General features: G+C 46.0%; 2 protein-coding genes across 2 annotated transcripts in view; one reads left to right on the top strand and one right to left on the bottom strand.

Annotated features, from left to right (window-relative positions):
- Window positions 1–4429, top strand: part of TLX2 (T cell leukemia homeobox 2) — a 47176-nt gene extending 42747 nt beyond the window's left edge. The window contains exon 3 of the mRNA XM_069745824.1: window positions 2803–4429. Within this exon, the coding sequence (XP_069601925.1) occupies window positions 2803–2992 (190 nt within the window). The 3' untranslated portion in view covers window positions 2993–4429. The remainder of the gene's footprint in view (window positions 1–2802) is intronic.
- Window positions 4430–30923: 26494 nt separating this feature from the next.
- Window positions 30924–129390, bottom strand: LOC138658379 (matrix metalloproteinase-21-like). Its single transcript, XM_069745823.1, has 8 exons — window positions 129315–129390; window positions 121918–122281; window positions 99291–100041; window positions 98895–99034; window positions 96932–97073; window positions 46179–46430; window positions 32787–32959; window positions 30924–32613 (listed from the first exon to the last, which is right to left on the bottom strand). Exons 2-8 carry the CDS (start codon window positions 122059–122061, stop codon window positions 32215–32217), a joined length of 2001 nt encoding a protein of 666 aa, XP_069601924.1. The 5' UTR covers window positions 122062–122281; window positions 129315–129390; the 3' UTR covers window positions 30924–32214.
- Between the last annotated feature and the right edge of the window lie 14789 nt (window positions 129391–144179).

The raw sequence follows: 144179 nt of genomic DNA, 5'->3' as shown, positions 1-144179 counted from the left end.
CTAACAGCATCTTCCCTTCAACAACACGAGGTTTTGACAAAGCAGACATTTCCTCTCTATTTCAGCAGATAATCTGAAGCAAGAGAGAGAATGTTTTAGGGAACAATGTTCTTGAGAAGAACACTTTCATTTGCAAGAAAACCGTACTTATTTCTATGAGATATACACAAACTTTGCGCTATCCAGTCATAAAACAAGCTAAATTAGCAATTGTGACTACTAAATACATAAAATACCAACCTCATAGAGTGTGACGTGTTGGGGAACAATGTGCCTGAGAAGCCACCACAGATCCATGTGCTCTCTTGAGTCTCCAGCACAACTGTGATATCAGGCTTCACAAAGCATCAAGAGTCAGGAAGGTATTGAGGGTGAGGAGGAGAAATGATTCTAAAAGGACTGTCAGATCACTTGTTCCTGATGGACGGAGGGTTGTCCACTACTAAGACAACCTCTTCTTGATCCTGACCTAAATGTTTTGCACTGATAAAATAAAACCGCTTCCACTCACCTCCCGTGATGGCGCTGCTCCAGTGGTGTCGGCAATCGCGGTCCCGGGGCTCTCGTGCAGTTATGACACATGATGGCTGCTGCCCAATCAGCGCTGGCCTCATTGTCCCCGCCTTTGAATGAATTGACCAGGAAGAGGAAATGAGAGATTAGATGCAGCCCGGACCTTCTCTTCATGTTCAATTTGTATAAAGGCGGGGACAATGACGCCAGCACTGATTGGATGCCGGGCATCCACGAGAGCCCCTGGACCACGAATACTGACACCTCTGGAACTGCGCCAGCACATGACATGACAAGCTTTAATATTTTATTGAGGCCAAACATTTGGATCAAAAAGGGGTTGTCCTAGTATGGCCGCCACTTTAAACATGAGCCTGGTCATCAAACTGTCCATTGTGTAATACTCACAGGACCCACAGCGATGACTGATTCTCATAACGATGACTGACCCTCATAGTGATGACCTGACCCTCATAGTGGTGACTGACCCTCATACTGATGACTGACCCTCATAGTGATGACCTGACCCTCATAGTGGTGACTGACCCTCATAGTGGTGACTGACCCTCATACTGATGACTGACCCTCATAGTGATGACCTGACCCTCATAGTGGTGACTGACCCTCATAGTGGTGACTGACCCTCATAGTGGTGACTGACCCTCATACTGATGACTGACCCTCATAGTGATGACCTGACCCTCATAGTGATGACCTCACCCTCATAGTGGTGACTGACCCTCATACTGATGACTGACCCTCATAGTGATGACTGACCCTCATAGTGGTGACTGATCCTCATGGTGATGACTGATCCTCATAGTGATGGCTGACCCTCATAGTGGTGACTGACCCTCATACTGATGACTGACCCTCATAGTGATGACTGACCCTCATAGTGGTGACTGATCCTCATGGTGATGACTGATCCTCATAGTGATGGCTGACCCTCATAGTGATGACTGATCCTCATAGTGATGACTGAGCCTCATAGTGATGACTGACCCTCATAGTGATGACTGACCCTCATAGTGATGACTGATCCTCATAGTGATGACTGAGCCTCATAGTGATGACTGACCCTCATAGTGATGACTGATCCTCATAGTGGTGACTGATCCTCATAGTGGTGACTGATCCTCATGGTGATGACTGATCCTCATAGTGATGGCTGACCCTCATAGTGATGACTGATCCTCATAGTAATCACTGACCCTCATAGTGATGACTGACCCTCATAGTGGTGACTGACCCTCATAGTGATGACCTGACCCTCATAGTGATGACTGACCCTCATACTGATGACTGATCCTCATAGAGGTGACTGAGCCTCATAGTGGTGACTGACCCTCATAGTGGTGACTGACTCTCATAGTGGTGACTGACCCTCATAGTGATGACTGATCCTCATAGTGATGACTAATCCTCATAGCGATGACTGACCCTCAGTGATGACTAATCCTCATAGCGATGACTGACCCTCAGTGATGACTGATCCTCATAGTGATGACTGACCCTCATAGTGATGACTGACCCTCATAGTGATGACTGACCCTCATAGTGATGACTAATCCTCATAGTGATGACTGACCCTCATAGTGGTGACTGACCCTCATAGTGGTGACTGATCCTCTTAGTGGTGACTGATCCTCATAGTGGTGACTGATCCTCATAGTGATGACTGACCCTCATAGTGATGACTGACCCTCATAGTGATGACTAATCCTCATAGTGATGACTGACCCTCATAGTGGTGACTGATCCTCTTAGTGGTGACTGATCCTCATAGTGGTGACTGATCCTCATAGTGATGACCTGACCCCCATAGTGGTGACTGACCCTCATACTGATGACTGACCCTCATAGTGGTGACTGACCCTCATAGTGGTGACTGATCCTCTTAGTGGTGACTGATCCTCATAGTGATGACTGACCCTCATAGTGATGACTGACCCTCATAGTGATGACTAATCCTCATAGTGATGACTGACCCTCATAGTGGTGACTGATCCTCTTAGTGGTGACTGATCCTCATAGTGGTGACTGATCCTCATAGTGATGACCTGACCCCCATAGTGGTGACTGACCCTCATACTGATGACTGACCCTCATAGTGATGACTGATCCTCATACTGATGACTGATCCTCTTAGTGGTGCCTTATTCATAGTGATAGTCATATTAATGACTGATTTTCCACATATATTTCCATTAATTGCTTCCCATATATAAATCATGGCCGTTGTTTTGTTTTTTTGTTTCGACTGATTGATTGTATTTGTGTCCTCAGGCGTCAAACAGCTGAAGAAAGGGAATCTGAGCGTCAGCAGACTAATCGTATGATGATACAGCTTCAGCAGGAAGCCTTCCAAAAAAGTCTCCAGCAGTCTCTTCCACGGGACCCTCTATGTACTCATAACTCCTCGCTCTGTGCATTGCAGAACCTACAACCATGGGCAGATGAGACAGCCATCTTGTGACGAACTGTTGGGCATTAAGGACATGAGATATACAAGATATGATTTTCTCTACAAGGCCGGGATTACATATGGACATCGCAGACTCTGCTCCGTGTGACTTCTGGTTTTCATGGCAAATGTGGACAACATAGAAAGTAAATTCAATTCTGAACCCAGAAGATGATGGTAAATGCTCACAAGCAGAGCTTGGATGTGGAGCGAATGGCTCAGATTTATGCTGAAAAACCTTCTGTTTGTACAGCGGATCTTCATATTCTCAAACTTGGTTAAACTAATGGGATCTCAAATATTTTCTCTTTGATTATGGGCAGGATGAGGTGGTCGTCTGTCTGTTTCCTTTCCTCCATTTCTACCATGTATCATATGTCAACCACCTACTTCATCTCCTTCTCCATCGTTGCTTCCATTTGTTCCTTTGCCTTTTTAAGCACTATGTCCTTTATCCTCCATTTCCTCTATATCTCCTTCCCCCTTTCTTACATTTCTCTCCTCTATATCATCTAATCCACTTTCGTATTCTCAACCATCGCCTTTATTTTGACCATGTTCTCGATTACTTTCTGTCACGGGGTCCTTCTCCGGTTCCACACAATCAACAGAGCCAGTGAAGCGTGAACAATCCCAAGACCTTTATTTAGGCAAAAATACGAAAGGTCCATATACGATCCACCACACAAAGGATAAAATATTCCAGAACACGAATGCAGTTCAGTTACAGGATAAAAGTCCAACAATCCAGCAGACAGAGGATAGCACAGTCCATATACTCTTCTTTGTCTCTCAGGTGCAGTGAACACATCATCATTCCACACAGGACTGATCTGTGTCTCACCTCTCTGATATTTTAAGTCCCTCTCCACATTCACAGGTTAGGGGGGAAGGTCTCAGGGGCTCATTGTTTCAACAAGCTAGGTCAACATGTCATTAGCATATTAGCAAACAATACAGTGCTGTGGGGGCTGATATCAGATGGCAGCAACAGCCATTCATCAATTAGCAAATAACTCCTTCTACAAGAGAACACCATGAAAATAAGTAAAATAGAAATATACACATTAATGATACCCACATAGCATATCACACCATCACACTTTCTATTTTCTTTATTAAACCTAATATCATCCACGTCCATATTCTACCTGCTCCACTATTCTTGCCAAGTCCTCTCTTTCCTACATTTGCTAACTCTCAGCCTTCCCTTCCACCGTCTTCATCTCCTCCATCCTCTCCACTTTCCCAATCTGTCATCTGGCTCCTTCTGTTTATGGAGATGATTTTCCCTGTGGTCGGTGACGTGTGAGGAGCTTGTCTCCTCCATCTAGAACCTAACCAGGCTGTCTTGCATTAGACGTTTGGTTATCTAGAACGTCCCCCTTTGATATCTCACTTCTTTTGTGAAGTTGGATTGCTGCCTTATCTTATATGTATAGTATAAAGGTACCGTCACACTAAGCGACGCTGCAGCGATACCGACAACGATCCGGATCGCTGCAGCGTCGCTGTTTGGTCGCTGGAGAGCTGTCACACAGACCGCTCTCCAGCGACCAGCGATGCCGGTAACCAGGGTAAACATCGGGTAACTAAGCGCAGGGCCGCACTTAGTAACCCGATGTTTACCCTGGTTACCATCGTTAAAGTAAAAAAACAACCGCTACATACTTACCTACCGCTGTCTGTCCCCTGCGCTCAGCTTCTCTGGTCTGGCTGTGAGCGCCGGGCAGCCGGAAAGCAGAGCGGTGACGTCACCGCTCTGCTTTCCGGCCACTGTGCTCACAGCCAGACCAGAGAAGCAGAGCGCCGAGGACAGACAGCGGTAGGTAAGTATGTAGCGGTTGTTTTTTTACTTTAACGATGGTAACCAGGGTAAACATCGGGTTACTAAGCGCGGCCCTGCGCTTAGTAACCTGATGTTTACCCTGGTTACCAGCAAATACATCGCTGAATCGGTGTCACACACGCCGATTCAGCGATGTCAGCGGGGAGTCCAGCGACGAAACAAAGTTCTGGACTTTCTTCCCCGACCAGCGACAGCACAGCAGGATCCTGATCGCTGCTGCCTGTCACACTGGACGATATCGCTAGCGAGGACGCTGCAACGTCACGGATCGCTAGCGATATCGTCTAGTGTGACGGTACCTTAAGAAGGGTTAATGACTAGCCAAGTGGTTTGGTTGCTCTCAGTTCTTGGCTCATTACTGTGTTAGGACTCTGTTCTCTTTTTTTCTGCAGTTTTACATTTTATGAATCCAATAAACGAGTATTTTTATTTCTTCAAAATTGTTCTTGTTCTAGCCTTCGTGTCAGCCACCACCCAACACATATGTTCCCTCTCAGCCCTTCCGGATGAGTAATGGGCCTGTACAATGCTCCATACGCAGTAAACCATCCTTAAAGACTGATGTACATACTGTCATATGCCCTACCAAGTAATCATTCATACGTCAGCCATTTTACTGTCAAGAATGTAACCACGACTAGATAAAGATTGTACAGATCCTCCCTAGAGATGAGCAAGCACTAAAATGCTCGGATGTGTCATGGGTCCACCCCTCCATGTGTCTGGGATACAGTTAGGCTGAGCCATCAATATCTGGTTCAGGGGCATGCTGAAGCTGCCAATGCTTTGACAGCTCAGTCATCCATTCTGGTACAGGGGTGCTGAGCTGTCAGTGTGTTGATGGACAGCAAGACTACCCAGTCTGAGACTGGGAGGTTGCTGGCTTTGTCCAAGTGTTCATTATCCCAGGTGATTGCCATGCTACTTAACTGAGCTGTTTCTCCCAGACCTCTTCCAGATGTACATTCAGCTAAGGGTGGTTTGTTTCCTCAGTACCTTGAGTTCTGTATGTTGACCTTGGACCTTGTTTTGACGATCCCGTCCGTTTAACCCCTTCTGCTCTGATCAGCTATCCTTCTGGTACTCTGACCTCAGAACATTAACTGACTATGCTTTTGTCTCTTCCTTCTGTTTGACATACACACTTGGCTTCTGACCTTGGAATCCTTGACTATCCTGACATACAGCTTGGTCGTAAGAAGTGACTAGCATCACTGAGAGAGGGAGAGAGTAGAAAACAACAAGGAGAGAGGAATAGAGAGGTGAAACACAGGAAACAACAAGGGAGAAGAAGAGAGAAAAAATAAGAAACAACAAAGGGAGAGAGCAGAAATATAGGAAACGACAAGGGGAAAAGAAGAGAGGAGAAATATAGGAAACAGAGGAAGAGAGGAGAAATATAGGAAACAACGGGGGAAAGAAGAGACAAGAAATATAGAGATCAACGAGGAGAGAAAGAGAGGAGAAACAGAGGAAACAACAAGGGAGAAGAAGAGAGAGCAGAAATATAGGAAACAACAAGGGGAAAAGAAGAGAGGAGAAATATTGGAAACAGGAAGAGAGGAGAAATATTGGAAACAACAAGGAAGAGGAAGAGAGAAGAAATATAGGAAACAACGAGGAAGAGGAAGAGAGAAAAAATAGGAAACAACAAAGGGAGATGACGAGAGAGCAGAAATATAGGAAACAACAAGGGGAAAAGAAGAGGAGAAATATATATGGAACAGAGAGGAAGAGAGGAGAAATATCGGAAACAACGGGGAAAAGAAGAGACAAGAAATATAGGGATCAACGAGGAGAGAAAGAGAGGAGAAACATAGGAAACAACAAGGGAGAAGAAGAGATAAAAAATAGGAAACAACAAAGGGAGATGAAGAGAGAGCAGAAATATAGGAAACAACAAGGGGAAAAGAAGAGAGGAGAAATATTGGAAACAACAAGGGAGAGAGGAGAAATATAGGAAACAACAAGAAGAGGAGGAGAGAGAAGAAATATAAGAAATAAGAGGAGAAGAAGAGAGCATAAATGTAGGAAACAGAGAGAGAGAGAGAGGAGAAATATAGGAAACCACAAGGAAGAAAAGAGAAAAAGTAGGAAACAACAAAGGGAGAGAAAGAGAGCAGAAATATAGGAAACAACAAGGGGAAAAGAGAGAGGAGAAATATTGGAAACAACAAGGAAGAGGAAGAGAGAAGAAATATAGGAAACAACAAGGGGAAAAGAAGAGAGGAGAAATATTGGAAACAGGAAGAGAGGAGAAATATTGGAAACAACAAGGAAGAGGAAGAGAGAAGAAATATAGGAAACAACGAGGAAGAGGAAGAGAGAAAAAATAGGAAACAACAAAGGGAGATGACGAGAGAGCAAAAATATGGGAAACAACAAGGGGAAAAGAAGAGGAGAAATATATATGGAACAGAGAGGAAGAGAGGAGAAATATCGGAAACAACGGGGAAAAGAAGAGACAAGAAATATAGGGATCAACGAGGAGAGAAAGAGAGGAGAAACATAGGAAACAACAAGGGAGAAGAAGAGATAAAAAATAGGAAACAACAATGGGAGATGAAGAGAGAGCAGAAATATAGGAAACAACAAGGGGAAAAGAAGAGAGGAGAAATATTGGAAACAACAAGGGAGAGAGGAGAAATATAGGAAACAACAAGAAGAGGAGGAGAGAGAAGAAATATAAGAAATAAGAGGAGAAGAAGAGAGCATAAATGTAGGAAACAGAGAGAGAGAGAGAGGAGAAATATAGGAAACCACAAGGAAGAAAAGAGAAAAAGTAGGAAACAACAAAGGGAGAGAAAGAGAGCAGAAATATAGGAAACAACAAGGGGAAAAGAGAGAGGAGAAATATTGGAAACAACAAGGAAGAGGAAGAGAGAAGAAATATAGGAAACAACAAGGGGAAAAGAAGAGAGGAGAAATATTGGAAACAACAAGGAAGAGGAAGAGAGAAGAAATATAGGAAACAACAAGGGAGAGGAAGAGAGAAAGAAGAAATATGAGACAACAAGGAGAGGAGGAGAGAGAAGAAATATAAGAGGAGAGGATGAGAGCATAAATATAGGAAACAACAAAGAGAGGAAGAGAGGAGAAATATAGGAAACAACAAGCGAGAGGAAGAGAGCATAAATATAGGAAACAACAAGGGGAAAAGAAGAGAGGAGAAATATTGGAAACAACAAGGAAGAGGAAGAGAAAATAAATGTAGGAAACAACAAGGGAGAGGAAGAGGGAGAAGAAATATGAGACAACAAAGAGAGAAGAAATATAAGAGGAGAGGATGAGAGCATAAATATAGGAAACAACAAGGAAGAGGAAGAGAGAGAAGAAATATGAGAAAACAAGGAGAGAGGAAGAGAGCATAAATAGGAAACAACAAGGGAGAGAAAGAGAGCATAAATATAGGAAACAACAAGGGGAAAAGAAGAGAGGAGAAATATTGGAAACAACAAGGAAGAGGAAGAGAGCAGAAATATGAGACAACAAGAAGAGGAGGAGAGAGAAGAAATATAATATAAAGGCACAGATGATTGGCCTCGGGGAGACCAAAACATCCAACACCACGGAGACACCATCACGTGTTTCTCAACGCAGTGATTCCAGAACACTGCCCCCATCCCTTATGGGAAATATGCAGATGCAGGTAAAGAAGCTGCGGAGACACCAGAAGAAATATAAGAAATAAGAGGAGAAGAAGAGAGCATTAATCTAGGAAACAACAAAGAGAGGAAGAGAGAAGAAATATAGGAAACAAACAAGGGAAAAAGAAGAGAGGAGAAATATTGGAAACAACAAGGAAGAGGAAGAGAGAAAAGAAATATAGGAAACAAGGGAGAGAAAGAGTGAGAAGAAATATATGAGAAAACAAGGAGAGAGGAAGAGAGCATAAATGGGAAACAACAAGGGAGAGGAAGAGAGCATAAATATAGGAAACAAGGGGAAAAGAAGAGAGAGGAGAAATATTGGAAACATCAAGGAAGAGGAAGAGAGCAGAAATATAGGAAACAACAAGGGGAAAAGAAGAGAGGAGAAATATTGGAAACAACAAGGAAGATGAAGAGAGAAGATATGAGACAACAAGAAGAGGAGGAGAGAGAAGAAATATAAGAAATAAGAGGAGAAGAGAGCATAAATCTAGAAAACAAAGAGGGAGAGAGAAGAAATATAGGAAACAAACAAGGGAAAAAGAAGAGAGGAGAAATATTGGAAACAACAAGGAAGAGGAAGAGGGAAAACAAATATAGGGAGAAAGAGAGAGAGAAGAAATATATGAGAAAACAAGGAGAGAGGAAGAGAGCATAAATAGGAAACAACAAGGGAGAGGAAGAGAGCATAAATATAGGAAATGAGGGGAAAAGAAGAGAGAGGAGAAATATTGGAAACATCAAGGAAGAGAGCAGAAATATAGGAAACAACAAGGGGAAAAGAAGAGAGGAGAAATATTGGAAACAACAAGGAAGAGGAAGAGAGAAGATATGAGACAAGAAGAGGAGGAGAGAGAAGAAATATAAGAAATAAGAGGAGAAGAAGAGAGCATAAATGTAGGAAACAACAGAGAGAGGGAGAGAGGAGAAATATAGGAAACCACAAGGAAGAAAAGAGAAAAAGTAGGAAACAACAAAGGGAGAGGAAGAGAGCAGAAATATAGGAAACAGCAAAGGGAAAAGAAGGGAGAGAAGAAATATATGAGACAACAAGGAGAGGAGGAAAGAGAAGAAATATATGAGAAAACAAGGAGAGAGGAAGAGAGCATAAATAGGAAACAACAAGGGAGAGGAAGAGAGCATAAATATAGGAAACAAGGGGAAAATAAGAGAGGAGAAATATTGGAAACAACAAGGAAGAGGAAGAGAGCATAAATATAGGAAACAACAAGGGGAAAAGAAGAGAGGAGAAATATAGGAAACAACAAGGGGGAAAGAAGAGAGAAGAAATATAGGGATCAACGAGGAGAGAAAGAGAATAAATATAGGAAACAAGAGGAAAAGAGAGGAGAAATATAGGAAACAACAAAGAGAGAGGAGAAATATAGAAAACAACAAGGGGAAAAGAAGAGAGAGCAGAAATATAGGAAACAACAAGGGGAAAAGAGAGGAGAAATATAGGAAACAGAGAGGAAGAGAGGAGACATATAGGAAACAACAAGGGAGAAGAAGAGATAAAAAATAGGAAACAACAAAGGGAGATGAAGAGAGAGCAGAAATATAGGAAACAAGGGGAAAAGAAGAGAGAGGAGAAATATTGGAAACAACAAGGAAGAGGAAGAGAGAGCAGAAATATAGGAAACAACAAAGGGAAAAGAAGAGAGAAATATTGGAAACAACAAGGAAGAGGAAGAGAGGAGAAATATAGGAAACAACAAGAAGAGGAGGAGAGAGAAGAAATATAAGAGGAGAGGACGAGAGCATAAATATAGGAAACAACAAGGGGAAAAGAAGAGAGGAGAAATATTGGAAACAACAAGGAAGAGGAAGAGAGGAGAAATATAGGAAACAACAAGAAGAGGAGGAGAGAGAAGAAATATAAGAGGAGAGGACGAGAGCATAAATCTAGGAAACAACAAAGAGAGGAAGAGAGGAGAAATATAGGAAACCACAAGGAAGAAAAGAGAAAAAGTAGGAAACAACAAAGGAAGAGGAAGAGAAAGAAGAAATATGAGACAACAAGGAGAGGAGGAGAGAGAAGAAATATAAAAAATAAGAGGAGAAGAAGAGAGCATAAATCTAGGAAACAACAAAGAGAGGGAGAGAGGAGAAATATAGGAAACCACAAGGAAGAAAAGAGAAAAAGTAGGAAACAACAAAGGGAGAGGAAGAGAGCAGAAATATAGGAAACAACAAGGGGAAAAGAAGAGAGGAGAAATATTGGAAACAACAAGGAAGAGGAAGAGAGGAGAAATATAGGAAACAACAAGAAGAGGAGGAGAGGAGAAATATTGGAAAGAACAAGGAAGAGGAAGAGAAAAGAAATGTAGGAAACAACAAGGGAGAGGGAGAAGAAATATGAGACAACAAGGAGAGAAGAAATATAAGAGGAGAGGATGAGAGCAAAAATATAGGAAACAACAAGGAGAGAGGAAGAGAGAGGAGAAATATAGGAAACAACACGGAAGAGGAAGAGAGAGAAGAAATATAGGAAACAAACAAGGGAAAAAGAAGAGAGGAGAAATATTGGAAACAACAAGGAAGTGGAAGAGAGAGAGAAGAAATATATGAGAAAACAAGGAGAGAGGAAGAGAGCATAAATATAGGAAACAAGGGGAAAAGAAGAGAGGAGAAATATTGGAAACAACAAGGAAGAGGAAGAGAGCAGAAATGAGACAACAAGAAGAGGAGGAGAGAGAAGAAATATAAGAAATAAGAGGAGAAGAAGAGCGCATAAATGTAGGAAACAGAGAGAGGGAGAGAGGAGAAATATAAGAAATAAGAGGAGAAGAAGAGCGCATAAATCTAGGAAACAAAGAGAGGGAGAGAGAAGAAATATAGGAAACAAACAAGGGAAAAAGAAGAGAGGAGAAATATTGGAAACAACAAGGAAGAGGAAGAGAGAAAAGAAATATAGGAAACAAGGGAGAGAAAGAGTGAGAAGAAATACAGTGGGGCAAAAAAGTATTTAGTCAGTCAGCAATAGTGCAAGTTGCACCACTTAAAAAGATGAGAGGCGTCTGTAATTTACATCATAGGTAGACCTCAACTATGGGAGACAAACTGAGAAAAAAAAATCCAGAAAATCACATTGTCTGTTTTTTTTACATTTTATTTGCATATTATGGTGGAAAATAAGTATTTGGTCAGAAACAAAATTTCATCTCAATACTTTGTAATATATCCTTTGTTGGCAATGACAGAGGTCAAACGTTTTCTGTAAGTCTTCACAAGGTTGCCACACACTGTTGTTGGTATGTTGGCCCATTCCTCCATGCAGATCTCCTCTAGAGCAGTGATGTTTTTGGCTTTTCGCTTGGCAACACGGACTTTCAACTCCCTCCAAAGGTTTTCTATAGGGTTGAGATCTGGAGACTGGCTAGGCCACTCCAGGACCTTGAAATGCTTCTTACGAAGCCACACTTCGTTGCCCTGGCGGTGTGCTTTGGATCATTGTCATGTTGAAAGACCCAGCCACGTTTCATCTTCAATGCCCTTGCTGATGGAAGGAGGTTTGCACTCAAAATCTCACGATACATGGCCCCATTCATTCTTTCATGTACCCGGATCAGTCGTCCTGGCCCCTTTACAGAGAAACAGCCCCAAAGCATGATGTTTCCACCACCATGCTTTACAGTAGGTATGGTGTTTGATGGATGCAACTCAGTATTCTTTTTCCTCCAAACACGACAAGTTGTGTTTATACCAAACAGTTCCAGTTTGGTTTCATCAGACCATAGGACATTCTCCCAAAACTCCTCTGGATCATCCAAATGCTCTCTAGCAAACTTCAGACGGGCCCGGACATGTACTGGCTTAAGCAGTGGGACACGTCTGGCACTGCAGGATCTGAGTCCATGGTGGCGTAGTGTGTTACTTATGGTAGGCCTTGTTACATTGGTCCCAGCTCTCTGCAGTTCATTCACTAGGTCCCCCCGCGTGGTTCTGGGATTTTTGCTCACCGTTCTTGTGATCATTCTGACCCCACGGGGTGGGATTTTGCGTGGAGCCCCAGATCGAGGGAGATTATCAGTGGTCTTGTATGTCTTCCATTTTCTAATTATTGCTCCCACTGTTGATTTCTTCACTCCAAGCTGGTTGGCTATTGCAGATTCAGTCTTCCCAACCTGGTGCAGGGCTACAATTTTGTTTCTGGTGTCCTTTGACAGCTCTTTGGTCTTCACCATAGTGGAGTTTGGAGTCAGACTGTTTGAGGGTGTGCACAGGTGTCTTTTTATACTGATAACAAGTTTAAACAGGTGCCATTACTACAGGTAATGAGTGGAGGAAAGAGGAGACTCTTAAAGAAGAAGTTACAGGTCTGTGAGAGCCAGAAATCTTGATTGTTTGTTTCTGACCAAATACTTATTTTCCACCATAATATGCAAAAAAAATGTTAAAAAAACAGACAATGTGATTTTCTGGATTTTTTTTTCTCAGTTTGTCTCCCATAGTTGAGGTTTACCTATGATGTAAATTACAGACGCCTCTCATCTTTTTAAGTGGTGGAACTTGCACTATTGCTGACTGACTAAATACTTTTTTGCCCCACTGTATATGAGAAAACAAGGAGAGAGGAAGAGAGCATAAATATAGGAAACAAGGGGAAAAGAAGATAGAGGAGAAATATTGGAAACAAGAAGGAAGAGGAAGAGAGCAGAAATATAGGAAACAACAAGGGGAAAAGAAGAGAGAATAAATATTGGAAACAACAAGGAAGAGGAAGAGAGAAGATATGAGACAACAAGAAGAGGAGGAGAGAGAAGAAATATAAGAAATAAGAGGAGAAGAAGAGCGCATAAATGTAGGAAACAGAGAGAGGGAGAGAGGAGAAATATAAGAAATAAGAGGAGAGGAAAAGAGCATAAATATAGGAAACAACAAGGGGAAAAGAAGAGAGGAGAAATATAGGAAACAGAGAGGAAGAGAGGAGAAATATAGGAAACAACGGGGGAAAGAAGAGAGAAGAAATATAGGGATCAACGAGGAGAGAAAGAGAGGAGAAACATAGGAAACAAGAGGAAAAGAAGAGAGAGCAGAAATATAGGAAACAACAAAGAGAGAGGGAGAGAGGAGAAATATAGAAAACAACAAGGAGAGGAAGAGAGAGGAGAAATATAGGAAACAACAAAGAGAGAGGGAGAGAGGAGAAATATAGAAAACAACAAGGAGAGGAAGAGAGAGGAGAAATATAGGAAACAACAAAGAGAGAGGGAGAGAGGAGAAATATAGGAAACAACAAAGAGAGAGGGAGAGAGGAGAAATATAGAAAACAACAAGGAGAGGAAGAGAGAGGAGAAATATAGGAAACAACAAGGGGAAAAGAAGAGAGAGCAGAAATATAGGAAACAACAAAGAGAGAGGGAGAGAGGAGAAATATAGAAAACAACAAGGAGAGGAAGAGAGAGCAGAAATATAGGAAACAACAAAGAGAGAGGGAGAGAGGAGAAATATAGAAAACAACAAGGAGAGGAAGAGAGAGGAGAAATATAGGAAACAACAAGGGGAAAAGAAGAGAGAGCAGAAATATAGGAAACAACAAAGAGAGAGGGAGAGAGGAGAAATATAGAAAACAACAAGGAGAGGAAGAGAGAGGAGAAATATAGGAAACAACAAGGGGAGAGGATGAGAGGGAAGAAATATAGGAAAAAACAAGAAGAGAGAGTAAAAATATAGGAAACAACAATAGAGAGTTGGAGAGAGCAGAAATATAGGAAACAACAAGGGGAAAAGAAGGGAGAGTAGAAATATAGGAAACGACAAGGAGAGGATGAGAGAACAAACATTGGAAACAACAAGGAAGAGGAAGAGAGAAGAAATATAGGAAACCACAAGGGGAAAACTATAGGCAGAAATAGAAGAAAAAACAAGGGAGAGGAAGCAGAACTATAGGAATCAGAGATAGGAGGGGAGAAATTATATAACACCCACTTATCCTCCTAAATACAGTATGCTCCATCTTATAGCCTCCTAAAAATAGTATGAGCTCACATAGCTCCCCATTCCCAGTATGAGCACTCGTATAGTGTCCTATATACAGTACGAGCCTCCATATACTGTGAGGAAAATAAGTATTTGATACACCGCCGTTTTTGCAGGTTTTCTCACGTACACAGAAAGATATGGCCAGAATGGGCACAGTTAGTGGGTGTCCGGAAATGACAGTAATTTGAAAGTAGGAGGTATGGAAGGGTTAACTGATGGTGTAGGGTACCTTCATAAGCAGAGGAGAATCACAGACCAACAGCTTCTTTCCAGGAACCAGGACCCGTAAAGTTCCTCCCAACCATCTTTAATTTGGTTAGTTATCCTTGACAAAACTCTGTGGAGTGGGGTGCGATTCCTTTGTTTGTCAAGTCATGGCAGCTGGAGGTGAGTAGTGATGAGCGAATTTGTTCGGAAAATGATCGGCAAACTTAAGTTCGGCATGAATATGACACACTATTTGGTGGCCCGATTCTAACGCATCAGGTATTCTAGAATATGTATGTAGTTTATTTATGAAGTTTGCAGAATAATGCAATTTATACACAGGATTCGGCCGGCCGGCCGTGACCAATTAGCGAAGCGTGGTTCAAATTCTGCGGAAATTCGCGGGCGGACTGCGACTGTCGCTGATTGGTCATGCCCGGCCGCGAACAATCAGTGAAGCCAGGGCCTGCTCCAGGTTTTTGAGGGCCCCGGGCGAAAGAGTCTCAGTGGGCCCCCCTCTTTAACACATACCAGGATTCATGATGCACAGATACAGCAGAGAAATATAGCACAGCCAAGTAACGTATAACACAGCCCACATAGTATATAACACAGCCCATGTAGTATATAGCACAGCCACGTAGTATACAGCACTGCCACATAGTATATAGCACAGCCAAGTAGCATATAACACAGCCCACATAGTATATAACAGCCAAGTAGCATATAACACAGCCCATGTAGTATACAACACAGCCACGTAGTATATAGCACAGCAGAGAAGCATATAACACAGCCCACGTAGTATATAACTCAGCCATGTAGTATATTGCCCAGCCACGTAGTATATTGCCCAGCCACGTAGTATATTGCCCAGCCACGTAGTATAAACATAGTAACATAGTAACATAGTTAGTAAGGCCGAAAAAAGACATTTGTCCATCCAGTTCAGCCTATATTCCATCATAATAAATCCCCAGATCTACGTCCTTCTACAGAACCTAATTGTATGATACAATATTGTTCTGCTCCAGGAAGACATCCAGGCCTCTCTTGAACCCCCCGACTGAGTTCGCCATCACCACCTCCTCAGGCAAGCAATTCCAGATTCTCACTGCCCTAACAGTAAAGAATCCTCTTCTATGTTGGTGGAAAAACCTTCTCTCCTCCAGACGCAAAGAATGCCCCCTTGTGCCCGTCACCTTCCTTGGTATAAACAGATCCTCAGCGAGATATTTGTATTGTCCCCTTATATACTTATACATGGTTATTAGATCGCCCCTCAGTCGTCTTTTTTCTAGACTAAATAATCCTAATTTCGCTAATCTATCTGGGTATTGTAGTTCTCCCATCCCCTTTATTAATTTTGTTGCCCTCCTTTGTACTCTCTCTAGTTCCATTATATCCTTCCTGAGCACCGGTGCCCAAAACTGGACACAGTACTCCATGTGCGGTCTAACTAGGGATTTGTACAGAGGCAGTATAATGCTCTCATCATGTGAATCCAGACCTCTTTTAATGCACCCCATGATCCTGTTTGCCTTGGCAGCTGCTGCCTGGCACTGGCTGCTCCAGGTAAGTTTATCATTAACTAGGATCCCCAAGTCCTTCTCCCTGTCAGATTTACCCAGTGGTTTCCCGTTCAGTGTGTAATGGTGATATTGATTCCTTCTTCCCATGTGTATAACCTTACATTTATCATTGTTAAACCTCATCTGCCACCTTTCAGCCCAAGTTTCCAACTTATCCAGATCCATCTGTAGCAGAATACTATCTTCTCTTGTATTAACTGCTTTACATAGTTTTGTATCATCTGCAAATATCGATATTTTACTGTGTAAACCTTCTACCAGATCATTAATGAATATGTTGAAGAGAACAGGTCCCAATACCGACCCCTGCGGTACCCCACTGGTCACAGCGACCCAGTTAGAGACTATACCATTTATAACCACCCTCTGCTTTCTATCACTAAGCCAGTTACTAACCCATTTACACACATTTTCCCCCAGACCAAGCATTCTCATTTTGTGTACCAACCTCTTGTGCGGCACGGTATCAAACGCTTTGGAAAAATCGAGATATACCACGTCCAATGACTCACCGTGGTCCAGCCTATAGCTTACCTCTTCATAAAAACTGATTAGATTGGTTTGACAGGAGCGATTTCTCATAAACCCATGCTGATATGGAGTTAAACAGTTATTCTCATTGAGATAATCCAGAATAACATCCCTCAGAAACCCTTCAAATATTTTACCAACAATAGAGGTTAGACTTACTGGCCTATAATTTCCAGGTTCACTTTTAGAGCCCTTTTTGAATATTGGCACCACATTTGCTATGCGCCAATCCTGCGGAACAGACCCTGTCGCTATAGAGTCCCTAAAAATAAGAAATAATGGTTTATCTATTACATTACTTAGTTCTCTTAGTACTCATGGGTGTATGCCATCTGGACCCGGAGATTTATCTATTTTAATCTTATTTAGCCGGTTTCGCACCTCTTCTTGGGTTAGATTGGTGACCCTTAATATAGGGTTTTCATTGTTTCTTGGGATTTCACCTAGCATTTCATTTTCCACCGTGAATACCGTGGAGAAGAAGGTGTTTAATATGTTAGCTTTTTCCTCGTCATCTACAACCATTCTTTCCTCACTATTTTTTAAGGGGCCTACATTTTCAGTTTTTATTCTTTTACTATTGATATAGTTGAAGAACAGTTTGGGATTAGTTTTACTCTCCTTAGCAATGTGCTTCTCTGTTTCCTTTTTGGCAGCTTTAATTAGTTTTTTAGATAAAGTATTTTTCTCCCTATAGTTTTTTAGAGCTTCAATGGTGCCATCCTGCTTTAGTACTGCAAATGCTTTCTTTTTACTGTTAATTGCCTGTCTTACTTCTTTGTTTAGCCACATTGGGTTTTTCCTATTTCTAGTCCTTTTATTCCCACAAGGTATAAACCGCTTACACTGCCTATTTAGGATGTTCTTAAACATTTCCCATTTATTATCTGTATTCTTATTTCTGAGGATATTGTCCCAGTCTACCAGATTAAGGGCATCTCTAAGCTGGTCAAACTTTGCCTTCCTAAAGTTCAGTGTTTTTGTGACTCCCTGACAAGTCCCCCTAGTGAAAGACAGGTGAAACTGTACAATATTGTGGTCGCTATTTCCTAGATGCCCGACCACCTGCAGATTTGTTATTCTGTCAGGTCTATTAGATAGTATTAGGTCTAAAAGTGCTGCTCCTCTGGTTGGATTCTGCACCAATTGTGAAAGATAATTTTTCTTGGTTATTAGCAGAAACCTGTTGCCTTTATGGGTTTCACAGGTTTCTGTTTCCCAGTTAATATCCGGGTAGTTAAAGTCCCCCATAACCAGGACCTCATTATGGGTTGCAGCTTCATCTATCTGCTTTAGAAGTAGACTTTCCATGGTTTCTGTTATATTTGGGGGTTTGTAACAGACCCCAATGAGAATTTTGTTACCATTTTTCCCTCCATGAATTTCGACCCATATGGACTCGACATCCTCATTTCCTTCGCTAATATCCTCCCTTAAAGTGGACTTTAGACAAGACTTTACATAGAGACAAACCCCTCCTCCTCTCCGATTTTTACGATCCTTTCTAAACAGACTGTAACCCTGTAAGTTAACTGCCCAGTCATAGCTTTCATCTAACCATGTCTCGGTTATTCCCACTATGTCAAAGTTACCTGTAGATATTTCTGCTTCTAGTTCTTCCATCTTGTTTGTCAGGCTTCTGGCGTTTGCAAGCATGCAGTTTAGAGGATTTTGTTTTGTTCCAATCTCCTCGCTGTGGATTGTTTTAGAAATGTTCTTACCTCCCTTCTGAGTTTGTTTTCCTGGATCTTCTTTGTTCAAGTCTAATGTTTTTCTTCCCGTCCCCTCTTCTTCTAGTTTAACGCCCTCCTGATGAGTGTAGCGAGTCTTCTGGCGAATGTGTGTTTCCCAGGTTTGTTGAGGTGTAGTCCGTCTCTGGCGAGGAGTCCATCGTACAAGTAATTCACACCGTGGTCCAGGAATCCGAATCCTTGTTGTCTGCACCATTGTCTTAGCCAGTTGTTTGCATCAAGGATCCTGTTCCATCTCCTGGTGCCATGCCCGTCTACTGGAAGGATAGAAGAAAAAACTACCTGTGCATCCAGTTCCTTTACTTTCTTCCCCAACTCTTCAAAGTCTTTGCAGATTGTCAGTAGGTCTTTCCTTGCCGTGTCATTGGTGCCAACATGTATCAGAAGAAATGGGTGGACGTCCTTGGAGCTGAAGAGCTTTGGTATCCTATCGGTCACATCCTTGATCATCGCACCTGGAAGGCAGCATACTTCTCTTGCAGTTATGTCCGGTCTGCAGATGGCTGCTTCTGTGCCTCTCAGTAGTGAGTCTCCCACCACCACCACTCTTCGTTGCTTCTTGGCTGTACTTTTTGCTGTCACTTGTTGCTGTGTGCCCTTTTCTTTTTTGCTTGCTGGTATTGCTTCATCCTTAGGTGTGCCATCTTCATCCTCTACAAAGATTTGATATCGGTTCTTCAGTTGTGTGGTTGGTGATTTCTCTATGGTCTTCTTGCTTCTTTTGGTCACATGCTTCCACTCATCTGCTTTTGGAGGTTCTCTGACACTTTTTTCACCTTCTGTGACCAGTAGAGATGCTTCTGTTCTGTCTAGAAAGTCTTCATTCTCTTTGATGAGTTTCAAAGTTGCTATTCTTTCTTCCAGACCCCGCACCTTTTCTTCTAAAAGGGCCACTAGTCTACACTTCTGACAGGTGAAATTTAATTCTTCTTCTGGTCGATCTGTGAACATGTAGCACATGCTGCAGCTCACCATGTAGGTTGTCACATCTGCCATGTTGCTCCTAGATCCTGCTGACTTGCTGTGTGTTTTCCTTCTTGTGTAATCTACTCAGCCAAGCTCTCTTGCTTGGCTGAGTAGCACAGCCCATGTAGTAAAAAGCACAGACATGTAGTATATGGCCCAGCCACGTACTATATTGCCCAGCCACGTAGTATATTGCCCAGCCACGTAGTATATTGCCCAGACATGTAGTATATAGCACAGACATATAGTATATTGCCCAGACATGTAGTATATTGCCCAGACATTAACCTTTCTGATCATATTTTGTCTCCTATCGAATTATCTGTGCTGCAACAGGGTCTAACTTTCTCTCCGGTCCATGAGCTGGACAAGTTTACTGTGGTCAAAGACCTATACTTATTCTGCAGACGTCTTTTGCTACAGGTGCTACACAATAGACCGTATATGGCGGAGGGACTTGAACAAACTGACCAACATGTATTCCGTGATCTCCTACAACTCCTGCAAGAAAACAGCCCTGACGATGGTAAGGACCCCCGTCCATTTAGGAATAAGTCTAAGGTAGCCCCACCATTCTCCCTAGTCCCCGCTATCAGGGTGTTTTTTGAACTCACCAAGAGGGATATTGTGGCGTTACGCCCATGTACATCTGCACTGGGTAATCTTAGTGGGAGAGAGAGGCAAGACCTTAAAGATCTTAGGGCTAATAATACCTTTTTAATAAAAGAAGCGGGCAAGGGGGGCAATGTGGTCCTCTGGCCACACTCACTCTATTTGGAGGAGGCACATCGTCAGCTAGGGAATGGCCGGTTCTACAGAAAACTTCCGTCGGACCCTACAGCTGTTTTCGCGGGCAAGTTTAGACATCTTTTGGAAAGGGCTAGAGATCTTGGAATCAGTCATCACGAATTTGAATTCATGTGGGTAGAGGTCCCTATCACGGCAACTTTCTACAGATCGCCCGGTCGACCGATTGTAGCTGGTATTGGTAGCCTCTGTGAGAAAGCATGCGTGTATGTGGACCATTTTCTACAGCCCTTGACCAGAAACCTGCCTTCATTTGTCCAAGATTTGTCACATTTCATCCGCATATGCCGGGAGGTGTCTCTACCCCCGGATTCTTTATTGGTGACGTGCGATGTTGAATCGCTCTACTCCAATATTAGCCATGAGGATGGGATTACTGCCACTTTGCATTTTGTTGACCAGTTGGGGCATTCAGACAGAATGCATGATTCCCTAGTGGTCGATTTGTTGGAATTCTGTTATGAACAGGTAATTCAGAACCACAATGGACCTTGAAGTTCAGAGCACACAAAGTGACCTGACAATTACCCAAAAACATAGGACGAGCTCTGAGACGTTGGAACTCTGCTGACCACAATCCCTAATCCTATCCAACCACACTAGAGGTAGCCGTGGAGCGCTCCTGACCAGACCTATGCGCCTTGAGCACAGCCTGAGAAACTAGCTAGCCCTAAGAAAGAAAAATAAGCCTAGCTTGCCTCAGAGAAATACCCCAAAGGAAAAGGCAGCCCCCACATATAATGACTGTGAGTTGAGATGAAAATACAAACGCAGAGATGAAATAGATTTAGCAAAGTGAGGCCCAACTTACTGAACAGACCGAAGATAGGAAAGATAACTTTGCGGTCAACACAAAACCCTACAAACAACCACGCAGAGGGGGCAAAAAGACCCTCCGCACCGACTAACAGTACGGAGGTGCTCCCTCTGCGTCCCAGAGCTTCCAGCAAGCAAGAAAAACCAATATAGCAAGCTGGACAGAAAAAATAGCAAACAAAAAATAACACAAGCAAAACTTAGCTTATGCAGGATAGCCAGGCCACAGGAACGATCCAGGAGAAAACAAGACCAATACTAGAACATTGACTGGAGGCCAGGATCAAAGCACCAGGTGGAGTTAAATAGAGCAGCACCTAACGACTTAACCTCATCACCTGAGGAAGGAAACTCAGAAGCCGCAGTACCACTCTCATCCACCAAAGGAAGCTCATAGACAGAACCAGCCGAAGTACCACTCACGACCACAGGAGGGAGCTTGGCCACAGAATTCACAACAGTACCCCCCCTTGAGGAGGGGTCACCGAACCCTCACCAGAGCCCCCAGGCCGACCAGGATGAGCCACATGAAAGGCACGAACCAGATCGGCAGCATGGACATCAGAGGCAAAGACCCAGGAATTATCTTCCTGACCATAACCTTTCCACTTAACCAGATACTGGAGTTTCCGTCTTGAAACACGAGAATCCAAAATATTCTCCACTATATACTCCAACTCCCCTTCAACCAAAACCGGAGCAGGAGGATCAATAGATGGAACCACAGGTGCCACGTATCTCCGCAACAATGACATATGGAACACGTTATGGATGGAAAAAGAAGCAGGACGAGTCAAACGAAAAGAACCTCAGAAATCCTATATGGACCAATGAAACGAGGCTTAAACTTAGGAGAGGAAACCTTCATAGGAATATAACGAGATGACAACCAAGCTAAATCCCCAACATGAAGTCGGGGACCCACACAGCGCCTGCGGTTAGCGAAACGTTGAGCCTTCTCATGGGACAAAGTCAAATTGTCCACTACATGAGTCCAAATCTGCTGCAACCTGTCCACCACAGCATCCACACCAGGACAGTCCGAAGACTCAACCTGCCCTGAAGAGAAACGAGGGTGGAACCCAGAATTGCAGAAAAACGGCGAAACCAAAGTAGCCGAGCTGGCCCGATTATTAAGGGCGAACTCAGCCAAAGGCAAAAAGGACACCCAATCATCCTGATCAGCAGAAACAAAACATCTCAGATATGTTTCCAAGGTCTGATTGGTTCATTCAGTCTGGCCATTTGTCTGAGGATGGAAAGCCGAGGAAAAAGACAAATCAATGCCCATCCTAGCACAAAAGGCTCGCCAAAACCTCGAAACAAACTGGGAACCTCTGTCAGAAACGATGTTCTCTGGAATGCCATGTAAACGAACCACATGCTGGAAAAGCAATGGCACCAAATCAGAGGAGGAAGGCAATTTAGACAAGGGCACCAAATGGACCATCTTAGAGAAGCGATCACAAACCACCCAAATGACCGACATTCTTTGAGAGACGGGGAGATCCGAAATAAAATCCATAGAGATATGTGTCCAAGGCCTCTTCGGGACCGGCAAGGGCAAAAGCAACCCACTGGCACGAGAACAGCAGGGCTTAGCCCGAGCACAAATCCCACAGGACTGCACAAAAGTACGCACATCCCGCGACAGAGACGGCCACCAAAAGGATCTAGCCACCAAATCTCTGGTACCAAAGATTCCAGGATGACCAGCCAACACCGAACAATGAACCTCAGAGATAACTTTATTCGTCCACCTATCAGGGACAAACAGTTTCTCTGCTGGGCAACGGTCAGGTCTATTAGCCTGAAATTTTTGCAGCACCCGCCGCAAATCAGGGGAGATGGCAGACAATATTACCCCCTCTTTGAGAATACCCGCCGGCTCAGGCAAACCCGGAGAATCGGGCACAAAACTCCTAGACAGGGCATCCGCCTTCACATTTTTAGAGCCCGGAAGGTACGAAACCACAAAGTCAAAACGGGAGAAAAACAGCGACCAACGAGCTTGTCTAGGATTCAACCGTTTGGCAGACTCGAGATAAGTCAAGTTCTTGTGATCAGTCAAGACCACCACGCGATGCTTAGCTCCTTCAAGCCAATGACGCCACTCCTCAAATGCCCACTTCATGGCTAGCAACTCTCGATTGCCAACATCATAATTTTGTTCAGCAGGCGAAAACTTCCTGGAAAAGAAGGCGCATGGTTTCATCACCGAGCAATCAGAACTTCTCTGCGACAAAACCGCCCCTGCTCCAATTTCAGAAGCATCAACCTCGACCTGGAACGGAAGCGAAACATCTGGTTGGCACAACACAGGGGCAGAAGAAAAACGACGCTTCAACTCCTGAAAAGCTTCCACAGCAGCAGAAGACCAATTGACCACATCAGCACTCTTCTTGGTCAAATCAGTCAATGGTTTAGCAATACTAGAAAAATTATTGATGAAGCGACGATAAAAATTAGCAAAGCCCAGGAACTTCTGCAGACTCTTCAGAGATGTTGGCTGAGTCCAATCATAAATGGCCTGAACTTTAACAGGGTACATCTCGATAGTAGAAGGAGAAAAAATGAACCCCAAAAATGAAACCTTCTGAACACCAAAGAGACACTTTGACCCCTTCACAAACAAAGAATTCGCACGCAGGACCTGGAACACCATTCTGACCTGCTTCACATGAGACTCCCAATCATCCGAGAAGACCAAAATCGTATCTCCGCATAGCGGCGTGCTCAGGTACAGATAAATTAAACAGTCGACCCTTAGGAAACTTACTACCAGGAATCAAATCGATAGCACAATCACAATCCCTATGCGGAGGTAGGGCATTGGACTTGGGCTCATCGAATACATCCCGGTAATCAAGCAAGAACTCTGGGACCTCAGAAGGGGTGGATGATGAGATAGTCAGAAATGGAACATCACCATGTACCCCCTGACAACCCCAGCTGGACACAGACATAGATTTCCAATCTAATACTGGGTTATGGACTTGTAGCCATGGCAACCCCAACACGACCACATCATGCAGATTATGCAACACCAGAAAGCGAATATCCTCCTGGTGCGCAGGAGCCATGCACATGGTCAGCTGGGTCCAATACTGAGGCTTATTCTTGGCCAAAGGCGTAGCATCAATTCCTCTCAATGGAATAGGACACTGCAAGGGCTCCAAGACAAACCCACAGCGCCTAGCATACTCCAAGTCCATCAAATTCAGGGCAGCGCCTGAATCCAGAAATGCCATGACAGAATAGGAAGACAAAGAGCAGATCAAAGTAACGGACAAAAGAAATTTCGACTGTACCATACCAATGGTGGCAGACCTAGCGAACCGCTTAGTGCGCTTAGGACAATCGGAGATAGCATGAGTGGAATCACTACAGTAGAAACACAGCCCATTCTGACGTCTGTGTTCTTGCCTTTCAGCTCTGGTCAAAGTCCTATCGCACTGCATAGGCTCAGGTTTATGCTCAGATAATACCGCCAAATGGTGCACAGATTTACGCTCACGCAAGCGTCGACCGATCTGAATGGCCAAAGACATAGACTCATTCAGACCAGCAGGCATAGGAAATCCCACCATGACATCCTTAAGGGCTTCAGAGAGACCCTTTCTGAAAATTGCTGCCAGCGCACATTCATTCCATTGAGTGAGCACGGACCACTTTCTAAACTTCTGACAATAAATCTCTATCTCATCCTGACCCTGACACAGGGCCAGCAAATTTTTCTCTGCCTGATCCACTGAATTAGGTTCTTCATACAGCAATCCGAGCGCCAGAAAAAAACGCATCAATATTACATAATGCAGGATCTCCTGGCGCAAGGGAAAATGCCCAGTCTTGAGGGTCGCCACGTAATAAAGAAATAATGATCTTAACTTGTTGAACTGGGTCACCAGAGGAGCGGGGTTTCAATGCCAGAAATAGTTTACAATTATTTTTAAAATTCAAAAACTTAGCTCTATCTCCAGAAAATAACTCAAGAATAGGAATTTTAGGTTCTAACATAGGATTCTGAACCACTAAATCTTGAATATTCTGTACATTTATAGCGAGATTATCCATCAAAGAGAACAGACCCTGAATGTCCATGTCCACACCTGTGTTCTGAACCACCCTGATGTAAAGGGGAAAAGAAAGACAGAACACAGTACAAAGAAAAAAAAAATGGTCTCAGAACTTTTCTTTTCCCTCTATTGAGAAGCATTAGTACTTTAGGCCTCCAGTGCTGTTATGAACAGGTAATTCAGAACCACAATGGACCTTGAAGTTCAGAGCACACAAAGTGACCTGACAATTACCCCAAAACATAGGATGAGCTCTGAGACGTGGGAACTCTGCTGACCGCAATCCCTAATCCTATCCAACCACACTAGAGGCAGCCGTGGAGCGCTCCTGACCAGACCTATGCGCCTCGAGCACAGCCTGAGAAACTAGCTAGCCCTAAGAAAGAAAAATAAGCCTAGCTTGCCTCAGAGAAATACCCCAAAGGAAAAGGCAGCCCCCCACATATAATGACTGTGAGTTGAGATGAAAATACAAACGCAGAGATGAAATAGATTTAGCAAAGTGAGGCCCAACTTACTGAACAGACCGAAGATAGGAAAGATTGCTTTGCGGTCAACACAAAACCCTACAAACAACCACGCAGAGGGGGCAAAAAGACCCTCCGCACCGACTAACAGTACAGAGGTGCTCCCTCTGCGTCCCAGAGCTTCCAGCAAGCAAGAAAAACCAATATAGCAAGCTGGACAGAAAAAATAGCAAACAAAAAATAACACAAGCAAAACTTAGCTTATGCAGGATAGACAGGCCACAGGAACGATCCAGGAGAAAGCAAGACCAATACTAGAACATTGACTGGAGGCCAGGATCAAAGCACTAGGTGGAGTTAAATAGAGCAGCACCTAACGACTTAACCTCATCACCTGAGGAAGGAAACTCAGAAGCCACAGTACCACTCTCATCCACCAAAGGAAGCTCATAGACAGAACCAGCCGAAGTACCACTCACGACCACAGGAGGGAGCTTGGCCACAGAATTCACAACAGAATTCATCATGAAGCACAATTTTTTCCTGTTTGATAGAGCTTACTACCTCCAGACCTCAGGGGTGGCCATGGGGGCGCGCTGTGCCTCTGCCGTTGCCAATCTTTTTCTAGGTTGGTGGGAGGCTACCATGGTCTACCCCTTGGAGGAGTGCAAGCGTCATGTCTGTCACTGGAGTTGATATATCGATGATATATTTTTTATTTGGACGGGTAGCAGTGACGAGTGTCATAATTTTATTAACTCTCTTAACAGGAACTCCCACAACATTGTGCTTACGTATTCTTTTTCTTCCACTACAGTGACCTTTTTGGATCTGCAGGTCATGGTCAGGGATGGCTCTCTCTCCACTAAATTATTTCGGAAGCCAACTGCAACCAACAGCCTCCTGGATTATAGGAGCTTCCACCCAATGCATACTAAGAACGGGGTCCCTGTTGGGCAGTTCTTGAGAACTAGAAGAAACTGCACCTCGGATGAGGATTTTCATCAGGAAGCCCTTAAGTTGACAAATTGGTTCAAGCAAAGACATTATCCACGGAGAAGCATTGCTACAGCCTTTCAGCGGGCTAACGCCCATACACAGGAGTCGCTATTGTTGCCCCATAATAAGGTACGGGATAATAAGTCGAGATTCATCACCAGTTATAACAATAATTGGTCACAAATTAGAACCATTCTTCAAAGGCGCTGGGGTATTCTTACCACCGATCTTTCCACTTCTAGGGTGGTGGGTGACCAACCACAGCTTACAGCCAGAAGAGCGCCTAATTTTAGGGATCTTTTGACTAGTAGCCACTACAAACGACAAACCACCAGGCTTCATCGGGGCATTGACCTTTACGGGTCTTTTGCATGTGGCAATTGCAACATCTGTCCACATATGTGCCCAACTAGGGATTACTTTGTGAACCCTACCAATCAGAGTAGACATAGGCTACCATCATACATCAATTGTAGAATGACTTTTGTGGTTTATGCCCTTATCTGCCCATGCCAACGTGTTTATGTTGGCCAGTCGTCTCAGGAGTTACGATGCAGAATATAGGAACATTTTTCTACCATCAATTTGGCACGTAATGACTCCTTGAAGGGCAGGGTGCTCACTCCGGTGGTATCCCACTTTCTGGCCCAACATGATGGCCAGGTTTCAAGTACCAAAGTCATCGGTCTGGACAGAGTACGGACGTCCAATAGGGGCGGGGCTTACAGAGAATTACTTTTGCGCATGGAGGCGAGATGGATTTTTAACCTTGGTTCTATTACTCCTGCAGGTTTAAATGAGGAACTGTTATTCACCGGATTCCTCGGATGATTACCCCTCCATGTGATTGGTGCACTACGGATGGGTTTTGAAGAGATATATCCCTTTATACCTCGTTTGATCATGAGAAGCTGCCATCTTTCTCCATTTGCTGGGAACCCTGTGTGTACATCACCGTCTCTCTGGAACTGGTGGCTTGTCTCCCACGTGCAATTGCTTTAGATTGCTTTATGAAACGCGGCTCCACGTATGGCCCCTTTTGGTTCATATTTGGTGTGAGATGGGAGCTATTCATGCCCTTATCCTGTTCTAGTCCGGGGTCGTTATTGCTGTTTTTATTGTTATTCCTAATAGCCTATGGAGGGATATCCCTCTACACGTTTACTTGCCTTTTGGTTCAGCTTCCTTCTTCGGGGTCCTTATATTTATATTTTTATTCTATACGCACATTGTGTTGGCTCAAGGGGTGCGGCAATAAAATAAAATACATTTTTGGCTCATGGGGGGGTGCTGCTTGTCAGCACAGCGCAAATCTGGCCTTAAGGTTCTCTTTCCCCCATTGTGTTCCATGTGTTGTTATATGATAGGGGACATTGTTCTCCGTATTCCTTGACTTGCTTATGATTATGCTAATTATTAACTATTTATGTATTATTCTTTATATTTACTATGCTTATATTGTAATAAAGTCATATTTTTAATACCATGGAAAATGCCTCACTACCTCTATTTATCCTCTTTTGGTCTCTCTTTGGACACATATGGGCCTATTTGAAGTGTGTGTGTAAGTGCCCCCGGGGGATGCGTGGTACTGAATGGCTGGTTGGATGTTTGTGTGGTTTTTTACATCTAGGTACCCCTGGTTTTACCATTGGTCTGCTGTTCCTATGCAGTCCTTATAAGTCCAATTTGTTCCCATCGAGTATATGGCGTCATGTTGTCTTTATACTAATATCTCTTCCTTTTTATTATCTAGGGGCGTTCCAGATATTAAGTGGCATTATTCTTGCCCTTTTGTCGGCAGCTTGTTTCTTGTTTTGCACATATTTGCATTAAAAAGTATCACATGCTTCTCATTTACACATATCCATTTGTGGCTGCCTTACTTAGGTGCGCGTGCGTGCTTTACTTTTCGGCGCCTTACCCGGCTTATGCGCCCTTGATTGAGTTCTCTGCCCAGACTTGGGCTTCCGGGTATGGTGGCCTATTATATCCACCTAGGTGTTTTCTATGCCGGGTTCTGCGCATGCGCGCGTTTCACTCTTTGGGGCTTTATGTGCTGTTGCCATTCGCCTCTCTTCTGCGCATGCACGTGCTGTACAGCTGCGGCCCTATAGACCCATTACCCATGCGCGCCTCCTCTCTATGTCCTTCCGGTCCGCCGCTGTTTGTCCACACCGGTACCTTATCAGCTATTACACTGATAGTATTTAAGGCTGCTGGACAGTTCATTGTACGCCTTCCCTGACGAGCCTGGTCCGCCAGGCGATACGCATGGGGCATCGCTTCACCAGGTTGTATCTTTATGGGAGGTCTTCTCCCGTTTACACTTTGAGACCCAGTGGTATTATTGCATATAGGTGACCTGTTTGCCTGCCGTTTGGTTCACTTTGCTTTATCTATAATTCTTTTGGACAATCACTTGTGCCTATTACCCCCTTTTTTGCTCTGCACTGGTTATGTGTCCTTATGGGCTATCATGGCACTGTCCAAATATAAATCTTTTTGCGCAATACCCCATGAGCCAGTAGGTTACCTTTGGGTCACCGTATTACCCTGAACTATGGTCTTTATTTCCTGTGTGCTTTTGATGGTGCTTGTATGTTTTTAATTATGTTTTTATTGTTTGTGGTGTCTTTTGATCTGTCAATAAAATCAGTCTGTGTCATCTTATATATATATTGTTGTTTATCTTTTGATGGTGTGCGACCATTTGCAGTAATGCTTTTTTCTTTTGCTTTTTCGTGAGAGGAAAGTTCAGCGTGGACGAGCTGCTCAAAGAGTTTGGAAGCAAATGGGAGCAGCGATATTGGGCGATATCTGGACATAGCGCTCGGGTCAAGGGATGGCTTTTTGAGGATGGGTGTGATTGTGGCATGTTTGAAGGCAGAAGGGAAGGTACCAGAAGTTAGTGAAAGGTTGAAGAGATGGGTTAGGGATGGGATTAGTGTGGTGGTGAGGTTGGGGAGGAGATGGGATGGGGTCAAGTGCACAAGCGGTGAGGTGTGATTTGGAGAGATGAGCAAGCTCCCTTTCAGAGATTTTGGAGAGGGAAGTTATGGGGTTTGGGCATTGGTCTGGCATACAAAGGGGTTGTGGTGGTTGGCCAACAAATACTTGCCTTGTTTGGTCCATTTATTTTTGAAGTGCGTGGCAAAGTCCTCAGCAGAGATGAGGGAGGTTGGAGGGGGCAGTGGGGGGCGGAGGAGGGAGTTAAGGTTTTGAATAACTGTTTGGGGTTGTAGGATAGGGAAGATACGAGGGTTGTGAAGTCGCCTGTTTAGCAGAGGTGAGAGCTGATTTGATTGCCAGTGTTGCCTGTTTGAGTGCAGTGAAATCATCTTGTGAATGTGTTTTCTTCCAACGCCGTTCTGCAATTCTGGACACTTGCCGAAGCTTTTTAGTGATGTTATTGTGCCAGGGTTGTCTATTGATTTGTCGCACTCTGCTGTACATGACAGGGGCGACCGTGTCAATAGCTGATGCGAGAGTGGCATTGTAGAAAGCAGTGGCAGTGTCTGTGTCGTGGAGTGAGGATATGGATGCCAGTGATAGGATGGACTCAGAGAGAGTGTGGGTGTCTAGGTGTGCGAGGTTCCTGCGTGGGTGCGCATGGTGCTGGACATGGGTGACCGGTGAGGAGGACAGGGATGAGAAGGTGAGCAGATGGTGGTCGGATAGAGTTCTAGAGTGCATTCTATTAGTTTTGATTCTTGGTGTCATGCAAATTACTTTAGGCTTCAAATCTTTGTGCCAAAGAATACATTTTAATATTTATGAGCACTAAGCACCTTATTAACAGGTGGAGATATACTGCAGCCTATCATTTTCCCTAATACCAGCAAATATTATAACTAACAGATCCTGCACTTTGAGTAAATAGGATGAAGCTCACTTACACATAGAGCCTTATGAGCACTAACTGTAGCCTCTCCGAGGTCTATTTAAGAGAAGCATTGTTGGAGGATATCTTCTCTGTTATTGAGCATATACATGGAGTAATCATACCTGTGCTGTCAGGTCCATTTATGTGTATCTACCCACTGAATGCAATTTATGCTTTTTAAAATTGTTTAATAAAAATTGTTATTTTTGTAAACTATTTGGCAGATGCTTCCGTCTGTTTATAGGTTTAGACTTCAGGTAAGAGCAGACAATCTGGCTTCATCCCCCATGTTGCCCCACTAGCTCACCACCAGAACTATCAGTACTGGATCATCTACATTTGAAATGAAGAACGATTGTTTGACAAAATTAATATTATAATTTATTGCAACAAGAAGTATTGTCTGCCTGAGCAACTCCTGGAAGGAGTCTTGTCCTAGATGGATACGACATATTGAGACCGAGAAGACATTGGGTCCATTTGTCTTGGGTAAACTATGCTCAGTCTGCTATGGGCTGTATGAAAGGCTTAGAGAGCGCTGGAGGACTTGGAACCAACAACTTTGGATTTTGTGTTCTACTGGGCAGTTGTAGACATATCTAATGGCCTTAACAAGCATTTTGGCCTTCATTGTGTGACAATGACCCTGCCAAGTGATGACCCCACAAATGATGACCCTACAAGTGATGACCACCATCGAGTGATGACCCCACCCAGACTTCAGTGTTTAATGTCCCACTAAACCACCAAGAGTTGATCCCACTGAGCCATCTGTCCTATGTTGTACGAGAGGTGATCCCACTAATGGTATGTGCGCACACCATTTTTCTGACTTGTCTTTTTGCACAGATCTGGATGTTTCCAAATTCGGTTTGAAAACATATTTTGTTGATGGCTTATGAATATTTCTTTTCTTTTGTAGTATCTTTTGAGGTGGTTTTACAACTGCATTAAGCAATGAGTAAAACATGAGCTTTTTTGAAAATGCTCACAAACCATTTCGAAAGTCTCTTATTCTTCTTCTAGGTGTCTTTTTAGCCTTTCCATTGAATTGAATTGTAGATATGGAGCATCTTCCAAGTGAAAAACATCTGGAGAATGGTCCACTCACTTCTTTTAACCAAGTGGTGTTTAGAAAACCTGAAGATGTTCAAAGGCCAGATTTTATGAACAGAAAGACATTTTACATAGAAGTGAAGATGTTCTTTTTTTAGCATTTTCAGACTGTTTTCAGAGCAGACCGCTCTAAATTATCCTTAGAAAACATGGTATGCACATACCCAAAGCCTCGTTTTGTGTGGATAAGGCATGACTAGGACGTTCATCAGTTATTGTAATGATGGGTCCTGAGAAAATTCTGCTCCAGGATATACTTAGCGAGATGCACAGAATTATTGATCAGGTCCAGAACATGCAATGCCAGGTCAAGAACATCTAAGACCAAGTCCAGAAAGTTCATGGCCAGGTCCAGAACGTATAAGATCAGTCAGGTCCATAGTATCTTTGGTTACCTACAGAATATCTTTGATCAGGTTCATAGTATCTTGGTTAAGGTGCACAGATCATAATTGGTCAGGTCCATTGTGTCCTTGGCCAGGTCTGTATTATGCTTGGTCAGGCCCATAGTTTCTTTGATCAGGTCCATAGTATTGTTAATCTGGTCCATAGTGTCCTTGGTCATGTCTACGGTATCCTTTGTCGGGTCCATTGTACCCTTGATCAGGTACATAGTATGCTTGGTCAGGGTCCACAGAAGGTTTATCTTCTGGGTGCACTAAGCATTGATGGATGGACATCACATATATCCAACCACTGCTCATTAATAGGGATTCGTGGAAGAAGGGCATTATGGTGTACACTCTCCTGCTGACCTCCAGCCAACCTCCAGACATGTTCACCCTTGATGAAGAATACATTCCGATGAGTGAATGAGTAGTAGACAGCGTCCAGGTCACTCTGGGGATGATCTCCACACATGCAGGGAACACATCAATGATGGCCTTAGGGTAGCCGGGGAGCACCTTATAGCTGTTCACACTGAAAGCCGTGACCTTGGGAAAGAGGGAACACTATGATGCAGGAGTTCAGCGAGGAGGACGATTGCGCGGTGGCATCTAGAGTTACATCATTGGTATCATTAGTTTGCCGATGTTTGCTAGAAAATGTGCATTATAATTGCCCCTATAACTTTCTAGGATTTAAGTTGGCTAAATCATTCACTTACATTCCTTCCTCGGAAGAAATAAATGTTCCTCTCCTCATGGTCATAGAAGGCCGTGTCGATGGGTCCACTGACACCAGGGAAGCCTTCAGAAATGAGGCGTGGATAGACATGGCCATCAGGGTCCAGCACGTACGCCCTATCATTCTCATTGTCATAACGCCAGTACTGGATGCCTGGAGAGGGAGACAGGGAAGTTCTCAAAGCTGAGCTACATCCTGGAGATCTTTTATTATAAAAATGAAAAACATAACACTAATAATAACAACAGAAACTAAACAGAAATATCAGCCAGAAAATAATCAGTATACTGAACACTGGTCCAGCCGCTCATCCTCTCCTCTCACACATATTATAGATACAGAATAATAACTAACATTAAGAACTTACTCCTTCTGGGCCGGTCACCAAACAAAATAATAAAAAAACATAAAATAATCAAGAAAGAAGAAATACTGCATAGATTAGACACCAATGTAATGTGATGACCTGTGAGATAGGAGTCGGCTTTATGGGATTATGGTGTAAGTAAATGCGGATAGAAATATGTTGATCTGAACTGGAGTCTAAGAAAATAGAAAAAAGGACTTAAAATTTCAGATAAATGAAAACCTACTAGAAGGTATACTGCTGTATATAGATGGACATATCAAAAAAAGAGGAACGCAGATACTGTGGGGGACAGGTGAACGCTGAGAACAAAGGGCGCTTCCCCTAGTTAAAATATATATATATATATATATATATAGACAGGTGCAATGGAGCAATCTGGTGCTAGACGTGCAGACTGAAATGTAAATGTTCAGTACCTGCGTCCGGGCACAAGTGTAGCTCAATCCAAAAAATGTATCAACAACCTTACTGGAAATGAAAAGAAGACTTTCCTATACTTCACGTCCTGGGCAGAAGGCTGGTGTATGGTCCTGAGCGCACTGTCCTGGCCGGTGCATGCGTCCTGAGCGCACTGTCCTGGCCGGTGTATGCGTCCTGAGCGCACTGTCCTGGCCGGTGTATGCGTCCTGAGCGAACTGTCCTGGCCGGTGTATGCGTCCTGAGCGCACTGTCCTGGCTGGTGCATGCGTCCTGAGCGCACTGTCCTGGCCAGTGTATGCGTCCTGAGCGCACCGTCCTGGCTGGTGTATGCGTCCTGAGCGCACCGTCCTGGCCGGTGCATGCGTCCTGAGCGCACTGTCCTGGCCGGTGTATGCGTCCTGAGCGCACTGTCCTGGCCGGTGTATGCGTCCTGAGCGCACTGTCCTGGCCGGTGTATGCGTCCTGAGCGGTAGGAAGTGAGGAGATCAGTGCGCGATGCTTAGCTTCACTGCGGCTGGCAGGACCTGCGTAGCGTTCGGGTCACGTGGCTCATGGGTCACGTGGTGCCAATGAAGGTAGTATGGAACACTGGAGGAGCCAAAATACAACCAACGCGTTTCGGAATAACATAATCATCAGGGTTGGCTCCCCCCTGTGTTGAAGGGCTTTATATACCCACTAGATGGTGGCCCGATTCTAACACATCGGGTATTCTAGAATATGCATGTCCACGTAGTATATTGCCCAGCCACATAGTATAATGCTCTATGCAGTTATGGCCCCATAGATGCCCCATATAATGCCCCATGCAGTTATGGCCCCATAGATGCCCCATATAATGCTCCATGCAGTTATGGCCCCATAGATGCCCCATATAATGCTCCATGCAGTTATGGCCCCATAGATGCCCCATATAATGCTCCATGCAGTTATGGCCCCATAGATGCCCCATATAATGCTCCATGCAGTTATGGCCCCATAGATGCCCCATATAATGCTCCATGCAGTTATGGCCCCATAGATGCTCCATATAATGCTCCATGCAGTTATGGCCCCAAAGATGCTCCATATAATGCTCCATGCAGTTATGGCCCCATAGATGCTCCATATTATGCTCCATGCAGTTATGGCCCCATAGATGCTCCATATAATGCTCCATGCAGTTATGGCCCCAAAGATGCTCCATATAATGCTCCATGCAGTTATGGCCCCATAGATGCTCCATATTATGCTCCATGCAGTTATGGCCCCATAGATGCCCCATATAATGCTCCATGCAGTTATGGCCCCATAGATGCTCCATATAATGCTCCATGCAGTTATGGCCCCAAAGATGCTCCATATAATGCTCCATGCAGTTATGGCCCCATAGATGCTCCATATTATGCTCCATGCAGTTATGGCCCCATAGATGCCCCATATAATGCTCCATGCAGTTATGGCCCCATAGATGCCCCATATAATGCTCCATGCAGTTATGGCCCCATAGATGCTCCATATAATGCTCCATGCAGTTATGGCCCCAAAGATGCTCCATATAATGCTCCATGCAGTTATGGCCCCATAGATGCTCCATATTATGCTCCATGCAGTTATGGCCCCATAGATGCTCCATATAATGCTCCATGCAGTTATGGCCCCATAGATGCTCCATATTATGCTCCATGCAGTTATGGCCCCATAGATGCCCCATATAATGCTCCATGCAGTTATGGCCCCATAGATGCCCCATATAATGCTCCATGCAGTTATGGCCCCATAGATGCTCCATATAATGCTCCATGCAGTTATGGCCCCAAAGATGCTCCATATTATGCTCCATGCAGTTATGGCCCCATAGATGCCCCATATAATGCTCCATGCAGTTATGGCCCCATAGATGCTCCATATAATGCTCCATGCAGTTATGGCCCCATAGATGCTCCATATAATGCTCCATGCAGTTATGGCCCCATAGATGCCCCATATAATGCTCCATGCAGTTATGGCCCCAAAGATGCTCCATATAATGCTCCATGCAGTTATGGCCCCATAGATGCTCCATATACCCATGGCTACACATGTGGATATCAGTCAAACGCCAACAGTTCGACTTCATTATTTAATCCTTTAGGCTAAAGAGTGTCCAGTTCAAAAACATAGCGGGTTTCCTCCCGGGACATCTGTTTAATGTAATCACCATTGCGCCAATCTCTTTGAACCCCCCTAATTCCAGTTCCCTTTACCTCCAGTAGGTTCACTGCACGCGGGTCTGGCCCTATGGCTGCGTTTTATTGATGATATCCTTTTTATATGGGAAGGTGATGAAAATTCACTTAACTAGTTTTTAATAGACATTGATAAAAATGACTTTTATCTTCCATTTTCAGCCACTACCAGTAAAGAGCACGTCCATTTTTTAGATCTGAACATTTCTATCGATAATGGTAAAATCCAGACATGTACACATACTAAAGCTACAGATTAAGTAGCTGTATCTCTATGGGCAGATGCCATCTCAATGTCCCACGCAGCCAATTCCTGCGACTAAAGCGGAACGGCTCTAACAATCTAGATGATGATGGAGAAGCCGGTACAATTATTAACACATTCTTAAATAAAGGCTATGACTGTAAGCACCTAATAGAAACAAGGGATAACGTGAGAGATAGCCCTCGGGAACAACTCCTCAGTGACCAGAAGAAGGATGACAAGGATCCGGCTAGGAATAACGATGAGGTGTCTACTCCGATCATCACTCAGGAGAATTCAAATACCCCATTACTCAGAAATATTGTCAGTAAACTCTGACAAACCAGCTAACCGTCCAAGCTTTGTCTGTAGGAAGCGCGTAATCTGGGCACCATTATCGCCCCACTGTACAGAAACCGGGTCCATCGGACAACTACGTGGGACACTTTAAACAATTAATAAAAGGTTTCTTCCCTTGTCACAAATGTAAAATGTGTAAACTGCTACATCTGACAAATCAAAAATCCGTGATATCCCAAAATGGCACCCAACTACAAATCGCAGATTTTATGGCCTGCACCACACAGGGCGTCATTTATGTGATTGAAGGCCCCTGTAGGAAGATGTATGTAGGCGACCAAACGCCCCCTATGTAGGAGAATTAACAAACACCTACGCAACAGAAGAAAAAATATCACACACACCCCTTATCCAAGCATTATTCAACTCACCATGGGGGGTCCCTACAGGGGGTAAAGGGAACTGGAATTAGGGGGGTTCAAAGAGATTGGCACAATGGCGATTACATTACACAGATGTCCCGGGAGGAAACCCGCTATGTTTTTGAACTGGACACTCTTTAGCCTAAAGGATTAAATAATGAAGTCGAACTGTTTGCATTTGACTGATATCCACATGTGTAGCCATGGGTATATGGAGCATCTATGGGGCCATAACTGCATGGGGCATTATATGGGGCATCTATGGGGCCATAACTGCATGGGGCATTATATGGGGCATCTATGGGGCCATAACTGCATAGAGCATTATATGGGGCATCTATGGGGCCATAACTGCATGGGGCATTATATGGGGCATCTATGGGGCCATAACTGCATAGAGCATTATACTACGTGGCTGGGCAAAATACTACGTGGACATGCATATTCTAGAGTACCTGATGCGTTAGAATCGGGCCACCATCTAGTGGGTATATAAAGCCCTTCAACACAGGGGGGAGCCAACCCTGATGATTATGTTATTCCGAAACGCGTTGGTTGTATTTTGGCTCCTCCAGTGTTCCATACTACCTACATTGGCACCACGTGACCCGAACGCTACGCAGGTCCTGCCAGCCGCAGTGAAGCTAAGCATCGCGCACTGATCTCCTCACTTCCTACTGCTCAGGACGCATACACCGGCCAGGACAGTGCGCTCAGGACGCATACACCGGCCAGGACAGTGCGCTCAGGACGCATACACCGGCCAGGACAGTGCGCTCTGGACGCATACACCGGCCAGGACAGTGCGCTCTGGACGCATACACCGGCCAGGACAGTGCACTCAGGACGCATACACCGGCCAGGACAGTGCGCTCAGGACGCATACACCGGCCAGGACAGTGCGCTCAGGACGCATACACCGGCCAGGACAGTGCGCTCAGGACGCATACACCGGCCAGGACGGTGCGCTCAGGACGCATACACCGGCCAGGACAGTGCGCTCAGGACGCATACACCGGCCAGGACAGTGCGCTCAGGACGCATACACCGGCCAGGACAGTGCACTCTGGACGCATACACCGGCCAGGACAGTGCGCTCTGGACGCATACACCGGCCAGGACAGTGCGCTCAGGACGCATACACCGGCCAGGACAGTGCGCTCAGGACGCATACACCGGCCAGGACAGTGCGCTCAGGACGCATACACCGGCCAGGACGGTGCGCTCAGGACGCATACACCGGCCAGGACAGTGCGCTCAGGACGCATACACCGGCCAGGACAGTGCGCTCAGGACGCATACACCGGCCAGGACAGTGCGCTCAGGACGCATACACCGGCCAGGACAGTGCGCTCTGGACGCATACACCGGCCAGGACAGTGCGCTCTGGACGCATACAGCGGCCAGGACAGTGCGCTCAGGACGCATACACCGGCCAGGACAGTGCGCTCAGGACGCATACACCGGCCAGGACGGTGCGCTCAGGACGCATACACCGGCCAGGACGGTGCGCTCAGGACGCATACACCGGCCAGGACGGTGCGCTCAGGACGCATACACCGGCCAGGACAGTGCGCTCAGGACGCATACACCGGCCAGGACAGTGCGCTCAGGACGCATACACCGGCCAGGACAGTGCACTCAGGACGCATACACCGGCCAGGACAGTGCACTCAGGACCATACACCGGCCAGGACAGTGCGCTCAGGACGCATACACCGTCCAGGATGGTGCGCTCAGGACGCATACACCGTCCAGGATGGTGCGCTCAGGACGCATACACTGGCCAGGATGGTGCGCTCAGGACGCATACACTGGCCAGGACGGTGCGCTCAGGACGCATACACCGGCCAGGACAGTGCGCTCAGGACGCATACACCGGCCAGGACGGTGCGCTCAGGACCATACACCGGCCAGGACGGTGCGCTCAGGACGCATACACCGTCCAGGATGGTGCGCTCAGGACGCATGCACCAGCCAGGACAGTGCGCTCAGGATGCATACACCTGCCAGGACAGTGCGCTCAGGACCATACACCGTCCAGGATGGTGCGCTCAGGACGCATGCACCAGCCAGGACAGTGCGCTCAGGATGCATACACCGGCCAGGACAGTGCGCTCAGGACGCATACACCGGCCAGGACAGTGCGCTCAGGACCATACACCGGCCAGGACGGTGCGCTCAGGACGCATACACCGTCCAGGATGGTGCGCTCAGGACGCATGCACCAGCCAGGACAGTGCGCTCAGGATGCATACACCGGCCAGGACAGTGCGCTCAGGATGCATACACCGGCCAGGACAGTGCGCTCAGGACGCATACACCGGCCAGGACGGTGCGCTCAGGACCATACACCGGCCAGGACAGTGCGCTCAGGACGCATACACCGGCCAGGACGGTGCACTCAGGACCATACACCGGCCAGGACGGTGCGCTCAGGACCATACACCGGCCAGGACAGTGCGCTCAGGACGCATACACCGTCCAGGATGGTGCGCTCAGGACGCATACACTGGCCAGGACGGTGCACTCAGGAGTGGACGCATACACCGGCCAGGACAGTGTGCTCAGGACCATGCACCAGCCAGGACAGTGCGCTCAGGACCATACACCGGCCAGGACAGTGCGCTCAGGACGCATACACCGTCCAGGATGGTGCGCTCAGGACCATACACCGGCCAGGACAGTGCGCTCAGGACGCATACACCAGCCAGGACAGTGCGCTCAGGACGCATACACCGGCCAGGACAGTGCACTCAGGACGCATACATCGGCCAGGACGGTGCGCTCAGGACCATACACCGGCCAGGACAGTGCGCTCAGGACGCATACACCGTCCAGGATGGTGCGCTCAGGACGCATACACTGGCCAGGACGGTGCACTCAGGACGCATACACCGGCCAGGACAGTGTGCTCAGGACCATGCACCAGCCAGGACAGTGCGCTCAGGACCATACACCGGCCAGGACAGTGCGCTCAGGACACATACACCGTCCAGGATGGTGCGCTCAGGACCATACACCGGCCAGGACAGTGCGCTCAGGACGCATACACCAGCCAGGACAGTGCGCTCAGGACGCATACACCGGCCAGGACAGTGCGCTCAGGACGCATACACCAGCCAGGACAGTGCGCTCAGGACGCATACACCGGCCAGGACGGTGCGCTCAGGACGCATACACCAGCCAGGACAGTGCGCTCAGGACGCATACACCGGCCAGGACAGTGCGCTCAGGACGCATACACCAGCCAGGACAGTGCGCTCAGGACGCATACACCGGCCAGGACAGTGCGCTCAGGACGCATACACCGGCCAGGACAGTGCGCTCAGGACGCATACACCGGCCAGGACAGTGCACTCAGGACGCATACACCGGCCAGGACAGTGCGCTCAGGACGCATGCACCGGCCAGGACAGTGCGCTCAGGACCATACACCAGCCTTCTGCCCAGAACGTGAAGTATAGGAAAGTCTTCTTTTCATTTCCAGTAAGGTTGTTGATACATTTTTTGGATGGAGCTACACTTGTGCCCGGACGCAGGTACTGAACGTTTACATTTCAGTCTGCACGTCTAGCACCAGATTGCTCCATTGCACCTGTCTATATATATATATATATATATATATATATATATATATATATATTTTGACTACGGGAAGCGCCCTTTGTTCTCAGCGTTCACCTGTCCCCCACAGTATCTGCGTTCCTCTTTTTTTGATATGTCCATCTATATACAGCAGTATACCTTCTAGTAGGTTTTCATTTATCTGAAATTTTAAGTCCTTTTTTCTATTTTCTTAGACTCCAGTTCAGATCAACATATTTCTATCCGCATTTACTTACACCATAATCCCATAAAGCCGACTCCTATCTCACAGCTCATCACATTACATTGGTGTCTAATCTATGCATTTTATATAGTGCAGTATTTTTTCCTTCTTGTAGTATCAGTATTTCCCTATGTGGTTTAGGGCTATACTTGCAGCTGATTTTGTGCATCTACAATAGCGCCACTACATACTAAATATATTGTTGTCTACCAAATAAAATAAACAATAGCAATCAAACACTATATACATAAACTTTAAAAAATATAAATAAATTTTAATTTTAACTTTTTTTTTTTTAAATTTTAAATAAAATAACTACAAACTATACAAATATATACAATACTAAGCTAACCACCACCCCACACTAAAGCCCACCATTCCCAACCCCCGCACTGACCTGAGAGCTGGTCCTGCGTCTCATGCCTCAGTCCATGTCCAACATCCATAGGGCAGATCAGCCAGTGCCAGTTTTTTCCCCCAAACACTGCTGAAGAACAGCTTCCTCATTTAAATAATATCTATCTATCCTGGACCTACAGTTACCTCTATGATAGGGGAACCCCTCGAGTGCCGAATGTGGACATCCACCAGGCGAGTCTCACTGGTGTCATGTTGATGCAATGCAGGTAGGTGCAGGCTTCAATAGATGACAGTAGAGAGGAAGCAGGTCTGCACCTAAACATAGCTGACCTGCAGTGCAACTGTGAGGCTACCACAGGTCTCAGCAGAAGAGTCAAAACAAGTCGGGTCAAATCCTAGACTGTAGCACAGTACCAAAGGAAAAAGCAAACTTGAGGTCGAAGACAAGCCAGGGGGTCAGTAACAGTCAGGAGCGGATAAGACAAAGGACAGAAACAGGTCAGGATACACACCAAGTCAAACCGGGAAGTCTGCACACTAAAGGGAAACACTGAGTCAAGACAGAAACAGGGGAAAACAGAGACACGGGTTCAGACAAAAAAAGGAACAAGACTAAACAGAGCAATCAGAGTCAGCTTACAGCAGCACTAAGCAGAAACTATAACTAACATGATCTGCAGGACACAGCTGGGCTAAAGAGCAAACCTGAGACCAGACTGAGGCTGAGAAAAGTTAACCCCTGACATGATTAGAGCAGAAAAAGGAAGACTGGACTCAAAAGCCGGTCTAGATCATGACAACTAGCTATACTATTAAGGACGACGCTATCATAAGTCAGCTTGTCTCTGGAACCTCCTCTATCTCGGGGGCCTCGTGACAGTAATGAAGTTCCCTCCAAAGACAACCTGCCGACTTGTAAAAAGGTAGGGCTTGATCCTCATAAAGAGACACTTCCGGTCCCACTTAGATTGGGGACCATAGATGTTAATGAGCCGGAGCTCTTGTCCCTTCATGAGGACATTTAAGATCAGGCACCTCCCCATTTCTAACTCAATAACCCATCGGCATTCCACCGGTGCTGTAAAAAAGACCGCCACTCCGCTATACGGCTCAGCCGCAAGAGACCAATAGGAGGGCCTGAGTCTCCACTCCCTCTTAGCTTTAAACATGTCTGCCATGTTTGGCAGCCTGGTCTCTTGCAAAAAGAAAATGTCAGAAAAGGCCGCAAATATAGCTGTATTTGACTTTATGCTGGCAACATTAATGGATGCCAGCGTCAACGGAGTGAGTGCCACCATCATTGATGATTGAGTTAGATGGCTTTCTTCTTCCCACTCCCCTTACCTTCTGTCTCAGAGGAGGAATCTTTCCCCCTCTTTAAAGACAATGAGGTGTCCATTCTTACCTGTTTTTTTATCGTCCTCATCTCCGAGATCCGGGCCGGTCACTCCCTCCAAGGACCTTACATTCCCAGAAGAAGGAGACTCGGCACCCCCTGTAAGCCCTGCCGAAGCCGGAACCTCACCCTCAGCTTCCTTCTCAGAGGAAGCGATGTTTTCAGGGGCTTGGAACCGGTTAGAAAGACCAACCAGAGCGGATTCAGTTTTTCCTTCCTTAGGTAAGTTGGTCAGAGCGGGAGAATATGTTTTATCTCCCTTCTTTCTCTTCCTTTTGGTGCCAAGCTTACGCTTGTCATCTACACACTGCATATTATCATCATCCATAGTTTCATAATGAGAGGATTCAGAGACAGTGGCGCTCTCCTCCCTGTGGATCCTCCTAACTTCCTCATCCAACTCAACATCCCTCAAAACCTCAGCAGCAAGATGTTTTATCTCCCTTCTTTCTCTTCTTTTTGGTGCCAAGCTTACGCTTGACATCTACCCACTGCCTATTATCCTCATCCATACTTTCCTAATGGGGGTATTCGGAGACAGTGGCACTTTCCTCCCTGTGGATCCTCCTGATTCTTCATCCAACTTATCATCCCTCGAAACCTCAGCAGCAAGACTGGCATCCAGGACAGGGGCCACCCCAGTAGCCCGGGGCTCGCCCAGCTCTCTCTACTGTCTGCACTTGTCTAGACGCCTCAGTTGGGCAGGCATCTTTTTATTGCTTTTTCTCCTTGGCCCCTCAGCTATCTCACCCCTACTAGTCCCTTCCCCAGCAGAATCAGCTTCATGGCTTTCTCTCACCGGGGTCACGACTGCATTAGCGAAGGACCGAGGACAACGGCTGAATGGGTGACCGAACTCACCACACAGATGGCACGCAATCTCCACACAAGATGCAGCAAGATGGCCGATATCCCCACACAATGCACATTTCTGCACAGTGCAGTTTGCACTGAAGTGTGTGTGGTCGCCACACCTGTGACAGAGCTCCAGTTGCCCCTGGTAGAAGACCAGGATACAATCCCTACCCAGGAAGGCAGACGATGGAATGTGGGAAACCGTACCACCTGAACTCTTAAGTTTTACCAAAAACGCCCAGGCCCCTGACCAGATACCAAACTCGTCACGGTTTTTCTTTGGCATCTCCACTACCTCTCCATACCGGCCAAGCCACGTCATGATGTCATAACAAGAAAGTGACTCGTTACATGTCATCACGGTCACTTTCTTGACTTGATTTTGGCAAGCCAGCCGGGCTCATTTTTTGCCAACTCATAGTTCGACCAGAAGAGTTCAAGCCCCTCCGACCGAACAAAGCTGACATCAAACTCAGGTATGGAATAGGGATGTATCAAGGCATAGATGTCAATCGCCTTGAAGCCCATCCTCAGCAGGAGCTCCACAACCTTCGACCTTGGAGGACATGCATCACTGCCCCTCCACTGAAGACGGACCACATTCCTATGCACACTACCCGGCCCGGCTGTTGGGAGGGACCACACTGTAATCCCAATCTTTGCTCTCGGAAGGCCCTGAGGCCATGCCTCTCTATCCAGAAGGATAGATCAACCTCTCGACCCTCTACCATTAGTGATCTCTCCCCCTTCTTTAGAGCCTCCAGAAGACGCCGCTGCAACATGCCATCCCCAGAGCCCAGAGACGAGGAGGATGCCCTATTTCCCCCGGAGGTGACAGCGGCAAAGCTCCTGACAGGTGCTGCCACCACCAGGGGGGCAACCGGACCAGTGACCACATCCACACCAGCAGTATCACAGTTACCCACCTCCATAACCCCCTCACCATCCACCAAACCAGCAACCACACCACTAGACAAAGAATTTTCCGCATCCATACCCACCACGTTCACTCCTGCTGGACCAGTGACAACAGGGGATGACACTTTGGCCTCCACATCATCAGGCACAAGGGGCTGAGTCTCCTCCACAGAACTGGAGGTGACCTCACTCCTGGTCTTACGTGTGCCCTCCGCATCATCAGTTGATATTTTCTGCTACTTCATGGTTGCTGCCAGGTGCCGTTGATCTTTAGCTGCTGTGAGGCACCGCTGATCCTTAGCATCAGGATCTTGTTGACCAGCGGCACCAACACAAAATAGGACTTTGGGAGGACCGGAACTCCCAGCCCAAGGCAACCCCCTCACACCGCCGCCGCTCCTCAACTAAGTGATCAGCGGCAACAGTATTCAGGGGCACCGAGGCTACCGGAGCTGCCCCCGACACCGGGCCGCTCCCCCCTCCCACTGAGGAGTGGACCACAGTATCGTGGCCTGACTGTTCACCCGCCGCCGGGCCGCCCTCACTGTCCAGCCTCTTGGCTGATGCACCTGCTGCTACGTCCCTGCTACTACAAGCAGAGACGGAGCTCTGCGCCTCATTACCGTGCTCTGTAATCTGCCCGTGCCTTTGCACCGGATCCATAGCAGAAACCGGGCTGGGCTGGGCAACAGGGCTTATACAGCGAGCTGACCCCGCAGCCAACTCAGGGGGTACAGGGAGGGGGGCATACACATAGCTTACCGCTTCTTTTGATCTTCTTTGACTTTTTCTTCTGGCCCCCAGGTGCCTCCTCTGGTAAATCATCACCAAGATGGAAGTTCTGAAGGCACACTGGGGACTCCAGGAGCTTGATCTCAGCCATTAGCGCCCCTCCCTGGCCGATGATGTCACTGTCCTCCCCAGAGCCAGCAGAACTGCGACGAGATGTCATTGTCGCCTGTCCTGCAGGGAGCTCGCTGCACGTGGCCTGTGAGTGACTAAGCAGGCTGCCAGGTGGGGCTTTCTGCTGGTCATCCTCCTCATCATCATCATCATCATCCACCTGGCTCTCAGGCTGCAGCCCCATCTGCCTTTGCTCTCTGTTATCAGCCATTTCTCTGAATCGGTCTTCATTTATAAGCTTTTCTTTAAATGGTCCACTTTTTTCTCGAATAAATGCTTTTCTTACCTCCAGGTCATTAATTTCAAGCTTCAGTCTCCTTACCTCCACCTGGAGAAAATTCTTCCTGGGTCTGGAGGCGCCTGCAGCTTTAGCGCTTGTGTAGCGCAGCTCCTCCCGGAGCCTCCTCAGGGCCTTACTAGGCTCTTCATCCTCAAGGAGGTGGCTCATGACCCGGGAAGCATAGGTGGACAGACTCCCGGGGTCTCTGCAGCGCCCAACCCTCCTCAGTGGGGTTGGCCTCACCTCCATGAGCACTCAGCTTTCCTCCGGAAGGACCGCTATCTTGCACACTAGCAGGCTTCTCCTCCATGTTGGAAGCCATGCGGCTTCTCTGGGTCTCTGCAGACCTGGGGGGAGTAGGAGCCACATTGCTGTGACTCCTCGTGTAGCGTCTCACCCCTGAGTCCTCTGATGTGCAGGCTGGTTGCTGGTTCCTTCTGCCCCCCGCCAGCCTGGTCCGGGAAGCAGAAGCCTGGGACTTGGCTCCTTCACTCATCCCAGGAAACCCACTCCCTCCCTGGGTAAGAGAGAGAGCAGGTCCCCGGGAAGAGAGGTGGTGGATCCCAGGAGCTCAGGAGCACACAGCAAGTTCAGCAGCGACCGCACCCACAATCAACACAATGAGCAGCATCTGAGCAGAGCTGCACTCTCTATTCTGCTGGTGCAGTCACTGTGTACATACATTACATTACTGATCCTGAGTTACCTCCTGTATTATACTCCAGAGCTGCACTCACTATTCTGCTGGTGCAGTCACTGTGTGTTGCATGCGAACTGCAGCTGTGGTAACCTCACTAATAGAGATGTTGTGGACTACAGCACCCATCATTTATCCTTCACAGCTGGGAGAGTAAGTGCCTCATACCTTTAAAGAAAAGAGTGAAATCCTTGTCTCTCGTCCAGAATTGTACAAATGCATCGATGTCGGAGTGTGGGATCCCTCTCCAGCCACCGGACACTACGCGAGGGTCTCGATAACGAGTGCGATTGTTGCGGTTCTCATACATCCAGTACCAGCTCCTCCGGAAGAAGTACGTCTGGAAGACCCAGCTGCCGGGCGCGCTGCGGTTTGGGAGAAGCCAGTCAAATACGGTGCTAAACCGCCCAGAACATCGCCCTGTGCACAAGATGGACCACAGTCAGACACAGGTGCTCACTCTACAGGACCTGATGGGTCCCGCCGACCCATAAACCGGAAAAAAGTAGTTATCACCACCGTTATAGAAAGGGTTCTCTACAGTAAGAGCGGTCACAATACAGATTCTCTATTGTAAGAGCGGTCACACTATAGAACTGTGTACTGTAAGAGCGGTCACACTATAGAGCTCTGTACTGTAAGAGCGGTTACACTATAGATCTGTGTACTCTAAGAGTGGTCACACTATAGAGCTCTGTACTATAAGAGTGGTCACACTATAGAGCTCTGTACTGTAAGAGCGGTCACACTATAGAGCTCTGTACTGTAAGAGCGGTCACACTATAGAGCTCTGTACTGTAAGAGCGGTCACACTATAGAGCTCTGTACTGTAAGAACGGTCACAATATAGAGCTCTGTACTGTAAGAGCGGTCACACTATAGAGCTCTGTACTGTAAGAGCGGTCACACTATAGAGCTCTGTACTGTAAGAGCAGTTACACTATAGAGCTCTGTACTGTAAGAGAGGTCACACTATAGAGCTCTGTACTGTAAGAGCGGTCACACTATAGAGCTCTGTACCGTAAGAGAGGTCACACTATAGAGCTCTGTACTGTAAGAGAGGTCACACTATAGAGCTCTGTACTGTAAGAGCGGTCACACTATAGAGCTCTGTACTGTAAGAGAGGTCACACTATAGAGCTCTGTACTGTAAGAGCGGTCACACTATAGAGCTCTGTACTGTAAGAGAGGTCACACTATAGAGCTCTGTACTGTAAGAGAGGTCACACTATAGAGCTCTGTACTGTAAGAGCGGTCACACTATAGAGCTCTGTACTGTAAGAGCGGTCACACTATAGAGCTCTGTACTGTAAAAGCGGTCACACTATAGAGCTCTGTACTGTAAGAGCGGTCACACTATAGAGCTCTGTACTGTAAGAGCGGTCACACTATAGAGCTCTGTACTGTAAGAGAGGTCACACTATAGAGCTCTGTACTGTAAGAGCGGTCACACTATAGAGCTCTGTACTGTAATAGCGGTCACACTATAGAGCTGTGTACTGTAAGAGCGGTCACACTATAGAGCTCTGTACTGTAAGAGCGGTCACACTATAGAGCTCTGTACTGTAAGAGAGGTCACACTATAGAGCTGTGTACTGTAAGAGCGGTCACACTATAGAGCTCTGTACTGTAAGGGCGGTCACACTATAGAGCTCTGTACTGTAATAGCGGTCACACTATAGAGCTGTGTACTGTAAGAGCGGTCACACTATAGAGCTCTGTACTGTAAGAGCGGTCACACTATAGAGCTCTGTACTGTAAGAGAGGTCACACTATAGAGCTGTGTACTGTAAGAGCGGTCACACTATAGAGCTCTGTACTGTAAGAGCGGTCACACTATAGAGCTCTGTACTGTAAGAGAGGTCACACTATAGAGCTCTGTACTGTAAGAGAGGTCACACTATAGAGCTGTGTACTGTAAGAGCGGTCACACTATAGAGCTGTGTACTGTAAGAGCGGTCACACTATAGAGCTGTGTACTGTAAGAGAGGTCACACTATAGAGCTCTGTACTGTAAGAGAGGTCACACTATAGAGCTGTGTACTGTAAGAGCGGTCACGCTGTAGATTCTCTGCTGTAAGAGAGGTCACACTATAGAACTCTGTACTGTAAGAGCTGTCACACTATAGAGCTCTGTACTGTAAGAGAGGTCACACTATAGAGCTCTGTACTGTAAGAGAGGTCACACTATAGAGCTCTGTACTGTAAGAGCGGTCACACTATAGAGCTGTGTACTGTAAGAGCGGTCACACTATAGAGCTCTGTACTGTAAGGGCGGTCACACTATAGAGCTCTGTACTGTAATAGCGGTCACACTATAGAGCTCTGTACTGTAAGAGCGGTCACACTATAGAGCTCTGTACTGTAAGAGCGGTCACACTATAGAGCTCTGTACTGTAAGAGCGGTCACACTATAGAGCTCTGTACTGTAAGAGCGGTCACACTATAGAGCTCTGTACTGTAAGAGAGGTCACACTATAGAGCTCTGTACTGTAATAGCGGTCACACTATAGAGCTCTGTACTGTAAGATCGGTCACACTATAGAGCTCTGTACTGTAAGAGCGGTCACACTATAGAGCTCTGTACTGTAAGAGAGGTCACACTATAGAGCTCTGTACTGTAAGAGCGGTCACACTATAGAGCTGTGTACTGTAAGAGCGGTCACACTATAGAGCTCTGTACTGTAAGGGCGGTCACACTATAGAGCTCTGTACTGTAATAGCGGTCACACTATAGAGCTCTGTACTGTAAGATCGGTCACACTATAGAGCTCTGTACTGTAAGAGAGGTCACACTATAGAGCTGTGTACTGTAAGAGCGGTCACACTATAGAGCTCTGTACTGTTAGAGCGGTCACACTATAGAGCTCTGTACTGTAAGAGCGGTCACACTATAGAGATCTGTACTGTAAGAGCGGTCACATTATAGAGCACTGTACTGTAAGAGAGGTCACACTATAGAGCTGTGTACTGTAAGAGCGGTCACACTATAGAGCTGTGTACTGTAAGAGCAGTCACACTATAGAGCTCTGTACTGTAAGAGCGGTCACACTGTAGATTCTCTGCTGTAAGAGCGGTCACACTATAGAGCTCTGTACTGTAAGAGAGGTCACACTATAGAGCTCTGTACTGTAAGAGCGGTCACACTATAGAGCTCTGTACTGTAAGAGCGGTCACACTATAGAGCTCTGTACTGTAAGAGCGGTCACACTATAGAGCTCTGTACTGTAAGAGAGGTCACACTATAGAGCTGTGTACTGTAAGAGCGGTCACACTATAGAGCTCTGTACTGTAAGGGCGGTCACACTATAGAGCTCTGTACTGTAAGAGCGGTCACACTATAGAGCTCTGTACTGTAAGAGAGGTCACACTATAGAGCTGTGTACTGTAAGAGAGGTCACACTATAGAGCTCTGTACTGTAAGAGCGGTCACACTATAGAGCTGTGTACTGTAAGAGCGGTCACACTATAGAGCTCTGTACTGTAAGGGCGGTCACACTATAGAGCTCTGTACTGTAATAGCGGTCACACTATAGAGCTCTGTACTGTAAGATCGGTCACACTATAGAGCTCTGTACTGTAAGAGAGGTCACACTATAGAGCTGTGTACTGTAAGAGCGGTCACACTATAGAACTCTGTACTGTAAGAGCTGTCACACTATAGAGCTCTGTACTGTAAGAGCGGTCACACTATAGAACTCTGTACTGTAAGAGCTGTCACACTATAGAGCTGTGTACTGTAAGAGAGGTCACACTATAGAGCTCTGTACTGTAAGAGCGGTCACATTATAGAGCTCTGTACTGTAAGAGCGGTCACACTATAGAGATCTGTACTGTAAGAGCGGTCACACTATAGAGCTGTGTACTGTAAGAGAGGTCACACTATAGAGCTCTGTACTGTAAGAGCGGTCACACTATAGAGCTCTGTACTGTAAGAGAGGTCACACTATAGAGCTGTGTACTGTAAGAGCGGTCACACTATAGAGCTGTGTACTGTAAGAGCAGTCACACTATAGAGCTCTGTACTGTAAGAGAGGTCACACTATAGAGCTGTGTACTGTAAGAGCGGTCACACTATAGAGCTGTGTACTGTAAGAGCAGTCACACTATAGAGCTCTGTACTGTAAGAGCAGTCACACTATAGAGCTCTGTACTGTAAGAGCGGTCACAATATAGAGCTGTGTACTGTAAGAGCGGTCACACTGTAGATTCTCTGCTGTAAGAGCGGTCACACTATAGAGCTCTGTACTGTAAGAGCGGTCACACTATAGAGCTCTGTACTGTAAGAGAGGTCACACTATAGAGCTGTGTACTGTAAGAGCGGTCACACTATAGAGCTCTGTACTGTAAGAGCAGTCACACTATAGAGCTCTGTACTGTAAGAGCGGTCACGCTGTAGATTCTCTGCTGTAAGAGAGGTCACACTATAGAGCTGTGTACTGTAAGAGAGGTCACACTATAGAGCTCTGTACTGTAAGAGCGGTCACACTATAGAGCTCTGTACTGTAAGAGCGGTCACACTATAGAGCTGTGTACTGTAAGAGCGGTCACACTATAGAGCTCTGTACTGTAAGAGCGGTCACACTATAGAGCTCTGTACTGTAAGAGAGGTCACACTATAGAGCTCTGTACTGTAAGAGCGGTCACACTATAGAGCTGTGTACTGTAAGAGCGGTCACACTATAGAGCTGTGTACTGTAAGAACGGTCACACTATAGAGCTCTGTACTGTAAGAGCGGTCACACTATAGAGCTCTATACTGTAAGAGCGGTCACACTATAGAGCTCTGTACTGTAAGAGCGGTCACACTATAGAGCTCTGTACTGTAAGAGCGGTCACACTATAGAGCTCTGTACTGTAAGAGCGGTCACACTATAGAGCTCTGTACTGTAAGAGAGGTCACACTATAGAGCTCTGTACTGTAAGAGCGGTCACACTATAGAGCTGTGTACTGTAAGAGCGGTCACACTATAGAGCTGTGTACTGTAAGAACGGTCACACTATAGAGCTCTGTACTGTAAGAGCGGTCACACTATAGAGCTCTATACTGTAAGAGCGGTCACACTATAGAGCTCTGTACTGTAAGAGCGGTCACACTATAGAGCTCTGTACTGTAAGAGCGGTCACACTATAGAGCTCTGTACTGTAAGAGAGGTCACACTATAGAGCTCTGTACTGTAAGAACGGTCACACTATAGAGCTCTATACTGTAAGAGCGGTCACACTATAGAGCTCTGTACTGTAAGAGCGGTCACACTATAGAGCTCTGTACTGTAAGAGCGGTCACACTATAGAGCTCTGTACTGTAAGAGCGGTCACACTATAGAGCTCTGTACTGTAAGAGCGGTCACACTATAGAGCTCTGTACTGTAAGAGCGGTCACACTATAGAGCTGTGTACTGTAAGAGCGGTCACACTATAGAGCTGTGTACTGTAAGAGCGGTCACACTATAGAGCTGTGTACTGTAAGAGCGGTCACACTATAGAGCTGTGTACTGTAAGAACGGTCACACTATAGAGCTGTGTACTGTAAGAGCGGTCACACTATAGAGCTCTGTACTGTAAGAGAGGTCACACTATAGAGCTCTGTACTGTAAGAGCGGTCACACTATAGAGCTGTGTACTGTAAGAGCGGTCACACTATAGAGCTCTGTACTGTAAGAGCGGTCACACTATAGAGCTCTGTACTGTAAGAGCGGTCACACTATAGAGCTCTGTACTGTAAGAGCGGTCACACTATAGAGCTCTGTACTGTAAGAGCGGTCACACTATAGAGCTCTGTACTGTAAGAGCGGTCACACTATAGAGCTCTGTACTGTAAGAGCGGTAACACTATAGAGCTCTGTGCTGTAAGAGCAGTCACACTATAGAGCTCTGTACTGTAAGAGCGGTCACACTATAGAGCTCTGTACTGTAAGAGCGGTCACACTATAGAGCTCTGTACTGTAAGAGCGGTCACACTATAGAGCTGTGTACTGTAAGAGCGGTCACACTATAGAGCTGTGTACTGTAAGAGCGGTCACACTATAGAGCTGTGTACTGTAAGAGCGGTCACACTATAGAGCTGTGTACTGTAAGAACGGTCACACTATAGAGCTGTGTACTGTAAGAGCGGTCACACTATAGAGCTCTGTACTGTAAGAGCGGTCACACTATAGAGCTCTGTGCTGTAAGAGCAGTCACACTATAGAGCTCTGTACTGTAAGAGCAGTCACACTATAGAGCTCTGTACTGTAAGAGCGGTCACACTATAGAGCTCTGTACTGTAAGAGCGGTCACACTATAGAGCTGTGTACTGTAAGAGCGGTCACACTATAGAGCTGTGTACTGTAAGAGCGGTCACACTATAGAGCTCTGTGCTGTAAGAGCGGTCACACTATAGAGCACTGTACTGTAAGAACGGTCACACTATAGAGCTGTGTACTGTAAGAGCGGTCACACTATAGAGCTCTGTACTGTAAGAGCGGTCACACTATAGAGCTCTGTACTGTAAGAGCAGTCACACTATGGAGCTGTGTACTGTAAGAGGTCACACTATAGAGCTGTGTACTGTAAGAGCGGTCACACTATAGATCTGTACTGTAAGAGCGGTCACACTATAGAGCTCTGTACTGTAAGAGCAGTCACACTATAGATCTGTACTGTAAGAGAGGTCACACTATAGAGCTCTATACTGTGAGAGCGGTCACACTATAGAGCTCTGTACTGTAAGAGCAGTCACACTATGGAGCTATGTACTGTAAGAGGTCACACTATAGAGCTGTGTACTGTAAGAGCGGTCACACTATAGAGCACTGTACTGTAAGAACGGTCACACTATAGAGCTGTGTACTGTAAGAGCGGTCACACTATAGAGCTCTGTACTGTAAGAGCGGTCACACTATAGAGCTCTGTACTGTAAGAGCGGTCACACTATAGAGCACTGTACTGTAAGAGCAGTCACACTATAGAGCTGTGTACTGAAAGAGCGGTCACACTATAGAGCTCTGTACTGTAAGAGAGGTCACACTATAGAGCTCTATACTGTGAGAGCGGTCACACTATAGAGCTCTGTACTGTAAGAGCGGTCACACTATAGCGCTGTGTACTGTAAGAGCGGTCACACTATAGAGCTCTGTACTGTAAGAGCGGTCACACTATAGAGCTCTGTACTGTAAGAGCGGTCACACTATAGAGCTCTGTACTGTAAGAGCGGTCACACTATAGAGCTCTGTACTGTAAGAGCGGTCACACTATAGAGCTCTGTACTGTAAGAGCGGTCACACTATAGAGCTCCTGTACTGTAAGAGCGGTCACACTATAGAGCACTGTACTGTAAGAGAGGTCACACTATAGAGCTCTATACTGTAAGAGCGGTCACACTATAGAGCTCTGTACTGTAAGAGCGGTCACACTATAGAGCTCTGTACTGTAAGAGCGTTCACACTATAGAGCGCTGTACTGTAACAGCGGTCACACTATAGAGCTGTGTACTGTAAGAGCGGTCACACTATAGAGCTCGGTACTGTAAGAGCGGTCACACTATAGAGCACTGTACTGTAAGAGAGGTCACACTATAGAGCTCTGCACTGTAAGAGCGGTCACACTATAGAGCTCTGTACTGTAAGAGCAGTCACACTATAGAGCACTGTACTGTAAGAGCAGTCACACTATAGAGCACTGTACTGTAAGAGCGGTCACACTATAGAGCACTGTACTGTAAGAGAGGTCACACTATAGAGCACTGTACTGTAAGAGCAGTCACACTATAGAGCTCTGTACTGTAAGAGCGGTCACACTATAGAGCTCTGTACTGTAAGAGCGGTCACACTATAGAGCTCTGTACTGTAAGAGCGGTCACACTATAGAGCTCTGTACTGTAAGAGCGCTCACACTATAGAGCTCTGTACTGTAAGAGCGGTCACACTATAGATCTCTGTACTGTAAGAGCGGTCACACTATAGATGTCTGTACTGTAAGAGCGGTCACACTATAGAGCTCTGTACTGTAAGAGAGGTCACACTATAGAGCTGTGTACTGTAAGAGCGGTCACACTATAGAGCTCTGTACTGTAAGAGCGGTCACACTATAGAGCTCTGTACTGTAAGAGCAGTCACACTATAGAGCGCTGTACTGTAAGAGCGGTCACACTATAGAGCTCTGTACTGTAAGAGCGGTCACACTACAGATCTCTATTGTAAGAGCGGTCACACTATAGAGCTCTGTACTGTAAGAGCGGTCACGCTATAGAGCTCTGTACTGTAAGAGCGGTCACACTATAGAGCTCTGTACTGTAAGAGCGGTCACACTATAGAGCGCTGTACTGTAAGAGCGGTCACACAATAGAGCTCTGTACTGTAAGAGCGGTCACACTATAGAGCTCTGTACTGTAAGAGCGGTCACACTAAAGAGCTCTATACTGTAAGAGCGGTCACACTATAGAGCTCTGTACTGTAAGAGCGGTCACACTATAGAGCTCTGTACTGTAAGAGCGGTCACACTATAGAGCTCTGTACTGTAAGAGAGGTCACACTATAGAGCTCTGTACTGTAAGAGAGGTCACACTATAGAGCTCTGTACTGTAAGAGAGGTCACACTATAGAGCTCTGTACTGTAAGAGCGGTCATACTATAGAGCTCTGTACTGTAAGAACGGTCACACTATAGAGCTCTGTACGGTAAGAGCGGTCACACTATAGAGCTCTGTACTGTAAGAGCGGTCACACTATAGAGCTCTGTACTGTAAGAGCGGTCACACTATAGAGCACTGTACTGTAAGAGAGGTCACACTATAGAGCTTTGTACTGTAAGAGCGGTCACACTATAGAGCACTGTACTGTAAGAGAGGTCACACTATAGAGCACTGTACTGTAAGAGCAGTCACACTATAGAGCTCTGTACTGTAAGAGCGGTCACACTATAGAGCTCTGTACTGTAAGAGCGGTTACACTATAGAGCTGTGCACTGTAAGAGCGGTCACACTATAGAGCTCTGTACTGTAAGAGCGGTTACACTATAGAGCTGTGTACTGTAAGAGCGGTCACACTATAGAGCTCTGTACTGTAAGAGCGGTCACACTATAGATCTCTGTACTGTAAGAGCGGTCACACTATAGAGCTCTGTACTGTAAGAGCGGTCACACTATAGAGCTCTGTACTGTAAGAGCGGTCACACTATAGAGCTGTGCACTGTAAGAGCGGTCACACTATAGAGCTCTGTACTGTAAGAGCGGTTACACTATAGAGCTGTGTACTGTAAGAGCGGTCACACTATAGAGCTCTGTACTGTAAGAGCGGTCACACTATAGATCTCTGTACTGTAAGAGCGGTTACACTATAGAGCTCTGTACTGTAAGAGCGGTCACACTATAGAGCTCTGTACTGTAAGAGCGGTCACACTATAGAGCTGTGTACTGTAAGAGCGGTCACACTATAGAGATCTGTACTGTAAGAGCGGTCACACTATAGAGCTCTGTACTGTAAGAGCGGTCACACTATAGAGCTGTGTACTGTAAGAGCGGTCACACTATAGAGCTCTGTACTGTAAGAGCCGTCACACTATAGAGCTCTGTACTGTAAGAGCGGTCACACTATAGAGCTCTGTACTGTAAGAGCGGTCACACTATAGAGCTCTGTACTGTAAGAGCGGTCACACTATAGAGCTCTGTACTGTAAGAGAGGTCACACTATAGAGCTCTGTACTGTAAGAGCGGTCACACTATAGAGATCTGTACTGTAAGAGCGGTCACAGTATAGAGCTCTGTACTGTAAGAGCGGTCACACTATAGAGCTCTGTACTGTAAGAGCGGTCACACTATAGAGATCTGTACTGTAAGAGCAGTCACACTATAGAGCTCTGTACTGTAAGAGCAGTCACACTATAGAGCTCTGTACTGTAAGAGCGGTCACACTATAGAGCTCTGTACAGTAAGAGCGGTCACACTATAGAGCTCTGTACTGTAAGAGCGGTCACACTATAGAGCTCTGTACTGTAAGAGCAGTCACACTATAGAGCTCTGTACTGTAAGAGCGGTCACACAATAGAGCACTGTACTTTAAGAGCGGTCACACTATAGAGCTCTGTACTGTAAGAGAGGTCACACTATAGAGCTCTGTACTGTAAGAGCGGTCACACTATAGAGCTCTGTACTGTAAGAGAGGTCACACTATAGAGCTCTGTACTGTAAGAGCGGTCACACTATAGAGCTCTGTACTGTAAGAGCGGTCACACTATAGAGCTCTGTACTGTAAGAGCGGTCACACTATAGAGCTGTGTACTGTAAGAGCGGTCACACTATAGAGCTGTGTACTGTAAGAGCAGTCACACTATAGAGCTGTGTACTGTAAGAGCGGTCACACTATAGAGCTCTGTACTGTAAGAGCGGTCACACTATAGAGCTCTGTACTGTAAGAGCGGTCAGACTATAGAGCTCTGTACTGTAAGAGCGGTCACACTATAGAGGTCTGTACTGTAAGAGAGGTCACACTATAGAGCTCTGTACTGTAAGAGCGGTCACACTATAGAGCTCTGTACTGTAAGAGCAGTCACACTATAGAGCTCTGTACTGTAAGAGCGGTCACACAATAGAGCACTGTACTTTAAGAGCGGTCACACTATAGAGCTCTGTACTGTAAGAGAGGTCACACTATAGAGCTCTGTACTGTAAGAGCGGTCACACTATAGAGCTCTGTACTGTAAGAGAGGTCACACTATAGAGCTCTGTACTGTAAGAGCGGTCACACTATAGAGCTCTGTACTGTAAGAGCGGTCACACTATAGAGCTCTGTACTGTAAGAGCGGTCACACTATAGAGCTGTGTACTGTAAGAGCGGTCACACTATAGAGCTGTGTACTGTAAGAGCAGTCACACTATAGAGCTGTGTACTGTAAGAGCGGTCACACTATAGAGCTCTGTACTGTAAGAGCGGTCACACTATAGAGCTCTGCACTGTAAGAGCGGTCACACTATAGAGCTCTGTACTGTAAGAGCGGTCACACTATAGAGCTGTGTACTGTAAGAGAGGTCACACTATACAGCTCTGTACTGTAAGAGCGGTCACACTATAGAGCTCTGTACTGTAAGAGCGGTCACACTATAGAGCTCTGTACTGTAAGAGCGGTTACACTATAGAGCTGTGTACTGTAAGAGCGGTCACACTATAGATCTCTGTACTGTAAGAGCGGTCACACTATAGATCTCTGTACTGTAAGAGAGGTCACACTATACAGCTCTGTACTGTAAGAGCGGTCACACTATAGAGCTGTGTACTGTAAGGGCGGTCACACTATAGAGCGCTGTACTGTAAGAGCGGTTACACTATAGAGCTGTGCACTGTAAGAGCGGTCACACTATAGAGCTCTGTACTGTAAGAGCGGTCACACTATAGAGCTGTGTACTGTAAGAGCGGTCACACTATAGAGCTCTGTACTGTAAGAGCGGTCACACTATAGAGCTGTGTACTGTAAGAGCGGTCACACTATAGAGCTCTGTGCTGTAAGAGCGGTCACACTATAGAACTCTGTACTGTAAGAGCGGTCACACTATAGAGCTCTGTACTGTAAGAGAGGTCACACTATAGAGCTCTGTACTGTAAGAGCGGTCACACTATAGATCTCTGTACTGTAAGAGCGGTCACACTATAGAGCTCTGTACTGTAAGAGCGGTCACACTATAGAGCTCTGTACTGTAAGAGCGGTCACACTATAGATCTCTGTACTGTAAGAGCGGTCACACTATAGAGCTCTGTACTGTAAGAGCGGTCACACTATAGAGCTCTGTACTGTAAGAGCGGTCACACTATAGAGCTGTGTACTGTAAGAGCGGTCACACTATAGAGCTGTGTACTGTAAGAGCGGTCACACTATAGAGCTCTGTACTGTAAGAGCGGTCACACTACAGAGCTGTGTACTGTAAGAGCGGTCACACTATAGACCTCTGTACTGTAAGAGCGGTCACACTATAGAGCTCTGTACTGTAAGAGCAGTCACATAATAGAGCTCTGCACTGTAAGAGCGGTCACACTATAGAGCTCTGTACTGTAAGAGCGGTCACACTATAGATCTCAGTACTGTAAGAGCGGTCACACTATAGAGCACTGTACTTTAAGAGCGGTCACACTATAGAGCTGTGTACTGTAAGAGCGGTCACACTAGAGAGCTCTGTACTGTAAGAGCGGTCACACTATAGAGCTCTGTACTGTAAGAGCGGTCACACTATAGAGCTCTGTACTGTAAGAGCGGTCACACTATAGAGCTCTGTACTGTAAGAGCGGTCACACTATAGAGCTCTGTACTGTAAGAGCGGTCACACTATAGAGCTCTGTACTGTAAGAGCGGTCACACTATAGAGCTCTGTACTGTAAGAGCGGTCACACTATAGAGCTGTGTACTGTAAGAGCAGTCACACTATAGAGCTCTGTACTGTAAGAGCGGTCACACTATAGAGCTCTGTACTGTAAGAGCGGTCACACTATAGAGCTCTGTACTGTAAGAGCGGTCACACTATTGACCTCTGTACTGTAAGAGCAGTCACACTATAGAGCTCTGTACTGTAAGAGCGGTCACACTATAGAGCTCTGTACTGTAAGAGCGGTCACACTATAGAGCTCTGTACTGTAAGAGAGGTCACACTATAGAGCTCTGTACTGTAAGAGCGGTCACACTATAGAGCTCTGTACTGTAAGAGCGGTCACACTATAGAGCTCTGTACTGTAAGAGAGGTCACACTATAGAGCTCTGTACTGTAAGAGAGGTCACACTATAGAGCTCTGTACTGTAAGAGCGGTCACACTATAGAGCTCTGTACTGTAAGAGCGGTCACACTATAGAGCTCTGTACTGTAGGAGCGGTCACACTATACAGCTCTGTACTGTTAGAGCGGTCACACTATAGAGCTCTGTACTGTAAGGGCGGTCACACTATAGAGCGCTGTACTGTAAGAGCGGTCACACTATAGAGCTGTGCACTGTAAGAGCGGTCACACTATAGAGCTCTGTACTCTAAGAGCGGTCACACTATAGAGCTGTGTACTGTAAGAGCGGTCACACTATAGAGCTCTGTACTGTAAGAGCGGTCACACTATAGATCTCTGTACTGTAAGAGCGGTCACACTATAGAGCTCTGTACTGTAAGAGCGGTCACACTATAGAGCTCTGTACTGTAAGAGCGGTCACACTATAGAGCTCTATACTGTAAGAGCGGTCACACTATAGAGCTCTGTACTGTAAGAGCGGTCACACTATAGAGCTCTGTACTGTAAGAGCGGTCACACTATAGAGCTCTGTACTGTAAGAGCGGTTACACTATAGAGCTGTGTACTGTAAGAGCGGTCACACTATAGAGCTCTGTACTGTAAGAGCTGTCACACTATAGAGCTGTGTACTGTAAGAGCGGTCACACTATAGAGCTGTGTACTGTAAGAGCGGTCACACTATAGAGCTCTGTACTGTAAGAGCGGTCACACTAGCTGCCAGGCAGCAGCTGCCAAGGCAAACAGGATCATGGGGTGCATTAAAAGAGGTCTGGATACACATGATGAGAGCATTATACTGCCTCTGTACAAATCCCTAGTTAGACCGCACATGGAGTACTGTGTCCAGTTTTGGGCACCGGTGCTCAGGAAGGATATAATGGAACTAGAGAGAGTACAAAGGAGGGCAACAAAATTAATAAAGGGGATGGGAGAACTACAATACCCAGATAGATTAGCGAAATTAGGATTATTTAGTCTAGAAAAAAGACGACTGAGGGGCGATCTAATAACCATGTATAAGTATATAAGGGGACAATACAAATATCTCGCTGAGGATCTGTTTATACCAAGGAAGGTGACGGGCACAAGGGGGCATTCTTTGCGTCTGGAGGAGAGAAGGTTTTTCCACCAACATAGAAGAGGATTCTTTACTGTTAGGGCAGTGAGAATCTGGAATTGCTTGCCTGAGGAGGTGGTGATGGCGAACTCAGTCGAGGGGTTCAAGAGAGGCCTGGATGTCTTCCTGGAGCAGAACAATATTGTATCATACAATTATTAGGTTCTGTAGAAGGACGTAGATCTGGGTATTTATTATGATGGAATATAGGCTGAACTGGATGGACAAATGTCTTTTTTCGGCCTTACTAACTATGTTACTATGTTACTATGTTACTATAGAGCTCTGTACTGTAAGAGCGGTCACACTATAGAGCTGTGTACTGTAAGAGCGGTCACACTATAGAGCTCTGCACTGTAAGAGCGGTCACACTATAGAGCTCTGTACTGTAAGAGCGGTCACACTATAGAGCTGTGTACTGTAAGAGCAGTCACACTATAGAGCTCTGTACTGTAAGAGCGGTCACACTATAGAGCTGTGTACTGTAAGAGAGGTCACACTATAGAGCTCTGTGCTGTAAGAGCAGTCACACTATAGAGCTCTGTACTGTAAGAGCGGTCACACTATAGAGCTGTGTACTGTAAGAGCGGTCACACTATAGAGCTCTGTGCTGTAAGAGCAGTCACACTATAGAGCTCTGTACTGTAAGAGCGGTCACACTATAGAGCTCTGTACTGTAAGAGCGGTCACACTATAGAGCTCTGTGCTGTAAGAGCGGTCACACTATAGAACTCTGTACTGTAAGAGCGGTCAAACTATAGAGCTCTGTACTGTAAGAGCGGTCACACTATAGATCTCTGTACTGTAAGAGCGGTCACACTATAGAGCTCTGTACTGTAAGAGCGGTCACACTATAGAGCTCTGTACTGTAAGAGCGGTCACACTATAGAGCTCTGTACTCTAAGAGCGGTCACACTATAGATCTGTGTACTGTAAGAGCGGTCACACTATAGAGCTCAGTACTGTAAGAGCGGTCACACCATAGAGCTCTCAACTGTAAGAGCGATCACACTACAGAGCTGTGTACTGTAAGAGCGGTCAAACTATAGAGCTGTGTACTGTAAGAGCGGTCACACTATAGAGCTCTGTACTGTAAGAGCGGTTACACTATAGAGCTATGTACTGTGAGAGCGGTTACACTATAGAGCTCTGTACTGTAAGAGCGGTCACACTATAGAGCTGTGTACTGTAAGAGCGGTCACACTATAGAGCTCTGTACTGTAAGAGCGGTCACACTATAGAGCGGTGTACTGTAAGAGCGGTCACACTATAGAGCTGTGTACTGTAAGAGCGGTCACACTACAGAGCTGTGTACTGTAAGAGCGGTCACACTATAGAGCTCTGTACTGTAAGAGCGGTCACACTATAGAGCTCTGTACTGTAAGAGAGGTCACACTATAGAGCTCTGTACTGTAAGAGCGGTCACACTATAGAGCTCTGTACTGTAAGAGCGGTCACACTATAGAGCTGTGTACTGTAAGAGCGGTCACACTATAGAGCTGTGTACTGTAAGAGCGGTCACACTATAGAGCTCTGTACTGTAAGAGCGGTCACACTATAGAGCTCTGTACTGTAAAAGCGGTCACACTATAGAGCTCTGTACTGTAAGAGCGGTCACACTATAGAGCTCTGTACTGTAAGAGAGGTCACACTATAGAGCTCTGTACTGTAAGAGCGGTCACACTATAGAGCTCTGTACTGTAAGAGCCGTCACACTATAGAGCTCTGTACTGTAAGAGAGGTCACACTATAGAGCTATGTACTGTAAGAGCGGTCACACTATAGAGCTGTGTACTGTAAGAGAGGTCACACTATAGAGCTCTGTACTGTAAGAGCGGTCACACTATAGAGCTCTGTACTGTAAGAGCCGTCACACTATAGAGCTGTGTACTGTAAGAGCGGTCACACTATAGAGCTGTGTACTGAAAGAGCGCTCACACTATAGAGCTCTGTACTGTAAGAGCGGTCACACTACAGAGCTGTGTACTGTAAGAGCGGTCACACTATAGAGCTGTGTACTGTAAGAGCGGTCACACTATAGAGCTCTGTACTGTAAGAGCGGTCACACTATAGAGCTCTGTACTGTAAGAGCGGTCACACTATAGAGCTCTGTACTGTAAGAGCGGTCACACTATAGAGCTCTGTACTGTAAGAGCGGTCACACTATAGAGCTCTGTACTGTAAGAGCGGTCACACTATAGAGCTCTGTACTGTAAGAGCGGTCACACTATAGAGCTCTGTACTGTAAGAGCCGTCACACTATAGAGCTGTGTACTGTAAGAGCGGTCACACTATAGAGCTGTGTACTGAAAGAGCGGTCACACTATAGAGCTCTGTACTGTAAGAGAGGTCACACTATAGAGCGCTGTACTGTAAGAGCGGTCACACTATAGAGCTCTGTACTGTAAGAGCGGTCACACTATAGAGCTCTGTACTGTAAGAGCGGTCACACTATAGAGCTCTGTACTGTAAGAGCGGTCACACTATAGAGCTGTGTACTGTAAGAGCGGTCACACTATAGATCTCTACTGTAAGGGCGGTCACACTATAGAGCTGTGCACTGTAAGAGCGGTCGCACTATAGAGCTCTGTACTGTAAGGTCACACTATAGAGCTGTGCACTGTAAGAGCGGTCACACTATAGAGCTCTGTACTGTAAGAGCGGTTACACTATAGATCTGTGTACTCTAAGAGCGGTCACACTATAGAGCTCTGTACTGTAAGAGCGGTCACACTATAGAGCTCTGCACTGTAAGAGCGGTCACACTATAGAGCTCTGTACTGTAAGAGGTCACACTATAGAGCTCTGTAGGGTACGAGCGGTCACACTATAGAGCGCTGTACTGTAAGAGCGGTCACACTATAGAGCTCTGTACTGTAAGAGCGGTCACACTATAGAGCTCTGCACTGTAAGAGCGGTCAAACTATAGAGCTATCTACTGTAAGAGGTCACACTATTGAGCTCTGTACTGTAAGAGCGGTCACACTATAGAGCTGTGTACTGTAAGAGCGGTCACACTATAGAGCTGTGTACTGTAAGAGCGGTCACACTATAGAGCTCTGTACTGTAAGAGCGGTCACACTATAGAGCTCTGTACTGTAAGAGCGGTCACACTATAGAGCTCTGTACTGTAAGAGCGGTCACACTATAGAGCTCTGTACTGTAAGAGCGGTCACACTATAGAGCTGTGTACTGTAAGAGCGGTCACACTATAGAGCTCTGTACTGTAAGAACGGTCACACTATAGAGCTCTGTACTGTAAGAGCGGTCACACTTTAGACCTCTGTACTGTAAGAGCTCTCACACTATATAGCTCTGTACTGTAAGAGCGGTCACACTATAGAGCTGTGTACTGTAAGAGCGGTCACACTATAGAGCTCTGTACTGTAAGAGAGGTCACACTATAGAGCTCTGTACTGTAAGAGCTCTCACACTATAGACCTCTGTACTGTAAGAGCGGTCACACTATAGAGCTGTGTACTGTAAGAGCGGTTACACTATAGAGCTCTGTACTGTAAGAGCGGTCACACTATAGAGCTCTGTACTGTAAGAGCGGTCACACTATAGAGCTCTGTACTGTAAGAGCGGTCACACTATAGAGTTCTGTACTGTAAGAGCGGTCACACTATAGAGCTCTGAACTGTAAGAGCGGTTACACTATAGAGCTCTGTACTGTAAGAGCGGTCACACTATAGATCTGTGTACTCTAAGAGCGGTCACACTATAGAGCTCTGTACTGTAAGAGCGGTCACACTATAGAGCTCTGTACTGTAAGAGCGGTCACACTATAGAGCTGTGTACTGTAAGAGCGGTCACACTATAGAGCTGTGTACTGTAAGAGCAGTCACACTATAGAGCTCTGTACTGTAAGAGCGGTCACACTATAGATCTGTGTACTCTAAGAGCGGTCACACTATAGAGCTCTGTACTGTAAGAGTGGTCACACTATAGAGCTCTGTACTGTAAGAGCGGTCACACTATAGAGCTCTGTACTGTAAGAGCGGTTACACTATAGATCTTTACTGTAAGAGCGGTTACACTATAGAGCTCTGTACTGTAAGAGAGGTCACACTATAGAGCTCTGTACTGTAAGAGCGGTCACACTATAGAGCTCTGTACTGTAAGAGCGGTTACACTATAGATCTTTACTGTAAGAGCGGTCACACTATAGAGCTCTGTTCTGTAAGAGCGGTCACACTATAGAGCTGTGTACTGTAAGAGCGGTCACGCTATAGAGCTCTGTACTGTAAGAGCGGTTACACTATAGAGCTCTATACTGTTAGAGCGGTCACACTATAGAGCTCTGTACTGTAAGAGCGGTCACACTATAGAGCTGTGTAATGTAAGAGCGGTCACACTCTAGAGCTCTGAACTCTAAGAGCGGTCACACTATAGAGCTCTGTACTGTAAGAGCGGTCACACTATAGAATTGTGTACTGTAAGAGCAGTCACACTATAGAGCTCTGTACTGTAAGAGCGGTCACACTATAGAGCTCTGTACTGTAAGAGCAGTCACACTATAGAGCTCTGTACTGTAAGAGCAGTCACACTATAGAGCTCTGTACTGTAAGAGCGGTCACACTATAGAGCAGTGTACTGTAAGAGCGGTCACACTATAGAGCTCTGTGCTGTAAGAGCGGTCACACTATAGAGCTCTGTACTGTAAGAGCGGTCACACTATAGAGCTCTGTACTGTAAGAGCGGTCACACTATAGAGCTGTGCACTGTAAGAGCGGTCACACTATAGAGCTCTGTACTGTAAGAGCGGTCACACTATAGATCTGTGTACTCTAAGAGCGGTCACACTATAGAGCTGTGTACTGTAAGAGCGGTCACACTATAGAGCTCTGTACTGTAAGAGCGGTCACACTATAGAGCTCTGTACTGTAAGAGCGGTCACACTATAGAGGTCTGTACTTTAAGAGAGGTCACACTATAGAGCTCTGTACTGTAAGAGCGGTCACACTATAGAGCTCTGTACTGTAAGAGCGGTCACACTATAGAGCTCTGTACTGTAAGAGAGGTCACACTATAGAGCTCTGTACTGTAAGAGCGGTCACACTATAGAGCCCTGTACTGTAAGAGAGGTCACACTATAGAGCTCTGTACTGTAAGAGCGGTCACACTATAGAGCTCAGTACTGTAAGAGCGGTCACACTATAGAGCTCTGTACTGTAAGAGCGGTCACACTATAGAGCTCTGTACTGTAAGAGCGGTCACACTATAGAGCTCTGTACTGTAAGAGCGGTCACACTATAGAGTTCTGTACTTTAAGAGAGGTCACACTATAGAGCTCTGTACTGTAAGAGCGGTCACACTATAGAGCCCTGTACTGTAAGAGAGGTCACACTATAGAGCTCTGTACTGTAAGAGCGGTCACACTATAGAGCTCTGTACTGTAAGAGAGGTCACACTATAGAGCTCTGTACTGTAAGAGCGGTCACACTATAGAGCTCTGTACTGTAAGAGCGGTCACACTATAGAGCTCTGTACTGTAAGAGCGGTCACACTATAGAGTTCTGTACTTTAAGAGAGGTCACACTATAGAGCTCTGTACTGTAAGAGCGGTCACACTATAGAGCTCTGTACTGTAAGAGCGGTTACACTATAGAGCTCTGTACTGTAAGAGCGGTCACACTATAGATCTGTGTACTCTAAGAGCGGTCACACTATAGAGCTCAGTACTGTAAGAGCGGTCACACTATAGAGCTCTGTACTGTAAGAGAGGTCACACTATAGAGTTCTGTACTGTAAGAGCGGTCACACTATAGAGCTCTGTACTGTAAAAGCGGTCACACTATAGAGCTCTGTACTGTAAGAGCGATCACACTATAGAGCTCTGTACTGTAAGAGCGGTCACACTATAGAGCACTGTACTGTAAGAGAGGTCACACTATAGAGCTCTGTACTGTAAGAGCGGTCACACTATAGAGCTGTGTACTGTAAGAGCGGTCACACTATAGAGCTGTGTACTGTAAGAGCAGTCACACTATAGAGCTCTGTACTGTAAGAGCGGTCACACTATAGATCTGTGTACTCTAAGAGCGGTCACACTATAGATCTGTGTACTCTAAGAGCGGTCACACTATAGAGCTGTGTACTGTAAGAGCGGTCACACTATAGAGCTCTGTACTGTAAGAGCGGTCACACTATAGAGCTCTGTACTGTAAGAGCGGTCACACTATAGAGCTGTGTACTGTAAGAGCGGTCACGCTATAGAGCTCTGTACTGTAAGAGCGGTTACACTATAGAGCTCTATACTGTTAGAGCGGTCACACTATAGAGCTCTGTACTGTAAGAGCGGTCACACTATAGAGCTGTGTAATGTAAGAGCGGTCACACTATAGAGCAGTGTACTGTAAGAGCGGTCACACTATAGAGCTCTGTGCTGTAAGAGCGGTCACACTATAGAGCTCTGTACTGTAAGAGCGGTCACACTATAGAGCTCTGTACTGTAAGAGCGGTCACACTATAGAGCTCTGTACTGTAAGAGCGGTCACACTATAGAGCTCTGTACTGTAAGAGCGGTCACACTATAGATCTGTGTACTCTAAGAGCGGTCACACTATAGAGCTGTGTACTGTAAGAGCGGTCACACTATAGAGCTCTGTACTGTAAGAGCGGTCACACTATAGAGCTCTGTACTGTAAGAGCGGTCACACTATAGAGCTCTGTACTGTAAGAGAGGTCACACTATAGAGCTCTGTACTGTAAGAGAGGTCACACTATAGAGCTCTGTACTGTAAGAGCGGTCACACTATAGAGCTCTGTACTGTAAGAGCGGTCACACTATAGAGCTCTGTACTGTAAGAGAGGTCACACTATAGAGCTCTGTACTGTAAGAGAGGTCACACTATAGAGCTCTGTACTGTAAGAGCGGTCACACTATAGAGCCCTGTACTGTAAGAGAGGTCACACTATAGAGCTCTGTACTGTAAGAGCGGTCACACTATAGAGCTCTGTACTGTAAGAGCGGTCACACTATAGAGCTCTGTACTGTAAGAGCGGTCACACTATAGAGCTCTGTACTGTAAGAGCGGTCACACTATAGAGCTCTGTACTGTAAGAGCGGTCACACTATAGAGCCCTGTACTGTAAGAGCGGTCACACTATAGAGCTGTGTACTGTAAGAGCGGTCACACTATAGAGCTCTGTACTGTAAGAGCGGTCACACTATAGAGCTCTGTACTGTAAGAGCGGTCACACTATAGAGCTCTGTACTGTAAGAGCGGTCACACTATAGAGCCCTGTACTGTAAGAGAGGTCACACTATAGAGCTCTGTACTGTAAGAGCGGTCACACTATAGAGCTCTGTACTGTAAGAGTGGTCACACTATAGAGCTCTGTACTGTAAGAGCGGTCACACTATAGAGCTCTGTACTGTAAGAGTGGTCACACTATAGAGGTCTGTACTTTAAGAGAGGTCACACTATAGAGCTCTGTACTGTAAGAGCGGTCACACTATAGAGCTCTGTACTTTAAGAGCGGTTACACTATAGAGCTCTGTACTGTAAGAGCGGTCACACTATAGAGCTCTGTACTGTAAGAGCGGTCACACTATAGATCTGTGTACTCTAAGAGCGGTCACACTATAGAGCTCAGTACTGTAAGAGCGGTCACACTATAGAGCTCTGTACTGTAAGAGAGGTCACACTATAGAGCTCTGTACTGTAAGAGCGGTCACACTATAGAGCTCTGTACTGTAAGAGCGGTCACACTATAGAGCTCTGTACTGTAAGAGCGGTCACACTATAGAGCTGTGTACTGTAAGAGCGGTCACACTATAGAGCTGTGTACTGTAAGAGCAGTCACACTATAGAGCTCTGTACTGTAAGAGCGGTCACACTATAGAGCTCTGTACTGTAAGAGCGGTTACACTATAGATCTTTACTGTAAGAGCGGTTACACTATAGAGCTGTGTACTGTAAGAGCGGTCACACTATAGAGCTCTGTACTGTAAGAGCGGTTACACTATAGATCTTTACTGTAAGAGCGGTCACACTATAGAGCTGTGTACTGTAAGAGAGGTCACACTATAGAGCTCTGTACTGTAAGAGCGGTCACACTATAGAGCTCTGTACTGTAAGAGCGGTCACACTATAGAGCTCTGCACTGTAAGAGCGGTCACACTATAGAGCTCTGTACTGTAAGAGGTCACACTATAGAGCTCTGTAGGGTACGAGCGGTCACACTATAGAGCGCTGTACTGTAAGAGAGGTCACACTATAGAGCTCTGTGCTGTAAGAGCGGTCACACTATAGAGCTCTGTACTGTAAGAGCGGTCACACTATAGAGCTCTGAACTGTAAGAGCGGTTACACTATAGAGCTCTGTACTGTAAGAGCGGTCACACTATAGATCTGTGTAATCTAAGAGCGGTCACACTATAGAGCTCTGTACTGTAAGAGCGGTCACACTATAGAGCTCTGTACTGTAAGAGCGGTCACACTATAGAGCTGTGTACTGTAAGAGCGGTCACACTATAGAGCTGTGTACTGTAAGAGCGGTCACACTATAGAGCTGTGTACTGTAAGAGCAGTCACACTATAGAGCTCTGTACTGTAAGAGCGGTCACACTATAGATCTGTGTACTCTAAGAGCGGTCACACTATAGAGCTCTGTACTGTAAGAGTGGTCACACTATAGAGCTCTGTACTGTAAGAGCGGTTACACTATAGATCTTTACTGTAAGAGCGGTTACACTATAGAGCTCTGTACTGTAAGAGAGGTCACACTATAGAGCTCTGTACTGTAAGAGCGGTCACACTATAGAGCTCTGTACTGTAAGAGCGGTTACACTATAGATCTTTACTGTAAGAGCGGTCACACTATAGAGCTCTGTACTGTAAGAGCGGTCACACTATAGAGCTGTGTACTGTAAGAGCGGTCACGCTATAGAGCTCTGTACTGTAAGAGCGGTTACACTATAGAGCTCTATACTGTTAGAGCGGTCACACTATAGAGCTCTGTACTGTAAGAGCGGTCACACTATAGAGCTGTGTTATGTAAGAGCGGTCACACTCTAGAGCTCTGAACTCTAAGAGCGGTCACACTATAGAGCTCTGTACTGTAAGAGCGGTCACACTATAGAGCAGTGTACTGTAAGAGCGGTCACACTATAGAGCTCTGTGCTGTAAGAGCGGTCACACTATAGAGCAGTGTACTGTAAGAGCGGTCACACTATAGAGCTCTGTACTGTAAGAGCGGTCACACTATAGAGCTCTGTGCTGTAAGAGCGGTCACACTATAGAGCTGTGCACTGTAAGAGCGGTCACACTATAGAGCTCTGTACTGTAAGAGCGGTCACACTATAGGTCTGTGTACTCTAAGAGCGGTCACACTATAGAGCTGTGTACTGTAAGAGCGGTCACACTATAGAGCTCTGTACTGTAAGAGCGGTCACACTATAGAGCTCTGTACTGTAAGAGCGGTCACACTATAGAGGTCTGTACTTTAAGAGAGGTCACACTATAGAGCTCTGTACTGTAAGAGCGGTCACACTATAGAGCTCTGTACTGTAAGAGCGGTCACACTATAGAGCTCTGTACTGTAAGAGAGGTCACACTATAGAGCTATGTACTGTAAGAGCGGTCACACTATAGAGCCCTGTACTGTAAGAGAGGTCACACAATAGAGCTCTGTACTGTAAGAGAGGTCACACTATAGAGCTCTGTACTGTAAGAGCGGTCACACTATAGAGCTCAGTACTGTAAGAGCGGTCACACTATAGAGCTCTGTACTGTAAGAGAGGTCACACTATAGAGCTCTGTACTGTAAGAGCGGTCACACTATAGAGCTCTGTACTGTAAGAGCGGTCACACTATAGAGCTCTGTACTTTAAGAGAGGTCACACTATAGAGCTCTGTACTGTAAGAGCGGTCACACTATAGAGGTCTATACTTTAAGAGAGGTCACACTATAGAGCTCTGTACTGTAAGAGCGGTCACACTATAGAGCTCTGTACTGTAAGAGAGGTCACACTATAGAGCTCTGTACTGTAAGAGCGGTCACACTATAGAGCTCAGTACTGTAAGAGCGGTCACACTATAGAGCTCTGTACTGTAAGAGAGGTCACACTATAGAGCTCTGTACTGTAAGAGCGGTCACACTATAGAGCTCTGTACTGTAAGAGCGGTCACACTATAGAGCTCTGTACTTTAAGAGAGGTCACACTATAGAGCTCTGTACTGTAAGAGCGGTCACACTATAGAGGTCTGTACTTTAAGAGAGGTCACACTATAGAGCTCTGTACTGTAAGAGCGGTCACACTATAGAGCTCTGTACTGTAAGAGCGGTTACACTATAGAGCTCTGTACTGTAAGAGCGGTCACACTATAGATCTGTGTACTCTAAGAGCGGTCACACTATAGAGCTCAGTACTGTAAGAGCGGTCACACTATAGAGCTCTGTACTGTAAGAGAGGTCACACTATAGAGCTCTGTACTGTAAGAGCGGTCACACTATAGAGCTCTGTACTGTAAGAGCGATCACACTATAGAGCTCTGTACTGTAAGAGCGGTCACACTATAGAGCACTGTACTGTAAGAGAGGTCACACTATAGAGCTCTGTACTGTAAGAGCGGTCACACTATAGAGCTGTGTACTGTAAGAGCGGTCACACTATAGAGCTGTGTACTGTAAGAGCAGTCACACTATAGAGCTCTGTACTGTAAGAGCGGTCACACTATAGATCTGTGTACTCTAAGAGCGGTCACACTATAGAGCTCTGTACTGTAAGAGCGGTCACACTATAGAGCTCTGTACTGTAAGAGCGGTCACACTATAGAGCTGTGTACTGTAAGAGCGGTCACGCTATAGAGCTCTGTACTGTAAGAGCGGTTACACTATAGAGCTCTATACTGTTAGAGCGGTCACACTATAGAGCTCTGTACTGTAAGAGCGGTCACACTATAGAGCTGTGTAATGTAAGAGCGGTCACACTCTAGAGCTCTGAACTCTAAGAGCGGTCACACTATAGAGCTCTGTACTGTAAGAGCGGTCACACTATAGAGCAGTGTACTGTAAGAGCGGTCACACTATAGAGCTCTGTGCTGTAAGAGCGGTCACACTATAGAGCTCTGTACTGTAAGAGCGGTCACACTATAGAGCTCTGTACTGTAAGAGCGGTCACACTATAGAGCTGTGCACTGTAAGAGCGGTCACACTATAGAGCTCTGTACTGTAAGAGCGGTCACACTATAGATCTGTGTACTCTAAGAGCGGTCACACTATAGAGCTGTGTACTGTAAGAGCGGTCACACTATAGAGCTCTGTACTGTAAGAGCGGTCACACTATAGAGCTCTGTACTGTAAGAGCGGTCACACTATAGAGCTCTGTACTGTAAGAGAGGTCACACTATAGAGCTCTGTACTGTAAGAGAGGTCACACTATAGAGCTCTGTACTGTAAGAGCGGTCACACTATAGAGCTCTGTACTGTAAGAGCGGTCACACTATAGATCTTTACTGTAAGAGCGGTTACACTGTAGAGCTGTGTACTGTAAGAGCGGTCACACTATAGAGCTCTGTACTGTAAGAGCGGTTACACTATAGATCTTTACTGTAAGAGCGGTCACACTATAGAGCTGTGTACTGTAAGAGAGGTCACACTATAGAGCTCTGTACTGTAAGAGCGGTCACACTATAGAGCTCTGTACTGTAAGAGCGGTCACACTATAGAGCTCTGCACTGTAAGAGCGGTCACACTATAGAGCTCTGTACTGTAAGAGGTCACACTATAGAGCTCTGTAGGGTACGAGCGGTCACACTATAGAGCGCTGTACTGTAAGAGAGGTCACACTATAGAGCTCTGTACTGTAAGAGCGGTCACACTATAGAGCTCTGTACTGTAAGAGCGGTCACACTATAGAGCTCTGTACTGTAAGAGCGGTCACACTATAGAGCACTGTACTGTAAGAGCGGTCACACTATAGAGCTGTGTACTGTAAGAGAGGTCACACTATAGAGCTCTGTACTGTAAGAGCGGTCACACTATAGAGGTCTGTACTGTAAGAGCGGTCACACTATAGAGCTCTGTACTGTAAGAGCGGTCACACTATAGAGCTCTGTACTGTAAGAGAGGTCACACTATAGAGCTCTGTACTGTAAGAGCGGTTACACTATAGAGCTCTGTACTGTAAGAGCGGTCACACTATATCGCTCTGTACTGTAAGAGCGGTCACACTATAGAGCTCTGTACTGTAAGAGAGGTCACACTATAGAGCTCTGTACTGTAAGAGCGGTTACACTATAGAGCTCTGTACTGTAAGAGAGGTCACACTATAGAGCTGTGTACTGTAAGAGCGGTCACACTATAGAGCTCTGTACTGTAAGAGCGGTCACACTATAGAGCTCTGTACTGTAAGAGCGGTCACACTATAGAGCTCTGTACTGTAAGAGCGGTTACACTATAGAGCTCTGTACTGTAAGAGAGGTCACACTATAGAGCTCTGTACTGTAAGAGCGGTCACACTATAGAGCTCTGTACTGTAAGAGCGGTCACACTATAGAGCTCTGTACTGTAAGAGAGGTCACACTATAGAGCTCTGTACTGTAAGAGCGGTTACACTATAGAGCTCTGTACTGTAAGAGCGGTCACACTATAGAGCTGTGTACTGTAAGAGCGGTCACACTATAGAGCTCTGTACTGTAAGAGCGGTCACACTATAGAGCTCTGTACTGTAAGAGAGGTCACACTATAGAGCTCTGTACTGTAAGAGCGGTTACACTATAGAGCTCTGTACTGTAAGAGCGGTCACACTATAGAGCTCTGTACTGTAAGAGCGGTCACACTATAGAGCTCTGTACTGTAAGAGCGGTCACACTATAGAGCTATGTACTGTGAGAGCGGTCACACTATAGAGCTCTGTACTGTAAGAGCGGTCACACTATAGAGCTCTGTACTGTAAGGTCGGTCACACTATAGAGCTCTGTACTGTAAGAGCTGTCACACTATAGAGCTCTGTACTGTAAGAGCGGTCACACTATAGAGGTCTGTACTGTAAGAGCGGTCACACTATAGAGCTCTGTACTGTAAGAGCGGTCACACTATAGAGCTCTGTACTGTAAGAGCGGTTACACTATAGAGCTCTGTACTGTAAGAGCGGTCACACTATAGAGCTCTGTACTGTAAGAGCGGTCACACTATAGAGCTCTGTACTGTAAGAGCGGTCACACTATAGAGATCTGTACTGTAAGAGAGGTCACACTATAGAGCTCTGTACTGTAAGAGCGGTTACACTATAGAGCTCTGTACTGTAAGAGCTGTCACACTATAGAGCTCTGTACTGTAAGAGCGGTCACACTATAGAGCTCTGTACTGTAAGAGCTGTCACACTATAGAGATCTGTACTGTAAGAGAGGTCACACTATAGAGCTCTGTACTGTAAGAGCGGTCACACTATAGAGCTCTGTACTGTAAGAGCGGTCACACTATAGAGCTCTGTACTGTAAGAGCGGTCACACTATAGAGCTATGTACTGTGAGAGCGGTCACACTATAGAGCTGTGTACTGTAAGAGCGGTCACACTATAGAGCTCTGTACTGTAAGAGCGGTCACACTATAGAGCTCTGTACTGTAAGGTCGGTCACACTATAGAGCTCTGTACTGTAAGAGAGGTCACACTATAGAGCTCTGTACTGTAAGAGAGGTCACACTATAGAGCTCTGTACTGTAAGAGCGGTCACACTATAGAGCACTGTACTGTAAGAGCGGTCACACTATAGAGCACTGTACTGTAAGAGAGGTCACACTATAGAGCTCTGTACTGTAAGAGAGGTCACACTATAGAGCTCTGTACTGTAAGAGCGGTCACACTATAGAGCTCTGTACTGTAAGAGTGGTCACACTATAGAGCTCTGTACTGTAAGAGAGGTCACACTATAGAGCTCTGTACTGTAAGAGCGGTCACACTATAGAGCTGTGTACTGTAAGAGCGGTCACACTATAGAGCTCTGTACTGTAAGAGCGGTCACACTATAGAACTGTGTACTGTAAGAGCGGTCACACTATAGAGCTCTGTACTGTAAGAGACGTCACACTATAGAGCTCTGTACTGTAAGAGCGGTCACACTATAGAGCGATGTACTGTAAGAGCGGTCACACTATAGAGCTGTGTACTGTAAGAGCGGTCACACTATGGAGCTCTGTTCTGTAAGAGAGGTCACACTATAGAGCTCTGTACTGTAAGAGCGGTCACACTATAGAGCTCTGTACTGTAAGAGCGGTCACACTATAGAGCGATGTACTGTAAGAGCGGTCACACTATAGATCTGTGTACTGTAAGAGCGGTCACACTATAGAGCTCTGTACTGTAAGAGCGGTCACACTATAGAGCTCTGTACTGTAAGAGCGGTCACACTATAGAGCTGTGTACTGTAAGAGCGGTCACACTATAGAGCTCTGTTCTGTAAGAGCGGTCACACTATAGAGCTCTGTACTGTAAGAGCGGTCACACTATAGAGCTCTGTACTGTGAGAGCGGTCACACTATAGAGCTCTGTACTGTAAGAGCGGTCACACTATAGAGCTGTGTACTGTAACAGCGGTCACACTATAGAGCTCTGTTCTGTAAGAGCGGTCACACTATAGAGCTCTGTACTGTAAGAGCGGTCACACTATAGAGCTCTGTACTGTAAGAGCGGTCACACTATAGAGTTCTGAACTGTAAGAGCGGTTACACTATAGAGCTCTGTACTGTAAGAGCGGTCACACTATAGATCTGTGTACTCTAAGAGCGGTCACACTATAGAGCTCTGTACTGTAAGAGCGGTCACACTATAGAGCTGTGTACTGTAAGAGCGGTCACACTATAGAGCTGTGTACTGTAAGAGCGGTCACACTATAGAGCTGTGTACTGTAAGAGCAGTCACACTATAGAGCTCTGTACTGTAAGAGCGGTCACACTATAGAGCTCTGTACTGTAAGAGCGGTCACACTATAGAGCTGTGTACTGTAAGAGCAGTCACACTATAGATCTTTACTGTAAGAGCGGTCACACTATAGAGCTGTGTACTGTAAGAGAGGTCACACTATAGAGCTCTGTACTGTAAGAGCGGTCACACTATAGAGCTCTGTACTGTAAGAGCGGTTACACTATAGATCTTTACTGTAAGAGCGGTCACACTATAGAGCTGTGTACTGTAAGAGAGGTCACACTATAGAGCTCTGTACTGTAAGAGCGGTCACACTATAGAGCTGTGTACTGTAAGAGCGGTCACACTATAGAGCTCTGTACTGTAAGAGCGGTCACACTATAGAGCTCTGTACTGTAAGAGCGGTTACACTATAGATCTTTACTGTAAGAGCGGTCACACTATAGAGCTGTGTACTGTAAGAGAGGTCACACTATAGAGCTCTGTACTGTAAGAGCGGTCACACTATAGAGCTGTGTACTGTAAGAGCGGTCACACTATAGAGCTCTGTACTGTAAGAGCGGTCACACTATAGAGCTCTGTACTGTAAGAGCGGTCACACTATAGAGCTGTGTACTGTAAGAGAGGTCACACTATAGAGCTCTGTACTGTAAGAGCGGTCACACTATAGAGCTGTGTACTGTAAGAACGGTCACACTATAGAGCTCTGTACTGTAAGAGCGGTCACACTATAGAGCTGTGTACTGTAAGAGCGGTCACGCTATAGAGCTCTGTACTGTAAGAGCGGTTACACTATAGAGCTCTATACTGTTAGAGCGGTCACACTATAGAGCTGTGTAATGTAAGAGCGGTCACACTCTAGAGCTCTGAACTCTAAGAGCGGTCACACTATAGAGCTCTGTACTGTAAGAGCGGTCACACTATAGAGCTCTGTACTGTAAGAGCGGTCACACTATAGAGCTCAGTACTGTAAGAGCGGTCACACTATAGAGTTGTGCACTGTAAGAGCGGTCACACTATAGAGCTCTGTACTGTAAGAGCGGTCACACTATAGAGCTGTGTACTGTAAGAGCGGTCACACTATAGAGCTCTGTACTGTAAGAGCGGTCACACTATAGAGCTCTGTACTGTAAGAGCGGTCACACTATAGAGGTCTGTACTTTAAGAGAGGTCACACTATAGAGCTCTGTACTGTAAGAGCGGTCACACTATAGAGCTCTGTACTGTAAGAGCGGTCACACTATAGAGCTCTGTACTGTAAGAGCGGTCACACTATAGAGCTCTGTACTGTAAGAGCGGTCACACTATAGAGCCCTGTACTGTAAGAGAGGTCACACTATAGAGCTCTGTACTGTAAGAGCGGTCACACTATAGATCTGTGTACTGTAAGAGCGGTCACACTATAGAGCTCTGTACTGTAAGAGCGGTCACACTATAGAGCTCTGTACTGTAAGAGCGGTCACACTATAGAGGTCTGTACTTTAAGAGAGGTCACACTATAGAGCTCTGTACTGTAAGAGCGGTCACACTATAGAGCTCTGTACTGTAAGAGCGGTCACACTATAGAGCTCTGTACTGTAAGAGCGGTCACACTATAGAGCTCTGTACTGTAAGAGAGGTCACACTATAGAGCTCTGTACTGTAAGAGCGGTCACACTATAGAGCCCGGTACTGTAAGAGAGGTCACACTATAGAGCTCTGTACTGTAAGAGCGGTCACACTATAGATCTGTGTACTCTAAGAGCGGTCACACTATAGATCTGTACTGTAAGAGCGGTCACACTATAGAGCTCTGTACTGTAAGAGCGGTCACACTATAGAGCTCTGTACTTTAAGAGCGGTCACACTATAGAGCTCTGTACTGTAAGAGCGGTCACACTATAGAGGTCTGTACTTTAAGAGAGGTCACACTATAGAGCTCTGTACTGTAAGAGCGGTCACACTATAGAGCTCTGTACTGTAAGAGCGGTCACACTATAGAGCTCTGTACTGTAAGAGCGGTCACACTATAGAGCTGTGTACTGTAAGAGCGGTCACACTATAGAGCTCTGTACTGTAAGAGCGGTCACACTATAGAGCTCTGTACTGTAAGAGCGGTCACACTATAGAGCTCTGTACTGTAAGAGCGGTCACACTATAGAGCTCTGTACTGTAAGAGCGGTCACACTATAGAGCTCTGTACTGTAAGAGCGGTCACACTATAGAGCTCTGTACTGTAAGAGCGGTCACACTATAGAGGTCTGTACTTTAAGAGAGGTCACACTATAGAGCTCTGTACTGTAAGAGCGGTCACACTATAGAGCTCTGTACTGTAAGAGAGGTCACACTATAGAGCTCTGTACTGTAAGAGCGGTCACACTATAGAGCCCTGTACTGTAAGAGAGGTCACACTATAGAGCTCTGTACTGTAAGAGCGGTCACACTATAGATCTGTGTACTGTAAGAGCGGTCACACTATAGAGCTCTGTACTGTAAGAGAGGTCACACTATAGAGCTCTGTACTGTAAGAGCGGTCACACTATAGAGCTCTGTACTGTAAGAGCGGTCACACTATAGAGCTCTGTACTGTAAGAGCGGTCACACTATAGAGCTCTGTACTGTAAGAGCAGTCACACTATAGAGCTCTGTACTGTAAGAGCGGTCACACTATAGAGCTGTGTACTGTAAGAGCGGTCACACTATAGAGCTCTGTACTGTAAGAGCGGTCACACTATAGAGCTCTGTACTGTAAGAGCGGTCACACTATAGAGCTCTGTACTGTAAGAGCGGTCACACTATAGAGCTGTGTACTGTAAGAGCGGTCACACTATAGAGCTCTGTACTGTAAGAGCGGTCACACTATAGAGCTCTGTACTGTAAGAGCGGTCACACTATAGAGCTCTGTACTGTAAGAGCGGTCACACTATAGAGCTGTGTACTGTAAGAGCGGTCACACTATAGATCTGTGTACTCTAAGAGCGGTCACACTATAGAGCTCTGTACTGTAAGAGCGGTCACACTATAGAGCTCTGTACTGTAAGAGCGGTCACACTATAGAGCTGTGTACTGTAAGAGCGGTCACACTATAGAGCTGTGTACTGTAAGAGCGGTCACACTATAGAGCTCTGTACTGTAAGAGCGGTCACACTATAGAGCTCTGTACTGTAAGAGCAGTCACACTATAGAGCTCTGTACTGTAAGAGCGGTCACACTATAGAGCTCTGTACTGTAAGAGCGGTCACACTATAGAGCTCTGTACTGTAAGAGCGGTCACACTATAGAGCTCTGTACTGTAAGAGCGGTCACACTATAGAGCGATGTACTGTAAGAGCGGTCACACTATAGATCTGTGTACTGTAAGAGCGGTCACACTATAGAGCTCTGTACTGTAAGAGCGGTCACACTATAGAGCTCTGTACTGTAAGAGCGGTCACACTATAGAGCTGTGTACTGTAAGAGCGGTCACACTATAGAGCTCTGTTCTGTAAGAGCGGTCACACTATAGAGCTCTGTACTGTAAGAGCGGTCACACTATAGAGCTCTGTACTGTAAGAGCGGTCACACTATAGAGCTGTGTACTGTAAGAGCGGTCACACTATGGAGCTCTGTACTGTGAGAGCGGTCACACTATAGAGCTCTGTACTGTAAGAGCGGTCACACTATAGAGCTGTGTACTGTAACAGCGGTCACACTATAGAGCTCTGTTCTGTAAGAGCGGTCACACTATAGAGCTGTGTACTGTAAGAGCGGTCACACTATAGAGCTCTGTACTGTAAGAGCGGTCACACTATAGAGCTGTGTACTGTAAGAGCGGTCACACTATAGAGCTGTGTACTGTAAGAGCGGTTACACTATAGATCTTTACTGTAAGAGCGGTCACACTATAGAGCTGTGTACTGTAAGAGCGGTTACACTATAGATCTTTACTGTAAGAGCGGTCACACTATAGATCTGTGTACTCTAAGAGCGGTCACACTATAGAGCTCTGTACTGTAAGAGCGGTCACACTATAGAGCTGTGTACTGTAAGAGCGGTCACACTATAGAGCTGTGTACTGTAAGAGCGGTCACACTATAGAGCTGTGTACTGTAAGAGCAGTCACACTATAGAGCTCTGTACTGTAAGAGCGGTCACACTATAGAGCTCTGTACTGTAAGAGCGGTTACACTATAGATCTTTACTGTAAGAGCGGTCACACTATAGAGCTGTGTACTGTAAGAGAGGTCACACTATAGAGCTCTGTACTGTAAGAGCGGTCACACTATAGAGCTCTGTACTGTAAGAGCGGTTACACTATAGATCTTTACTGTAAGAGCGGTCACACTATAGAGCTGTGTACTGTAAGAGAGGTCACACTATAGAGCTCTGTACTGTAAGAGCGGTCACACTATAGAGCTGTGTACTGTAAGAGCGGTCACACTATAGAGCTCTGTACTGTAAGAGCGGTCACACTATAGAGCTCTGTACTGTAAGAGCGGTCACACTATAGAGCTCTGTACTGTAAGAGCGGTCACACTATAGAGCTGTGTACTGTAAGAGCGGTCACGCTATAGAGCTCTGTACTGTAAGAGCGGTTACACTATAGAGCTCTATACTGTTAGAGCGGTCACACTATAGAGCTGTGTAATGTAAGAGCGGTCACACTCTAGAGCTCTGAACTCTAAGAGCGGTCACACTATAGAGCTCTGTACTGTAAGAGCGGTCACACTATAGAGCAGTGTACTGTAAGAGCGGTCACACTATAGAGCTCTGTGCTGTAAGAGCGGTCACACTATAGAGCTCAGTACTGTAAGAGCGGTCACACTATAGAGCTGTGCACTGTAAGAGCGGTCACACTATAGAGCAGTGTACTGTAAGAGCGGTCACACTATAGAGCTGTGTACTGTAAGAGCGGTCACACTATAGAGCTCTGTACTGTAAGAGCGGTCACACTATAGAGCTCTGTACTGTAAGAGCGGTCACACTATAGAGGTCTGTACTTTAAGAGAGGTCACACTATAGAGCTCTGTACTGTAAGAGCGGTCACACTATAGAGCTCTGTACTGTAAGAGCGGTCACACTATAGAGCTCTGTACTGTAAGAGCGGTCACACTATAGAGCTCTGTACTGTAAGAGCGGTCACACTATAGAGCTCTGTACTGTAAGAGCGGTCACACTATAGAGCTCTGTACTGTAAGAGAGGTCACACTATAGAGCTCTGTACTGTAAGAGCGGTCACACTATAGAGCCCTGTACTGTAAGAGAGGTCACACTATAGAGCTCTGTACTGTAAGAGCGGTCACACTATAGATCTGTGTACTGTAAGAGCGGTCACACTATAGAGCTCTGTACTGTAAGAGCGGTCACACTATAGAGCTCTGTACTGTAAGAGCGGTCACACTATAGAGGTCTGTACTTTAAGAGAGGTCACACTATAGAGCTCTGTACTGTAAGAGCGGTCACACTATAGAGCTCTGTACTGTAAGAGCGGTCACACTATAGAGCTCTGTACTGTAAGAGCGGTCACACTATAGAGCTCTGTACTGTAAGAGAGGTCACACTATAGAGCTCTGTACTGTAAGAGCGGTCACACTATAGAGCCCTGTACTGTAAGAGAGGTCACACTATAGAGCTCTGTACTGTAAGAGCGGTCACACTATAGAGCTCTGTACTGTAAGAGCGGTCACACTATAGAGGTCTGTACTTTAAGAGAGGTCACACTATAGAGCTCTGTACTGTAAGAGCGGTCACACTATAGAGCTCTGTACTGTAAGAGCGGTCACACTATAGAGGTCTGTACTTTAAGAGAGGTCACACTATAGAGCTCTGTACTGTAAGAGCGGTCACACTATAGAGCTCTGTACTGTAAGAACGGTCACACTATAGAGCTCTGTACTGTAAGAGCGGTCACACTATAGAGCTCTGTACTGTAAGAGCGGTCACACTATAGAGCTCTGTACTGTAAGAGCGGTCACACTATAGAGCTCTGTACTGTAAGAGCGGTCACACTATAGAGCTCTGTACTGTAAGAGCGGTCACACTATAGAGCTCTGTACTGTAAGAGCGGTCACACTATAGAGGTCTGTACTTTAAGAGAGGTCACACTATAGAGCTCTGTACTGTAAGAGCGGTCACACTATAGAGCTCTGTACTGTAAGAGAGGTCACACTATAGAGCTCTGTACTGTAAGAGCGGTCACACTATAGAGCCCTGTACTGTAAGAGAGGTCACACTATAGAGCTCTGTACTGTAAGAGCGGTCACACTATAGATCTGTGTACTGTAAGAGCGGTCACACTATAGAGCTCTGTACTGTAAGAGAGGTCACACTATAGAGCTCTGTACTGTAAGAGCGGTCACACTATAGAGCTCTGTACTGTAAGAGCGGTCACACTATAGAGCTCTGTACTGTAAGAGCGGTCACACTATAGAGCTCTGTACTGTAAGAGCAGTCACACTATAGAGCTCTGTACTGTAAGAGCGGTCACACTATAGAGCTCTGTACTGTAAGAGCGGTCACACTATAGAGCTCTGTACTGTAAGAGCGGTCACACTATAGAGCTCTGTACTGTAAGAGCGGTCACACTATAGAGCTGTGTACTGTAAGAGCGGTCACACTATAGAGCTCTGTACTGTAAGAGCGGTCACACTATAGAGCTCTGTACTGTAAGAGCGGTCACACTATAGAGCTCTGTACTGTAAGAGCGGTCACACTATAGAGCTGTGTACTGTAAGAGCGGTCACACTATAGATCTGTGTACTCTAAGAGCGGTCACACTATAGAGCTCTGTACTGTAAGAGCGGTCACACTATAGAGCTCTGTACTGTAAGAGCGGTCACACTATAGAGCTGTGTACTGTAAGAGCGGTCACACTATAGAGCTGTGTACTGTAAGAGCGGTCACACTATAGAGCTGTGTACTGTAAGAGCAGTCACACTATAGAGCTCTGTACTGTAAGAGCGGTCACACTATAGATCTGTGTACTCTAAGAGCGGTCACACTATAGAGCTCTGTACTGTAAGAGCGGTCACACTATACAGCTCAGTACTGTAAGAACGGTCACACTATAGAGCTCTGTACTGTAAGAGCGGTCACACTATAGAGCTCTGTAATGTAAGAGCGGTCACACTATAGAGCTCTGTACTGTAAGAGCGGTTACACTATAGATCTTTACTGTAAGAGCGGTTACACTATAGAGCTGTGTACTGTAAGAGAGGTCACACTATAGAGCTCTGTACTGTAAGAGCGATCACACTATAGAGCTCTGTACTGTAAGAGCGGTCACACTATAGAGCTGTGTACTGTAAGAGAGGTCACACTATAGAGCTGTGCACTGTAAGAGCGGTCACACTATAGAGCTCTGTACTGTAAGAGAGGTCACACTATAGAGCTCTGTGCTGTAAGAGCGGTCACACTATAGAGCTCTGTACTGTAAGAGCGGTCACACTATAGAGCTTTCTACTGTAAGAGGTCACACTATAGAGCTCTGTACTGTAAGAGCGGTCACACTATAGAGCTGTGTACTGTAAGAGCGGTCACACTATAGAGCTGTGTACTGTAAGAGAGGTCACACTATAGAGCTCTGTACAGTAAGAACGGTCACACTATAGAGCTGTGTACTGTAAGAGCCGTCACACTATAGAGGTCTGTACTGTAAGAGAGGTCACACTATAGAGCACTGTACTGTAAGAGCGGTCACACTATAGAGCTGTGTACTGTAAGAGAGGTCACACTATAGAGGTCTGTACTGTAAGAGCGGTCACACTATAGAGCTCTGTACTGTAAGAGCGGTCACACTATAGAGCTCTGTACTGTAAGAGCGGTCACACTATAGAGCTCTGTACTGTAAGAGAGGTCACACTATAGAGCTCTGTACTGTAAGAGCGGTTACACTATAGAGCTCTGTACTGTAAGAGCGGTCACACTATAGAGCTGTACTGTAAGAGCGGTCACACTATAGAGCTCTGTACTGTAAGAGCGGTCACACTATAGAGCTCTGTACTGTAAGAGCGGTCACACTATAGAGCTGTACTGTAAGAGCGGTCACACTATAGAGCTCTGTACTGTAAGAGCGGTTACACTATAGAGCACTGTACTGTAAGAGAGGTCACACTATAGAGCTGTGTACTGTAAGAGCGGTCACACTATAGAGCTGTGTACTGTAAGAGCGGTCACACTATAGAGCTCTGTTCTGTAAGAGCGGTCACACTATAGAGCTCTGTACTGTAAGAGCGGTCACACTATAGAGCGATGTACTGTAAGAGCGGTCACACTATAGAGCTCTGTACTGTAAGAGCGGTCACACTATAGAGATCTGTACTGTAAGAGCGGTCACACTATAGAGCTGTGTACTGTAAGAGCGGTCACACTATAGAGCTGTGTACTGTAAGAGCGGTCACACTATAGAGCTGTGTACTGTAAGAGCGGTCACACTATAGAGCTGTGTACTGTAAGAGAGGTCACACTATAGAGCTCTGTACTGTAAGAGCGGTCACACTATAGAGCTCTGTACTGTAAGAGCTCTCACACTATAGAGCTCTGTACTGTAAGAGCGGTCACACTATAGAGCTGTGTACTGTAAGAGCGGTCACATTATAGAGCTCTGTACTGTAAGAGCGGTCACACTATAGAGCTCTGTACTGTAAGAGAGGTCACACTATAGAGCTGTGTACTGTAAGAGCGGTCACACTATAGAGCTCTGTACTGTAAGAGCGGTCACACTATAGAGCTCTGTACTGTAAGAGCGGTCACACTATAGAGCTCTGAACTGTAAGAGCGGTTACACTATAGAGCTCTGTACTGTAAGAGCGGTCACACTATAGATCTGTGTACTCTAAGAGCGGTCACACTATAGATCTCTGTACTGTAAGAGCGGTCACACTATAGAGCTCTGTACTGTAAGAGAGGTCACACTATAGAGCTCTGTACTGTAAGAGCGGTCACACTATAGAGCTCTATACTGTAAGAGCGGTCACACTATAGAGCTGTGTACTGTAAGAGAGGTCACACTATAGAGCTCTGTACTGTAAGAGCGGTAACACCATAGAGCTCTGTACTGTAAGAGCGGTCACACTATAGAGATCTGTACTGTAAGAGCGGTCACACTATAGAGCACTGTACTGTAAGAGCGGTCACACTATAGAGCTCTGTACTGTAAGAGCGGTCACACTATAGAGCTGTGTACTGTAAGAGCGGTCACACTATAGAGCTGTGTACTGTAAGAGCGGTCACACTATAGAGCTCTGTGCTGTAAGAGCGGTCACACTATAGAGCACTGTACTGTAAGAGCGGTCACACTATAGAGCTCTGTACTGTAAGAGCGGTCACACTATAGAGCTCTGTTCTGTAAGAGCGGTCACACTATAGAGCTCTGTACTGTTAGAGCGGTCACACTATAGAGCTCTGTACTGTAAGAGCGGTCACAGTATAGAGCTCTATACTGTAAGAGCGGTCACACTATAGAGCTCTATACTGTAAGAGCGGTCACACTATAGAGCTGTGTAATGTAAGAGCGGTCACACTATAGAGCTCTGAACTCTAAGAGCGGTCACACTATAGAGCTCTGTACTGTAAGAGCGGTCACACTATAGAGCAGTGTACTGTAAGAGCGGTCACACTATAGAGCTCTGTGCTGTAAGAGCGGTCACACTATAGAGCTCTGTACTGTAAGAACGGTCACACTATAGAGCTCTGTACTGTAAGAACAGTCATACTATAGAGCTGTGCACTGTAAGAGCGGTCACACTATAGAGCTCTGTACTGTAAGAGCGGTCACACTATAGAGCTCTGTACTGTAAGAGCAGTCACACTATAGATCTGTGTACTCTAAGAGCGGTCACACTATAGAGCTCTGTACTGTAAGAGCGGTCACACTATAGAGATCTGTACTGTAAGAGCGGTCACACCATAGAGCTGTGTACTGTTAGAGCGGTCACACTATAGAGCTCTGTACTGTAAGAGCGGTCACACTATAGAGCTCTGTACTGTAAGAACGGTCACACTAAAGAGCTCTGTACTGTAAGAGCGGTCACACTATAGAGCTCTGTACTGTAAGAGCGGTCACACTATAGAGGTCTGTACTGTAAGAGCGGTCACGCCATAGAGCTCTGTACTGTAAGAGCGGTCACACTATAGAGCTCTGTACTGTAAGAGAGGTCACACTATAGAGCTCTGTACTGTAAGAGCGGTCACACTATAGAGCTGTGTACTGTTAGAGCGGTCACACTATAGAGCTCTGTACTGTAAGAGCGGTCACACTATAGAGCTCTGTACTGTAAGAGCGGTCACACTATAGAGCTCTGTACTGTAAGAGCGGTCACACTATAGAGCTCTGTACTGTAAGAGAGGTCACACTATAGAGCTCTGTACTGTAAGAGCGGTCACACTATAGAGCTCTATACTGTAAGAGCGGTCACACTATAGAGCTGTGTACTGTAAGAGAGGTCACACTATAGAGCTCTGTACTGTAAGAGCGGTAACACCATAGAGCTCTGTACTGTAAGAGCGGTCACACTATAGAGCTCTATACTGTAAGAGCGGTCACACTATAGAGCTCTGTACTGTAAGAGCGGTCACACTATAGAGCTGTGTACTGTAAGAGCGGTCACACTATAGAGCACTGTACTGTAAGAGCGGTCACACTATAGAGCTCTGTACTGTAAGAGCGGTCACACTATAGAGCTGTGTACTGTAAGAGCGGTCACACTATAGAGCTCTGTACTGTAAGAGCGGTCACACTATAGAGCTCTGTACTGTAAGAGCGGTCACACTATAGAGCTGTGTACTGTAAGAGCGGTCACACTATAGAGCTCTGTACTGTAAGAGCGGTCACACTATAGAGCTCTGTACTGTAAGAGCGGTCACACTATAGAGCGCTGTACTGTAAGAGCGGTCACACTATAGAGCTGTGTACTGTAAGAGAGCTCACACTATAGAGCTGTGTACTGTAAGAGAGGTCACACTATAGAGCTCTGTACTGTAAGAGCGGTCACACTATAGAGCTCTGTACTGTAAGAGCGGTCACACTATAGAGCTCTGTACTGTAAGAGCGGTCACACTATAGAGCTCTGTACTGTAAGAGCGGTCACACTATAGAGCGCTGTACTGTAAGAGAGGTCACACTATAGAGCTGTGTACTGTAAGAGAGCTCACACTATAGAGCTGTGTACTGTAAGAGAGGTCACACTATAGAGCTGTGTACTGTAAGAGCGGTCACACTATAGAGCTCTGTACTGTAAGAGCGGTCACACTACAGAGCTCTGTACTGTAAGAGAGCTCACACTATAGAGCTGTGTACTGTAAGAGAGGTCACACTATAGAGCTGTGTACTGTAAGAGCGGTTACACTATAGAGCTCTGTACTGTAAGAGCGGTCACACTATAGAGCTCTGTACTGTAAGAGAGGTCACACTATAGAGCTGTGTACTGTAAGAGCGGTTACACTATAGAGCTCTGTACTGTAAGAGAGGTCACACTATAGAGCTCTGTACTGTAAGAGCGGTCACACTATAGAGCTCTGTACTGTAAGAGCGGTCACACTATAGAGCGCTGTACTGTAAGAGCGGTCACACTATAGAGCTCTGTACTGTAAGAGCGGTCACACTATAGAGCTCTGTACTGTAAGAGCGGTCACACTATAGAGCTCTGTACTGTAAGAGAGGTCACACTATAGAGCTCTGTACTGTAAGAGCGGTTACACTATAGAGCTGTGTACTGTTAGAGCAGTCACACTATAGAGCTCTGCACTGTAAGAGCGGTCACACTATAGAGCTCTGTGCTGTAAGAGAGGTCACACTATAGAGCTCTGTACTGTAAGAGCGGTTACACTATAGAGCTGTGTACTGTTAGAGCAGTCACACTATAGAGCTCTGCACTGTAAGAGCGGTCACACTATAGAGCTCTGTACTGTAAGAGCGGTCACACTATAGAGCTGTGTACTGTAAGAGCGGTCACACTATAGAGCTCTGTACTGTAAGAGCGGTCACACTATAGAGCTGTGTACTATAAGAGCGGTCACACTATAGAGCTCTGTACTGTAAGAGCGGTCACACTATAGAGCTGTGTACTGTAAGAGCGGTCACACTATAGAGCTCTGTACTGTAAGAGCGGTCACACTATAGAGCTGTGTACTATAAGAGCGGTCACACTATAGAGCTCTGTACTGTAAGAGCGGTCACACTATAGAGCTGTGTACTGTAAGAGCGGTCACACTATAGAGCTGTGTACTGTAAGAGAGGTCACACTATAGAGCTGTATACTGTAAGAGCGGTCACACTATAGAGCTCTGTACTGTAAGAGCGGTCACACTATAGAGCTGTGTACTGTAAGAGAGGTCACACTATAGAGCTCTGTACTGTAAGAGCGGTCACACTATAGAGCTCTGTACTGTAAGAGCGGTCACACTATAGAGCTGTGTACTGTAAGAGAGGTCACACTATAGAGCTCTGTACTGTAAGAGCGGTCACACTATAGAGCTCTGTACTGTAAGAGCGGTCACACTATAGAGCTCTGTACTGTAAGAGCGGTCACACTATAGAGCTCTGTACTGTAAGAGCGGTCACACTATAGAGCTCTGTACTGTAAGAGCGGTCACACTATAGAGCTCTGTACTGTAAGAGAGGTCACACTATAGAGCTCTGTACTGTAAGAGCGGTCACACTATAGAGCTTTGTACTGTAATAGCGGTCACACTATAGAGCTCTGTACTGTAAGAGCGGTCAAACTATAGAGCTCTGTACTGTAAGAGCGGTCACACTATAGAGCTCTGTGCTGTAAGAGAGGTCACACTATAGAGCTCTGTACTGTAAGAGCGGTCACACTATAGAGCTCTGTACTGTAAGAGAGGTCACACTATAGAGCTCTGTACTGTAAGAGCGGTCACACTATAGAGCTCTGTACTGTAATAGCGGTCACACTATAGAGCTCTGTACTGTAAGAGCGGTCAAACTATAGAGCTCTGTACTGTAAGAGAGGTCACACTATAGAGCGATGTACTGTAAGAGCGGTCACACTATAGAGCTCTGTGCTGTAAGAGAGGTCACACTATAGAACTCTGTACTGTAAGAGCGGTCACACTATAGAGCTCTGTACTATAATAGCGGTCACACTATAGAGCTCTGTACTGTAAGAGCGGTCAAACTATAGAGCTCTGTACTGTAAGAGCGGTCACACTATAGAGCTCTGTACTGTAAGAGCGGTCACACTATAGAGCTCTGTACTGTAAGAGCGGTCACACTATAGAGCTCTGTACTGTAAGAGAGGTCACACTATAGAGCTCTGTACTGTAAGAGCGGTCACACTATAGAGCTCTGTACTGTAATAGCGGTCACACTATAGAGCTCTGTACTGTAAGAGCGGTCACACTATAGAGCTCTGTACTGTAAGAGCGGTCACACTATAGAGCTCTGTTCTGTAAGAGAGGTCACACTATAGAGCTGTGTACTGTAAGATCGGTCACACTATAGAGCTCTGTGCTGTAAGAGAGGTCACACTATAGAGCTCTGTACTGTAAGAGTGGTCACACTATAGAGCGATGTACTGTAAGAGCGGTCACACTATAGAGCTCTGTACTGTAAGAGTGGTCACACTATAGAGCTCTGTACTGTAAGAGCGGTCACACTATAGAGCGATGTACTGTAAGAGCGGTCACACTATAGAGCTGTGTACTGTAAGAGCGGTCACACTATGGAGCTCTGTTCTGTAAGAGCGGTCACACTATAGAGCTGTGTACTGTAAGATCGGTCACACTATAGAGCTCTGTTCTGTAAGAGAGGTCACACTATAGAGCTGTGTACTGTAAGAGCGGTCACACTATGGAGCTCTCTTCTGTAAGAGCGGTCACACTATAGAGCTGTGTACTGTAAGAGCGGTCACACTATAGAGCTCTGTACTGTAAGAGCGGTTACACTATAGATCTTTACTGTAAGAGCGGTCACACTATAGAGCTCTGTACTGTAAGAGCGGTCACGCTATACAGCTCTGTACTGTAAGAGCGGTTACACTATAGAGCTCTGTACTGTAAGAGCGGTCACACTATAGAGCTCTGTACTGTAAGAGCGGTCACACTATAGAGGTCTGTGCTGTAAGAGCGGTCACACTATAGAGCTCTGTACTGTAAGAGCGGTCACATCATAGAGCTCTGTACTGTAAGAGCGGTCACACTATAGAGGTCTGTGCTGTAAGAGCGGTCACACTATAGAGCTCTGTACTGTAAGAGCGGTCACACCATAGAGCTCTGTACTGTAAGAGCGGTCACACTATAGAGCTCTGTACTGTTAGAGCGGTCACACTATAGAGCTCTGCACTGTAAGAGAGGTCACACTATAGAGCTCTGTACTGTAAGAGCGGTCACACTATAGAGCTCTGTACTGTAAGAACGGTCACACTATAGAGCTCTGTACTGTAAGAGCGGTCACACTATAGAGCTCTGTACTGTAAGAGCGGTCACACTATAGAGCTGTGTACTGTAAGAGCGGTCACACTATAGAGCTCTGTACTGTAAGAGAGGTCACACTATAGAGCTCTGTACTGTAAGAGCGGTTACACTATAGAGCTCTGTGCTGTAAGAGCGGTCACACTATAGAGCTCTGTACTGTAAGAGCGGTCACACTATAGAGCTCTGTACTGTAAGAGCGGTCACACTATAGAGCTCTGTACTGTAAGAGCGGTAACACCATAGAGCTCTGTACTGTAAGAGAGGTCACACTATAGAGCTCTGTACTGTAAGAGCGGTAACACCATAGAGCTCTGTGCTGTAAGAGCGGTCACACTATAGAGCTCTGTACTGTAAGAGAGGTCACACTATAGAGCTCTGTACTGTAAGAGTGGTCACACTATAGAGCTCTGTACTGTAAGAGCAGTCACACTATAGAGCTCTGTACTGTAAGAGCGGTCACACTATAGAGCTCTGTGCTGTAAGAGCGGTCACACTATAGAGCTGTGTACTGTAAGAGCGGTCACACTATAGAGCTCTGTACTGTAAGAGCGGTCACACTATAGAGCTCTGTACTGTAAGAGCGGTTACACTATAGAGCTCTGTGCTGTAAGAGCGGTCACACTATAGAGCTGTGTACTGTAAGAGCGGTCACACTATAGAGCTCTGTACTGTAAGAGCGGTAACACCATAGAGCTCTGTACTGTAAGAGCGGTCACACTATAGAGCTCTGTACTGTAAGAGAGGTCACACTATAGAGCTCTGTACTGTAAGAGAGGTCACACTATAGAGCGCTGTACTGTAAGAACGGTCACACTATAGAGCTCTGTACTGTAAGAGCGGTCACATTATAGAGCTCTGTACTGTAAGAGCGGTCACACTATGGAGCTCAGTAGTGTAAGAGCGGTCACACTATAGAGCTCTCTACTGTAAGAGCGGTCACACTATAGAGCTCTGTACTGTAAGAGCGGTCACACTATAGAGCTCTGTACTGTAAGAGCGGTCACACTATAGAGCTCTGTACTGTAAGAGCGGTCACACTATAGAGCTCTGTACTGTAAGAGTGGTCACACTATAGAGCTCTGTACTGTAAGAGCGGTCACACTATAGAGCTCTGTACTGTAAGAGAGGTCACACTATAGAGCTCTGTACTGTAAGAGCGGTCACACTATAGAGCTCTGTACTGTAAGAGCGGTCACACTATAGAGCTCTGTACTGTAAGAGCGGTCACACTATAGAGCTCTGTACTGTAAGAGCGGTCACACTATAGAGCTCTGTACCGTAAGAGCGGTCACACTATAGAGCTCTGTACCGGAAGAGCGGTCACACTATAGAGCTCTGTACTGTAAGAGCGGTCACACTATAGAGCTCTGTACTGTAAGAGCGGTCACACTATAGAGCTCTGTACTGTAAGAGCGGTCACACTATAGAGATCTGTACTGTAAGAGCGGTTACACTATAGATCTGTGTACTCTAAGAGCGGTCACACTATAGAGCTCTGTACTGTAAGAGCGGTCACACTATAGAGCTCTGTACCGTAAGAGCGGTCACACTATAGAGCTCTGTACCGTAAGAGCGGTCACACTATAGAGCTCTGTACTGTAAGAGCGGTCACACTATAGAGCTCTGTACTGTAAGAGCGGTCACACTATAGAGCTGTGTACTGTAAGAGCGGTCACACTACAGAGCTGTGTACTGTAAGAGCGGTCACACTATAGAGATCTGTACTGTAAGAGCGGTCACACTATAGAGCTCTGCACTGTAAGAGCGGTCACACTATAGAGCTCTGTACCGTAAGAGCGGTCACACTATAGAGCTCTGTACCGTAAGAGCGGTCACACTATAGAGCTCTGTACTGTAAGAGCGGTCACACTATAGAGCTCTGTACTGTAAGAGCGGTCACACTATAGAGCTCTGTACTGTAAGAGCGGTCACACTATAGAGCTCTGTACTGTAAGAGCGGTCACACTATAGAGCACTGTAGGGTACGAGCGGTCACACTATAGAGATCTGTACTGTAAGAGCGGTCACACTATAGAGCTCTGTACTGTAAGAGCGGTCACACTATAGAGCTGTGTACTGTAAGAGCGGTCACACTATAGAGCTCTGTACTGTAAGAACGGTCACACTATAGAGCTCTGTACTGTAAGAGCGGTCACACTATAGAGCTCTGTACTGTAAGAGCGGTCACACTATAGAGCTCTGTACTGTAAGAGCGGTCACACTATAGATCTGTGTACTGTAAGAGCGGTCACACTATAGAGCTCTGTACTGTAAGAGCGGTCACACTATAGAGATCTGTACTGTAAGAGCGGTTACACTATAGATCTGTGTACTCTAAGAGCGGTCACACTATAGAGCTCTGTACTGTAAGAGCGGTCACACTATAGAGCTGTGTACTGTAAGAGCAGTCACACTATAGAGCTGTGTACTGTAAGAGCGGTCACACTATAGAGCTCTGTACTGTAAGAGCGGTCACACTATAGAGCTCTGTACTGTAAGAGCGGTCACACTATAGAGCTCTGTACTGTAAGAGAGGTCACACTATAGAGCTCTGTACTGTAAGAGCGGTCACACTATAGAGCTCTGTACTGTAAGAGCGGTCACACTATAGAGCTCTGTACTGTAAGAGCGGTCACACTATAGAGCTCTGTACTGTAAGAGCGGTCACACTATAGAGCTCTGTACCGTAAGAGCGGTCACACTATAGAGCTCTGTACCGGAAGAGCGGTCACACTATAGAGCTCTGTACTGTAAGAGCGGTCACACTATAGAGCTCTGTACTGTAAGAGCGGTCACACTATAGAGCTGTGTACTGTAAGAGCGGTCACACTACAGAGCTGTGTACTGTAAGAGCGGTCACACTATAGAGCTCTGTACTGTAAGAGCGGTCACACTATAGAGCTCTGTACTGTAAGAGCGGTCACACTATAGAGCTCTGTACTGTAAGAGAGGTCACACTATAGAGCTCTGTACTGTAAGAGCGGTCACACTATAGAGCTCTGTACTGTAAGAGCGGTCACACTATAGAGCTCTGTACTGTAAGAGCGGTCACACTATAGAGCTGTGTACTGTAAGAGCGGTCACACTATAGAGCTCTGTACTGTAAGAGCGGTCACACTATAGAGCTCTGTACTGTAAGAGCGGTCACACTATAGAGCTCTGTACTGTAAGAGAGGTCACACTATAGAGCTCTGTACTGTAAGAGCGGTCACACTATAGAGCTCTGTACTGTAAGAGCGGTCACACTATAGAGCGCTGTACTGTAAGAGCGGTCACACTATAGAGCTCTGTACTGTAAGAGCGGTCACACTATAGAGCTCTGTGCTGTAAGAGCGGTCACACTATAGAGCACTGTACTGTAAGAGCGGTCACACTATAGAGCTCTGTACTGTAAGAGCGGTCACACTATAGAGCTCTGTACTGTAAGAGAGGTCACATTAAAGAGATGTGTACTGTAAGAGCGGTCACACTATAGAGCTGTGTACTGTAAGAGCGGTCACACTATAGAGCTGTGTACTGTAAGAGCGGTCACACTATAGAGCTCTGTGCTGTAAGAGCGGTCACACTATGGAGCACTGTACTGTAAGAGCGGTCACACTATAGAGCTCTGTACTGTAAGAGCGGTCACACTATAGAGATCTGTACTGTAAGAGCAGTTACACTATAGAGCTCTGTACTGTAAGAGCGGTCACACTATAGAGCTCTGTACTGTAAGAGCGGTCACACTATAGAGCGCTGTACTGTAAGAGCGGTCACACTATAGAGCTCTGTACTGTAAGAGCGGTCACACTATAGAGCTCTGTGCTGTAAGAGCGGTCACACTATAGAGCACTGTACTGTAAGAGCGGTCACACTATAGAGCTCTGTACTGTAAGAGCGGTCACACTATAGAGCTCTGTACTGTAAGAGAGGTCACATTAAAGAGATGTGTACTGTAAGAGCGGTCACACTATAGAGCTGTGTACTGTAAGAGCGGTCACACTATAGAGCTCTGTACTGTAAGAGCAGTTACACTATAGAGCTCTGTACTGTAAGAGCGGTCACACTATAGAGCTCTGTACTGTAAGAGCGGTCACACTATAGAGCTCTGTACTGTAAGAGCGGTCACACTATAGAGATCTGTACTGTAAGAGCGGTTACACTATAGAGCTCTGTACTGTAAGAGCGGTCACACTATAGAGATCTGTACTGTAAGAGCGGTCACACTATAGAGCTCTGTACTGTAAGAGCGGTCACACTATAGAGCTCTGTACTGTAAGAGCGGTCACACTATAGAGCTCTGTACTGTAAGAGAGGTCACACTATAGAGCTCTGTACTGTAAGAGAGGTCACACTATAGAGGTCTGTACTGTAAGAGCGGTCACACTATAGAGCTCTGTACTGTAAGAGCGGTCACACTTAAGAGCTCTGTACTGTAAGAGCGGTCACACTATAGAGCTCTGTACTGTAAGAGCGGTAACACCATAGAGCTCTGTACTGTAAGAGCGGTCACACTATAGAGCTCTGTACTGTAAGAGCGGTCACACTATAGAGCTCTGTACTGTAAGAGCGATCACACTATAGAGCTCTGTACTGTAAGAGCGGTCACATTATAGAGATGTGTACTGTAAGAGCGGTCACACTATAGAGCTGTGTACTGTAAGAGCGGTCACACTATAGAGCTGTGTACTGTAAGAGCGGTCACACTATAGAGCACTGTACTGTAAGAGCGGTCACACTATAGAGCTCTGTACTGTAAGAGCGGTCACACTATAGAGCTCTGTGCTGTAAGAGCGGTCACACTATAGAGCTCTGCACTGTAAGAGCGGTCACACTATAGAGCTCTGTACTGTAAGAGCGGTCACACTATAGAGCTCTGTACTGTAAGAGCGGTCACACTATAGAGCTCTGTACTGTAAGAGCGGTCACACTATAGAGCTCTGTACTGTAAGAGCGGTCACACTATAGAGATCTGTACTGTAAGAGCGGTTACACTATAGAGCTCTGTACTGTAAGAGCGGTCACACTATAGAGATCTGTACTGTAAGAGCGGTCACACTATAGAGCTCTGTACTGTAAGAGCGGTCACACTATAGAGCTCTGTACTGTAAGAGCGGTCACACTATAGAGCTCTGTACTGTAAGAGCGGTCACACTATAGAGATCTGTACTGTAAGAGCGGTTACACTATAGAGCTCTGTACTGTAAGAGCGGTCACACTATAGAGCTCTGTACTGTAAGAGCGATCACACTATAGAGCTCTGTACTGTAAGAGCGATCACACTATAGAGCTCTGTACTGTAAGAGCGATCACACTATAGAGCTCTGTACTGTAAGAGCGGTCACACTATAGAGCTCTGTACTGTAAGAGCGGTCACACTATAGAACTCTGTACTGTAAGAGCGGTCACACTATAGAGCTCTGTACTGTAAGAGCCGTCACACTATAGAGCTCTGTACTGTAAGAGCGGTCACACTATAGAGCTGTGTACTGTAAGAGCGGTCACACTATAGAGCTTTGTACTGTAAGAGCGGTCACACTATAGAACTCTGTACTGTAAGAGCGGTCACACTATAGAGCTCTGTACTGTAAGAGCCGTCACACTATAGAGCTCTGTACTGTAAGAGCGGTCACACTATAGAGCTCTGTACTGTAAGAGCGGTCACACTATAGAGCTCTGTACTGTAAGAGCGGTCACACTATAGAGCTGTGTACTGTAAGAGCGTTCACACTATAGAGCTCTGTACTGTAAGAGCAGTCACACTATAGAGCACTGTACTGTAAGAGCGGTCACACTATAGAGCTGTGTACTGTAAGAGCGGTCACACTATAGAGCTGTGTACTGTAAGAGCGGTCACACTATAGAGCTCTGTACTGTAAGAGCGGTCACACTATAGAGCTCTGTACTGTAAGAGCGGTCACACTATAGAGCTGTGTACTGTAAGAGCGGTCACACTATAGAGCTGTGTACTGTAAGAGCGGTCACACTATAGAGCTGTGTACTGTAAGAGCGGTCACACTATAGAGCTGTGTACTGTAAGAGCGGTCACACTATAGAGCTCTGTACTGTAAGAGCGGTCACACTATAGAGCTCTGTACTGTAAGAGCGGTCACACTATAGAGCTCTGTACTGTAAGAGCGGTCACATTATAGAGCTCTGTACTGTAAGAGCGGTCACACTATAGAGCTCTGTACTGTAAGAGCGGTCACACTATAGAGCTCTGTACTGTAAGAGCGGTCACACTATAGAGCTGTGTACTGTAAGAGCGGTCACACTATAGAGCTCTGTACTGTAAGAGCGGTCACACTATAGAGCTGTGTACTGTAAGAGCGGTCACACTATAGAGCTCTGTACTGTAAGAGCGGTCACACTATAGAGCTCTGTACTGTAAGAGCGGTCACACTATAGAGCTCTGTACTGTAAGAGCGGTCACACTATAGAGCTGTGTACTGTAAGAGCGGTCACACTATAGAGCTGTGTACTGTAAGAGCGGTCACACTATAGAGATCTGTACTGTAAGAGAGGTCACACTATAGAGCTCTGTACTGTAAGAGCGGTCACACTATAGAGCTGTGTACTGTAAGAGCGGTCACACTATAGAGCTCTGTACTGTAAGAGCGGTCACACTATAGAGCTGTGTACTGTAAGAGCGGTCACACTATAGAGCTCTGTACTGTAAGAGCGGTCACACTATAGAGCTCTGTACTGTAAGAGCGGTCACACTATAGAGCTGTGTACTGTAAGAGCGGTCACACTATAGAGCTCTGTACTGTAAGAGCGGTCACACTATAGAGCTCTGTACTGTAAGAGCGGTCACACTATAGAGCTCTGTACTGTAAGAGCAGTCACACTATAGAGCTGTGTACTGTAAGAGCGGTCACACTATAGAGCTCTGTACTGTAAGAGCGGTCACACTATAGAGCTCTGTACTGTAAGAACGGTCACACTATAGAGCTCTGTACTGTAAGAGCGGTCACACTATAGAGCTGTGTACTGTAAGAGCGGTCACACTATAGAGCTGTGTACTGTAAGAGCGGTCACACTATAGAGCTGTGTACTGTAAGAGCGGTCACACTATAGAGCTGTGTACTGTAAGAGCGGTCACACTATAGAGCTCTGTACTGTAAGAGCGGTCACACTATAGAGCTGTGTACTGTAAGAGCGGTCACACTATAGAGCTCTGTACTGTAAGAGCGGTCACACTATAGAGCTCTGTACTGTAAGAGCGGTCACACTATAGAGCTGTGTACTGTAAGAGCGGTCACACTATAGAGCTCTGTACTGTAAGAGCGGTCACACTATAGAGCTCTGTACTGTAAGAACGGTCACACTATAGAGCTCTGTACTGTAAGAGCGGTCACACTATAGAGCTCTGTACTGTAAGAGCGGTCACACTATAGAGCTGTGTACTGTAAGAGCGGTCACACTATAGAGCTGTGTACTGTAAGAGCGGTCACACTATAGAGCTGTGTACTGTAAGAGCGGTCACACTATAGAGCTCTGTACTGTAAGAGAGGTCACACTATAGAGCTCTGTACTGTAAGAGCGGTCACACTATAGAGCTGTGTACTGTAAGAGCGGTCACACTATAGAGCTCTGTACTGTAAGAGCGGTCACACTATAGAGCTCTGTACTGTAAGAGCGGTCACACTATAGAGCTCTGTACTGTAAGAGCGGTCACACTATAGAGCTCTGTACTGTAAGAGCGGTCACACTATAGAGCTCTGTACTGTAAGAGCGGTCACACTATAGAGCTCTGTACTGTAAGAGCGGTCACACTATCGACGTTTGCACTTCCGAGCTGAGACTTCTCACCGCTTTGTGCATTTCTCACCATAGACCCTCTGAATCTCCCTACGATCAGCACCATCCAGCTCCATCCTGTTGTTGGCCGGGATGTAATTTGGCTGCATGACAGAGGTCAAATGATTCATGTGACTGAGGCCGAGGACGTGTCCAATCTCATGTACAGCAACCTGCAGGCGAGAGGAGACACATGAGAGCAGACATCAGCACACGCTCATCTGGAAGGTGCATACTACACCTCATGGGAGACGCAAATGACCCTCACACCTCACTGGAGGTGCACACGACCCTCACACACCACTGGAGGTGCACACGACCCTCACACACCACTGGAGGTGCACACGACCCTCACACCCCACTGGTGGTGCACACGAGACATAACCCCCCACCTCACTGGAGGTGCACACGACCCTCACACCCTACTGGTGGTGCACACGAGACATAACCCCCCCACCTCACTGGAGGTGCACACGACCCTCACACACCACTGGTGGTGCACACGAGACATGACCCCCCCCACCTCACTGGAGGTGCACACGACCCTCACACACCACTGGTGGTGCACACGAGACATGACCCCCCCCACCTCACTGGAGGTGCACACGACCCTCACACCCCACTGGTGGTGCACACGAGACATAACCCCCCCACCTCACTGGAGGTGCACACGACCCTCACACATCACTAGAGGTGCATGTGACCCTCATTGAAAGTGCACATAACCCTGACACCTCAGTGGAGGTGCACATGACCTTTACATCTCACAAGAGGTGCACATATCACTGGAGGTGCACGTGACCCTCACTGGATATGCACATAACCATCACTGGAAGTGCACATAACCCTGACATCTCAGTGGAGATGCACATGACCCTCAGTGGAGGTGCACATGACCCTCGCACATCAGTGGAGGTGAACATGACCTTCACACTTCAGCGGATGTGCAAATGACCCTCACACCTCAGTGGAGGAGCACATGACCCTCAAAGCTCATTGAAGGTGCAAATGATCCTCACATTTCACTGGAGGTGCACATGATCCTCACACATCACTGGAGGTCTACATGATCCTCACAACTCAGTGGAGGTGCACATGATCCTCACAACTCAGTGGAGGTGCACATGATCCTCACAACTCAGTGGAGGTGCACATGACCCTCACACCTCACTGGAGGTGCACATGATCCTCACAACTCAGTGGAGGTGCACATGACTCTCCCATGTCACTGGAGGTCTACATGATCCTCACAACTCAGTGGAGGTGCACATGACCCTCACACCTCACTGGAGGTGCACATGATCCTCACAACTCAGTGGAGGTGCACATGACTCTCCCATGTCACTGGGGGTCTACATGATCCTCACAACTCAGTGGAGGTGCACATGACCCTCACACATCACTGGAGGTGCACATGATCCTCACAACTCAGTTGAGCTGCACACGATCCTCGCATTTCACTGGAGGTGCTCATGACCTTCACACCTCACTGGTGAAGCACATGACCCTCACACCACACTGGAGGTGCACATGACCCTCACATCTCTTCAATAGTAATTAGGAAAACACCGCACTTCTGGAATTCTGGTGGTGCACAAGTAGGATAACCAAATCCGTCAGCTGTGAGGTAGAAATACTTGGCACTTGTATAGGTGTGTTCAAGAACTTATTTATTGAGTGAAGAAATTCCAGTGCTTACTGTCTTAGCAGTGGACACTGCAGACTCCCACACAGCGCGCTGCCGCACAGATCTTCTCTATCCAGACGACTGATGAAGGTCAGGTATTGATCGAAACATCTCATTTATTTCTAGAATTTATTTACTCAATAAATAAGTTCTTGAACACACCTAGAGAAGGACGTAGATCTGGGGATTTATTATGATGGAATATAGGCTGAACTGGATGGACAAATGTCTTTTTTCGGCCTTACTAACTATGTTATATGAGTGCCAAGTATTTCTACACCACTTCTTCAATAGTGTCATGTCTCACCTTCAGTAGACTGATCCCCTGTTCACTATTGGGAGGCACAAAATGTTCATCATCGTCAAAATGTATGTCCCCTAGACGCCAGGCATGAGCAAACTCCCTGCTCGTCCCATCAAAGAGCTGAGAGCAGCCCAGGTGCCGCCCTGGAAGGGAGAGAGAAACAAGGACAGAAAGTCAAGAGCCCACATAACAAGACACTCTGTCACTGTTATTATAGGGACACTGTGGATATCACTGTTATAATAACCAGAAGTTTCTACAATGTAGACCTCCCCAGTAATATTGTTATCTGAATGGGAAAGGCTTTCCACCTCTCTAGTCAGGGTCAATTTTTCTAGGCAGGACAAGACTCCTGTCCTTATTCCTCAGAAGAGAAAATGGTGACGCTCTAGTACTCACGGGTCCCGAAGCCCAGCTTTATGTCTATGAGGTGGGCCGGAGATATCAGATCTTCTTCAAAGTTGAGGGGGACGACTTCACTCCAGATCCTGAAGGCTCGCATTAGTATAGACCTCTGTTGGTTAATAGTCAGCCACACGCTGTACCCCTCCCCCAGCAGCCTCCATTTTATTGTAGGCTTAGAGAAGGCCCCGTTCTTGGTTCCTGCCTTGATGAGGTCACTGCGTTTCTTCCTAACGTGACGTCCCAGCTCTTGGTTGTCCTCCAGTTGTGACTGGATTCTTTGTTTTGCCCCCATTATTTCCCTCCGGATTCTCTCACTGGAGGGCATGATGGGGGTGGCAGAGGAGGTAAAATGTAAATATTCAGCTTTCTGGCCACTATATGGTATTGAGGTGGCACTTTCAGTTGGGTTCACATATTCGTTCTTTTCTACCTCTGGGATCTTACGGTCAGGGACCCCACAACGAGGTGCACTCATGGCCTCTTGAGTGGCTTCATCCAGCTCCCCGGTCACTTTCAGCCTGTTAGCCTCCTGGAATTTCTTCAAGGCTCTGATGAATCTGGAATTTATTGATGGTTCTGAAAGCTCATGAATGACTGGTTGAGTAGAAGAGAAGGACTGGTCCTCGCTCAGAAGACTCGAGATGTCTGCTGGGGCCACATTCTCCCCAGAAGCTGATGGAGCAGTACGGGATGGCAGAGAGTCCCAGCGGACTGGCTCGATCCAGCCATACTTCCAGAGGTATTTCTTCAAGAAATAAAAAAATTGAATAGTTATAGCAAAGGCAGGATATTTCCATCCATACCTCAGTCCAAAACAGTCATCATAGCCTTCTCCGCACCCTATAATCTTCACCAGTACCCCACTCAAAGTCAGTCATCACCACCTGCACGACACCTGGTCATCTCAACCCTTACCCAACTCCAAGACAGTGATCATCACCTACACCACACCCCATCATTTCCAATAACAGCCCACTCTAAAAGAGTCATCATTGCCTACATCACACCCCATCATCACCACCTACACCACACCCTGTTATCTTCACCAACACCCCATTCCAAAACAGTCATTTCCACCTACACCACACTCCAAGACACTTATCACTGCCTATACTGCACCAGCACCTCATTCCAAGACCATCATTATCGCCTACACCACACCCTGGCATCTCCACTTACAAAAACTCCAAAACAGTCATTACTGACTTCACCACACCACTTCCCCACCACCTACACTGCAATCCAAGACAGTCAACACTGCCAACATCACACCTCTGCCTACACTCCCATCCAAGACAGTCATTGCCTACACCACACCCCGTAATCACCTCCTACACCCTATTCAAAGACAGTCATCACTGCCTACATCACACCTCCGCTTACTGTCCAATACAAGATAGTCAACATCGCCTACACCACACCTCGTAATCGCCACCTACATCATTCTCATGAACTTAGAAGGAAGTTGCAGCTGTCTAATTCCTCCTTACCCTGTCCAAATGTGAGAGCACATGTATCTGTGCAGTCGGCATGGTGGGAGGAAAGAGAATCGGAGTGAGTATTTTGTGGTCCAGAATCATGGCTACTGAGACTGGACTTTGTGGAAGACAGGGTGGTGCTGGTTCCGTGCCCCCTACAAAGTGGGACAGGAAGCTAGATCGTGGCAGGCACAGTTTCACCTTGCCCATGGCCCTGGCCTCACCATCAGCATCACATTCACTTCCCTGTCCCTTACCACACGCCTTGCCCATTTTTATCTATGATATATCCCTGTTGAGAAAAACGTTGCAGACAGTATTGCAATGTGTGATTTTGGATTTATTAATTCAAACCCGATAGATTATCCAGAGATCTTCCACCACTCCTGAAGTGGCCTCCCACCCTTGGGATGAGAACACAAATCCCTAAAAGAACATAACTTTACCATTTTGCCAGAGAATTAGAAGTTACATGTTAATGAACGCAAGGAAGAGCAGAGCTGAGACCCCCTAATGTCTTTTGTGCAAGGCGGCCCACATCAATGGAAGCTCTAGACACTTGGGCACCGACACCGAGAGATAAATTATGAGAGTACCATGCATCTCAGGGTTAAGTCCAATATACCACCCGAACCCTGGGAGCCCTCCGCACACATGCCTGCATCCCATATTTCTCTAGATGTCCCAGATACCGAACAATCGAGACTGACTCTCCAGAAACCCTTAGCCGACCCAAGTTTGGACTCTCCGTATCGGTCCAGCTCCAATGAACCCATTAAGATGTCAGTCATCCCGTTTGGACCTCCCCCACCCATCCTAGATATTGTAAACTATTTCAGCTAGGAGGTCAAGGGAGTAGAATTCAGTCCAACCCAGAGGGGTGGTGGCAAATATGGGCGGGGGCGAGCTAAGGGTTAAAAGCTAGCCACCCACCTTTAGAATTTGTCATTGTTCTGCCATGGATGCCATGTCATGTCACCTGTGGAGACGGACCAGAAACTAAGAAGGTGCCTGTGGATGTAAGAGCTTCCCTTTATCCACAAGTGATAAGAAATGGTAACGTGACAAATACAGCTAACTGCAATCCCAACCTGTACCCTACTTTTATCTGTACTTCTGGCTGTAATATCTGTGTATTACTCTGTATATATTTGTGGTATCTAGTGCGCCTTTCGGCAACTAAAATATCAATTAATTTTGGGCTGCTCGTTTATCTCGAAACCTGATTTCCCATGTCCGTGAGTACGGCTAGTATTTATACGCTACCTGGGGTTGGTTTCTGACCCGATATAAGCTTGTTAATGGACCAGGCTTGTATCTAATGTGCAACTGGTGGCAGCATACCTGTTAGAAAATAGGAAGAATTTCTTATTGCTTCAATTACACATACAGTTCTCTTAGCTGCAGTTTCCTCTGCCTGTATGTGCCTGTGTGTGATTTCACCTTCCCCCCTCCCTCCCCCTGCTATATAGCTGTAATTTGAGACCAGCATGCCGGCAACCTTCACTGAGCAGTTTATGGCTTTAAGCTGGGAAAGGCAGCCATAGTACCATGTGCTTTTTTGTTCCTGTAGAAACTTAATAGTAAGGCATAACTCAACTCCAATTAGTGACAGAGATATGAAAGTTATATATTTGGTATGTGCAACAATAGGGCTACATGCCGGTGCGCTTTCTGAGTGCAGCGCCTCGCATGGACAGAGAGACAGATTGCAGTTTAAGCGGGTCATATATCTACCTCGTGTTTACACTTAAATGAACCCCCATGATGTGGGGAGCATCATAATCATTTTGTCATCTTTATATGAGGTTCATATACCAAGATATGCGGGATGATGGTTTTTCATATCCTCAAGAAAGAGGAGTGCATTCCATAGCTCTGCCCACCCCATGAGGTCATTCAGGGTGAGAAACCCTTAGTTTTGGCCAAAGGTATAAAACTCAGAGTCCCAGACAAAGGGGGGTCTTTTGCCAGGGGATTCAGCTACCACAGGCTGTGCAATCTGACCTGAAGATCAGTGGGGAAGGTCCCCTCCCCCACCACTGCATGGTGTACCATTGAATGATATAAAAGAACTGTAAGTGTTTTTTTCAACTTGAATCCCTATTTATTTGTAATCGTCTGTATATACAAAATCGTCTCATTTTATAATATCTTTTTACCCTTTTGTAAACACTGCCTATATTTTGGAGTAAAATATATAAACTTACTAGCTTTGTTTCTCTTTGCTCTATAACGTACTGTCACATCCTCTGAAGTAAAATTACGCTACTAATTTGGGTTGGCTCCGGAACCGTTATTAATTAAGGAATTGGAGCTGGTGGCAGTGGATTTGTCCTGTGCATTTGGGAGACTTTGTAGCGACGGACGGAGTTGATAATTATTGTTCCCGCATGAGTGGGAATAGTAATATTGCCCTCACTGCAGTGTGCCCATTAGCCATTATAAAGTAAGGAAGCCTTTCTGGTGACTAATTATCCTAGGTGCAGTACCCTGTCTGACCTGAGTGTAAGGGGGGCGCCAGAGAGATTCAAGATCCAAACCGAAAACTGGGAAGTGGGATATAGATAAATCCCCTTCAGAAAACAACCAGGTGCAACCAAACAACCCCGGTTCATCATGACAAATTGGAGTGAGCGGAGGGAATGATAAAGATATCCTCCCTGAGATCCATGACAATACCGTTCTGGTGTTATTGGGGGATCCTGGCAGTGATGGATCAGAGGTTTCTATATATATATTCCCGGCCTGGGACTGGGGATATATATACCGCCCTCACTGCAGAGTGCCCCGATAACCAGTACGTGGCAGGGCATCCTCACCAGTGACTACTTATCCTAAGTGCAGTTCCCTGACTGACCTGAAGGTAAGGGGGCACCAGAGAGCTGTGAATGTGTAAGCTCTGTCACAGATTGGTGACGGCGTGTGGAAATCCGTATCCCCCCGGCTCTACTCTCATGTGTTTTCCTTACATAATGCCAGCAAAATTGCAAAATTTCCCCACTACAGGTGGACATATGAGACTGCAGTATCAATATAGCAATGATATATATATTTTTGTTTTACAATTTTGAGGGGGAGTTTTGAGGCCCAACTGTAGCATGATAAATACTGTGTAAAATTTCACAGCTAAAAAAAAGATTGTATTACACAGCCAGGCTAATTTGCACACCTCTGATGGACGTGTGAGGGTACTTTCACACTGGCGTTTTTTTTAATACGTCGCAATGCGTCGTTTAGGGGAAAAAACGCATCCTGCAAAGTTGTTTGCAGGATGCGTTTTTGCCCCATAGCGTAACATTACCGATGCATTGCGACGTATTGACACACGTCGCAACTGTCGTGCGACGGTTGCGCCGTGTTGTGGCAGACCGCCGGGAGCAAAAAACGTTAAATGTAACGTTTTTTGCTCCAGACGGACCGCTTTTTCCGACCGCGCATGCGCATCCGCTGCACCCGTTGTGCGGCGCTAACAACGCTAGCGTCGGAATCTCGGCCCGACGCAATGCGACGGGCCAAATTCCGACACTAGTGTGAAAGTAGCCTAAGACTGCAGTATTACTATTGATTATCATTAGTCCTAAGAGGGGGGTTGTTGCATTTCACAGAAATATAAATGTGGTTGAATCCCTGACTAATACGCAGCTGCAATTCTGTCCCTCTCTCACCAGCACCTCTCACTGCTCTGCCTGTACAGTGTGCCGAGCATGGCGTCATGGGCCTTATATTGATGAAGCTATGCGGCCAGCCAATCACAGTAATGGCAGAACCAAGATGGCTACGCAATTATTAGAAAGCTAGATGGTGGCCCAATTCTAATGCATCGGGTATTCTAGAATATGTATGAAGTTTATTTATGAAGTTTTCAGAATAATACAATTTATACAAAGGATTCGGCTGGACGGCCGCGACCAATTAGCAAAGCGTGGTTCAAATTCCGCGCCAATTCGCGGGCGGACTGCGCCTGTCACTGATTGCTCGTGGCCGGGCGTGACCAATCAATTAAGCCAGGCCCGGCTCCAGGTTTTTGAGGGCCCTGGGCGAAAGAGTCTCAGTGGGCCCCCCTCTTTAAGACATACCACAATTCATGATGCACAGATACAGCAGAGAAATATAGCACAGCCAAGTAACGTATAACACAGCCCACGTAGTTTATAACACAGCCCACGTAGTATATAGCACAGGCACGTATTATATAACACAGCCCACGTAGTGTATAACACAGCCACGTAGTATATAGCACAGCCACATAGTATATAGCACAGCCCACATAGTAAATAGCACAGGCAAGTATATTGCCCAGCCATGTAGTATATTGCCCAGCCACGTAGTATATTGCCCAGCGACGTAGTATATTGTCCAGCCATGTAGTATCTTGCCCAGCCACGTAGTATATAGCAAAGACATGTAGTATATTGCCCAGCCACGTAGTATATTGCCCAGCCACATAGTGTATTGCCCAGCCATGTAGTATATTGGCCAGCCACGTAGTATATTGCCCAGCGACGTAGTATATTGTCCAGCCATGTAGTATCTTGCCCAGCCACGTAGTATATAGCACAGACACGTAGTATATAGCAAAGACATGTAGCATATTGCCCAGCCACGTAGTATATTGCCCAGCCACATAGTGTATTGCCCAGCCATGTAGTATATTGGCCAGCCACGTAATATATTGCACAGTCACATAGTATATAGCACAGAGACGTAGTATATAACGCTGCCCATGCAGTATATAACCCAGGCCACGTTGTATTAAGCACAGCAATGTAGTATATTGCCCAGCCAAGTAATATATACCACAGCTACGTGGTATATAGTACAGCCCACATAATATACAGCACAGAGATGTAGTATATAACACAGCCCACGCAGTATCTAACACAGCCCACGTAGTATATAGCAATGTGGGCACCATATCCCTGTTAAAAAAGAATTAAAATAAAAAATAGTTATATACTCACCTAACGTCGGCCCCCAGATCCAGCCCAGGCCTTTCCCGCTCCTCACGACGCTCCGGTCCCAAGAGTGCATTGCGGTCTCGCGAGATGATGACGTAGTTGTCTCGCGAGACCGCTACTTCATCATCTCGCAAGACCGCAATGCATGGACCGGACCGTCGCGAGGAGCGGAAAAGGCCTGGGCTGGAGTTACAACGCGGCATAACACGGTCCGTTAACGCTGCCATTAACCCTGTGTGAGCGTTGACTGGAGGGGAGTATGGAGCGGGCACTGACAGCAGGGGAGTAGGGAGCGGCCATTTTGCAGCCGCACTGTGCCTGTCGCTAATTGGTAATTTCCGTGACAGACAGACGGAAGTGACCCTTAGACAATTATATAGTAGAAGGAAGAAAGACAAGATGACTGTCAATCTTCCTCGGTCTGGGGCTCCATGCAAGATCTCGTCTCGTGGGGTTAGGATTATTCTGAGAAAGGTTAGGAATCAGCGCAGAACTACACGGGACCGGAAGGGAGATGGGACCACAGCCTCAAACATTACTGTTAGTAATATGCTAGGTTCAGGACAATTGCACTGTATTGAAGAGAGGATAGATGGGGTCATGTATCGTGAGATTTTGGGCAACAGCCTCCTTCCCTCAGAAAGAGCATTAAAGATGGGTCGTGGCTTGATCTTCCAGCATGAGAATTACCCAAAACACACAGCCAAGGCAACTAAGGAGTGTACTGTACAACTGTAGAAGTATTTCATGGTCTATGGAGTGGCCTAGCCAGTCTCCAGACCTGATCCCAGTAGAAAATCTTTGGAGGGAACTGAAACTCAATGTTGCTCAGTGACAGCCCCGAAACCTAGAAGATCTGTATGGAGGAGGGGGCCAAAATCCCTGCTGCAGTGTCTGCAAACCTGGTCGAGAACTGCAGGAAACATCTGACCTCTGTAACTGCAAACAAAGGTTTCTGGACCAAATATTAAGCTCTGTTTTTCTATTGTATCAAATAGACTGGGACAATATCCTCAGAAATAAGAATACAGATAATAAATGGGAAATGTTTAAGAACATCCTAAATAGGCAGTGTAAGCGGTTTATACCTTGTGGGAATAAAAGGACTAGAAATAGGAAAAACCCAATGTGGCTAAACAAAGAAGTAAGACAGGCAATTAACAGTAAAAAGAAAGCATTTGCACTACTAAAGCAGGATGGCACCATTGAAGCTCTAAAAAACTATAGGGAGAAAAATACTTTATCTAAAAAACTAATTAAAGCTGCCAAAAAGGAAACAGAGAAGCACATTGCTAAGGAGAGTAAAACTAATCCCAAACTGTTCTTCAACTATATCAATAGTAAAAGAATAAAAACTGAAAATGTAGGCCCCTTAAAAAATAGTGAGGAAAGAATGGTTGTAGATGACGAGGAAAAAGCTAACATATTAAACACCTTCTTCTCCACGGTATTCACGGTGGAAAATGAAATGCTAGGTGAAATCCCAAGAAACAATGAAAACCCTATATTAAGGGTCACCAATCTAACCCAAGAAGAGGTGCGAAACCGGCTAAATAAGATTAAAATAGATAAATCTCCGGGTCCGGATGGCATACACCCACGAGTACTAAGAGAACTAAGTAATGTAATAGATAAACCATTATTTCTTATTTTTAGGGACCCTATAGCGACAGGGTCTGTTCCGCAGGACTGGCGCATAGCAAATGTGGTGCCAATATTCAAAAAGGGCTCTAAAAGTGAACCTGGAAATTATAGGCCAGTAAGTCTAACCTCTATTGTTGGTAAAATATTTGAAGGGTTTCTGAGGGATGTTATTCTGGATTATCTCAATGAGAATAACTGTTTAACTCCATATCAGCATGGGTTTATGAGAAATCGCTCCTGTCAAACCAATCTAATCAGTTTTTATGAAGAGGTAAGCTATAGGCTGGACCACGGTGAGTCATTGGACGTGGTATATCTCGATTTTTCCAAAGCGTTTGATACCGTGCCGCACAAGAGGTTGGTACACAAAATGAGAATGCTTGGTCTGGGGGAAAATGTGTGTAAATGGGTTAGTAACTGGCTTAGTGATAGAAAGCAGAGGGTGGTTATAAATGGTATAGTCTCTAACTGGGTCGCTGTGACCAGTGGGGTACCGCAGGGGTCAGTATTGGGACCTGTTCTCTTCAACATATTCATTAATGATCTGGTAGAAGGTTTACACAGTAAAATATCGATATTTGCAGATGATACAAAACTATGTAAAGCAGTTAATACAAGAGCAGATAGTATTCTGCTACAGATGGATCTGGATAAGTTGGAAACTTGGGCTGAAAGGTGGCAGATGAGGTTTAACAATGATAAATGTGAGGTTATACACATGGGAAGAAGGAATCAATGTCACCATTACACACTGAATGGGAAACCACTGGGTAAATCTGACAGGGAGAAGGACTTGGAGATCCTAGTTAATGATAAACTTACCTGGAGCAGCCAGTGCCAGGCAGCAGCTGCCAAGGCAAACAGGATCATGGGGTGCATTAAAAGAGGTCTGGATACACATGATGAGAGCATTATACTGCCTCTGTACAAATCCCTAGTTAGACCGCACATGGAGTACTGTGTCCAGTTTTGGGCACCGGTGCTCAGGAAGGATATAATGGAACTAGAGAGAGTACAAAGGAGGGCAACAAAATTAATAAAGGGGATGGGAGAACTACAATACCCAGATAGATTAGCGAAATTAGGATTATTTAGTCTAGAAAAAAGACGACTGAGGGGCGATCTAATAACCATGTATAAGTATATAAGGGGACAATACAAATATCTCGCTGAGGATCTGTTTATACCAAGGAAGGTGACGGGCACAAGGGGGCATTCTTTGCGTCTGGAGGAGAGAAGGTTTTTCCACCAATATAGAAGAGGATTCTTTACTGTTAGGGCAGTGAGAATCTGGAATTGCTTGCCTGAGGAGGTGGTGATGGCGAACTCAGTCGAGGGGTTCAAGAGAGGCCTGGATGTCTTCCTGGAGCAGAACAATATTGTATCATACAATTATTAGGTTCTGTAGAAGGACTGTTATGTTTGCTAATGACAGGTGTTATGAAGGCAATCCAGAAACACAGTGTGCTTAGCGATCAGAGCGCACACAGTGATCTGACAAATACCCAAAAATACAAGAACGAGCTCTGAGACGTGGAAACTCTGTAGACTGCACACCTGATCCTATCCTAAACACAACTAAAAGCGGCTGTGGATTGCGCCTAACAACTACCTAGGCAACTCGGCACAGCCTAAGAAACTAGCTAGCCTGAAGATAGAAAAATAGGCCTGACTTGCCCCAGAGAAATTCCCCAAAGGAAAAGGCAGCCCCCCACATATAATGACTGTGAGTAAGATGAAAAGACAAAACGTAGGGATGAAATAGATTCAGCAAAGGGGGGCCCGATATTCTAGGACAGAGCGAGGACAGTAAAGCGAACTTTGCAGTCTACAAAAAACCCTAAAGCAAAACCACGCAAAGGGGGCAAAAAAAAACCCACCGTGCCGAACTAACGGCACGGCGGTACACCCTTTGCGTCTCAGAGCTTCCAGCAAAACAAAAGACAAGCTGGACAGAAAAAAAGCAACAAAAAAGCAAAAAGCACTTAGCTATACAGAGCAGCAGGTCACAGGAACAATCAGGAGAAGCTCAGATCCAACACTGAAACATTGACAAGGAGCAAGGATAGCAGCATCAGGCGGAGTTAAGTAATGAAGCAGTTAACGAGCTCACCAGAACACCTGAGGGAGGAAGCTCAGAAGCTGCAGTACCACTTGTGACCACAGGAGTGAATTCAGCCACAGAATTCACAACAGTACCCCCCCCCTTGAGGAGGGGTCACCGAACCCTCACCAGAGCCCCCAGGCCGACCAGGATGAGCCGCATGAAAGGCACGAACAAGATCGGAAGCATGAACATCAGAGGCAAAAACCCAGGAATTATCTTCCTGAGCATAACCCTTCCATTTAACCAGATACTGGAGTTTCCGTCTAGAAACACGAGAATCCAAAATCTTCTCCACAATATACTCCAATTCCCCCTCCACCAAAACCGGGGCAGGAGGCTCAACAGATGGAACCATAGGTGCCACGTATCTCCGCAACAACGACCTATGGAATACATTATGTATGGAAAAGGAGTCTGGGAGGGTCAAACGAAAAGACACAGGATTGAGAACCTCAGAAATCCTATACGGACCAATAAAACGAGGTTTAAATTTAGGAGAGGAAACCTTCATAGGAATATGACGAGAAGATAACCAAACCAGATCCCCAACACGAAGTCGGGGACCCACACGGCGTCTGCGATTAGCGAAAAGTTGAGCTTTCTCCTGGGACAAGATCAAATTGTCCACTACCTGAGTCCAGATCTGCTGCAACCTGTCCACCACAGAATCCACACCAGGACAGTCCGAAGACTCAACCTGTCCTGAAGAGAAACGAGGATGGAACCCAGAATTGCAAAAAAATGGAGAAACCAAGGTAGCCGAGCTGGCCCGATTATTAAGGGCGAACTCAGCCAACGGCAAAAAGGACACCCAATCATCCTGGTCTGCAGAAACAAAACATCTCAGATATGTTTCCAAGGTCTGATTGGTTCGTTCGGTCTGGCCATTAGTCTGAGGATGGAAAGCCGAGGAAAAGGATAGGTCAATGCCCATCCTACCACAAAAGGCTCGCCAAAACCTTGAAACAAACTGGGAACCTCTGTCAGAAACAATATTCTCAGGAATGCCATGCAACCGAACCACATGCTGAAAGAACAAAGGTACCAAATCAGAGGAGGAAGGCAATTTAGCCAAGGGCACCAGATGGACCATTTTAGAAAAGCGATCACAGACCACCCAAATGACTGACATCTTTTGAGAAACGGGAAGGTCAGAAATGAAATCCATCGAAATATGTGTCCAAGGCCTCTTTGGGACCGGCAAGGGCAAAAGCAACCCACTGGCACGAGAACAGCAGGGCTTAGCCCTAGCACAAATCCCACAGGACTGCACAAAAGTACGTACATCCCGTGACAGAGATGGCCACCAGAAGGATCTAGCCACTAACTCTCTGGTACCAAAGATTCCAGGATGACCAGCCAACACCGAACAATGAAGTTCAGAGATAAGTTTATTAGTCCACCTATCAGGGACGAACAGTTTCTCTGCTGGACAACGATCAGGTTTATTCGCCTGAAATTTTTGCAGCACCCGCCGCAAATCAGGGGAGATGGCAGACACAATGACTCCTTCCTTGAGGATACCCGCTGGCTCAGATAAACCCGGAGAGTCGGGCACAAAACTCCTAGACAGAGCATCCGCCTTCACATTTTTAGAGCCCGGAAGGTACGAAATCACAAAGTCGAAGCGGGCAAAAAATAACGACCAACGGGCCTGTCTAGGATTCAAGCGCTTGGCAGACTCGAGATAAGTCAAGTTCTTATGATCAGTCAATACCACCACGCGATGCTTAGCTCCTTCAAGCCAATGACGCCACTCCTCGAATGCCCACTTCATGGCCAGCAACTCTCGATTGCCCACATCATAATTACGCTCAGCGGGCGAAAACTTCCTGGAAAAGAAAGCACATGGTTTCATCACTGAGCAATCAGAACCTCTCTGTGACAAAACCGCCCCTGCTCCAATCTCAGAAGCATCAACCTCGACCTGGAACGGAAGAGAAACATCTGGCTGACACAACACAGGGGCAGAACAAAAACGACGCTTCAACTCCTGAAAAGCTTCCACAGCAGCAGAAGACCAATTAACCAAATCAGCACCCTTCTTGGTCAAATCGGTCAATGGTTTGGCAATGCTAGAAAAATTACAGATGAAGCGACGATAAAAATTAGCAAAGCCCAGGAACTTCTGCAGACTTTTCAGAGATGTCGGCTGAATCCAATCCTGGATGGCTTGGACCTTAACTGGATCCATCTCGATAGTAGAAGGGGTAAAGATGAACCCCAAAAATGAAACCTTCTGAACACCGAAGAGACACTTTGATCCCTTCACAAACAAAGAGTTAGCACGCAGGACCTGAAAAACCATTCTGACCTGCTTCACATGAGACTCCCAATCATCTGAGAAGATCAAAATGTCATCCAAGTAAACAATCAGGAATTTATCCAGATACTCACGGAAGATGTCATGCATAAAAGACTGAAACACAGATGGAGCATTGGCAAGTCCAAACGGCATCACTAGATACTCAAAATGACCCTCAGGCGTATTGAATGCAGTTTTCCATTCATCTCCTTGCCTGATTCTCACCAGATTATACGCACCACGAAGATCTATCTTAGTGAACCAACTAGCCCCCTTAATCCGAGCAAACAAGTCAGATAACAATGGCAAGGGATACTGAAATTTAACAGTGATCTTATTAAGAAGGCGGTAATCAATACACGGTCTCAGCGAACCATCCTTCTTGGCTACAAAGAAGAACCCTGCTCCCAGTGGTGATGACGATGGGCGAATATGTCCCTTCTCCAGGGATTCCTTCACATAACTGCGCATAGCGGCGTGTTCGGGCACGGATAAATTAAATAATCGACCTTTAGGGAATTTACTACCAGGAATCAAATTGATAGCACAATCACAATTCCTATGCGGAGGTAGGGCATCGGACTTGGGCTCATCAAATACATCCTGATAATCAGACAAGAACTCTGGGACCTCAGAAGGGGTGGATGACGAAATCGACAAAAATGGAACATCACCATGTACCCCCTGACAACCCCAGCTGGATACCGACATGGAATTCCAATCCAATACTGGATTATGGGTTTGTAGCCATGGCAACCCCAACACGACCACATCATGCAGATTATGCAACACCAGAAAGCGAATAACTTCCTGATGTGCAGGAGCCATGCACATGGTCAGCTGGGCCCAGTATTGAGGTTTATTCTTGGCCAAAGGTGTAGCATCAATTCCTCTCAATGGAATAGGACACCGCAAAGGCTCCAAGAAAAACCCACAACGTTTAGCATAATCCAAATCCATCAGATTCAGGGCAGCGCCCGAATCCACAAACGCCATGACAGAAAACGACGACAAAGAGCATATCAAGGTAATGGACAGAAGGAATTTGGACTGTACAGTACCAATGACGGCAGACCTAGCGGACCGCTTAGTGCGCTTAGGACAATCAGAAATAGCATGAGTAGAATCACCACAGTAGAAACACAGCCCATTCAGACGTCTGTATTCCTGCGGTTCAACTCTAGTCATAGTCCTATCGCACTGCATAGGCTCAGGTTTAACCTCAGGCAGTACCGCCAAATGGTGCACAGATTTACGCTCGCGCAAGCGTCGACCGATCTGAATGGCCAAAGACAAAGACTCATTCAAACCAGCAGGCATAGGAAATCCCACCATGACATCCTTAAGAGCCTCAGAGAGACCCTTTCTGAACAAAGCTGCCAGCGCAGATTCATTCCACTGAGTGAGTACTGACCATTTCCTAAATTTCTGACAATATACTTCTATATCATCCTGACCCTGGCACAAAGCCAGCAAATTTTTCTCAGCCTGATCCACTGAATTAGGCTCATCGTACAGCAATCCGAGCGCCAGGAAAAACGCATCGACACTACTCAATGCAGGGTCTCCTGGCGCAAGAGAAAATGCCCAGTCTTGAGGGTCGCCGCGCAAAAAAGAAATAATAATCAAAACCTGTTGAATAGGATTACCAGAAGAATGAGGTTTCAAGGCCAGAAATAGCTTACAATTATTTTTGAAACTTAGAAACTTAGTTCTATCTCCAAAAAACAAATCAGGAATAGGAATTCTTGGTTCTAACATAGATTTCTGATCAATAGTATCTTGAATTTTTTGTACATTTATAACGAGATTATCCATTGAAGAGCACAGACCCTGAATATCCATGTCCACACCTGTGTCCAGAATCACCCAAATGTCTAGGGGAAAAAAAAAAAAGTGAACACAGAGCAGAAAAAAAAAAAAAAAAAAAATGATGTCAGAACTTTTTCTTTCCCTCTATTGAGAATCATTAGTTTGGCTCCTTGTACTGTTATGTTTGCTAATGACAGGTGTTATGAAGGCAATCCAGAAACACAGTGTGCTTAGCGATCAGAGCGCACACAGTGATCTGACAAATACCCAAAAATACAAGAACGAGCTCTGAGACGTGGAAACTCTGTAGACTGCACACCTGATCCTATCCTAAACACAACTAAAAGCGGCTGTGGATTGCGCCTAACAACTACCTAGGCAACTCGGCACAGCCTAAGAAACTAGCTAGCCTGAAGATAGAAAAATAGGCCTGACTTGCCCCAGAGAAATTCCCCAAAGGAAAAGGCAGCCCCCCACATATAATGACTGTGAGTAAGATGAAAAGACAAAACGTAGGGATGAAATAGATTCAGCAAAGGGGGGCCCGATATTCTAGGACAGAGCGAGGACAGTAAAGCGAACTTTGCAGTCTACAAAAAACCCTAAAGCAAAACCACGCAAAGGGGGCAAAAAAAACCCACCGTGCCGAACTAACGGCACGGCGGTACACCCTTTGCGTCTCAGAGCTTCCAGCAAAACAAAAGACAAGCTGGACAGAAAAAAAGCAACAAAAAAGCAAAAAGCACTTAGCTATACAGAGCAGCAGGTCACAGGAACAATCAGGAGAAGCTCAGATCCAACACTGAAACATTGACAAGGAGCAAGGATAGCAGCATCAGGCGGAGTTAAGTAATGAAGCAGTTAACGAGCTCACCAGAACACCTGAGGGAGGAAGCTCAGAAGTTGCAGTACCACTTGTGACCACAGGAGTGAATTCAGCCACAGAATTCACAACAAAGGACGTAGATCTGGGAATTTATTATGATGGAATATAGGCTGAACTGGATGGACAAATGTCTTTTTTCGGCCTTACTAACTATGTTACTATGTTACTTATTTCATGTAGTAGAATGCAAATTAATTATGTAAAGATCCTACAATAAAAATTACAAACCTCTCCATTCCTTGTAGGTGGGAAAACTACAAAATCGGGCGAGTATCAAAACGTTATTCTCCCCACTGTACGTGTGCACATTACACAACACTTTATCCTAATAGCTGTGATGTGTCCATCATATGATAGGATCATACTGTCTTGTGTTTAGCACAGTTTGCTAAAGTCTTCATTGCACATATTGATGTCAGTGTCACCTAATGAAGTATCGCGTACCTCAGGGGTACAATGTGTCCCCAATACAATCATTCTGAAAGCCAACTAGCTGACCAATTGTAGAAGCAGCTGTCAGCACAACCGACTGTCCAATCAAAATAGCAGATGTCAGTGAGACGTAACTGAAGTAGATGACCAATCAGAATGGAGAACGTCAGCATAGGAATTCACCAATCGGAGGGCTAGGCATCAGCATAATGCAGCTGCTATTGTTATTCAATCCTAAGGCACCACGTCATCACAACGATATCGATGGCGAGTTTGCAATTCATAGGAGACAGTGGGTGTCATGCTTCTACCCAAAGAAAAATGGCACACGGCGAGAAGGATGAGAAAGAAAGCTCTGCCACTAGGAGGGATACAAGGGGGCAACCCTGATACTTTCACTGCACCACCTTGTGCTTCCTTGGCGTCCAAAGATGGGTTATTTCACCTCGTGTGGCGATCATGTTCCTATCTCTGTCTTTCCCTCAGTACCACCCTGATTAGTGAGTAGGATAGCAGGAACGCAAGTCCTGATCTAAAGTAAAGACACAGAGTGGAAACGGACAGGGACAAATGAAAACCACAATCATATGAAAATACTATCAAACAATCGAGTGGGAAGTAGAGGGTGGGCAAACCAAATAGAGACTGGGAGACACACACACAAACCAACTACAAGCAGACATCTCCTGAAACAACTCCAAACATATGCTCTTTACTCAGCTTGTTCCTCCAGCTCCAAACCAGGTAGTTGCAAGCTATCACTGACAACAACTGAAGCTTAGAAAAGAACCAGAGGGAAGTGATGGACTTAGCACAGCTGAGAAAACTCAGGACAGAGAGCTCCGGGAGACAAACAGGACTGACTAACCCCTGCAAGAACAGAGCAAGGAAAATCTGAAGTGATAATAGGAAGGTGAAGAAGTTCTATCCAGCGCAGACGTATGCGTAACCAGACACTGAGATCTTCTGGCCCCACTCTGTCATGGCATCCCCGTCACAGCAGGCTTTTCAATTGGATCTGAGTTCCCAGGGCAGCAACGCTTACAAATATGGCATATTGCGACACCTATAACATCAGACATCTATGTGATGTGACTGGCTACCCCTTTCATTGGCTATTTTTGGCAGCATTATGTCTGTGGTCATTTTCTGCATTTTAGATACAAGTATTCACATTGGCTGTGACTATGCAAACAAACATTATATATAGGAGGCGTGTCTGGCCAGCCGTCATCCATGCTTTTGTCTCAACCCCTGATGACACCGCTCATGCGGTGAAACATGTGATGTGTGCTATAAATTGTTTGTCCTATTCTGCTAGATAGTGATGACACCCCAGTACCATCGATTGAATAAATATAATAAGTTATCTTTAAAATCAATAAAATGCAGGCAAGTTAGGGACTTTGTTTTAATATAACCCCGTATGCATTTTAGATTTACTATTAAAAGTTTAAGTTTTATGGCATGCTAGAGAGGGAACTAAGCATGGGGTTCTCCCCTTCTTGCTAATATGCGTCCACCTCACTCCTTCACCTACACCTCACTCCTTCACCTACACCACACTCCATCACCTACACCACACTCCATCACTTACACCACACTCCATCACCTACACTGCACTAAATCATCTACACATAGTCGAGACTCCATCGCCTCCAACACATTCCATAACCTATACCACACTCCATCATCCCCACCAAACTTGATCACCTCTATCAACACAACACTCTATCACTTGCACCAATCTCCATCAACTCCATCACGTCCACCTACATCACACTCATTCACCTCCACTGTGAGGAAAATGTATAATATAAGTTTTAGTTTCTCTTGCCAGCACATATAGGGTGGACGTTGACCCCCTTCACTCTGTGTTTAGCTGAGGGATTTTTGCACTTCTGACCATGGTCCTGAAAGCATATGGCAGCTGTAAACCCCCCCTTCTCTCTTTGCTTCTATGTGTGTGTGAAGCTATTCTTCTCAATGCTCTACCCTGCCCCCAAGCCAGGAAGGTTTATTGCGCTTGCGGCGGCACAAATCTCCCTCCAGCTGAAACTGGTCTGATATCCCTCTCAAGACATGCGGTTCTTTGTCCTGTTATAGTGAGATATTGGGCCAACGATTTGGGCTATGAAAATAATAAGTCCATTTTGCGAATCTCCATCGGCGGATTTATCAGCCACTGTAAACGCTAGCCTCTAATTCCAACAGGTAAAAAATATGGATTTCTCCGGAACTGTGTGTCCCAACTAGCCCGAATTTAGTACCGATAGAAAGCCAATGGTAAAAGAAGAAGATTAATGAGGATTGTGCTGGGATTCTGACATGTTCTGGAGCGGAGATACAAGCATTATACAAACTTGTGTTAACTTTGGTGAGTCTGAGGAGAGGGTAGGGTCTGAGGAAACCAACCCTTTTAGTGATGTCACCAGGCTGAGCTATAAGTTTCATGCAAGGCACCCAGCAGTGAGTCTTACCTGAGGAGCTGTTCCTACCCAGACCTCCTGATGCACTGGGACATTTGGGGTTCCACCCACCAGCATGGTTTTGCCTTGAAATGAACTGAACACATGTAAGTGTTAAATTCTCATTTAATCCCTGTTATTTTTTATAATTACCCTTGTACATATTTTCAATTGCCTCTTTTGTAACATCCTTGTAATATTTTGATAAAACACTGCGGAGTAAAATATTCAAATTACTAGTTTTCATTTTTCCTGCTCTAAAACGTACCCTAAGTCTTCTGAAGGGAATTACGCTACTGTTTTGGGTTAGCTTCGGACCCGTTAATCGAAGCTGGTGGCAGCATACCGTATTCTGTGCCTTTGGGAGTCGTTGCAGCGACTGTGGCATTGATAATTATTGTTCCTGCCTGAGTGGGAGTAGTTATATTGCCTCGCTGCAGCGTGCCCAATAGCCAGTACATAGCAGGCAGCCTTTCTGGTGACTAATTACCATAGCTGCAGTACCTAATCTGACCTGAGGGTAAGGGGGCGCCAGAGAGCTGCAAGTTCGAGCGGAACTGTAAAGCGGGATATACATAAATCCCTGCAGTTCGTGGTATATAGAAAAGCAGTGGGATACCTAGAATAAGCCCCTGCTGTAAACTAAGAGGTCAATAGCCTTGTGTGTGTTTCCATCACATTGCAGCAGTGGAGGGATAACTAAAATAAGCCCCCCTGCACATGTGATAGCCGTCTGTTGGCCTAAAGTCACCCCGATCCGTGACGTAGGGGTGACGGTCACGGTGTGAATCGTGACATCCACCTTCACCATACTCCATCACCTCCACCTTAACCACACTCACTCACATCCAAACTACATAGCAGACACCTACAGTGAACACCACATTATCCCCTCCAGCTACACCGCATTCCCTCACATACACTCAATCACACTCCATCACTTCTATCAAACTCCATCACCTCCACTGACACCATACTCCATCACTTACACCACACTCCATCACCTCCAGTCACACCACATTCCATTATCTTTACCTACACCATACTCCATCACCTCCACCACTCTCCATCGCCTCCACCAACACCACACTCCATCACCTCCACCTACACCCTTCTCAATCATCTCCACCTACACCACAATCCATCACCTCCATTTACACCACTCTCCATCATATCCACCTACATCACACTCCATCAATTCAACCTACACCACACTCCAGCACCACCACCTACAACACACTGCATCATAATTACCCACAACATAAACCATCACCTCCACCACTCTCCATCACCTCCTCCCACACCATACTCCATCATCAATACCTACATCATACTCCATCACCTCCACCACTCTCCATCACCTCCTCCCACACCATACTCCATCATCAATACCTACATCATACTCCATCACCTCCACCACTCTCCATTGCCTCCACCTCCACCACACTCCATCATCTCCACCTACACCAAACTCCATCACCTCCACCACACTTCATCACCTAAATCTACAACACACTCCATCACACTCCATCACCTCCACCTACACCACACTCCAGCACCAATGCCTACACCACACTGCATCATCTTTACCCACAACATACTCCATCACCTCCATCACTCTCCAACAACTCCACCTCCACCACTCTCCATCACCTACACCTCCACCACACTCCATCACCTCCACCACACTCCATCATCTCCACCTACACCAAACTCCATAACCTCCACCACACTTCATCACCTAAATCTACAACACACTCCATAAACTCCACCACACTCCATCACCTACACCTACTGTACACCACACTCCATCACCTACATCTACACAACACTCTATCACCTCCATCCAAAGCACACTACCTCATCTCTCCCTACACCATATTCCATCACCTACACCACACTCCATCACCTCCATCATACTCCATTACCTCCACCTACACCAGACTCTATCACCGCCATCCAAAGCACACTACCGCATCTTTCCCTACACCATACTCCATCACGTCCACCACTCTCCATCACCAACATCTACACAAAACTCCATCACCTATATCACATGCAACTATACCAGACTCCATCACCTCCACCACATTCCATCACCTCCACCACTCTCCATAACCAGCATCTACAGCACACTTCTTCACCTCCACTTGCACCACACTCCATCACCTACATCTACACCACGCTCCATCAATTCCACCTCCATCACCTCCACCTATACCCTACTCCATCACCTACACCTACACCACACTCTATCACCTCCACCAAAAGCAGACTACCTCATCTCTCCTTACACCATACTCCATCACGTCCACCACTCTACATCACCAACATCTACACCACACTCCATCACCTATATCACATGCACCTATACCACACTCCATCACCTCCACCACATTCCATCACCTCCACCACTCTCCATAACCAGCATCTACAGCACACTTCTTCACCTCCACTTGCACCACACTCCATCACCTACATCTACACCACGCTCCATCAATTCCACCTCCATCACCTCCACCTATACCATACTCCATCACCTACACCACACTCTATCACCTCCACCAAAAGCACACTACCTCATCTCTCCTTACACCATACTCCATCACGTCCACCACTCTACATCACCAACATCTACACCACACTCCATCACCTATGTCACATGCACCTATACCACACTCCATCACCTCCTGCACATTCCATCACCTCCACCACTCTCCATAACCAACATCTTCACCACACTTCTTCACTTCCACTTGCACCACACTCCATCACCTACATCTGCACCACACTCCATCAACTCCACCACACTCCATCACCTCCACCTATACCCTACTCCATCCCCTCCATTTACACCACTCTCCATCATCTCCACCTATATCATGCTCCATCAGTTCCACCTACACCACACTCCAGCACCACCACCTACACCACACTGCATCATCTTTACCCACAACATACTCCATCACCTCCATCACTCTCCAACACCTCCTCCCACACCACACTCCATCATCAATACCTGCACCATACTCCATCACCTCCACCACCCTCCATTGCCTCCACCTCCACCACACTCCATCACCTATACCACACTCCATCATCTACACCTACACCACACTCCATTACCTACATCTACACCACTCTCCATCAACCACACCTCCACCACACTCCATCACATACACCTATATCATACTCCATCACCTACACCACACTCTATCACCTCCACCCAATGCACACTACCTCATCTCTCCTTACACCATACTCCATCATGTCCACCACTCTACATCACCTACATCTACACCACACTCCATCACCTATATCAAATTCACCTATACAACACTCCATCACCTCCACCACATTCCATCACCTCCTCAATCTCCATAACCAACATCTACACCACACTTCTTCACCTCCACTTGCACCACGCTCCATCAACTCCACCTCCACCACACTCTATCACCTCCACCTATACCACACTCCATCACCTCCATTTACACCACTCTCCGTCATCTCCACCTATATCATGCTCCATCAGTTCCACCTACACCACACTCCAGCACCACCACCTACACCACACTACATCACCTCCTCCCACACCACACTCCATCATCAATACCTACACCATACTCCATCACCGCCACCACTCTCCATTGCCTCCACCTCCACCACACTCCATCACCTATATCACATGCACCTATACTACACTCTATCACCTCCACCCCATTCCATCACCTCCACCACTCTCCATAACCAACATCTTCACCACACTTCTTCACCTCCACTTGCACCACGCTCCATCACCTACATCTACACCGCAGTCCATCAGCTCCACCTCCACCTATACCATACTCCATCACATATACCACACTCTATCACCTCCACCCAAAGCACACTCCATCAATTCCACCTACACCACACTCCAGAACCACCACCTACACCACACTGCATCATCTTTACCCACAACATACTCCATCACCTCATCACTCTCCAACACCTCCACCTCCACCACTCTCCATCACCTCCTCCCACACCACACTCCATCATCAAAACCTACACCATACTCCATCACCCCCACCACTCTCCATTGCCTCCACCTCCACCACACTCCATCATCTCCACCTACACCAAACTCCATCACCTCTACCACACTTCATCACCTAAATCTACAACACACTCTATAAACTCCACCACACTCTATCACCTCCATCCAAAGCACACTACCTCATATCTCCCTACACCATACTCCATCATGTCCACCACTCTCCATCACCAACATGTACACCACACTCCATCACCTATATCACATGCACCTATACCACACTCCTTCACCTCCACCACATTCCATCATCTCCACCACTCTCCATAACCAGCATCTACACCACACTCCATCACCTCCACCACATTCCATCATCTCCACCACTCTCCATAACCAACATCTACACCACACTTCTTCATCTCCAATTGCACCACACTCCATCAACTGCATCAAGCTCCACTCCATCACCTACACCCACATCACAATCATTACCTGGGCATATGTCTTTGTGATGATGGTCTGTGCCTTGTTCTTGGATTGACTCTGTATACCGGAGCCACCTCTTGCATAGTACAGTCTCTCTCCTGTGCTCAGATGTATGAAGAGCAGGGTCAGCAGAGCTGGTTTGGTCTCCATGGCACCAATGTTGCGTTCACAGAAGATTTCTCTCTTTTATCGGTTCAGTTTTATCTTCTCAACAAGCGTCGTTTCTGTTGTGTGAAGCATGAAATGGACAATTCCAGGAGAACGGCATACAGACACTGATCTAACACCTGTGTTTGTGGCTGTTATACAGACCCCCATGCCATACTTTACATCATCTTCCAAATCCTCACCTTTTACTTTCGTAGCAGATCTGTAAAATAATCACATCTTATGGTTACACTGTGTGGCCCCTGGTACCACGACCTTCATCTCTACATCTAAAGGTCCTTGTCATCGCCCATATCTCAGCTTAGGGTTATGTCCTCTTAACAGCCATTTACCTTGACCTGAGGTTTCTCTTTTGGCTTTTGTCACTGGTATGTCTTTCACCCATATCTGCAGAGCTGTCACACTTGTATATGATGAGACTGTCTTTAGGTTTTAGATCAGGCTTGTCTCTCATCTGTTCATAAACAGCCTCCTGATGTATGGGGTCCATACAGCCTATTTACTACATTGCAGGTAACTCTCTGAGGTCTCGGATCAGTGCAGTCTATTCCTTACATTTCGGGTATCTCTCTGAGGTCTCAGATAAGAGAAGTGTTCTTCCTACATTTCAGGTGTCTCTCCGATGTCTTGGGTTGGAACAATCTACTCCTTTCATTTTAGATGTCTCTCCCACATCTTCTATTGGGAAACTCTATTCCTTACGTTTGACATGCCTCTCTGACGTCTTGGGCAGTCTATTCCTTACATTTCAGGTGTCTCTCTGAGGTCTAGGGTCAGGACAGTCTACGCCCTACAGTTGAGGTGTCAGTGAAGTCTTCGGTCAGAGCAGTCTATACCTTATATTTCAGGTGTTTCTCTGAGCTCTCAGGTCAGGTCAGTATACTCCTTACTTTTCAGGTGTCGTTCTGAAGTCTCGGATCAGGTCGGTAGATTCCTTATATTTTAGCTGTCTCTATGAGATCTCAGTTTAGGGCAGTCAACGCATACATATCAGGTGTCTCTCTGATACTTGAGTTGGACACTGCTCCTTAGATTTGAGGTGACTTTCTTCTCAGGACAGGGCAGTATCTCTCAGGTTAGGACAGTCTTTCACTTAAGATGTCGCTGAGATTTTGAGTCAGAGCAGTCTACTCCCTACATTTCAGGTGTCTCTTTGACGTCTCAGATTAGGGTAGTCTACTTCCTACATTTCAGGTGTCTCTTTGACATCTCGGATTAGGGTTGTCTACTCCTTACAGTTCAGGTGTCTCTTTGACGTCTCGGATTATGGCAGTCTACTCCTTACAGTTCAGGTGTCTCTTTGACATCTCGGATTAGGGTAGTCTACTCCCTACATATCAGGTGTCTCTTTGACGTCTCGGATTAGGGCAGTCTACTCCCTACATTTCAGGTGTCTCTTTGACGTCTCGGATTAGGGTTGTCTACTCCTTACAGTTCAGGTGTCTCTTTGACGTCTCGGATTAGGGTTGTCTACTCCCTACATTTCAGGTGTCTCTTTGACGTCTCGGATTAGGGCAGTCTACTCCCTACATTTCAGGTGTCTCTTTGATGTCTCGGATTAGGGTAGTCTACTCCTTAAATTTCAGGTGTCTCGCTACGGTCTTGGTTTAGGACAGTCTATCCTCTACATTTCAGGTGACTCTCAGAGGTCTCATGTTAGGGCACTATATTTCTGACATTACAGGTTTCTCTCTAAGGTTTCAGGTCAGGGCAGTCTACTCCCTACATTTCAGGTGTCTCTTTGATGTCTCGGATTAGGGTAGTCTACTCCCTACATTTCAGGTGTCTCGCTACGGTCTTGGTTTAGGACAGTCTATCCTCTACATTTCAGGTGACTCTCAGAGGTCTCATGTTAGGGCACTATATGTCTGACATTACAGGTTTCTCTCTAAGGTTTCAGGTCAGGGCAGTCTACTCCCTACATTTCAGGTGTCTCTTTGATGTCTCGGATTAGGGTAGTCTACTCCCTACATTTCAGGTGTCTCGCTACGGTCTTGGTTTAGGACAGTCTATCCTCTACATTTCAGGTGACTCTCAGAGGTCTCATGTTAGGGCACTATATGTCTGACATTACAGGTTTCTCTCTAAGGTTTCAGGTCAGGGCAGTCTACTCCCTACATTTCAGGTGTCTCTTTGATGTCTCGGATTAGGGTAGTCTACTCCTTACATTTCAGGTGTCTCTTTGATGTCTCGGATTAGGGCAGTCTACTCCCTACATTTCAGGTGTCTCTTTGATGTCTCGGATTAGGGTAGTCTACTCCCTACATTTCAGGTGTCTCTTTGACGTCTCGGATTAGGGCAGTCTACTCCCTACATTTCAGGTGTCTCTTTGATGTCTCGGATTAGGGCAGTCTACTCCTTACATTTCAGGTGTCTTGCTACAGTCTTGGTTTAGGACAGTCTATCCTCTACATTTCAGGTGACTCTCAGAGGTCTCATGTTAGGGCACTATATTTCTGACATTACAGGTTTCTCTCTAAGGTTTCAGGTCAGGGCAGTCTACTCCCTACATTTCAGGTGTCTCATTGATGTCTCGGATTAGGGTAGTCTACTCCCTACATTTCAGGTGTCTCGCTACGGTCTTGGTTTAGGACAGTCTATCCTCTACATTTCAGGTGACTCTCAGAGGTCTCGTGTTAGGGCACTATATTTCTGACATTACAGGTTTCTCTGTGAGATCTCAGGTTAGGGCAGTCTACTCCCTACATTTCAGGTGTCTCTTTGATGTCTCGGATTAGGGCAGTCTACTCCTTACATTTCAGGTGTCTTGCTACAGTCTTGGTTTAGGACAGTCTATCCTCTACATTTCAGGTGACTCTCTGAGGTCTCATGTTAGGGCACTATATTTCTGACATTACAGGTTTCTCTCTAAGGTCTCAGGTCAGGGCAGTCTACTCCCTACATTTCAGGTGTCTCTTTGATGTCTCGGATTAGGGTAGTCTACTCCTTACATTTCAGGCGTCTCGCTACGGTCTTGGTTTAGGACAGTCTATCCTCTACATTTCAGGTGACTCTCTGAGGTCTCATGTTAGGGCACTATATTTCTGACATTACAGGTTTCTCTGTGAGATCTCAGGCTAGGGCAGTCTACTTCCTACATTTCAGGTGTCTCTTTGATGTCTCGGATTAGGGTAGTCTACTCCTTATATTTCAGGTGTCTCTTTGATGTCTCGGATTAGGGTAGTCTACTCCTTACATTTCAGGTGTCTCTTTGACGTCTCGGATTAGGGTAGTCTACTCCCTACATTTCAGGTGTCTCGCTACGGTCTTGGTTTAGGACAGTCTATCCTCTACATTTCAGGTGACTCTCAGAGGTCTCATGTTAGTGCACTATATTTCTGACATTACAGGTTTCTCTCTAAGGTCTCAGGTCAGGGCAGTCTACTCCCTACATTTCAGGTGTCTCTTTGATGTCTCGGATTAGGGTAGTCTACTCCTTATATTTCAGGTGTCTCTTTGACGTCTCGGATTAGGGTAGTCTACTCCTTACATTTCAGGTGTCTCTTTGACGTCTCGGATTAGGGTAGTCTACTCCTTACATTTCAGGTGTCTCTTTGACGTCTCGGATTAGGGCAGTCTACTTCCTACATTTCAGGTGTCTCTTTGATGTCTCGGATTAGGGTAGTCTACTCCTTATATTTCAGGTGTCTCTTTGACGTCTCGGATTAGGGTAGTCTACTCCTTACATTTCAGGTGTCTCTTTGACGTCTCGGATTAGGGTAGTCTACTCCTTACATTTCAGGTGTCTCTTTGACGTCTCGGATTAGGGCAGTCTACTCCCTACATTTCAGGTGTCTCGCTACGGTCTTGGTTTAGGACAGTCTATCCTCTACATTTCAGGTGACTCTCAGAGGTCTCGTGTTAGGGCACTATATTTCTGACATTACAGGTTTCTCTCTAAGGTCTCAGGTCAGGGCAGTCTACTCCCTACATTTCAGGTGTCTCTTTGACGTCTCGGATTAGGGTAGTCTACTCCTTACATTTCAGGTGTCTCTTTGACGTCTCGGATTAGGGTAGTCTACTCCTTACATTTCAGGTGTCTCTTTGACGTCTCGGATTAGGGTAGTCTACTCCTTACATTTCAGGTGTCTCTTTGACGTCTCGGATTAGGGTTGTCTACTCCTTACATTTCAGGTGTCTATTTGACGTCTCGGATTAGGGTAGTCTACTCCCTACATTTCAGGTGTCTCGCTACGGTCTTGGTTTAGGACAGTCTACTCCCTACATTTCAGGTGTCTCTTTGACGTCTCGGATTAGGGCAGTCTACTCCCTACATTTCAGGTGTCTCTTTGACGTCTCGGATTAGGGTTGTCTACTCCTTACATTTCAGGTGTCTCTTTGACGTCTCGGATTAGGGCAGTCTACTCCCTACATTTCAGGTGTCTCTTTGACGTCTCGGATTAGGGCAGTCTACTCCTTACATTTCAGGTGTCTCTTTGACGTCTCGGATTAGGGCAGTCTACTCCCTACATTTCAGGTGTCTCTTTGACGTCTCGGATTAGGGCAGTCTACTCCTTACATTTCAGGTGTCTCTTTGACGTCTCGGATTAGGGCAGTCTACTCCCTACATTTCAGGTGTCTCTTTGACGTCTCGGATTAGGGCAGTCTACTCCTTACATTTCAGGTGTCTCTTTGACGTCTCGGATTAGGGCAGTCTACTCCCTACATTTCAGGTGTCTCTTTGACGTCTCGGATTAGGGCAGTCTACTCCTTACATTTCAGGTGTCTCTTTGACATCTCGGATTAGGGTAGTCTACTCCTTACATTTCAGGTGTCTCTTTGACGTCTCGGATTAGGGTAGTCTACTCCTTATATTTCAGGTGTCTCTTTGATGTCTCGGATTAGGGTAGTCTACTCCTTACATTTCAGGTGTCTCTTTGACGTCTCGGATTAGGGTAGTCTACTCCCTACATTTCAGGTGTCTCTTTGACATCCCGGATTAGGGCAGTCTACTCCTTACATTTCAGGTGTCTCTTTGACGTCTCGGATTAGGGTAGTCTACTCCCTACATTTCAGGTGTCTCGCTACGGTCTTGGTTTAGGACAGTCTATCCTCTACATTTCAGGTGACTCTCAGAGGTCTCATGTTAGGGCACTATATTTCTGACATTACAGGTTTCTCTCTAAGGTCTCAGGTCAGGGCAGTCTACTCCCTACATTTCAGGTGTCTCTTTGACGTCTCGGATTAGGGCAGTCTACTCCCTACATTTCAGGTGTCTCTTTGACGTCTCGGATTAGGGCAGTCTACTCCCTACATTTCAGGTGTCTCTTTGATGTCTCGGATTAGGGTAGTCTACTCCTTAAATTTCAGGTGTCTCGCTACGGTCTTGGTTTAGGACAGTCTATCCTCTACATTTCAGGTGACTCTCAGAGGTCTCGTGTTAGGGCACTATATTTCTGACATTACAGGTTTCTCTGTGAGATCTCAGGTTAGGGCAGTCTACTCCCTACATTTCAGGTGTCTCTTTGATGTCTCGGATTAGGGCAGTCTACTCCTTACATTTCAGGTGTCTTGCTACAGTCTTGGTTTAGGACAGTCTATCCTCTACATTTCAGGTGACTCTCTGAGGTCTCGTGTTAGGGCACTATATTTCTGACATTACAGGTTTCTCTGTGAGATCTCAGGTTAGGGCAGTCTACTCCCTACATTTCAGGTGTCTCTTTGACGTCTCGGATTAGGGCAGTCTACTCCTTACATTTCAGGTGTCTTGCTACAGTCTTGGTTTAGGACAGTCTATCCTCTACATTTCAGGTGACTCTCTGAGGTCTCGTGTTAGGGCACTATATTTCTGACATTACAGGTTTCTCTCTAAGGTCTCAGGTCAGGGCAGTCTACTCCCTACATTTCAGGTGTCTCTTTGATGTCTCGGATTAGGGTAGTCTACTCCCTACATTTCAGGTGTCTCGCTACGGTCTTGGTTTAGGACAGTCTATCCTCTACATTTCAGGTGACTCTCTGAGGTCTCGTGTTAGGGCACTATATTTCTGACATTACAGGTTTCTCTCTAAGGTCTCAGGTCAGGGCAGTCTACTCCCTACATTTCAGGTGTCTCTTTGATGTCTCGGATTAGGGTAGTCTACTCCTTATATTTCAGGTGTCTCTTTGACGTCTCGGATTAGGGTAGTCTACTCCTTACATTTCAGGTGTCTCTTTGACGTCTCGGATTAGGGTAGTCTACTCCTTACATTTCAGGTGTCTCTTTGACGTCTCGGATTAGGGCAGTCTACTTCCTACATTTCAGGTGTCTCTTTGATGTCTCGGATTAGGGTAGTCTACTCCTTATATTTCAGGTGTCTCTTTGACGTCTCGGATTAGGGTAGTCTACTCCTTACATTTCAGGTGTCTCTTTGACGTCTCGGATTAGGGTAGTCTACTCCTTACATTTCAGGTGTCTCTTTGACGTCTCGGATTAGGGCAGTCTACTCCCTACATTTCAGGTGTCTCGCTACGGTCTTGGTTTAGGACAGTCTATCCTCTACATTTCAGGTGACTCTCAGAGGTCTCGTGTTAGGGCACTATATTTCTGACATTACAGGTTTCTCTCTAAGGTCTCAGGTCAGGGCAGTCTACTCCCTACATTTCAGGTGTCTCTTTGACGTCTCGGATTAGGGTAGTCTACTCCTTACATTTCAGGTGTCTCTTTGACGTCTCGGATTAGGGTAGTCTACTCCCTACATTTCAGGTGTCTCGCTACGGTCTTGGTTTAGGACAGTCTATCCTCTACATTTCAGGTGACTCTCAGAGGTCTCGTGTTAGGGCACTATATTTCTGACATTACAGGTTTCTCTCTAAGGTCTCAGGTCAGGGCAGTCTACTCCCTACATTTCAGGTGTCTCTTTGACGTCTCGGATTAGGGTAGTCTACTCCTTACATTTCAGGTGTCTCTTTGACGTCTCGGATTAGGGCAGTCTACTCCCTACATTTCAGGTGTCTCTTTGACGTCTCGGATTAGGGCAGTCTACTCCCTACATTTCAGGTGTCTCTTTGACGTCTCGGATTAGGGCAGTCTACTCCTTACATTTCAGGTGTCTCTTTGACGTCTCGGATTAGGGCAGTCTACTCCCTACATTTCAGGTGTCTCTTTGACGTCTCGGATTAGGGCAGTCTACTCCCTACATTTCAGGTGTCTCTTTGACGTCTCGGATTAGGGCAGTCTACTCCCTACATTTCAGGTGTCTGACGTCTTGGGTCAATACACTCTACTCTTTACATCTGAAGTCAGAGTGATGTCTCACCTGTGTCTGCAGTGTCGATCTGCGCTCCCTGCTCGGAGCTGCGTAGCTTCTTCCTCTCAGTATGTCTCTCACATCTGGAGAGCGTTTCTTACAGTTGTGTCAGGGAGGAAGAACTGAATCTTCAGCCAATGAGGCCGGGGAACGTTATCTGACATTTTCACTCTATTTTTGAGTCACCTAATCAGGTGCCCACACGTTGGAGACTGGCAGCCCCTAGAAATGGAAATCCTCCACATGACTTAATCATAATCTGCAGTGTAGTAACAGACAACATACCCACGCTGCCATGATCTACACAGCTCTACACCTTCAAGGCTAGTCTGGAAAACATCTTCACATGTAGAATAAGCAGATAATGTGAGTCATGACTTCACCAGTTATAAGTCTCCTCAAAGGTCTCCAGTGACATCACCAAGAAAGTCTCCTAAAAATTGTGCTGCCCTGTAGCTTCCCTGTGACATCACCAAGCAGGTATCCAAAGGATTGTGTTGGCTAATAGCTACTCAGTGACATCACCAGGAAAGTCACCTCAGAAATCTGCTGCCTCAAAAACTACAACTTAAAAACACAAAGAAAGTCTCTAAAGGATTGTACTGCCCAGTGACATCACCAAGAAGGTCTCTAAAGGATTGTGCTGCCCCAAAGCTACTCAGTGATATCATCAAGAAAGTTTCCAATGGATTGGTCTTCCCCAAAGACACACATAGAGTAGACATCACCAAAATGCCTGCAAAGGATTGTGCTGTCAGGAAAGCTACCAGTGACATCCCCAATAAAGTCTCAAAAGGATTGTGCTTCCTCAAAGCTACCCAGGAGCATCACTAAGAAAGTCTCCAAAAGTTTGTGCTGCCCCAAAGCTAACATGTGACACCACCAAGAAAGTTTCGAACAGATTGTGCTACCCCAAAGCTACCCAGTGACATCACCGAGAAGGTCTCTAAAGGATTGTGATTTCCCAAATCTATCCATTGACATCACCGAGAAGGTCTCCAAAGGATTGTGCTTCCCCAAAGCTTCCAGATGACATCATCAAGAAAGTATCCAAAGGATTGTGCTCCCTTAAAGCAACCCAATTACATTAACAAAAAGGTCTTCAAAGAATGTGCTGCTGCAGAGATACTCAGTTATTATTATTATTATTATTTATATAGCACCATTTATTCCATGGTCTGTACATGAGAAGGGGTTACATAGAAATTACAGATACCACTTACGGTAAACAAAACTAACAATGACAGACTGGTACAGAGGGGCGAGGACCCTGCCCTTGTGGGCTTACATTCTACAGGATGGTGGGGAAGGAGACAGTAGGTCGGGGGTTGCAGTAGCTCCGATGGTGTTGAGGTGGCCGTGTGGTCATTACAGGCTGTAAGCTTCTTTGAAGAGATGGGTTTTCAGGTTCCGTCTGAAGGATCTGAATGTAGTTGATAGTCGGATGTGTTGGGCACTGAATTCCAGAGGATGGGGGATATTCAGGAGAAGTCTTTGTGGCGATTGGGTGAGGAGCGAATAAGCATGGAGGAGAGGAGGAGATCTAGGGAGGACCGGAGATTACGTGAGGGAAGATATTGAGAGATTAGTTCGGAAATACATGGAGGAGAAGGTTATGGATGGCTTTGTAGGTCAGTGTTAGTCATTTAAACTGGATACGCTGGGAAATTGGGAGCCAGTGGAGGGATTTGCAAAGAGGGGAAGCAGGAGGAGAGAGATTAATTAATTGGGCAGCAGAGTTAAGGATGGACTGGAGGGGTGCGAGAGTGTTAGCAGGGAGGCCACACAGGAGGATGTTACAGTAGTCGAGGCGGGAGATGATTAGGGCATGCACAAGCATTTTGGTAGAGTGTGGGTTGAGGAAAGGACGGATTCTGGAAATATTTTTGAGCTGGAGGCGACAGGAGGTGGCGAGAGCTTGGATGTGCGGTTTGAAGGACAGGGCAGAGTCAAGGATTACTCCGAGGCAGCAGATTTTGGGGACACGCGAAAGTGTGATTTCATTTATTTTGATCAGGTAGGGGGGATGTACGAGATGGAGGAAAGATAATTAGTTCAGATCTCAGTTACATCATCAAAAAGCTCTCAAAACAATTGTGCTGCTCCAAAGCTACTCAGTGACATCATCAAGAAAGTTTCCAAAGGATTGGTCTTCCCCAAAGCTGCACACTGATGTAAGGATATGGACCAGCTGCCGTGTTCCCCTGAAGACATCAATGCTACTGTGGTGTAGAATGTGAATAATGTCTTGGTTGTGATATTTTTCCTTGTTATAACAATTGTAATTCCTCTGTTGGCTGCAGTAATAACTAATGGTCACAAGATCTTGCTGTGTAGAATGCAGGTGAAGTTTGCCTACTAACACAACAGGCATTTGAGGGTTAACAGTCAGCCCAGTTTGGGAGGGGGAACTGAGTGTTAATAGCAAGTGCAGGAAGTTACTGTCAGTGTGTGCAAGGGCAGGAGAGAGTATACCAGTAGACCGCAGTTGGCTGCTAGGGACAGCGTGAGCCTAATAATCGGGGCAGTGGATTGTCGCAAATCCCCTTCCATGTGATTCCATCTAAATGGCCTGGGGCAACCTTAAGACAGACGATGGGGGCCATGGTCACGCTCAGCTTGTGAAGCTAAAGGGAAAGCTGGACTCAGACTACATGGGGCGGAAGGTATTACAATCCAGATATACTGCTAGAGGTGAGGAAGATCCCCAAGAGCTAGGAAAGCCAGAGGGGGGATATGTCACCTATCCCAAGAACCAGGGTTAAAGTTGTATCCGGTACCTGTGGGAAAGATGACAACACATTGGGCCTTATCCTTTAAACCTGCAATGTAAAATTTTGGTTTTCATGAACCACATGTCTCCTGGGTTAATTGCTGTCTGGGTTACAGAAGGATTCCTGGAGTCAGAAGAGACCTGCAGGCCAGAAGTAAGTGGAAAGCACCACATACTTAGCAGCACACCGGGACTGAGACACACCTGAGACCAAAGCTTGCCCTTGACTACCTCGCTTGGGCATCTTACATTGACATCATAAGGAAAGTTTTCAAAGGATTGTGCTGCCCCATAGCTATGCAGCGCCCCAGAGACCTGGTCGTTGCAGCATGACGCTCTGCCACTAAGGGGAGTGATGGTACGTCTGATGGCACTAAGGAGTTCTCCTGACCAGGTATCACCAGCACACATTACACTTCACACTCCGGCCACTAGGGGGAGCAAAAGGCTTTATTTATTGGGCCCCTCCTCACACTGGTAAAACTAGGGGTTGGATAGGAAGTTAGTCAGAAGCTGACTGGGTTGGATTCAGGCAACATCCCGTGGCAGGGGGTGTTGCAGGGAGAGACACAGGGGGGTCCCTGTCAGGCGTGGGAACCTGGCAGGTGCCTAGCGAACAGAGCAGAACGTAACGGAGCCGCGCCTGCACCTCCTGCGGCGCTATCCTATATGGAGGACTATAGGAGGACCATATATATGGAGGACCATATACTTTATGGAGGACTATATGGGGCCATTACACAGTAAGAAGCATCGTGTGGGGCCATTATACAGTATGGAGCTTCATGTTGGGCCATTATACAGTACGTAGCATCATGTGGGGTCATTACACAGTATGGAGCATCATGTGGGGCCATTATACAGTATTGAGCATCATGTGGGGTCATTATTCTGTATGGAGCATTGTGTGGGGCCATTATACCGTATGGAGCATCATGTGGGGTCATTATCCATTATGGAGCATCATGTGGGGCCATTATACAGTATGGAGCATCATGTGTGGCTATTATACAGTATGGAGCATTGTGTGGGGCCATTATACAGTATGGAGCATCATGTGGGGTCACTATACAGTATGGAGCATTGTGTGGGGTCATTATACAGTAAGGAGCATCATGTGGGGTCATTATACCATATGGAGCATTGTGTGGGGCCATTATACAGTATGGAGCATCATGTAGGGCCATTATACAGTACGGAGCATCATGTGGGGTCATTATACAGTATGGAGCATGATGTGGGGCCATTATGCAGTATGGAGCATCATGTGGGGCCATTATACAGTATGGAACATCATGTGGGGTCATTATACTGTATGGGGCATCATGCGGGGCCATTATACAGTATGGAGCATCATGTGGGGTCATTATACTGTATGGAGCATCATGTGGGGCCATTCTACAGTATGGAACATCATGTGGGGTCATTATACTGTATGGAGCATCATGTGGGGTCATTATACTTTATGGAGCACTATGTGGGGCCATTATACTGTATGCCGCATCATGTGAGGCCATTATACTGTATGGAGGACTATGTGATGCCATTATTCTGTATGGAGGTTTATGTGTGGTCATTATACAGTATGGAGCAATATGTGATGCCCATTATACTGTATGGAGCGCTATGTGGGGCCATTATACTGTATGTAGCACTATGTGGAGGCCATTATACTGTATGGAGCATTTTATGGGGCCTATTATTCTGCATAAAGAATTATGTGGTGCTTTTGTACTGCATGGAGCATTATATGGGTATGAAGCATACTGTATGGAAGTGCTCCATACAATGGAAGGCAATGCGGGGCCTGTTATACTGTATGAAGGACTTTGTAGGACCATTATACTGTATGAAAGGCTATGTGGGGGTCATTATACTGTTTGAAGAGCTATGCGGAGGCCTTCATACTGTTTGCAGGACTTTGCGGTTGCCATTATACTGTTTGTAGAGCTATGTGGGGCAATTATACTGACTGCAGAGGTATGCGGGTGGTATGCCGGGACCATTAAACTGTTTGGAGGGCTAGTGGGAGCCATTATACAGAGTGAAGTGTTGTGGTGGGGCCACCATACTGTGTGGAGGAGCGCGGGTGCCATTATATACTGTATGGCAGGCTATGTGGTGGTCAAAGATGGGGCATCATACTGTGTTGGGGGTCACCATACTTTGCCTGGGGTGTTGGGAGGGGTACAGTAGGGTCATCATACTGTGTGTGTGGAGGGTACTGTGGAGGAATCCAATGTGTGGGTATTTATACTGTGTTTGGGAAGCACGTTTGTTGGCATCATACTTTATGGGGGCTATTAAAGGCCAGTTTAGGCTCTTTAATAGGAGATAAATTACTTTGTAAGGGCTGCAAAGGTGTGAGATATGCTCTTGTGTGACTGCATTGAATATTAATATTTTTTTCAGAAGGGCTCAATTAAAACTTCTGCTATGGTACCCAATGATTTCTATATTTGCACTTTCTGCCCCTGCTGAAGAAAAGCCTCCCTATGGCATGATGCTGCCACCACCATGTGTGATGGTGTGGATGTTGTTTTCAATGTGCTCTTTGCTTGCATGTCAGTGCAGGTGAACAGCCATGTCTTGGTAGGTTTGCAGTCGTGCATGCTCCTTCCAGTTTTGGATGATGTATTGATGCTCGTTGAGATGTTCAGAGCTTGGGCTATTTGTTACAACCTAACCCTGCTATTCTCTTCTCCACAGCTTTATCCTTCACCTGTCTGGTGGGATCAGTGGCAGATTATAATGAGGTCAATCTGGGTGGTAGCCCAGGGCCCAGTGGTGTGGGGGGGCCCACCACAGGGCAGCCATCAGGGCTGGCGTCAGCACCCGGCACACCAGGGCAAGTGCCGGGGCCTTAGCGAGCCAGGGGGGCCTATTTTGACAAGTGTGACCAACTTTTTACTATTGATGCTGCCTATGCAGCATCAATAGTAAAAAGATGTAATGTTAAAAATAATTTAAAAAATAAAAAATCGTTCTATTCTCACATTCCGGTGGCCCCCGCAGCAGTCCCATTCCTCGCAATGCTCCCGGCAGCTCCCGTTCCCAGTAATGCCTTGTGAAATGACCTCAGATGATGAAGGATCACGCGAGACCGCTATGCTTCATCACAGGTCATTGTCGCAAGGCATCACTGGGAATGGGAGCTGGTGGGAGCATCGCTAAGGCCTAGGCTGGATCCGGGGGCTGCCAGGAGGTGAGTATATAACTATTTTTTTTTTATTCTTTTTTTTAACAGGGATATGGTGCTCACACTGCTATATACTACATGGCTGTGTTATATACTATGTAGCTGTGCTATATACTACGTGGCTGTGTTATATACTACGCGGCTGTGCTATGTACTATGTGGGCTGTGTTATACATGGGGGGCAGAATGCTGGACACGGGCAGAATGCTGCACACAGGGGCAGAATGCTGCACACAGGGGCAGAATGCTGGACACCGGGGACAGAATGTTGGACATGGGGCAGAATGCTGGACACGGGGGGGGGGCAGAATGCTGGACACGGGAGAGCAGAATGCTACACACGGGGGCCGGATGCTGGATGGGGCAGAATGCTGGACATGGGCAGAATGCTGCACACAGGGACAGAATGCTGGACACGGGGGGCAGAATGCTGGACATGGGGCAGAATGCTGGACATGGGGGCAGAATGCGAGACACGGGGCAGAATGGAGATACAGGGCATGATTGGAGACACAGGGGCAGGATGAAAGACATGGGGGCATGACTGGAGACACTGGGGGCATGACCGGAGACACTGGGTGCATGACTGGAGACACTGGGGGCATGACTGGAGACACTGGGGGCAGGAATGGAGACACTGGGGGCAGGATTGGAGACACTGGGGGCAGGATTGGAGACAGATGGGGCAGGATTGAAGACAGATGGGGTAGAATGGAGACACAGGGGGTATGATTGGAGACATTGGGGCATGACTGGAGACATAGGGGCAGAATGGAGATACGGGCATGATTGGAGACATGGGGCAGGATAAAAGACATGGGGGCATGATTGGAGACACTGGGGCAGGATTGGAGACAGATCGTGCAGGATCATGGGGCAGGATGGATACGATGGAGACAGATGGGGCAGGACGGGGAGATCATATGGGTCAGAATGGATACTCATGAGGGCAGCATGAGAGAACATATGGCTGAAGCCATTGATGGGATACACGGGGGATAGGATGAGGAATATTATACCATAGGGGCTAATTAAGGGATATTATTACTGCAGTGATGTATTTATTTTATTTTTTGAGTATACTGTTTTAAATGGGGGGATGTCCTGTTACTGTGTAGAGTGATACTATGTCGCCTTTTTTTCTTCATGTGGTGTAATGTAACATAGTAACATAGTAACATAGTTAGTAAGGCCGAAAAAAGACATTTGTCCATCCAGTTCAGCCTATATTCCATCATAATAAATCATAATAAATCCCCAGATCTACGTCCTTCTACAGAACCTAATAATTGTATGATACAATATTGTTCTGCTCCAGGAAGACATCCAGGCCTCTCTTGAACCCCTCGACTGAGTTCGCCATCACCACCTCCTCAGGCAAGCAATTCCAGATTCTCACTGCCCTAACAGTAAAGAATCCTCTTCTATGTTGGTGGAAAAACCTTCTCTCCTCCAGACGCAAAGAATGCCCCCTTGTGCCCGTCACCTTCCTTGGTATAAACAGATCCTCAGCGAGATATTTGTATTGTCCCCTTATATACTTATACATGGTTATTAGATCGCCCCTCAGTCGTCTTTTTTCTAGACTAAATAATCCTAATTTCGCTAATCTATCTGGGTATTGTAGTTCTCCCATCCCCTTTATTAATTTTGTTGCCCTCCTTTGTACTCTCTCTAGTTCCATTATATCCTTCCTGAGCACCGGTGCCCAAAACTGGACACAGTACTCCATGTGCGGTCTAACTAGGGATTTGTACAGAGGCAGTATAATGCTCTCATCATGTGTATCCAGACCTCTTTTAATGCACCCCATGATCCTGTTTGCCTTGGCAGCTGCTGCCTGGCACTGGCTGCTCCAGGTAAGTTTATCATTAACTAGGATCCCCAAGTCCTTCTCCCTGTCAGATTTACCCAGTGGTTTCCCGTTCAGTGTGTAATGGTGATATTGATTCCCTCTTCCCATGTGTATAACCTTACATTTATCATTGTTAAACCTCATCTGCCACCTTTCAGCCCAAGTTTCCAACTTATCCAGATCCATCTGTAGCAGAATACTATCTTCTCTTGTATTAACTGCTTTACATAGTTTTGTATCATCTGCAAATATCGATATTTTACTGTGTAAACCTTCTACCAGATCATTAATGAATATGTTGAAGAGAACAGGTCCCAATACTGACCCCTGCGGTACCCCACTGGTCACAGCGACCCAGTTAGAGACTATACCATTTATAACCACCCTCTGCTTTCTATCACTAAGCCATGTAGAAGTTGGGAAAAAATAAGTGATGTGTTCTGCAAGCGGAGCTCAAGATAACTGTGCTATTTCCTGGAGAGACGAGTCCTGGCTGGAAGAAGTGATGGTGATCTGTGCTGGATGAAAGATGAAAAACAAAGATGAAGGACTTCCCCTAGAGACGTCACTGGTGAGTCAGTGTGCTACCTATACACTGACGCTATACACTGTATACTGTATACAGATCTCCTGTCTATAATGCCACCAGTAATCACTGTATAACCTGTACACTGACACTATATACAGAGCTCCTGTGTACAATGTCACTGGTGATTACTGTATTACCAGTACACTAACACTATATGCAGAGCTCCTGTGTATAATGTCACCAGTAATCACTGTATTACCTGTACACTATATACAGAGCTTCTGTGTACAATGTCACTGGTAATCACTTTATTACCTGTACACCAACACTATATGGAGAGCTCCTGTGTATAATGTCACCAGTAAGCACTGTATTACCTGTACAGTATATACAGAGCTCCTGTTTATGTCACTGGTGAGTCACTGCATTACCTGTACACAGACACTATGCACAGAGCTCCTGTGTATAATGTCACTGGTGAGTTACTGTATTACCTGTACACAGACACTATAGTAACATAGTAACATAGTAACATAGTTAGTAAGGCCGAAAAAAGACATTTGTCCATCCAGTTCAGCCTATATTCCATTATAATAAATACCCAGATCTACGTCCTTCTACAGAACCTAATAATTGTATGATACAATATTGTTCTGCTCCAGGAAGACATATACAGAGCTCCTGTGTATAATGTCAGTGATCACTGTATAACCTATACACTGACACTATATACAGAGCTCATGTGTATAATGTCACTGCTGATCACTGTATTACCTGTACAATGACACTGTATACAGAGCTCCTGTGTACGATGTCACTGGTGAGTTACTGTATTACCTGTATACAGACACTATATACAGAGCTCCTGTGTATAATGTGACTGGTGATCACTGTATTACCTGTACACTGACACTATATACAGAGCTCCTGTGTACGATGTCACTGGTGATCACTGTATTACATGTACACTGACACTGTATACAGAGCTCCTGTGCATAATGTCACCAGTAATCACTGCATTACCTGTACACTGACACTATATACAGAGCTCCTGTGTACAATGTCACCGGTGATCACTGTATTACCAGTACATAGACACTGTATACTAAGTACAGATCTCCTATGTATAATGGCACTTATGGTGATAGTATTGTGTGTTTTTTATTACTGATCAGAAATGTAGTATTTAGTCACTGTGGTGGTAATATGTGGTCTGGACATGGTGTTGCAGTATTTGTCCCTTGTATGTGATATTTGGTCACTTTGTGGTGGTAATATGTGGTCTGATCATGGTGCGGTGGTATTTGTTCCTTGTATGTGATATTATTCAATCACTGTGGTTGTAATATGTGGTCTGGACATGGTGCGGTGGTATTTGTTCCTTGTATGTGATATTATTCAATCACTGTGGTGGTAATATGCGGTCTGGACATGGTGCGGTGGTATTTGTTCCTTGTATGTGATATTATTGAATCACTGTGGTTGTAATATGTGGTCTTGACATGGTGCGGTGGTATTTGTTCCTTGTATGTGATATTATTCAATCACTGTGGTTGTAATATGCGGTCTGGACATGGTGTTGCAGTATTTGTCCCTTGTATGTGATATTTGGTCACTTTGTGGTGGTAATATGTGGTCTGATCATGGTGCGGTGGTATTTGTTCCTTGTATATGATATTATTCAATCACTGTGGTTGTAATATGTGGTCTGGACATGGTGCGGTGGTATTTGTTCCTTGTATGTGATATTATTCAATCACTGTGGTGGTAATATGCGGTCTGGACATGGTGCGGTGGTATTTGTTCCTTGTATGTGATATTATTGAATCACTGTGGTTGTAATATGTGGTCTTGACATGGTGCGGTGGTATTTGTTCCTTGTATGTGATATTATTCGATCACTGTGGTGGTAATATGTCATCTGGTCATGGTGTAGCGGTATTTGGTCCTTGTATGTGATATTATTGGTCATTTTAAAAATTGAAAAATAAATAAAAATATACCTAAATTGTATTGCATATTTTAACAAATATTTAGTAGGTTACAGCAGTGTAAGGCCCGGCCACAAGTGTCTACCGTGTTATGGTGGCGGCTTAAAAAATCTTTTGGCCAAAACAAAAGCTGCCGGCTATATGTGTGATCTGGTGATGGGAACTGTTAATGTGTGATTGGTGAGAAGTGGAGATTTTCCAAGAGAGACCGGTGGAGCTGTGGACAGTTCGAGGGGTGGAGGTGCGGCGGAGTCTCAAGGGGACCCCGAAATTTTCTGGAATAATCTGGCTCAGGTATAAGATGACCCCGTCACATGACCAAGGGGCTCACAGAGTCTGAACAGCCCGGGGCCTTGGCTACCCTTAATCCACCCCTGGGTGGGATTCTTGGTTTTCATGATGCTGTTTGATCCCAGATGTTCTCACACAAAGGTCTGAGGCCTCCACAGAACAGCTGTGGTTGTACTGAGGATACATTACACCCAGGTGGACGCACTGTACGAAGGATGTGGCTTCACTCAGGATGATATTTAGGGGCATCAGACTACAGGGGGCTGAATATTAATGCACTTTACACATCACGTGTTGTATCACATAAAATACATTTAAGTTTGTGGGTGTAACGTGAAAAAAGTGGAAAGATTCCCAGGGTATGAAGACTTATTCAAGGCACTGTATCTGCGTGATTTGGTGGTGGATGTAGAACATGGATGCTATCAGTAGTATTACTGGTATGGGCGACATAAAGGCAAGATGCAGCGTTCCTTCCCGTGTGATACTCGTTTCTGAGCTGTGTATCTCATCTTGTCATGTGTGATACAGTGTCCTATCCCACCCTTTCTCTACAGCTGCGCTCTCCTCAGGCCAGATCGTCTAGGGGAGGAGGTGCCGCAGCAGCTGTTTCTAATCCCGGCCAGGCTGATAAGGTGCCAGGGCTCTACTCTCATCATCTGCTTTCTAAGGAGTTGATGTTGTGAGAGACGATCCTCCAGGAATCGCTCTTCCCTCCAGCATCTCCACCTCATTCCTCATCTGAGAAAAACCATCCCGAATTTCCAGCAGCACAAAAAGCGAAATCACATGGTCCCTACAGTCACCATCATCATCATCATCATCGCAGGCGGACAAATCCCTACAATCTCTGTCATCAGTATAATCGTCTGATCATTAGTGATGGGCGGGTGCTCGTTGCTCGGGTCGAGCAGATTGGAATACTCGGGTACTCGGCCAGAACGAACCCAATGTAAGTCTATGGGAAACTCATTTTTACGGTGGCCCCCCAGGTAGACTATAGAGTGACTATAAACTGCGGAAATCAATGGGAACACTGCTCAAATGACATGGGAACAGCATGGGGATCGCCCCAGGTCACTGCTGTGATCAATGTTGTCAGAGTCTTGCGCCACTGTTACAGACTCACAATAAAACATATAAAAACTAAACCAAAATGGATTTTCCTGGGAATTATGTTAGGAACATCCTTTCCAGAGTAATGACTTGTAGATAAGGCAAATAAATAACCAAAAACAAAAATGTTCCTCCACCACTTGGGCTATGTTCACATGGAGAGTTTTTATGTGTTTTTGAACTTTAGCATTGCTTTCAACTAAGACACATGAATTAACTAGGACATGTCATTGTAGCAATTTACAACCTTATCTGGCCATGTGGTGTGTGACACTTAATCAGACTCATCCTGTTTCATTTATGATGGAGGAACTCTGAAAGTCACAGAGCCATCAGGTGGCCTTTACTATTGGTCCCTCAGCCGGCTATGCTTTGTTGTTCCAATTATTAAACAGCGGGCCATTATTACGTATGCAGTGAGTGGCAGGGCTGCCAAAAATTTGGACACACCCCAATAACCCTGTGAACAGACGTACAGGAGGGCCTCCTGAAATCACTGTTTGTCTATGCAGTCAATTGCAGTGTTGAGGCTGAAGATCCGGCAGTGGAGAACTGCAATATTGAAGCTGAAGATCTGGCAGTGGAGAATTTACAATATTGAAGCTGAAGATCTGGCAGTGGAGAATTTACAATATTGAAGCTGAAGATCCGGCAGTGGAGAATTTACAATATTGAGGCTGAAGATCCGGCAGTGGAGAATTTACAATATTGAAGCTGAAGATCCGGCAGTGGAGAACTGCAATATTGAGGCTGAAGATCCGGCAGTGGAGAATTTACAATATTGAAGCTGAAGATCCGGCAGTGGAGAACTGCAATATTGTAGCTGAAGATCCGGCAGTGGAGAACTGCAATATTGAAGCTGAAGATCCGGCAGTGGAGAACTGCAATATTGATGCTGAAGATCCGGCAGTGGAGAACTGCAATATTGAGGCTGAAGATCCGGCAGTGGAGAATTACAATATTGAAGCTGAAGATCCGGCAGTGGAGAACTGCAATATTGAGGCTGCAGATCCGGCAGTGGAGAACTGCAATATTGATGCTGAAGATCCTGTAGTGGAGAATTTCAATATTGAAGCTGAAGAACCTGCAGCCAATTACAATATTGAAGCTGAAGATCCGGCAGTGGAGAACTGCAATATTGATGCTGAAGATCCGGCAGTGGAGAACTGCAATATTGTAGCTGAAGATCCGGCAGTGGAGAACTGCAATATTGAAGCTGAAGATCCGGCAGTGGAGAACTGCAATATTGAAGCTGAAGATCCGGCAGTGGAGAACTGCAATATTGAGGCTGAAGATCCGGCAGTGGAGAATTACAATATTGAAGCTGAAGATCCGGCAGTGGAGAACTGCAATATTGAGGCTGCAGATCCGGCAGTGGAGAACTGCAATATTGATGCTGAAGATCCTGTAGTGGAGAATTTCAATATTGAAGCTGAAGAACCTGCAGCCAATTACAATATTGAAGCTGAAGACCCGGCAATGGAGAATTGCAATATTGAGGCTGAAGAACCTGCAGTGGAGAATTTTATTGTTGAAGCTGAACAACGTGCAGTGGAAAACTGCATTGTTGAGGCTGAGGAATCTACAATGGAGAATTGCAATGTTGATGTTCTTCCTGGCATTTGAAAGGGTCGCCGAGAGGGAGAAACTCCTGCCAGAGCAGTGGGCACAGGTATTGGTGCCATACTTGATGGGGGATCCCCAGAAAGCATACTATGTTTTAGCTTTGCAGGACGCTAAAGAGCTTAAAATGGAGATTCTTGCACGCTTGGGGCTGACAATGACTCTCAGGGCACAGTGGGTTCACCGTTGGGCGTATCACTCGGACAAACCATAGCGCTCCGAAATGTTTGATTTGTTGCACCTGGTCCAGAAGTGGCTGCAGCCAGAGTCCTCTATGCCTGCGCAGATGGTAGAATGGGTGGTGATGGACCGGTTTGTTCACTCCCTGATGAGGCCCATACAGACTTGGATTGCCCATGGTGATCCCCAGAATGCCGATGAACTGGTCGAGAGATATCAGGGGAGCTGCACCAGGTAAGTAGAACCTATTGCCCGGCAAAGGGAGTGGATACTCAGGAGTTCACAGAGTGAGCATCCCACGACTGTGCTGACAGGAGGAAAACACAAGCTAACAGTATGGAACCCAAAGCTTCTGGACTGGCCAAACCACAAGTGCCAGTAAAAAACAGGACTACTGAACTGTCACTATGCTTCGGTTAACAAGGGAACCAGGAGTACAGGGGACAGCACTGGCGTAGATTGTGAATGAAAGAAGAGAGGACGAGTGTGGATGAAAGAAGAGAGGATGAACGTGGATGAAAGAAGAGAGGATGAATGTGGATGAAAGAAGAGAGGATGAATGTGGATGAAAGAAGAGAGGATGAACGTGGATGAAAGAAGAGAGGATGAATGTGGATGAAAGAAGAGGAAGAGCATAGATGAAAGAAGAGAGGATGAACGTGGATGAAAGAAGAGAGGATGAATGTGGATGAAAGAAGAGAGGATGAACGTGGATGAAAGGAGAGGAAGAGCATAGATGAAAGAAGAGAGGATGAACGTGGATGAAAGAAGAGAGGAAGAGCGTGGATGAAAGAAGAGAGGATGAACGTGGATGAAAGAAGAGAGGATGAACGTGGATGAAAGAAGAGAGGATGAACGTGGATGAAAGAAGAGAGGATGAACGTGGATGAAAGGAGAGGAAGAGCATAGATGAAAGAAGAGAGGATGAACGTGGATGAAAGAAGAGAGGATGAACGTGGATGAAAGAAGAGAGGATGAACGTGGATGAAAGGAGAGGAAGAGCATAGATGAAAGAAGAGAGGATGAACGTCGATGAAAGAAGAGAGGATGAACGTGGATGAAAGGAGAGGGAGAGCATAGATGAAAGAAGAGAGGATGAACGTGGATGAAAGAAGAGAGGATGAAAGTGGATGAAAGAAGAGAGGATGAACGTGGATGAAAGAAGAGAGGATTAACGTGGATGAAAGAAGAGAGGATGAACGTGGATGAAAGAAGAGAGGATGAGCATGGATGAAAGAAGAGAGGATGAACGTGGATGAAAGAAGAGAGGATGAGCGTGGATGAAAGAAGAGAGGAAGAGCATGGATGAAAGAAGAG

The sequence above is a fragment of the Ranitomeya imitator genome, chromosome 1, assembly GCF_032444005.1.
Source record: "Ranitomeya imitator isolate aRanImi1 chromosome 1, aRanImi1.pri, whole genome shotgun sequence".
NCBI classification, from domain to species: domain Eukaryota; kingdom Metazoa; phylum Chordata; class Amphibia; order Anura; family Dendrobatidae; genus Ranitomeya; species Ranitomeya imitator.
Note: the sequence above shows the minus strand (reverse complement) of the source record. Positions and strands in the feature narration are given on the sequence as shown.

Bases quoted from the DNA above. Each gene is read 5' to 3' on its own strand.
- LOC138658379 (XM_069745823.1), bottom strand. From the start codon at position 122,061: ATGGAGACCAAACCAGCTCTGCTGACCCTGCTCTTCATACATCTGAGC. The intron at 97,074-98,894 runs GTGAGACATGAC...TCTCGCCTGCAG, and splicing joins AGGGGATCAGTCTACTGAAG to GTTGCTGTACATGAGATTGG. The intron at 32,960-46,178 runs GTATGAGGCACT...CTCCCTCTCCAG, and splicing joins TTTCACTCTTTTCTTTAAAG to GCATCCAGTACTGGCGTTAT.